At 38.7% G+C, this 144,179-nt stretch overlaps 1 protein-coding gene across 1 annotated transcript; it reads left to right on the top strand.

Annotated features, from left to right (window-relative positions):
- Nucleotides 1-40,661: 40,661 nt before the first annotated feature.
- Nucleotides 40,662-122,105, top strand: ldlrad3 (low density lipoprotein receptor class A domain containing 3). The gene is made up of 6 exons (XM_087797593.1): nt 40,662-41,051; nt 65,691-65,837; nt 80,874-80,999; nt 82,466-82,600; nt 120,886-121,261; nt 121,394-122,105. Exons 1-6 carry the CDS (start codon nt 41,009-41,011, stop codon nt 121,557-121,559), a joined length of 993 nt encoding a protein of 330 aa, XP_087653719.1. The 5' UTR covers nt 40,662-41,008; the 3' UTR covers nt 121,560-122,105.
- Nucleotides 122,106-144,179: the final 22,074 nt, after the last annotated feature.

Raw genomic sequence — 144,179 nt, 5'->3', positions numbered from 1 at the left:
TAACACAACCCCAAACACGGATATACACTCACACAACCCTAACACAAAGACACACCAACCCAACACGAAAGATTACACAACCCCAGCACAAAAGCACACTAACACAACTCAAAACATGGATATTCACTCACACAACCCCCAAAAGATACACACTCACACAACCCTAACAGAAATACACACCAATCCAACACTAGTCCCATTATGACCAGATGTTCCAACATTCCAGAGGAAAAGACCTGATGCACATATTTCGACCAATACTCAAAAGCGGGTAAAGCTTCTCTAAATAACGAAATACTGCATTTTCAGTTAGAAGTTTGTGTTCCCACAAACTGCTATGAACTGAAATAAATTTCCCATGTCGTACTTAGGGGTGTTAGGAAAATATAGATACGACGATATACCGTAATATTCTTTTCCGCGATACTGTATTGATATTGGACGGCACTGTATTTATTTTTTTATTTATTTTAAATCCAATTAACATGAACATTTTCACTTTAAGTTAAACTTCTGGCAGCTAGATGTCAACATTCATTACATCCTCTGTAGATATTTGGAACGTATATCCTGTAAGATCCTGGCGATGTCTGAGGACGAGAGGATACAGTGACTCCAGCAGCTTTTAAAGTTGATGTTTGGACATATTTTGGTTTCAAAACAAATGAAAGCAGTTACGACTTCGTCAGGAGTCACGTGATCTGTAAATTCTGCGACACCAAGTACTCGACAATACTACAAATATATACTTGTTCCTATAGTATCACAATATATCGTATTGTTGCCCCTATATGGTGATACGTATCATATCACCTGATTCTTGCGATTAAACAGCTCTAGTCAGAAGGACTTGCAAAATGTATCTCAGCAAGTATTACTACGTCGTTTGTTTGATCAGGTTGCATTATTTTTCCTGACTGTCCCGGGTTCTGAAAACCACGGGAATTGACTAAAGGAAAAGCAGGCAAAAACTAATTGATTTCACCCACAGTTCAAATTTCACTTACTTTCTACTCCCCCTATGGCCACTAAGGGTTGGGATTATTTATCAGAATAACTTGTTCCTTTTTACAGTCAAAGGTAAAACTGTTTGTCCATTGATAAGAGCTCACTTTTCGGTGTCCAAAAAAACACATTTAGGATTACTCTGAAAATAATCCCAACCCATAGTCGACATAAGGGTGAGTAGAAACTGAGTGACATTTGAATTTTGGGTGAGCGGTTTTATAATTACAAGATCTTTTTATTGAATATCTTTATCCAAAAATGTATCCACCTTCCCATATTTTAAAGAGTAAATAAGTAAAAAGTGCTGAAATATGAAAGCTTCTGCTGATTTCACTTTCAGTGGACCATCTGTTGTGCGTCACTTTCCAGCCTAATCGACGAAAAAAACAAAAAGCGAACCAATGGACGGAAGGGGGGGTTAGGAAGAGAGGGCGGGGGGGGCTTTAATGGGCTTGTTGTCTCCACAGGAAATGGATAGACGAAGATTGTCTGATCTCATTTAAGCAGCCAGACTGCAAGGTTCCTGTTTTCGTCCACACCCAATTACACCTGCTCCTCCTGGTTCACTCCAGTAAACACGGGCGAATAAACAACTGCAGGACCTTCGTGACGGGCAGAGAGAGAATATTTGTGTTTGTATTGACGGGAATTAATTGCTTCACGGTTTGCAGGATTGAATTAGCTTCGTGACAGGCTTGCAGGAGGTGATGCAGCTTTTGATTACAAGCTTTTTTTTCTTTACTTTTCAGGCTTTGTTGTCTTTATATAAAAAAAAGAAAAAGAAGTGTAAGCAGCAAGAAAGAAAACAGCATCCAATCCTCCACGACACGCTGTAACGATTCTCTTTATTGAGGCGGCGGAAGAGAAATTGAGCATTTTTCTCTAATAGCCGATTGTGTTTAGTCGTGTATGTATGTCTGCGGATGATTCCAGGACATTCTGCACCTTCATCTCGCTCAACACTGTCCTCCTGCTTTTCACAGTAACTAATCTTTTTCTCTCAGCTAAAAAAAACAAAAAAACACAGAGTCAGTCATGGAATGCTGCTTCTGATTTTTTTTTTTTGTGGGGAGAGGGGGGGCGTTTTACAATGTTGGTTTTGGGTTCAACGGCTCAGTGAAACCAAACATGACTATTACACACACACGCTGACAACACCCGTGTTACGGTGTCAGGAAACTGAAATGAATGGCAAACTGAACCTCAGGGAAACAGGAAGAAGAGAAGAAATGATTTTTTTTGCTTTTTTTAGGGTAGGATTATAGTGGAGTTCCATCTGGGTCCAATAAGGTTTTGAGGGATTGGTCATTCACATCTGCTGATACTGTTTTATTTGACCCTTTGCTTTTTTTTAATTTTTATTTATTTATTATTTTAAGCTCCTTGGTGGAGGTATACCAATCATTAATGCATTCGGGATATATTTAATTTTTTTAAATTATTATTTTAATTCAATGAACTTAATTTAAGTAGTGCCTCAAACATTAATGTATTTTATTTTATTTTATTATGTATCCACACCACAGATAACTTTTCTTTTTACAATAGTGGCAATAAATGTATTTGGATTAACATGGTGCATTGCAATATCAATTGGATTTTCAATTATTAAAGATCACTTTGGTTGAAACTTTTTTGGCTCAAATTAAGGTTTTATATGATTTTACTGGCTAGCTTTATGGTCAAAAATACTCTACCACACATGTAATGTTTTTGATGTTTAGATTTGCATTAAACACCAAGTTATTGTTTTGTTTTGTGTTTGAATATTTTGTATTGTCACAAGTTATTCTGGTATGTTTCCTCTTTGCCTCTTAGTTCTTCCCTGATTACACTTTCCCACTGAAGTCACTTTCCAAGAACCAGCATTTGGCATCTGGAGAAGCGAAAAATGACAATTTACTACAAATTATAGTCATTTTTCATCCAGTTATGTTCCTATAACCTGCTTTTCGTGAGTGTTTAATTGACTCTGGCAGGCGTAGCGACTCGGTGTTGGAAACAAGATTAAAGTTTCTTTGTTAAATGTAAAAAGTTAAATTTAACCTTCAGAGCTTCACAATCTTCTTACAGCAGATGTTCTACAACCTTCTGTCTGAGACTGTAACACGATATATATTCTGTTGTGATGGACTGAAGCTTCATGTCGGTCTCAGCACTATTTTACTTTGTTTTGAAAAACTGTTCTAATTAAACATTTATAAACTGATGGCGCCACCTACTGACCTCTAAATAACATGACACTGCCTCATGAAGCTTCGTCAACCCATCACTAATATTTTGCTGGAGTTTCTTTTCAAACTTGATCTCTTGACTATTCCTGGATGACTTAATTTATATATAGATACATATTGTTGTTTTTTCTAGTTCTGAACTAATGCACTTCTTCTCAAATATTTATTAAATGAATAAACAAAACCTCTGAAGCATTAGCTTAAAAAAATATGATTAATTTTCATTATTTTATGTTAGCAATTGTAACTGAAACATGGTTTGGTTTAAATGGTGATTGTGAAATGAAATTATCTTTTAATGGTCTAATGTAAATATTTAAATGAAAAGATAGTTTTTGTACAAACAGACACATACTGATGAGTACAATAAAGTCCAACATCTATTTAAGAGACACTTATATTAGTTCCCCTTTAATTAAGAGATGTACTTTTATTTATGAGGAAAATGTTTAACATTTAATTTTTTTAGTATTTTCCTTTAAATAACTTGTTTGTTTGAGAAATGACTCTAAGTATTAAGTTTTTTTTTTTTTTTGGACCAACCTTCTTGTATAAAGTAGTGATGGGTTCATGAAGCTTCATGAAACAGTGTCATGTTGTTCAGAGGTCAGTAGGTGGCGCCATCAGTTTAAAAATGATGTGATGTTTCATTAGAACAGTTGTTCGAAACAAATGAAAATAGTTCAGAGACTGCCATCTAGTGGACTGTGAAAATAATGGCACTGCTTCATGAAGCTTCATCAGACCATCACTAGTATAAAGTCATGAAGGAATTGTTTCATTTACAGACATGAGTTTGCAAAAAAAATGTAAGAAAAAAAAAATATGAACCACTTCAACCTGAGTTTATTTCCCTGTTCTCCTGAGGTCGTGTGTGGCCTCATGTTAGCGCGAGTCCTCCCCGCTTGAACCCGATCACCCAAGACGAGAGTTAATTTCTTCTCCAAACAGGAACAGTAACGGACATGAATCATCCTCATCTGGAAGCCACTGCACGGTCCAGATGTTTGAGCCGAGCAGTCGTCGGACCCCTGCATCATCCCGGGATGAGGTGATGGCAGACATCTGTCACAGGTGGCAGGTACAGACAATCTCCCGGCGGCTGCAGCTCATGAACAATGACTGGGTGGAGACTCGGGACGGGTCGGAAACATCCATCTCTCTCCTCCCCCCACCGACAGCCTCCATCATTCTTCCATCCCCGGGATCGGCAGACGCCTCCGGGGCTCCTCCTCTAACCTCCCTGCAATCTTTTTCCTGTCGGAGCATCCTGGGCGAGACAAGTACAGGAAAGAGCCCGAGACAAATGGGGGAGGAGAAGATCTCAAAAGTTAGCCGGTAGCGAGGAGGGGAAGGAAGGAGCTAATGGAGGCTGCAGGAAGCCGGGACGCTGAGTTTCCTCCGGCTGATAATGGGGAACGTGCTTCTGAATAGAATGAACTTCTCACCTAGATAACACCCACTGCTCCGGGGAGCACCGACACATTACACCCTGTCACGGCCGGGATGAATCACGCTCCACGCCGTCGAGAGTTGGGAGAGAAGCTATTTTTGGGGACGCCGCAATATCGCCGTCCTGCTAGTTGGAAAGTGTTGAGAGATAATTTGTTTTTAAAAAAAACATTAGTAGCTTTTTTATCACATTAGAGCCAATCGGATCCCGTTTTGTAAGGTAAGGTAAGGTAAGGTAAAACTTTATTGATCCCTCAGGAGGTCTCCTTCGGGAAATTGTTCTTTACCAATAGCCAGCAATTTTTCATAAACAATAAAAAATAATACAAAAAAAAAAAAAATAAGAAGAACATAAAGAGGAAGAACAAGATGACACAATCTAAGTCTAAAGATAAAGATAAAGAACATAGATCAAAGAAAACAACAAAGACAAAGGATACAAAGACTAACATAGATCAGAACATCCAGATACTCTCACTCCACTCCTGCCCCCGAACTCAGAATTGTACAATTTAATAGCCCGAGGAATGAATGAGTCCCTGAGTCTATTTGTTTTGCACCTGGGTAGGAGCATTCATTCTGCTTCTCTGCTCACTGATGACAGTGTTCAGAGGATGACTGTCATCATCCATTCTGAAAGTACATCCACTCGTATGGCTTTGTAAGAAAAGGAAACTGTGACTTTTTGAGTCATAGACTACAATTAAATCAGTAAAATAAATATACTAACACATCATTGTGGCCGAGAAAAGGGTTATATTTATTCATACCATTCTTCTGGTTTTTATTAAAAAGTATCATGATGTTCTGTTCTATGTTAGTCTTTGTATCCTTTGTCTTTGTTATTTTTCTTTGATCTATGTTCTTTATCTTTAGACTTTGATTGTATCATCTTGTTCTTTCTCTTTATTTCTCTTTGTTCTTGCTCTTATTTTATTTTGATTAATTTTTTATGAAAAATTGCTGTATTTGCTGTGGCTAATTGAAAAAAAACTTACCTAGAGACGAAAGAACGTTGGATTGTTTTAGTGCTAACTTGCATTAAAACATCTGAGGAGTTTGCTTTACAATTCCTGTATTGCAGTTTTCATCAAACTTTTGCATTTTGCTGCTTTAAAGCAGTGCTGGAATCACTTTGAACATACATTTTGTTTTGTCGGAGACGGCATTTGCATTCATTTCCATATTGACTTAAGTGCTGAGAGGGCTTTTTGAAGTTTCCAGGAACAGAAATCTGACTTCACCAGAGACTTTCTAAAGTGGTACACGTTGTTTAGTCAAAAACAAATTTGTTCCAACTAATTTAGTGCAACTTCTAAACACTAAGAAAAAACTACTGCTGAAAAACACGAAAAAGAACGGCACACTTCCATAAGACACCAGCTTTATAGTGTTTTGGCTTTTTTAAAAATATATATTTGTGTATTTCTGCTTAAAAAAATAGCAATCTTTATATACAAACTTCTTCCTGGCTAAATAGTACCTCAAATGTTGGGGACCGGGCTGTGAAAGAAAGATTTATCCAAAAACAATTTTGGTTCATTTTATGTTGATTTAGGGATGCAAGGGAAACTGGACTTTTGTGGCACTTACACATTGTAAGTGAAAACTTTAAAACGTAAGTCTGACTTATTTTTTCCAACATAAAGTCTTGTGAAATTAGCGTCTTGGCAGAGGTATGCAGTGCTTTCTTCTTTAACCCTTGTGTTATCTCAGGGTCAGGGTGACCCAAAGGCCTGAAAACAAAGTGTTTGTGGTATCCCTTGTGTTATCTCAGGGTCAGTGTGACCCAAAGGCCTGAAAACAAAGTGTTTGTGGTATCCCTTGTGTTGTCTCTGGGTCAAGGTGAACGACCGCCACCACTGCATATGTGTTTCTGGAAGGCAAGGAAGTTCGTTCACCCTGACCCAGAGACGACGCAAGGGATACCACAAACAGATTTTTTTTTGTTGTCTTCGGGTCAACATGACCCCTAGATAACCCAAGGGTTTAGAAGATAATATCATATCTTACAGAAAAATGACTATTTATATCAAATCTGACTTATGTTCCTTCAGAATGTCAACAAATAAAAGTAGTACTTGAAGTAAAAAGTATAAATTGTAGTAACAGTTGTTTCTCCGGTAACAACCATTAAAGAACTGAAAGACGCCGTCAATAGACAGCAGAGGTGTCGCTTCATCATCAGTTTGATCTACAAAAGCTTATTTTCTAACAGAAATCTCTATTTGTGTTCACTCCTCCTTCCTCCCCTCATCCCTCTCTTCTTCTCTTCTCAGAACCGTGGCTCCTCTTCAACCATTTAATTAGCAGCCGTTTGTGTTGAAGCACATTTGTAATTGCTCTGACCCGGCCGGTGGGAGATGAAGCGCCACATCTGGCTCGGCCCCGGGTCGCCCCCCCGCGCCCCCGGGTCGGTCGGATTAACTTTAACTCCTCCGTGTCTGATGAGAACGATAACGTTAGCAATTTAATCAGTGAAACACGTGACTATCAGACCTTTGTCAAGGGATAAAAAAATCAAATATTACTTCCGGGTTATGGCGGCCGTGATGTACTTTCCTCGGCAACAAATAACTACTCTGACTTTAACCACGACAACAGCAACCTGAGAACTCAGCGAAAAAAAACAACCTAGTATGGCGTCCAATGGAAAAGGGGAAGAAAGAAATGGAAGAAAAGTTGATGGACCAGACGGCATCGGTGGCAAAGTACTCAGGACGTGCTCTGACCAGTTAAGTGAAATTGTTGGACTTCTGTTCAACATGAGCTTGACCCTGGGAAGAGTTCCACTACTGTGGAAGACGTCCTGTGTGGTACCGGTGCCGAAGACTCAGCACCCTAAGGATCCCAGCTGCTACAGACCTGTGGCCTTGACATCCCACCTTATGAAGGCTCTGGAGCGGCTGGTCCTTAGTTACCTGAGTCCTCTGGTGCGCTCCTCCATGGATCCGTTGCAGTTTGCCTACCAACCTGACATCGGCGTGGAGGACGCCATCATCTTCCTTCTCCACCGAGCACTTTCTCACCTGGAGTCGCCTGGAAGCACTGTGAGGATCCTTTTCCTGGATCTAAGCATTGCTTTCAATACCATCAGGTCAAACATCCTGAGGGACAAGCTGGAGCTGTCTGGAGCGGACACTCACCTCACGGACTGGATTGTGGACTACCTCACCAACCGTCCACAGTTCGTGAGTAACTGTGCAGTGTAGGGGTCCCCCAGGGAACAGTGTTAGCACCGTTCCTCTTTTCACTGTACACTGCAGACTTCCAACACCTGTCTCCCACCAGTCACCTGCAGAAGTTCTCGGACGACTCCGCCATCGTCGGCCTCATTAGGGACGGGGATGACGGGCCGTACCGGGGACTTGTCCAGGACTTTGTTGACTGGTGCCTGGAAAACCACCTTCAGATCAACTCCAGCAAAACTAAGGAGTTGATTGTGGATTTCCGGCGGTGTCCCTCCATCTCCCCCTCACCACTGAACATCCAGGGACAGGACATTGAGATTGTCACGACTTACAAGTTCCTGGGTGTTCACCTCAACAACCGCCTGGACTGGGTGGATAACACTGCTGCTCTTTATAAAAAAAGGGCGGAGTAGAATCTACCTGCTCCGGAGGTTGAGGTCGTTTGGTGTCCGGGGGCCACTCCTGAAGTCATTCTATGACTCAGTAGTGGCCTCTGCCATCTTCAACGGTGTGGTCTGCTAGGGGAGCAGCATGACAGCAAAGGATAGGGCTAAACTGGACAGCCTTATTAAGAAGGCCGGTTACGTCCTAGGGCGCCCCCTGGATCCTGTGGAGGAAGTGACTGGAGGGAGGATGCGGAGCAAGCTGGGCTCCATGACGAGGAACTTGTCTCACCCTCTCCAGCAAACACTGAGGGCATTGAGGAGCTCCATCAGTGATAGGATGCTCCATCCCGGTGTGTGAGGGAGAGGTACCGCAGGTCTTTCCTCCCTGCTGCCATCAGACTCCACAACAAGAACACACCAAGATAACTATTTAACTGCACCTCTTGTTATTTATGTAAATATGATATGAACAGCTGATCTACAGGGATCTACAGGGATCTACAGGGATCTACAGGGATCCACAGGTGCGGCTTCACCAGGACCTCGCCTCAGGAACAGTGGAGAAAAAGAAGGACTTCAACGCTGTTCGGCAAAAGCTACGTGAACTGGGGATTAAACATGAGACTCTGATTCCTGCAAAACTGATCCTGACATACAAAGACAAAACGTATACTTTCAACATCTGAAGCTGATACTTTCCTTCAGAAGATCCAAGGAGAGAACATCGAGTAAGACAGTCATGGAGGTCATGAGAGAGTCTTTCTCATCCGTCACTTAAAATGCTGAGCTGGCTAAGTACTCTTATTTTTTACCTTTAAGTGTTCATAATTATATGTTTATGAATATTATTTCTGTTTACATTATATATACAGTAGGTGTGAATGTTTTTAAGGGGTTTTGTCGTTGACTTGAGATTCACAAGGTCGATCTGTTCTTTGTATAATTGAGTTTGTAATTTTATAGTATTGAGTTATTCTTGTGTTATTTACAATATTAAAATATTGACTTACTATTGAGTTATTTACAATATTATAATATTGACTTACTATTGAGCAATTTACAATATTGTAATATTGAGTTACTATTGAGTTATTTACAATATTGTAATATTGAGTTATTCTTGAGTTATTTACAATATTATAATATTGACTTACTATTGAGCAATTTACAATAATGTAATATTGAGTTACTATTGAGTTATTTACAATATTGTAATATTGAGTTATTCTTGAGTTATTTACAATATTATAATTAGTTGTTCTTAAGTTATTTACAATATTATAATATTGAGTTATTATTTAGTTATTTACAATATTGTAATAATGAGTTATTCTTGAGTTATTTCCAATATTATAATATTGAGTTGTTCTTGAGTTATATAAAATATTATAATATTCAGTTATTTACACTGTTCAAATATGGGGTTATTATTGAGTTATTTACAATATTGTTATATTGACTTAATATTGACTTATTTATCATTTTCTTAATCTGTCATGCTTTGGGAAGGGGGTTTTGGTTTGTGTACAGTGGGTTACAGTTATTTGGTTTTATGTTTGTTTAGGTTTTTGTTTGCATTGCTTTGCACTCTTTTGTTTTGCAACTAAAGTCAGTTACTTGAGAATAAGTGTATCACCTACTCTCAATCGAAACAAAACTTTAAATGGGTGAATTCAAATAAACTAAATTAAAATAATGGGTGAAATAAACAATTTCCCGAAGGAGACCTCCTGAGGGATCAACCTATCCTAACCTATTACAAGTACCGTTAACCTCATGGAATTCTAAAGGTCTGCAGAAAATTAAGAAAATCAAATGTGATGACCCGCTTAAAAGATCTAAACCCTCAAATAATACTTTTTTTACAAGAAACCCATCTCACAAAAGATGACGATATAAAGATAAGGAGGAGGCAAAGTTGTGTCAGCAGCATTTAATCCACAGGCAAGAGGTGTTATGACTCTAATCCATAAATCCATCCCCTTTCACTTCACTGACACAACTCAAGATAAAGCTGGAAGATATGAAACAGTTCAAGGAACTCTATTAGACGAAGAACTGAATCTGATTAATATTTATGCACCAAATATTGATGAGCGTAAATTTTTTAGTGACCTGTTTTCGAATCTAGCTTCTCTACAGGGTCAATACATAAATAGCAGGAGATGTCAATCGCACCCTGGATCCTACTAGAGACACAACAAACGTTGAGACACCTTTTGATTAAGACACTAAATCTAAAAGACATTTGGAGGGATAGGAATCCAGGGACGCTATTTTAATCTTGTTTTTCTGTCACCAATAAATCTTAGTCCAGAATAGACTATTGCCTGGTTACAACAAATCTCACTTACAAAATTAAAAATGTAATTATGAGAGTTTTTAAAGCATTTATAAGGAGGCAAAAAAACAGTTTTACAAGCTCACAAAGGAAAAAATCCAGAGAAAAAGTATTATTATTGGAAAAAAAAGATAAAAAAGTAGAATCAAAATATTATCAGTTACCATGTGCCGAAGCACATCAGGAGATACTATCTTTAAGAGCTCAATATAATATAATTTCTACATTCAATGCCATAAAACTTTGACAGACCTTCTTTGATCAAGGGGAAAAAGCAGGTAAAACTTTGGCTTGGCGCATAAAAGAACTTTCATAACATCACTAAAACTACACAATGGAGACACAACTCAAGATCTCTCTGTAATAAATCTTGTATTTAAAAGATATTATGAAAAACTTTATAGCTCAGACTCTTATTCAGACAATGTAAAATTATACTTGATATTCTAAAAAATTCACATGAGGATAAGAAACTGATTTTACCATGGAGGAAACATCTTTTGCAATAAAAAGAAATATGGGTAAATCACCAGATCCTGACATCTTATCTAAAGACTTTTATAAGAAATCTAACTTCCAATTAGTCTCCTGAACATCGACTGAAAAATATTGTGCAAAATCCTTGCAAAAAGATTGGAACATCTTCTACCTAAAATAATAAAGGACGACCAAAATGGATTCATAAAAGGACCACAAGGATTCCACAATGTACGTAGAGTTTTAAATATCAATATACATTCCTATGAAAACTCACCAGACACAGCATTACTTGCCTCAGATGCCGAAAAGGCGTTCGACAGAGTGGAGTGGGGGCTATTTGTTTGACCTACTGACACAGTTTGGATTCGGGGAACATTTTTGCAAATGGGTTTGAATCCTATACAGTAAGCCATTTGCAGAAATACTTACAAACAACAATGTTTCACCACCAATTAATATTTGTAGAGGCTGTAGGCAGGGCTGCCCTCTTTCACCTCTTCTATTTGTGATAGCAATTGAGCCTTTAGCAATGGCGACCACCTATTTTTACTTATTTATGAATAGAAATCACTCACACATTGAAACAAATGCTCTTAAGTTACACCCCTGTATTAAATTCGATTGACAAGTCAGTGGAGAATTGGTCTGGACTCAGATTGGTCGAATTAACATCTTAAAAATGAATATTCTTCCTAAACTTCCATATCTCTTTCAGAATTCGCCGCTGCAAAACATTCAATCGCTTCATATGTAATAATAGACGGCGATTATCTCTTCTATACATGCCATATGACAGAGGTGGGCTGAAATGTCCAAATCTGTTACTGTATTACTGAGCCACACACCTGAGAATAATGAGGTTCTACTTCTCTACCAGCAATAATCCAACTTGGAGAGATATTGAATCAAATTCTGTTGAATGTCAGCTCCCAGAATATATTAACTCTGACTTCCCCAAAAGCTTGAAAAAGAAAACAACTAATCCAATAGTTAAAAATAAGATTGACGTATGGTATAAAGTCCAGAAATATCTGGAAAAAAATGGGGGAAGAATTAAGTCATGGAATGAGAGGGGAATAAGTCAAATTAAAGATTTGTATGCATCAGGGAACAATCATATTAAAACATTTGAGGAACTAAAAATGAGACACGAAATCCCACGACAATGCTTTTTTTTTTTACAGTTGGTGCATTTTATTTGAGCTAACCAGGAACCAGGAAACCTAAGCTTTCCTTTTTGGAAGAAAAAACAATCAAAGAACCTTCAAAAAGGGTAATTATTTAAGAGAATCTATAATATTTTAAACGTTATTCTTCAGAATCTGCAGAGACTAAATTTAGGCCGTGAAATGAGGAACTACCAGTGGAAGCGTCTGTTGAAAACTGGACAAAATACATGTAAAAGGGCCCATAAACTCTCAGCTAACACACTTTTGAAATTACTTCAATACAAATGATTAATGAGAGTGTATAGAACTCCGGAAAAATTAAATAAATTCAACCCAAATATCCCAGACCTATGCAACAGATGCCAAGTAGAAAAAGGAAAACATTTTCATTGTGTATAGGAGTGTCCAAAGATTCTTACATTTTGGAGTTATGTGGTCTCTGAATTGGGGAAAATGTTAAATATTAACATTAAATGTGACCCTTCATTATGTATACTTGGTATGTATCCAGAAAACTACAACTACAGAAAGAGTGAAAATGTATCGCTCTGACGTGGAAGAGGAACACTGGACTCAGTATTGGTTGCTGGTTGCAAGGACTGTCTCATATGTTTCCGTTGGAAAAGATCATCTATTCATTGAAGGACAAAGAAAAACATTTTTGAAAACATTTGGTAACCTTTTCTTGAATATCCCACTTAATAATAATGCGTATACTTATTATACTGAATGCAAAATGCAGTACTTTGTGTTTTATTTTACTTTGTTTGTTTGATGTTTGAATGTTTTGCAATAACTCAATAATCTCAATAAAAAGATAACATATTTATAATATTAAATATATATATATATGTATATATATAATTCAGTAAATATTTTTATTATTAATGTATACACTCTCATTATGGCCTCGGAAAGTATCTCTTAAGTCTTTGAATGTCCTCATGTCTTACTTTTCTTTCTTGTTTTTATGAAATGTTGTGACATTTTCTGACGTTAAGATCAAAACAATCTTCTGTGGTTTATCGATCTTGGCTCTCAGCTGCACTTAAAGTGGATGAAATGATTTAAAGTATTTGGAACTCTAAATTCCCTAAAATACATTTTGTTAAGTGACCGAAAATAAACTAAAGTAGAAAAAATACGTTTGCTCTTGACAAGAGGGTAGATAAGGGTTCATCAATGAATTCAAAACTAGTGAGTAGAATCTTTAAAACGACATAAAGAGTATTCATGGTGTGACGACTTTCTCTGTCTCTTTCAAAGACAATAAACACTGTCTTTGCTCTGAAGTGACACGATCGGCTGCTACACTCATGACCTGAAGTCCAGCTCAGCCGAGCAGCATCTCAGCCCTAAATCATTTTCCTTTTGACCAGTGTTTGTTTACAGGCTGCTATTTTTAGTTCAGCGACACCCTGGCCTTGAAACACAATGTTTTTTCTTTCCTCTGTCCACGGAGAATAATCTCTTGAGGACACTCGAACTGAATCGGAATATTTTGGGCAAAACATTTAAAACCTTTGTCGACTTCAGTGTCACAGAAGTGTTTATAAACCCAAACTATAAATCTGATTATGTTGGATCATATTCTTAATTTTTTAATTTCTGGAGGGTATTTATTTTCTTTGGAGCCCCTAATTGAAAAAACAGATCTCTAGAAGTTAATGAAGTTCTTGAGATGTTAAAAAAAACAACCTTATTGAGATTTTTCTAAAAACATTTGGAGAAGTTTTCAATTATTCTTTTCATCACAAGAGGTGATAGATATGTACAGTGGGTGGGTGGATGGATGGATGGATGGATGGATGGATGGATGGATGGATGGATGGATGGATGGATGGATGGATGGATGGATGGATGGATGGATGGATGGATGGATGGATGGATGGATGGATGGATGGATGGATGGATGGATGGATGGATGGATGGATGGATGGATGGATGGATGGATGGATGGATGGATGGATGGATGGATTGGATGGATGGATGGATGGATGGATGGATGGATGGATGGATGGATGGATGGATGGATGGATGGATGGATGGATGGATGGATGGATGGATGGATGGATGGATGGATGGATGGATGGATGGATGGATGGATGGATGGATGGATGGAGCTCGTCTAACAATCTAAACCTCAGCATCAAAGCTTAAAGCCACTTCTGCTGCAGCAACAGGCGCCAGATAATTATCGTCACTCTCTGGTATGTACTTTCTATATTTGCTCTTTATGGATGACATTTTCTTGTTTGTTGTGTTTTTGTTCTCCTAGTGCCAGACCCTTCTTTTTGTCCTTTTTTTCGGCGTGTGTGTTTATTCTATCACAGTCTTTGTTTTTTCAGTGTCCTTTGGTTTTTGTACTTTGGAACTATTGTGATTAACTATTGTTAATTCAGTCTTTTTTTGTCTGTTTGGTTGTATACAATCAAATAACAAGGTTATTATTAACATTATTATTATGTTAATTGTTATTAACAATTTCGTTTTAATTTATTTATTAAAAAACTTGCCCTCTATAGTTAGGGATTTTCAACTCAACGTTTACTAAAAAAAAAGTTCTTCACTAAGCTGTTGAAAACTGATATGATCAGACATGTGTGTGTACGGGATTTTCTCCCGGACAATCAGAATAAGAACAGAGACAAGTGTTAGAATAAAAAACAGAGTCAGAATCCAGCAATGAGAGAAGGTGCTTCTTACGGCTCGTCCCAAACCACTGAAGATCTTCGGACTGTTCTTGCCGTTTTATTCGAAAGCTCAGAGCATGACACACTTAAATACAAACAGTTTGTTCATTTGTTGCTGGACGCAGCCGTTTCTGTATGAGTCAGTGAGCGCGGCATAACAGCCTGCACGGTGACACCAACTCGCATATCAGGGTGAGGTCACTGTATCTTGATGCACTTAACTGTAATTTCTTGAGAAACGAAAGTCTAACTGGGCACATTCCTTCCAGCTCATTGTGAACCGCAGCAAGCGTGACTACATGTTTATTGTGATAATACTATAAAAGCAACATCAATTCTTGAACAGTCTTCAAGGACACAAAATATGTCGACATTTACCTACTTCTTATATCAGTATAACACAATATTCTTAAAGTATTTTCTCCAAATGCTGAAGCCTATCCCAGCTACACAGGGTAGAAGACAGAGTCCATTGCAGGAATTCTCGTCACTAGATTGAAGCCTCGATTTTATCAAACAAGCGAATCTATAGAAAAAAAAATTTTCTCAGTGTAACGCTTGTGTATTTATGTCAGCTCTAGGGTCGTCTCCGCCAACATACACGAGGACAAATCCCTCTGAACTTTGAGTCATTTGTTCGACTTCACAAAAGTGACTCAACATCTTTTGTTGGAAACACCTAAAGTCACCGGCGCGACACTAACCAGCGGAGGAAAATCAGCTCCTGCAGGAGTGACCTTTCCATCCCAGCCGGGGCGCACACTTATTCTCTTTGACTTCATCTTCGCATGCCTGGCCATCAAATGCCATCGCTTTGCATAATTTGTAAATCCACATGCAGGAGAGCGGAAGTCTTAAACGCCTGCTGTCGAACAAATAGCTCCCCTTCCATCCGCAGTTTAGTGTCAGCGGCTTCCATTCATCAAAGTGTCCTGTACCAGGACTTAATGCGGGAATTATCCGCAAGAAATAAATCAACAAAAGCGGCTGCTGATTACACACGATGATGACTGAAAGTTTGACGAACGGAGAAAGTTTATAATGCATTCATTATCGATCTGTTTGTTTCATCACTCGCACAATTTTTAGTCTCGATAATTTAGCTGCATGTGAAGTTTCAAAAGAAAACCTTAAAGCTCACAAACTGTTTTCATTACTATCATGTTGTTGTTTTTTTTACATTAAGTAAGTTATAGGTAATAGAGCATAAAGATTTGTAGTCATTTTATTACAATATTAAAAAACTTTTAATGACATTTAAAATCATTAATTTCTCCGATTAGAGGTTGAAGTATAACGAGATTAGAAGTTGTAATAATAAGAGATACAATTTGTTGATGAATTCCAAATAAAAATCTTAATATTAAAACAAAGTTACAAAAAAATGAAATAAAAAGACGTAATATTTTGAAATTAGAAGGCGTGATATTACAAGATTAAAAGTCTTAATGTAAATAAAAATTGTAATATTCTGAGATTGTGAATCGTAATATAACGAGATTAGAAATGATATATAACAAGATTCGGAATCCTAATATATTCTGAGATTAGAAGTCGTACTATAACGAGATAAGAAATTGTAATAAAACGAGATTAAAAGTTTTAATATAATGCTAATAAAAATCATAATATTAGAATAAAGTTGAAAAAAATTTGATTAAAAGACGTAATATTTCAAGATAAGAAGGTGTAAAATTAAGAGTTTAAAAGTCAGAATGTAAAAAAAGTTGTAAAATTCCTGAGATTGGAAGTTGTAATATAACGAGATTAGAAATTGTAATTATACAAGATTAGAAGGTCAGAATGGTACGAGATTATAGGTTGTAATAAAACGATGTTCAAAGTCATAATACGACATTATACATAGATATAAATTCAAAATTTAACGAGATTAAAAAAATGTAATACGAGTTTAAAAGTCTTAATATAACAAGATTAGAAATTGGAATTTATCCTTCACATCATTCTAGAAATATTAAAAGATCAAATGTCTTAATATTTTTAACTTTATTAAATTACGGCTTTTTAAAGTCATCCTCGGAGAGTCAGTTCGTAAATGCAGAAAACAACTAATTACTGCCACACACACACACACACACACACACACACACACACACACACACACACACACACACACACACACACACACACACACACACACACAAAAATGGGGGCAGTCCAGGTCAAGGATTGGCACAAATGAAGGATAAATATTTAACAACCGGGATGGCAGGGGATGAGGGGAGGTCGGGTAAATATGCTCAGTGTGATTGGGGGAAATCCTGAGAGACTCAGATTGGAATCAGATTTTATTTGTTTTCTTCGTTTGTATTATTTCCTTCACATATAGAGGCACCACTTCAAGGTTGCTGGTTCCAATCCTGTTTCAGGAAAGTGGGGTCGTTTCTGTCTCCTTTCCAGAGTGTCCCTTGGTTGAAACAAGTCGACAATCAAAGTTGAAATCTGACTTGTCAGAAAGACGGACGACCTACAGGCTTTATATGTCTACAAATAAACTTAACCTACTTCGGGAAAAAAAAACTTTCTGGCAGCCTGAGATGTAGACTCAGTGAGTGTCATTGAATTTAGATTTGGGATCAGTCAGAAAAGATTTATGCGATGCAAATGATGTTCCCTTTCACCATGAAGATAAATCATGGATGTCATTCAGTGCGACTCATGGTGACGTCCTTGTGTTCCTCATCAGTTTAAACTTCCCGTCTGGAACCTTGATTTTATTTACCGCGTCTGAAGGTTGTGTTGTTTGAGTCGAATCACTCGCATCTCAGCTGGTCCGAGGCCAAGCTCTTCATTTCACACAGGCTGTCGCTTCAGGAGACAAATCTTTGTAGAGAGAAAAGAGTAGCAAGATTTAAAGAAATGTACTTGTTACATTGTTATAATTTAAAATACAAAGAGAACATCAGACCAGTTCATATTCCTGCTGCAGTGAATTGTTTTCTTGTGTTGGCTCTCCTTTTAGTTTGTCTTCTCTACATGTTTTTCTAAATATAAAATACACATTTGAAAAAAGGAGAAAAAGCTGCTTGACCTAAAACTGACCAATGTGTCGCTACTTTTTCAAACAAGCCATTAACAAAAATAATATTTCAATTTTTTTTTTTAAAGAAATGTATGAATTCACCAGTTTCTACTTCCATATTCCTATATTTAATATTTTTTCTATAATTCCAAATGTTCTCTATTTATTTCCCTATATATTCAAAAATGTTTCTATTTTTTTCCATTTATTTATTCTCTTCCACGTATAAAGAAAAATATATGTTTATTTGTTTCTTCATCTTTCCTATATATATATTTGTTTTTACTATTCATATTATTCATATTATTAATCATTCCCTTTTCCTAGAACATTTAATAAATATGTATTAATGACATATTTACGATTTTTTTATTTTATAAATGATTTAATTTATGTTTAAATTGATTATTATATAGAAACGTGTCTTAAGTTTTTCTAACAATTTCTGCATATTTACTCATAACTATTTCCTTTTTCCTCTCTTAATAATGGTCGCTCTGTGATCCCGTAGTTAGTTTCTTGGCTGTGACATCAATGTTTCACTTCAGTTTCTAAATCCTAGACGACAAAAATGTTTTAAAACATTAAACATCCTTTATTTCCGCTCAGTCTTCACATCTACAGTAAGTGCTTCAACTCAAGACAAGAAGAATTTTATAAATCCTAATCGAGGCCCGGAGCTGCGGCGGCAGAATTCCTAAAAGAATGGCTTCACGACAACTACGAAATTCGAAATTTAGAAGATAAAATGTGGGCAGAATCTTTCCTCCTCTAACCCTGTAGGGGTCTAAGCCTCCATTCATCTCCTCCCACTCTGTTGTCCGACACTCCCGGAGGCTGATCCGCAATCTCACCAAGCCAGGAGACCACCGGCGTTTCGGAGAGCGGCAGGAAATGACGGAGGCGTGGCTCTTTAATCCTCCGGTGAAATCTGCTTTTCCGTCTTGTGAGGAGTTTGTTTATGTTAGTAAGTGTTTGATTTGTGTGTCTGCTCTGTTGAATAAGGTATAAGTAGCATATTTACATGGGACTGTTGCCTGTTTGCTTCCATTTTTAGGCAACTCAGGTTCCTAAAGTCCTTATATAATAATACAGGGCAACAATACGTTATATCGTGGTACTGTAGGTACACGGATATATTTCTAGTATTGAGTACTTGACTCTGGTGTTGTAGAACTTAAAAACCACATGACTCTTGACTCGTAACTACTTTCATTTGTTTTGAACCAAAATATGTCCAAACATCAGCGTTAAGAGCCTCTGAAGTCGACTGTATCCTCTCGTCCTCAGTCATCACTGTGATCTCGGGGGATTTTAATGTTCTTTTAGCTGTGGAGTACATAATAACTGCTGCCATCGAGTGGCCAGAAGTTTAATTGCAACACAAAAATGAAAAAAAAAATGCCTGCATATTCGCATGTCAATTGTAAAAAATTGAATTGTTTTATTTTACACACATTTTTTAAATGTCGCACAGGCTCTAAGACCCCCGTAAGTCAAACAAAGTTTTTCTTTTCACATTTTTGTATATTTAACTTCCTAATGAGATGCCGCCAACATTTAGGCCGTTATTGTTTTAACCATTTGTCATCAAAGGTCTAGATTTTCTTTCACTTTACAACATTTTAAAATTAATTTTCTTATCCTTGGTGTGTTTTGGGGCTGGTCAAGCATCATGAGCCTATCTACTAACCAAAGTGTTAGTAAGGAGCCAGGAGACCACCGGCGTCTCGGAGAGCGGCAGGAAATGACGGAGGCGTGGCTCTTTAATCCTCCAGTGAAATCTGCTTGTGAAGTGTTTGTTTATGTTAGTAAAGTGTTTGATTTGTGTGTCTGCTCTGTTGAATAAGGTATAAGTAGCATATTTACATGGGACTGTTGCCTGTTTGCTTCCATTTTTAGGCAACTAAGGTTCCTAAAGTCCTTATATAATAATACAGGGCAACAATACGATATATCGTGGTGCTGTAGGCACAAGGAAATATTTCTATTATTGAGTACTTGACTCTGATGTTGCAGAATTTACAAACCACATGACAATGGACTCGTAACTACTTTCATTTGTTTTGAACCAAAATATTTCCAAACATCAGCGTTAAGAGCCTCTGAAGTCGACTGTATCCTCTCGTCCTCAGTCATCACTGTGATCTCGGGGGATTTTAATGTTCTTTTAGCTGTGGAGTACGTAATAACTGCTGCCATCGAGTGGCCAGAAGTCTAATTGCAACACAAAAATAAAAAAAAAATGCCTGCATATTCGCATGTCAATTGTAAAAAATTGAATTGTTTTATTTTACACACATTTTTTAAATGTAACACAGGCTCTAAGACCCCCGTAAGTCAAACAAAGTTTTTCTTTTGACATTTTTGTATATTTAACTTCCTAATGAGATGCCGCCAACATTTAGGCCGTGATTGTTTTAACCATTTGTCATCAAAGGTCTAGATTTTCTTTCACTTTACAACATTTTAAAATTAATTTTCTTATCCTTGGTGTGTTTTGGGGCTGGTCAAGCATCATTAGCCTATCTACTATCCAAAGTGTCTTTGATCTCGCTAAAAGAAACAGTGTCTATATACAAAGTTGGAAGATGTAAGTACTACAGGATTGCATGTGCAAACCAGGATTTCCAGATTTTTATTTTTATTGTAAAAAACACATAGTATCACATAGTTTTACATCGATATATTTGTGGTCATAAATCAGATTTCTGATGATGAATGCATTTCCTTCAACTATAGAAATAGAAAAAACAAATCTCTGGACTCTTTTGTTCAAACAGAGATAAAATCTATATTTTCTACATGATTAATTACCTTCTGTCGATCCTGTTAAAGCTGCGTCTGCAGACGACTCCCTACAGTGAAGCCTTAATCAACATGACAAGCAGCTTAACCGCCGGATGCTAATTGGACGCCATGATAACACATTAACTAAACATTCGCTTTTATCTTTTTTTTTTCTTCTAATGTTTATGAAAAAAAGCTGAATCTAAAAATTGTGTGGTTGTTTGGAAACAGTCGTGCTTCCTCCAGCTTTCACTCTCGTTTCTGCATCTGTCGGCTCTTTGTTGTAGCCGCGCTTCTGCGGCGAGGATTTTCTCTCACGACACTTCGAGTGTTCGCTAATGACCTCCGTTCGTGGAGAGCGTTTTCTCCGCGACACGAAAAAACAATCCGAGTATCAGTCGACGAGAGAGTGACACGAACACACACAGTCTTTGTTGGTTCTAATCCCACCGACGGTTGATGTTGGGCTAATTAGCTTTGCTGGAGTTAATGATAGCGTCGCCGTTTGTGATGCTAGCAATTAGCTAGCATTAGCGAGAAATAAATGGATCACATTTCCAATCATGTTTTAAAGTTGAGATTATTAAAGAGAGAACCTCTCGTAAGGTGTTCATTTTAGGACAGGTCTCAAGAGTATAATATCAGAGTTCAGGAAAACCTTAAAAACACCATATTTGTCAGAACAAATGCACTCGGAAAAAACCTGCTTCAAATAATATGAAACGGGAAAAACCCAGTAAAATAAAACCTCTTTCGAAATAAACTACAAAAGAAAAATCATCAGAGAAAACGGCGTCGGATTTTACTGCCTCGAACAAGACAGCCCCGGGAAAAACGGTCATTCAAGGCCAATTTTTTTTGCCATTTAATTACTGTTTTAATGTTTTTATCACAATCGGTAATCACTAAAAAAAAAAGTACAACGTTGAGTGCTAAGTGTGAACCAGCAACCTTTTAGAGTTGTACTTTACGTATCGAGCCACCTGGACTTGTGACCTAACGGAAGTAGATTGCAACAAATACATTAGATTCTTTTTTCTAATTTTTATTGATTTTCACTTATAAAATGTATAAATGGTGACAAAATACAAAAACAAATAATACACCAAAAATCAGTTTACATTTTTCCAGTTGATTGCGATAACATGTTTAGTCTGTAACATACAGAATAATGATTATTATTATAAGATTTATAGGAAACATGTGTAAAATACACAGTTTAGGATCCATTGGAATCTTAGTTAAATGAACTTAAATATTTCTTTCCAAAACATTTGTAATTACATTACATTGGATAATTAAAAGTGATTTGTGGAATTAGTATTTCGTGGCATTTTGCATTTTTTTTGTACCATGTCATGTCGGGGGCCATCTTGTTTTAGGCACATTCATTTGACACCATGTTGTATTATGACTTTACTTTTGAAGCCTCTTGGATGAATGTTTTCTGTCAATCTGATGAAGCTTTTCTGAGTCGGTTTCATTTGTTTCAACCTGATACTTTACCCTGAGACCTGAGGATCTCCTAAAATATACTTAGTACTCTCAACACTAGAGAAGTCTCTCGGGTTTCCCTGCTCACTTTAACATGAGACAGAATGGATGATTTGAAGATTCCTCTTCAACAAACGCTGCTCAGAGACTCTCGATTCTCTCTTCGGTTCCACAGATGATTGATTGATGTGCTTTCGAGTTAACGGCTAAGTGTTTACTTATTATTATTTACTTGCTTTAAGTCTGGCAATCCGTCATTTAGTGTTGGAAGTGAAGTGAGAGATTCATCATTTATAGATACAAACAAGGACAGAGATCCGCTGAAGCTACTTTATTTTAAAAGGCTGATGTGAGGAATAAATAACTCATGAAAATGACACTACAAAAAGTTTGTTAACTAAAGATGATTAATTAACAAGCTGCTAATCTCGAGTACGATTTTTCTTATTAAAAAAAAAGTTTTTGATACTAGCCTTTTTTTGGTGTTGTTGTAATAAATCAGTTCTCACAGACTTTTAACGACTCAGACGAGGAGGAGTAAAGTTCGTTCCGAAGAGCTCAAGGCCGTCGAGATATCAGGCAAAAAAGGAGTTTCCGTGATTTAAGTGGAATTCCCCCGCGTCGGTATGTTGGAGACGTCTCAGAGAAAAGACATTGCAGCAACACGACCGTGAGATAAGACTCGAATTATAATTAAATTGGCTTGAAAGTCGTCGTTCTGTCTTTACTTTGTTATGGCTCTGAAAAGGTCTGAAAACTGACCATGTACAACAGGTTTTCTGACTGCTAAGACTTGCTTTAAAAGTAAAAAATGATCAAATTTTAAGTATTTTCTCTAGAAATAAATGTAAAAAAAAAGAAGAAAGAAGTTAATGAACTAGATATAACACTTTATACTGAGTCCTATCAGGTAATATTGCATTTGTATAATTATTTTTATGCTGTTAAGCCTATTTTTAATCCCTTTGTTCTTTTATGTTGACAGTACGTCACCAGAGAATACATTGTGGCCCTTAAGCCCTTCACAACCTGAACTAAGAGAGTCTAATTTATGACCCGACGGGGTCAAGAGTTGTACCTCGACTTGTATTTTCTTCTTTTCGCGTGTGTGCGAGTCACTGATTCTTAATCTTTTACAACTTGACTCATGAACTCTGGGGAGGTTTATCAACTTTGTTTTTTCATCTCTTGGGCAGAGATTTCATTGTCAAGCTGCTCCTCCATCGACTCCTGGTTTTAAGGTAGCAAAGCATCTGTTGGAAAAGTGTGTTAGAAAGTAGTTTGTGGTTCTACAGGAATGACTCCTCAGCAAGGTCTTTTGATTTAATGGTGTCAAATGTTGTTTTAAGGGAGGAGAGTGAGGAGCAGATGTTACTAAAGGAACTGTATCTCATGACGCATGTTTATTCAAAGTTTCATTTCACCTTCTTCTTGTCTTTCCACCTCCTCTTCTCATCCTCCCGTCAGCCTTGAGTGAGATCTGGATTTCTATGAAAAGAGAGAACTTGTTTGATCTTGTGTTATTTTTGTGGGTAGAATATCAGATAATAAGCAGCTCCTGCAGCTCCAGAAGCACAGACTGTCTGACCAACATGAGCACAGTTGAAATAATATCAAGACAAATGTTTGCACAACCTTGATTCTGGTAGGACTGAAATGTTTTTTGTTTTCTATTTTACCTAAATTAACTTTCATTTACAAAAAATTGTCTAAACTTTCTAACAACTTTGCAGATCTTTTTATTTATTTTAAGGCCCTCGCCTTATGATACTGGGATAGGCTCCAGTCTCCCCACCACCCAGGTAAGGGATAAAGAGCTAGAAAATGAATGAATGAATGAATGGATATTTTTTAAATACTACTAAGAAAATATATAGAACCTTTAATAAAAATACATTTATTTATTTTTTTCCCCCCATGATTAAAACGTGACAACAGGTATGTTTTTACTCAGCTTTTGTAATGAATTTGTAAATATATTTGCTGTGTTGTTTGTCACTCATGATTGTATTATTGTGTTATATTTGTAAAAAGAACATCTCTGACTGAAGTTACATAACAGATTCAAGAAATGTATTTGTATGTGTATGATACTGTAAAATGTAAAAAAAAAAAAAAAAACCAAAAACAAAGTGCTCCTCAGATGCAACACTAAGAGACTAATTCTACACTTTGTCATCCCTTGCACTTTTTCTTTTGTTTCCACCTTGTTCTTGTTCTTGTATTTATTAAAAAAGTCTGTCGGTCAAATAAAATATAAATATTATTTAGAAATGTTACAAATGTAATGTTACATTTTAGGGGGGAAGAGTCAAGTGTGTAAATATTTTCTTGAAATAATAAATATATCTCAAATAATTTGATCATTCTTCATTGATTTTCTACCACTTTATCACTTGAGGGGGTCACCGGAGACTGGAGCCTATCCCATTTTCATAGGGCAAGAGGCAGGGGACATCCTGGACAGTCTGATCTGTCGCAGGGCACACAAAGACAGACAACCATTCACACACACACTCATACCTATGGACAATTTCCCCAAGTTCTCAATCAACCTCTGTTTGTTTTTGGACTGTGGGATGAAATCAGAGTACCCGGAGTAAACCCACGCAACACGGGGAGAACATACAAACTCCACACAGAAAGGTCACAAGTTGGCTTGGCCTGGAAGCGAACCAGTAACCTTCTTGCTAAGCACGCTAACCACTGTATTATATTTCAATCAATGTATTATATTTCTTTCTTTTTTAGATGAGCTGACAACAAAAGTTTTGAAACAAAATAAAAATATTAACACTGAGACTCTCCTACATAATTTATCCATTAGGACGTGATGTTTCCCGACATTAGTCTTTGACAGTTTCATGATTACTCACCAAAACGGGGAAACATATTAGCGTTCCCACGCTCGGCGCTGAGACAAATGTGTTCCAATTTAAACCACACTGAGAGTCCTGGAGGGCTCTGACATTATTAAGGAGGGCCGTGAAGAAAGAGCCTCGACCCGATGTAACCCTGGGTGTTTACGACTCCAACTTCACTGGACTATCAAACTATTGTCATGTGACTTTCAAAAAGTGTTTTCAGAGTCATGGAGTACGGAGGAGAAGGTCGAATAAAGAGTTTACCTTCGGATGAATCTCCATTAAATGAATGATTTTTTTTCGATGGGCGTCTGATGAAATAAGCTCCTGGAGAGATAATCGTTTCCTCTCGTGGAAAAGGTCAGTCGCGTTATTTGAAGACACCTCTGTTGAACCGCCACTGAGTCGCAGAGACATTTGCGTGGAGAGTTTGTCCACAGCGCACGACTGGGCGTCATTTGTTGCTCCATCAAGTTTTATCTCGGATGTGTGTCCCGGTTACGATTTGTACATCATGCTCGTTTTTTGAGTCCATGAAGCGTCGCTAATGTAGAATCTGAGCCCTTTTTACTTCAAAATGAAGGGTTTGATATCTTTAAATGTTGCAAAATATGTTTCATTTGCCTTCATGTCCCACTATTTTTATTTTAGTCTTTAAATGGGTGCACAGAATAGTTCATATTTTCACATCTACCATGTGTTTTAATCCATTCCTAGTTAATGGAATGACAATAAAAAATGTTCAATCGTTAAATGGTTCATGGGAAAAAGTGAATGTCTACAACTAGATGTTCCTTGGATACAGTTAAATGTTAAACCCCACAATATTGAAGGGCACAGAGGTCTGGATTAAAGTTGTGTTTGTGTTTTTAGCAACTTTAAAAGTTAATATTAAACCAATAACCCCAGAGACGCTTTATTTTTGTTATAGAGTTTTAGAAGAAAACACAATTCAGACACACAATATCAACTTACAGAAGTGTATGTAACCAATGTATGTGACTTACTGTTCATGATAAGTTACCAGGTAAAAATGTTAACATCAGAACGACTAAGAATGAGCTAAACTAGCATATGAACGTTTGGAAAAAATGTCAATTATGAATGGATATATTCAATACTTCACATGGGACATTTAAGACATGGATAAATATCCAGGTTATTGGTAAAAAAAAAAAAAGACAATCATATCATCTACGTACATTGTTATTATATACACAGTTTAATTTATGCAAAAAAATCCTTAATTGAATCACAAATCTGTCATTCACAACTCTTTAGTTAACTTTTTAGATGCCATTCGATACATTTTGTGTAATACAATAAAATTGTGACTATGCAAACCAATATAATGCCAAAAATGTGTAAATCATTTGGAGTTTAAAGTTAAATTGTGAAACATTTTTTTGAAGTTTCTCATAAAAAAAAGGGCTGTTTTAAATACGAATCCCGCCCAACATCCTTAGTATAAAACAAGCTCTCATTAAAATGTATGACATGTTTACCACATATAATTGTGCTCTACGTGGATCATGTATATTAACTAGTGATGTTCTGATGAAGCTTCATGAAGCAGTGTCATTATTTTTAGAGTCCACTAGATGGCAGTCTCTGCACTATTTTCCTTTGCTTTGAACAACCGTTTTTAATGAAACATCACATCATTTTTAAACTGATGGCGCAACCATCAGTTGTTTTTTTTTACCTTAACCTACTGACCTCTAAACAACATGAAACTGCTTCATGAAGCTTCATCAGACCAACACTTATGTAAACTACATATAATTATGTTCCAGAACATTTCATGAACTAACTTGAATCAGATGAGAGAAGTCCAGTAAATGAAAGGGATTTTTCTCGATCAAAAATTGGAGGTTGTGTTTAACTTCTTGACCTTAGTGCGGCCCAAATATACAAAAGTTGGATCCAAACAACATTACGAGAATAAACTGTAGGATTAATAATAATAATTCGATGTTTTTCGAGGGATCCCTGAAGTTGTTCTAATTCTGCAACACTGAGTCTTACATGGTTTAAAGACGACTACATCTGTTGGTTTACACAGAATCATCTATGAGTCGAGGTTGTGTGTTTGTGCGTTCAATTGCAAAAGTTTAGAAACATTAGAAACTTCGAGTTATCCTGCTCGCTCATGTTTGTCGGCTGGATGCTGGCGCACACATCTGTCGCCTGATGTCCAACAGCTTCTCGACTGTGTCTCTAATGAGAGCGAGCCCGAGGCAGCCGAACGGAACAAAGTGATTTATTTGTTTGTGTCAATAATTTTGTGTGCACATATGTGTGTGTGTGTGGTTTTTTTAGGCACATGCTGGGAAATGAATGACAGATGTGAAGCCAGTAGAGATTTAACTGCGGTTGTATCATGTGGCGCTGGTGGGGTTTGAGGCCCGACAGCAGTGACCAGTGAGCTGGTAATTCTCCAGCCGGAGATCAAAAGAGCAGTTTTAGCCAGTGTCGCTTTCTCTCTCTCCTTCTTTTACTCCGAATTTTCACTTTGCATCTTCCATCAAAGTCCGGAGCAGCCAGGCGTGAGTTCTAAACTTGTGGCAGTGATTATCCCCGACTCCTGCTGGTCCCGGCTGAGTGGTAACCCCTAACTGTGCTGACGCAGAGCACCCCGAAAACAGTCTGACTTTATTGGCTTCATGTCGAAATATCCATCCATTTGTGTGGTTAAACAAGAACGACTTTCAAACTTTCCTTCCTTACTTTAATCTTCTCACTCTTTTCCTTTTTTCCCTCTGATGTTACATCCAGGAGCGAAGAACTTGATTTAATTTTTAAGTGACTGCAAAGATTATCTATATTTTTGCTTCAAAGATTCAAATTTATATTAATTGAAAAAAAAAAGTATCTTACATTATGTTACATTACATCTTACATCATTACACGCTCATATAGTCCAGGGATTAAGAAAGTAGTAGCTCCTTGTGTGGCTCCTTCTGCAACACAGAGAGTAACACATCCTCAAATTATTTGTGGATCCAGATGGTAATTCAAACCGCAACCAAAAGTTAATATTTTCCTCGTTCTGTGATCAAAATGTTCAGGGAAGGTTTTTGTGTTCTTTTTTGGGGAAAATGATTATATGAGAAGATTAGTGTAGGTAAATATTAACAAATCCATTTAATTGTATTGTATTGTTTGTGTGAAAAAACAAACTATAAGTTAAGAATATCATGAAGTTACATAGAAACTATTGTGAAAGTATACACTCAATTAAAATGGTAAATTGCATTTTTTTTATTTTCATTTGATTTGTATTTATTTGAGTTGCCCCTACATGGTTTATGATCTATTATAAACAATGAAACAGATGGTTCTATTTTAAAATGAGCTTTTATATTTTAACAAGTGCTGGGGAAGAAACAGATGCAACAACTAACTAATTCATAGAGTTATACTAGTAGAATGCTCTTAAGAAATAAGGAAATCTGCTTGAATTGTAAATAATCCATCAAATTTCTTCCACATCAGAGGAAGCAGCGAAAAATGAAGATTGACCCCCCAAACCTCCTCATATTCCTCTGAGGGGAATTCTGGACGTCCCAAGTCTACCAGCGTATTCTCTCCAGTCTGTGCCCCGGGGCTTCCTCCTAGATAGACATGCCTGCATGACCTTACTTGGGAGGCACTTTAGGACAAGATGCCAACATCACCTCAACTGATTTTCTTAATGTCAAGAAGCAGCAGTTCCTGTTGTAAGTGTCTCCTGTGTGACAGAACTAGTGTATCGTCCTTTGACTGTGAAGCATTTGAATTATTATATATTATTATTATTATTATTATTCATTCATTACATTGTTGTTGTTGGTGGAGGTGGAATATCCTATAGAAAGGGTATTGAATATATATTTTATGACTAAAAAATTCGCAATTATTATGTTTTTTTTCCATAAAGAAACATGACTAGCATGGAATAAATACTTATTACACCAAGTTATTGCTCTACGATCACAAACAGTGAATATTTATACATGTAAAACTAGCTATTTCTCAAGGTTGGGCCTTGTCAAAAAAGTGTAACTGCCATTTCATGCTCCTCCATTGCACCGTTGCAATATACTGCATGTGCATTTGTTTTGCAAAACAAGTGAAATTCAAGTACATTTTTGTCAAACCATACCAATATTATCTGAAGACATTTACAGTTTAAATAAGACTATAAGAGAATAACAGGTTCCATTAAATCAAAGAGAGCGACAGTAGAGGGAAAAAAACTTCCTTTGTAACAGGCAGAAACCTTGAGCAGAACCAGGCTCAGTGTAAACGGCCTCCTGCTGTGAACGGCTGTGAGGTAGAGAAGAGAAAGACGGATGGAGAAAGAAAAATGGAATGTCCAGAGAGGTTTTTTGGATAATGTTCTGATTTAAATAAATTTAATTTGGGAACCAATTAGATGGCAAGAATTAATTCCTGCTTTAATTGTCCACTACTGGAACATCTATCATTGTTTGTCTTATGAAATGAATGTTCTCTGATGAATAAACAATGATGATATAATGATATATGTGTTATAAACAATCTTGTTTATTATTCCTGTCAATAAAGTATTTCCTATTTTTGTTCTACTGCAAGAAAAACGTTGTTTTACACACAAGATGTATTTTTTCTCTGCTCTGGGACAATACAAATGATGGCTGATCTATATTTCACTGCACAGTGGATGTCACTGCTATAAAAACTGATGCATGGAGTTTTCAGTAATGATGCCATTGCTAAAGCGACAGGCTGGAGAGCTTCAGTGGTTTCCCAGACTGACAAATACTGTGGTTTTGAAAACACTTTTTAAGTCCCTACCTTTCTATTTTCTACTTCGATTCTTGCTCTGCTTTAAGGCAGCACTTTCCTGGTAATACTTTTTTTTTTTTAAACGCTTAACAGAAAAATATTTTGGATCTCCAGGTTTTTGGGGACTTTAATGTAGCCAAACATCTAGTTATCCAGAGTATTCTAATTTGTCCCCGATCTCATTTGCTGTTTCAGCCACTTCAATGAACACGGCCCACCATGCTTTCTCATTAGGTTCCTCCAGTGAGCTCGACGGTGCAGACGGGCGACAGAGCAGGAGACCAAAGAACCGTGTGAGGCCGAGGCTAATGGTCGCTATTTCTGGACAGAAAACAAGCTGCCAGCCAACATCCAGAATCTATTGCTCTAATGAAAAAGGTAAGAAATGGGTCCAGGGACGGCTGTCTTACTTTTGGGCCATTAAATATCGCCTGCTATGGTTGGTGGTCCTCCCCAAATGTAGCCCGACTGTCAGGAGTGAGTGCTGAGCCCGGGCTTAATGACTGCTATAAAACAGAGCTACCCTTCTGGGAGAACTGTTTCCCCTTCTTTGTCACCTGACCCTTCGACTGACTCTCACGTACTGTACGTTCTCCACCCTAAACCCTTATTAGGATCGTTACGTTTGTGTTTTTAAAATATGTCGCTGTTTAAAACTATAAAGATTTAAAGACACAGGAACTGGATGTTACGAGTCGTTTCAGGATTTGGCGGGTTTGGTTGTCAGTGGAACCTTTGTAATGCAAAAGATGATTGATAATCCCTTCCTCCATCCATCCATCACTCACTGCTTATCCCACTTTGAGTGGGGGTAGGATCAGTCGGGGGAAATAAGGGCCTGACTTTCCTCTCCCTACATACTTTCTCCAGCACTTCTGGGAGAATTTCCGAGGCATTCCCAGTCCAAGCAGGAGCCTTGGGCCCCTCATTATGGCCCAGTTCTGCCCCTAAATATCTTTCTAGTTGGACATGAAGCGCTCTGAAGGGAGTTGTCAAAGGTTCAGGAGGTATCATAAAGAAGTAAACTCGCTAACCGCAATGTAAATGATCAAATTCTACTTTGAGACTCCTCTTATATCAAAAGGAGATTCCAGAAAACTTGAAGTCAACCATTTGTTTCCTCCACACAACTAGCGTTAAGCATTTGGGGAATTTCCGTGCAATTGTTTAGATCATTGGGTAAATCACCTCCATGATAATAGTGTAAAGTATCGGTTTTGCTAAGACATGATATATGTTCTTCCTTGACACTTTCATTCAATCCCACATCAACAATACCACCTGGTCTGCATAGTCCCACCTTGGCAACATCAACAAACTGGCCACAATTCAGCCGTCCAAATGAGGGCGAAGAACCCGAGTCCCATCACAACACCCCCATCCTCTGGCCCCTCCACTCTGCTCCCAAACCACTTTACCCACGGACCTCTGTTGTTTTGACTTTCCCCCTCTTCAAATCGAAACTCAAAACCCACCGTATTGAAGACCCCGTATCACCTTCCTTTCATCTACCGTCACCATATACTTTTGTGTTGTTTTTTTTATGCAGCTGCCTTTTATTATGTGGTTATATTATATTTAGTAATTTTATTATACTGTCGTACTATAAGTGATTGTAATTATTTCTCCCTTCAAAGCTTTGACAGCTAACTTTTAAATCAAATCTATTATCACTCGTGGCCACTCTCAGTGTCAATTATATCTGTGAATAACTTATTACTTTTTACTACGATTGATGTCACCTTGAGAAAAAAGGAATCGATACGTCCTTAAACAGGAAACCCAGTAATTCTCACATAACAATGTCTTACCTAAAATTGATGAGCACCATAGTCATCCACCCAAGACGTTATCAGAACAAGCCAGTTATAGATACCAGTCTATATTGATGTTTTCTGGAGCCATATAAACTAATAAACCTTCACATTAATTGAAGCAGCTGGCGGGTTTTAAGACAGTAAGTAAGTGAGTAAGTAATTTTTATTTGTATAGCGCTTTTCCAGACCAGGGTCACAAAGCGCTTAAACAATCAAAACAATATTCAATAAAGTATATATTTTAAAGATCAAGATAAAACTGATAACACAACAGGAGTTCCAGAAAATCAAGGAAAAGCCTGAACAAATAGAAACGTCTTAAGATGTTTCTTAAAGGAGTCAGTAGATCCATCAAGCGCAAAGAGAGAGGAAGATCGTTCCAAAGCTTAGGAGCAACAGCCTGAAAAGATTTCTCTCCTCTGGTCCTGAACCGTGTTCAGAAACCATAAGTAGATTCTGATCCACAGACCTCAGAGCCCAAGCTGGGGTGTAAGGCTGGATCAGATCACTGATGGAAGGAGGAGCCTGACCATGAATAGATCTGAAAGTAAGAACCAGAATTTTAAAGTTGATCCTGAAAGAAACTGGAAGCCAGTAATGAGTTTTAAGGATCGGAGAAATGTGAGTTCTTCTACTAGAGCTTGGTCAGAATTCTCGCTGCAGAGTTCTGAATCAACTGCAGGCGAGACAGCTCCTTCTTGTTAAGAGATGAAAACAAACTGTTACAATAGTCCAGACGAGAAGACAGAAACGCATGGATTACAAGCTCCAGATCATGTTCCGACTATATTTTCCTAAATTTAGAGATTTTTCTCAGTTGAAGGAAACAGTTTCTGGTCAGTTGTCTGCAGTGTTGAACAAGAGACATGTCTTTATCAAATATAACACCCAGGTTTCTCAGGCTCAGTTTGACAGACTGACCTAAGTCACCCAAGTACTGACTCAACCCTGGAACCTTATCATCAGGAGCAATCACCAGAGTTTCAGTTTTGTCCACATTTAGCTGCAAAGTTTTTTCACTCAGCCGTTGTTTGATTTCTAGCAAACAATTGACTAAGCTGTTAAGCCTCTGGGGCTCAGTTGGATCAAAAGAGCAGTAGAGCTGGATGTAATCAGCAAAAATGTGGTAAGAAACATAAGGAAATCTCTGAATGATTTTACCGAGGGGAATCAAGTACAGAAAAAACAATATAGGACCCATAACAGAACCTTGAGGGACTCCACACAACAGATCTGCCGATTCAGACCTCATTTGATTGGCAGATACACTAAAACTGCGCCCAGTCTGACACTAATACAGTGATGCTATCAATGGAAGTATTATATGAAACATATTATATTTTCTTAACACAATAACAGAAATTTAGTTGAGTCTTTTGAAGAGAGAGTTAAAATCCAAAAAAGGGTTACTTTGAAATGTCCCTGAAAGGTTTCTCTTCATCACAAACATATTCTGTAGTTTCCTTTTCTATACCCCCTTTTGTCAGTATATACAACATATATTATATATATATACATACATACATTTAGTTTTTCTCCTTATTTTCCTACATGAAGGGTTGAATACGGTCGGAAGTTGTTTTCTCCCATGAATACATATACAGTACACTGATTTAATTTACTACCTATTTCCCAACTATTACTCTTCAGTGAAGATTGAATTTGTTGTCCAGGGAGAGATGAGATCAGCTATTATTTGGTCACAAAGTAACCTCTATTGCAGCGGAGTCCTTGGATCTTAGCCGCGAACAGCATGCGCGTGTCCGATGCTTCCGCAAACAATAAATCAAAATTGAAATTGAATAAACACTCATGCTATCATTTCGGGGTGACACTGAAGATCATACAGTTTACATTTTTTGCCTAAAGACAACAGCTACGCCTGATTGATGAATCCATGATGAGGACTCACGTTGAAGAAATGCCCACTAATTATGGATAAGTGAAAGGAGATTGCCCATTACTCAGGCGGACATGACCTTGTGGAGGCTGCCTGTTTAGAACTGCCACTACTGTTGATGTGCTAATGGACCACTGGGACCTTGGGCACTCGCTCAGCTCCGCAGTGTAAATAAAACCCTTTTCCATTTGCAATTTTAAGCAAATTTGTTGCGTTAATATCGGCTCGAAAGTGATCCCTCTTCTCCAACAGTTATGGCTTGTTAATGACCCGTGACTGCTGGAGATGAAAAAACTAAATAGAATGTAATACCTTTGCGCATCATCATCTTTAACCATAATGTATTTTTTTGGGGATCTGTTGAATCAGCATTTATATTTAAAATGTGGATGTTCTCCCTTTGTTGCGTGGCTTTACCTCCTCCCACAGTCCAAAAACAAACAGAGGTTGATTGAGAACTTTGGAAATTATCCACAGGTATGAGAGTGTCCCCTGCCTCTCGCCCTATGATACTGGGATAGGCTCCAGTCTCCCTGCGACCCCGGTAAGGAATAAAGCGGTAGAAAATGAATGAATGAATGAATTTTTTTTTTGTCATCATCATAATGTTGGCAACAAATATAAACTATAAATACATGTTTTTTAATGTTTTACAATAAAGCCTTACATAAAATCAAAGGCGTCTGGTACATAATAAAGTTTTTATTTTATTTTTTAAAACCAGGCTACCGAGATTAGATTAATTTATTAAATATCTGTTGATGCTGAAGGCATTTGTCGCTACACATTCCTGCTGGCCTCTCTATAATCCCAAATCGATATCTGTTCCTCATCCGGTTCCCTGCCAGACACTTTTGGATTGATGCGCACGTACGCAATCCTCTCCTCTCCGCTGCCATGATCCAATTGTTGATGTTTATCAGCAACCGATCGAGACTGATGGCACTTGAGGGACATTTGTGCGATACTTTATTAAGGCATAAACCGAGGCATTTAGGAGACAAAGGTTAATACAACTGCAGGAAGTGCATAAGCTGTGATTAAAGTATTACAGATTCCACAGAGGTGACGTTATCTCTATTTGTGGGTGAACCAGGATTCATGGAAACGATTCCTTCCACACGCTCTTATATGATTGGTGTGACGCACGCTGTTTAATGGAATTATGTCGTATTGCCCACGCTTAAGACCATATTGAATGTCTACAGATCTAATAAAGTCTAATTTGGTCTAATTCAAGGGCAGGTTATATTAAATTTGAGGTTCCCTTCAGGAGCAGAGGAAGGAGACCCTCTTAAAGTTCACTTTTTAATGTTTATTTGTCAAATTAAAAGTCACTTTAATTACATTTTTTTGAAGTGAAAAGTTGAAAGTAAAAACCCAACTCTCCTGGTTTACTCACATGTTTCAAATGTTCCTCTCCAAGGATCAGTCCCTCATCATGATGATGATTTGAAGTGATTGCTCCTTATAAAGTTCTCACCCATCTGCTCTCGTAACCTCTCGTTCGCTGAGATTTCAGAGTCCATTATGACGTAAAAATTACTTCGCTCCTCCTGCAGCCAGCTGCAATCACGCACATTTTGTTTATACAACGAGTCCCTTGGAGGTGGAGACTTCCTGGATTGATGACGTGCGTTGACACACCACGATGCTTGACCAATCACAGCAGAAGGGGTGTGGTTATGGTAAACACAATTTAATCTCCAGAGAAATGGTCTTTTCAGTGGCTGAGGCTTTAACACATGTTTTAATGTAAATATTTTAATTAAAAGAGTTTTGTACAAACAGACACTAACTGAATTCCAAACAGCATAGCCATTCATGTGGTTCTCTTTATCCTGGGCGGCAGTCTTGGCAAAGTGATCTTGGCATTGAACATGTCAGTATGATGTAATTCCACTTAACTCTTCCTGATGATCTAACCTACATATAATGGTACCGTATGCAAAATCATACAGATACTTAAAGGGCACCTAATGTGCTGATTTTAGTGTCTCTTAAATTGATCTAGGATCTCTATTATACTCATCAGTATGTTTCTTTTTGCACAACACTCTCATTTAATGAAGATAATTACATTAGAAAATATGGCCGTCCACTTAAAAATGGGCTGTTTTGTCTGAGAAGAAATCTCGTCCAAGCAACCACGCCCACTCTGCTCTGATTGGTCACAAAAACACAAAATGCATTCAAGGACTCACGTAAATTTCAAACTCACCCCTAAAACTCCCATTTTGTACATTAAAAACGAATAATAAAAATAAGGTTTGCTGCTTAATGAACACATTACAAAAACACCTAAAGGCAGAAGTAACTCTCACCATGTTTACATAAATATTTATTTTGTTTCACAATTAACATGTAGGTACTTAACTGATTTAGGGCTTCTAGGGGAGGACGCTTCCACCAGAGTGATGTCAGAATGTATAATTTAAACTGAGATCTCCTTTGGCAAGATTTCAGACGGGGGAGAACTTTATTAAGTAATAACTTCAAAACGGAACAACGTCATGATGAATGAACTACTGCATTCTGAAGAGGATGACTTCAACATTTACAACATGTGAATAAGTCAGGAGAGTTGGGTTTTCACATTAGGTGCCCTTTAAACAAAAGAGATTTTTCTAAATTTAAACAAAAAACATTTTCCAGTTCTCTACAGTAATACATTTTTGCCTGAGCAATGTTCTGTCAGGGCCAAATTGTGTTAGTGAGGAGCTTTGTCATACAAGTTCCTAAGCTGATTAAAGCCAGTGCTTAGGATTACTGTTGTGACTACATCTTACAATATATGTTGAAGGTTTGTATTTTAGACAAAACATTTTATCAAGAAGATGACACTTGTGTGCATTGGTTGACTGGTAGTGGCTGTTTTACTAATGGTTTTGACGCTGATAACTAGTGAAGCTTCATGAAACAGTCTCATGTTGTTTAGAGGTCAGTAGGTGGCGCCACCAGTTTAAAAATGATGTGATGTTTCATTAAAACAAAGGAAAATAGTGAAGAGACCGCCATCTAGTGGACTCTGAAAATAATGACACTGCTTCATGTAGCTTTATCAGACTATCACTACTGATACTGATAACCTAATAGAGAAATAAGAAACCAAAATTTGGAATCAGATCTCAATTGTCAAAACCAGACCAGACTTAGCGAAATAGATTTTGTCTCTGAATATTTTGTAAAAAGGAACTGAGCTCAGGAAGTGACAATACCAGTGAGTGAAACTATCAATGGCCAGGAAATAAGATATCAGTGTATTGTATTGTGAAAAGTAAAGTCAATAAACAGACGAAACAGGCGAATAAAGGGGGAATCTCATCATACAGTAGTTAATGTGAGGTTTGAATTGAGAGTGTCTGGGGATGTTGAGATTAGAAATGAATAAATCAAAGACACATGTGGGGAAGTTGGGGAGACCTGACGGCTCAGACACGTCAAAAGATAGGACAGTGGATGACGAATGTTGGAGAAGACAGTTGTTACAGCTGTACAAGGTCACAATTAAGGTTATGAACTCAGTTGAAGATTCAAAGACTCTCCATTAGAACAACATGAGTACATAAACATCTTAAGAAATTTTTATTTGTGAGGGCTTTTCCTTGATTTTCTGGAACTCAGCGTTATTTTGACCTTTTTAGTATATATTTTATTGAGTATTGTTTTAATTGTTTAAGCACTTTGTGACCCTGGTCTAGAAAAGTGCTCTATAAATATAAATTACTTACTTACTTACTTACTTACAATGGCCTACGTGGACGTAGAACTCGACTGGAAGGTATATTAGAAAATATATCCTGGAATAAAAGTGCTTTTTTTTATCTCAGGATATTTTCCCGGTGTCTGACATGACAAGGACGTGTCACCCTACAGCTCATATGAACTCCATCGTCTTAGCTCGCTCTTCTTCCTTCCCCTTCCTCCTTTCTTCATGTCCTCATTTCATGAAGTGATCTATGAGGCCGTCCCTCGGCGGACTCAGCTCTTTTTGGCTTGCTTAGCTTGCTTTAAGTAATTGCTGGAAGCATGACGCATGACGAGAGCGATAACTTGCCCCGATAAATTTAGCTCTGACAGGATTTTACGAATGGATCTTTTACTTGATAGACTAAATCATTTGGTCTCAGGAGGATGTTGTAGTTTATGAATAGTTTGATGATTGGTTCTAGGAAAAAAAGTGGCCAGTGTTTAAACTCAGGCTAATCCATTTTTGCTTTGTTACTCTTGAAATATCCTTTTGATGTGAAGTGAGTGATGGTCACTTTTGAAGGTTTTTGCACGAACAAAACACGCAATTTAACTTTTACATTTAGCTTGAAATACAGTGAAGTTTTCTCAGATTCTTCAGTAAAAATACTCATAGAATTACTATTAAATATTTAATACTGATCAACCATTATTATCTGATGATTTTTTATTTAATTTACAAGTAAGGAACTACATTTAAGTGTAATTATGTTTTTTCTTTTACCAAATTCTGGTCAATTCCTTGTTGAATTTCATGTTGAAACATTATACAATGATTATGACAAACACTTTAAAATGACATCAAATTAAAATTCATTCATTCATTCATTTTCTACCGCTTTATCCCTTATGGGGATCGCTGGGAGACTGGAGCCTATCCCAGTTTTATTGGGCGAGAGGCAGGGGTCACCCTGGACAGGACGCCAGTGTGTGATACTCCTGTGTATTTTTAAATTAAAATATATTAAAAAAAAGATTAAAAAATAATTGAAGCAAAAGTAAAAAACACACAAGCATATGCAGGCAAACAGATACATAAACCAGAAAAATAATAAAGACAAACAAAGATAAATAATTTGAAATAAAAAGGTAGTATTGCCAAATTGCATGAAAACGATCCCCTTTTAAAAGTAAACAATTAGGAAAAACTAGACATTATGAGCCGACAATGGTCTCTAATGGTCAAATCTAATGTCTTTTTCAACTTTGCTCCATAGAACAAAGATCCCTGAGCTCCCCACGACTTATAATCATTATAAATATAATTTATGTGCCTCATAGACATTTTCCAAATCCTGGCAATAATTGGGTTCCTCCACCGAACAGCTGCCTATATTGGGGTTTAATGTCCCATAATGAGTCCATTTCTTGGCTGGCGGCTAATTAGCTCTGGACTGTTTGTAAATGACTGGCTGTAATTGATGGGAGATAATGATGTTATGTGTGTCACCTTTTTACAATATAGCTGTGACAAGCTCACAACAACCACTCGCTAGTGATGGTATATGTGCTGAAAAATCTGTTTTGAATTAATATATCTGCTATTCACTTCTGTGAGGTCTTGAAATGGCTCCACTCTACCTCAAGACTATCTTCACGAAGGCCTCCAGCAACAATGGCTGAGTGAATATGAGGACAACGGGCCCCTGTAGGGACGCCTCACGTAACCCAAACCGTAGTCATATCCGAAGCACATCTGAGTGACATCCCCGCGAGCCTAAGAAAAGCTCTGAATAAATAAAGAGTTAGCTTGAAAAAGACATCCCGTCTCAGATCCTTCAAAGCAGACTATCAACAAATGTGTTAGAAGCAACATTACCATCTTCTTCTCTGGTCCTTCCTCATTCCTTTTCATGGTTGTTATTGAAACATGTTTCCAGTCATTTTTACGTCAGCAGAAGTTGTACCACGAGACTCCCAAAGCACCCAGTAATTCTTGGAACTAAAATTTAATCTTTGACGATTCATCTTTTATTATTAAGAAGCTGATCCGATTTATTTATATATATTTTTTGCTTAATTCATGGATTATGAAGTATTTTTGATAGAAATTAAAATCACACAGGGGGTAAAAGAAAATGTACATTCATTTAACGGTCTATAATAATCAATATCTTGACCCGGCCTCTGGGTCAAGGTGACCCGAAAACAAATGTATTTGAGGTATACCAACAGGTCACACAAAGGGTTTTTGGGACCCAGAGGTCGCACAAGGGTTAAGTGAATGTTACTCCATTTTTATTGTTGAATGCTAATGCTAACACTGGCTTTAAAAATAAATAAATAAATAAAAGCGTCTTTGTTTAAATAATAAAAAATTTAAAAATCTAAAATTCTATACAGTATTAGGTTCGGTAGAACTTTATTGATCTCAGGATATACAGTATTATAGTCTTACTTCAACTGTAAAGTGTCTTGAGATAACTTTGTTATACTTAAAAAACAGAGAGCGGTCTTGATTTTTTATTAAATGTAAAAATGAGTTGAAGTTCTATTTTCAATAAACACTTAGTTGGGCAGTGTTGTTTTTGGGTATCACATGAAACTATAGTTTTACTAAGACATACAACTTAAATAAATAAAGTTCTTGGAGTGCATTAGAATCCAAATCGAAATTTTTTATTGCTAGTGAAGTGTAAACGCAACTTTTTTTGTGTGTTGGCACTTCAGAATATAGTAATGAAACAACACACAAAATAAGCAACAGAAAAAAGGAACCAAGCTTTGCTTTAGCTTTAGCTTTTTAAATGGATCTACTGACTCCTTTAAGAAACATCTTAAGACGTTTTTATTTGTTCAGGCTTTTCCTTGATTTTCTTGAACTCCTGTTGTGTTATCAGTTTTATCTTTTGATCTTTAAAGTGTATATTTTATTGAATATTGTTTTGATTGTTTAAGCGCTTTGTGACCCTGGTCTGGAAAAACGCTATATAAATAAAAATTACTTACTTACTTACTTACTTATTGTTTGTTATTATAAATATGTAAAATGGTTCAAAGTAAAAATTCACCATTTCTGTTTTTACCTTTTCTTACCATGTTATAAAGTTGAAAAACTAACATGAATATGAGAAAAACATGAATGAACAGATACATAAAATAAAAGTATAGTGTAAAAATTAACAATTAACTAAGCATCAAGTATTTAATCAAATAGTTTGTATTTAATTCAGTCTGTCTCGTTAAATCACTGCTTTTAACATCCGCAGCTCGAGAACCTTTTTATCCCCCTGAGCCTGACCTCTGCTCTCCGGCTCTTCTGCCTCCGACTCCGCCTCTCTCAGCAGCCACACACCGACCTCCTCCAGCCCTTTGCTCGCCGCCACCTCGCACCAGGTCCAACACCCGTTTTCTTCCCCCCCTCTCTCAACTTTTACCCGGACTTTACTGACCCGGGTAAAAAAAAGAAAGAAAAACCCGTTTCTTCCGCCAAATGCATAGAAAGAAAAAGTAGTTCGTCGTCGTCCGGCCGTTGAAGTTTCTCCTTCTTCTTTCTTCTTCTTCGTCCCCCCCTCACTCCCGGTCACAGTTTGAAGCCCCGGCGGTGGAGCAGGACGAGCCCCGGAGGGGGGACGGGAGACCGCATGATGTGGATCTGGTACCTCCTGCTTGGCTCAAAAACAGTCGGTAAGTTCTCGAAAAAAAAGATGCCGGGGGAGAGAAAAAAGTAGCGCCGCAGTGACGGGGCAGCTTCAGTGGGCTACAGGGGGCTAACGCTAGTTAGCAACTTCTCTCCTGTTTATATTGTGAGGAGGGGAAGAAAAAAAAATGTCTGGGGGAACATGTGGAGGGACTTTAAATCTTTTTTGATTTTGACGGTGTTTGTCAGCCGAGCCTCCTTCATCCCCCGGTGCGTGAGCCGGGTTGGGTGTCCTGCTGGTTTAAGTTATGAGCGGGATGTTGTTGACAGGCCAGTGTGTTGACAAGTCAATCTGCTGCTCCACCATGACAGCTGCTGCTGCTGCTGGACCAGGATTCTTGGATCTCCTGTTCACAGAGTTTGCTCTCTTTTTTAAATGTCCCACGGTCGGAGGGATCACACGTGACAGTCACGGAGGAAAAAAACATGTTATCTCATGATGTGGTTTGAATTTACTGCGTGTTAAGCCTGTTTTAGGTATTTATTTTGATATTGTTTGGTCAAATTTCCATTTGAAACTTCTGTAAGAAACAGCTAATACCAGTGTAGTAACATCTCATTGTGGTTCTGTGATTATTATTATTATTATTAGTTTAACATTACCATTGCCAAGTGGTGTGTATTGCACATGAATCTCGGGATACAATACGTATCACGATATTACAATGTATTGCAATACTGTAGGGACAATGACACATTTGTAATATTGTCAGAGTACTCTGGCGTTGCAGAATTTACAGAAGACAGGACTTTTGACTTGAAGTCGTAATCGTTCATTTTGAAACCAAAATATGTCCAAACATCGGCTTTAAAGGCTTCTGCAGTGGACTGTATCCTCTGGTACTCAGTCACAGAACGTGATTGTATCAATGCAAATATAGTTTTTAGTGCTCTTTATTTTATATTGTTTTTCCTTTGTGTCTTTTAACTGTGCTGTCACTGTACAGCACTTTGTAACGACTGTTGTTGTTTTTAAAGTGCTTTATAAATAAATGTTTAGTTGAGTTGAGGTGAAACAGATTCACTTTTTATTGAAAATTATCAAAAATACCAACCAGGTCATCGGGAGGGCGGCGCCCCAGCCACCACTGCTTAAACGTTATCTGATTAGTATAAAACAGATAGTGGCAGTTTAGATATATCTCATCGTGGTTAGGTGGTAACCATTATTTGTTTAGATTGGCCTCGCCAAGCTGTGTTTATTGGCAAGACTATGTGTCACAATACTGAATATTGCGATACTGTTTGTAGTATTGATTACTTGACTCTGGCGATGCAGAATTTACAGACCACATGACCTCTTGACTAAGTTGTAACTACTTTCATTTGTTTTGACCCAAATATGTTCAAACATGTACTTTAAAAGCTGGTGGAGTCTGTATCCTCTCATACTCAGTTATTGCGGGACTTTATTGTTCGTATAGCTGCGGGGTACACAATGTCTTGTGGCTGGTTAAAGCAACTTGAACTGCAACACAAAAATTAACTCTGAGAATATCTGCAGGTTAGTTGTGAATAAATACAATTATATACAATTCTATCAGAATTGTACACAGACTGTATTGAAATTATAAAATCTATTTTTGAGGGAAAGTATCGTCAAAAATATATAAATATTTTGTCACAACCATAGTGGACAGGTTTCATTTCCATCTCAGTTAAACATAAACAGTAGAAACAATGATATATATTAGATTTGTTGTAATTACTCTGGAGCTTATTTATGAAGATCCACATTTCTGTATAACAAGTAAAAACTAAAACTGATTGTGGGTCATATACTAAGTCTGTGTGTTCAAATGCAAACTGCGGAAAAATATTAGAGACACAACAACGATTGTCAATCAGAAGCTTTTGTGTTGCGTTATAGCATCAAAGCTCTATGTGCAGGTTTTAATTCACAGTGTCATGCAATATTCCACCTCCGCTGTGTTAGGAGAGATTCAAACTTAAAATGTTACCCAAAATTTAACACAGTTGCACTTCCTGACTTGAAGGTCGATTGCTCCACCAGTGCAGGTGCCCACATTCAGAGCACGCTAAATAATTACAAATACAATGTGTGTGAATTAATAAGTTTACCTTCCAGAGCACAAATAGTTTTAAGTTAAAACAGATACAATAGCGAGGTCATTCATTATAAGGTTGGACTTTTGTTGGACAGTACCCCTTTTATTTGATGTATATCCTAATGAATCTAGGTAATATAACATTAGAAATGTTGCATAAATTGGTTAAATCAAGTTTAGAACTACATCATAAGTGGGAATTTTGTACTTCAGTCGAGTAAATATAATAAATATGACTCCTTACAAGAAAGATAAATTACTTGTGTGTATATCAAAGAAAATACTTTCATACTCAGCATTTTTGCTTATCTCTTGATAACCTGAAGTGGACAATTGAAGTCAAACTATTTAAGCAGAACTTAAAGTCAAGTTAACTTAATAAAAAACTGAAGAAATTGTGTACAAAAGCAACCCCAATTAAAAATCTATCCCCATGCTATCTTGTAAAAATCTATGCATTTCTACAGTTAAATGGACCCAGACAACAAAGATGCTGTATTTTAGTATTCCTTTTGCTTATTTCTCCACCTTTTTGTCATTAAGAACCCACCACAGCATCTCCAACAATTCATCACAGCAACCTTGGAGCCACAACTGTTTTCGCAAATGGCAAAAAAGCGATTCATCATTTCCTACCTATTATTCCACTTTTTCACCATGTAGTCTGGCATTTGTTCTGAACATCGTTTATAATCTATTTATACTTATTTTCTCTCATTTTCTTGACATTTGTTTCTGGGAGCTAACTATTGATAATCACTAGTTGACATTTGGGAAAATGGCAACTGAATGAATCCATGTATTATTAATGAATGCTCAAAGTAATCATATTATATTATACATGATGATAATCAGTAGAATCTGAGGTATAATATTGTTCATTAAATACTTAATTGTTGTGCTACTGTTCTTTTATAAGTTATTCAAATAATGAATGCAATCATTATCAACATACAGTCCTTTAGTTAGCATGGGTAATTCAGTTAATATGTTACTTTTAACTTCTTTTTTTTTTAACTCAGTTGTTAAAATCAATTACCAATGAGATTGATATTATTATTATCTTTTCATGCCATCTGTGCATGAAAAGATTGTAGAAACCTTGTCTATAAACTTTTTTTAGCGGTCTTTTGGAGTAAACATCTCCCTTCGTGAACAGATGCTTGCAAGAAAGATTTGAAAGGTCATGTCTAGCTGCTGTGAGGAATTTTGGATGAAGCCGCGATGACTAATACGCTGCTGTGATGTTCAGAGTGGAAAGGTTCAAAGGTTACCGTGGCTCCGAAACACCAACCAAAGCTGCCGTCTGTCCGAGTTAAGTCTGCGCCTGGATGGAAAAGGATTTAGTTCAGAACAGAAATCTGTTTTGTCAGGATTTTTCATTTCCTTCAATCGAACATTTTATTCTTTCTGAACCACTATAGCCATTGAAAAGACCAAACATTTCTTAAACAACATGGTGAAACGTTTCCTCATACGACCATCAAATGGAAAGCTCACATCACGCACTCGTACAAATAAGAATTTATCAGTCAAGCCTCTATTGATTCCATCTGCTTCTATTACCCCTTGTCCCATTATCGTGTCATCTACCCTTAATGACTCTCACTTATCGATCTTTGTGGGTGTTGGCATTTATTTGGCACATCAAAGTGACACATAAAAGACAGAATACGCCTCTATCTGCCCATTTGTGGAAGAATTTCCTGCAAGATGTCAGCGCAAAGAAATGGAAAAGTTAGTCTCGTCACTTGATTCTCGGTAATTCTTCGCAACAGACCATATTGTGTTTTGTTTTTGGTTGTCACGGCTGCTTAAACCTCCATGAGTTTTGATTTGATTTAGAAGAAGGAAGATAAATGACACAATTTGTTGCATCCTACCTTCCATCTGATCTTGTTTCTTTGAAAAGAAAGACACTAAATGGGATGCTCAAGCAAAATAGAATTTGAGAAACTCAAGTAAAACTTTTTTAAGCCCTTCAAATCTTTACATTCAACACATAATTTCCCTTAAACAATGTCAGTTTCATTCATGACAAACGACTTGAAAAGCACTGACACTTTGTGTACCTCTGCCAAGGTGCTTATTTTATTTGACATTATACAAACAAAGCATGTTCATGTTATTAATAAATCAATGATGAAGTAAGTGTATCAGATCATCCCAAAGAGAAACTTCCTAGGATCGAGGGGTTGAGTGGATTTGCAGTGCCCTAATCCCTGAGCCACTAGTTCCCAGTGGTGCCTTCTGGAGCCTTCAAATGTTTACCAAGTCGCACCTATTGACCTTAAAACAGTGTGGAATGAACAACAACAGCACATTTTGTCAGTCACATAAAAGTAGATTTATTTCAGTGATTCTTTCGTATGCTGCGTTTTTTTAAGTAGGGATAAACTTATGGTGCTGATACTGATACCGATTCCTGGACTTTGAGTATCGATCCGATACTTTGAGATGGTCATGAATTTAATAAAAAGCAACTACAAATTTAGTATTTATTTCCCAGATCCAAAACCTCGCATTTTGAACTACTTGAAGGACCGTTCACCTCAATAATTTTGACCACTTTTTATGTTATATTTTACACTTTTATAAGGACAACATGAAGCTTCTCTCGCTTCTGCAGAACAGACAGCAAAGTCAACTGCTTTGTTTCATCTGTCTTCCTGTTTTTTTTAACCACATATTCTTTGACGTGATTCTTCTTTAGATGCTGAATCAAGTAAGTGGCGTTGAATCTTTTGGCGTGACTCCTCTGTTGCTTGACAGACACTGGCGCGTGGCGTCATCTCCGTCTACATTCCATAGATTGGCTTTGTAGATTTAACCTTTCTTTGAGATACCTGATCCAACTTTGAGACGCTGGAGCCAATACCAGGATATCAGGATGCACTCGGTGCATTCCTACTTCTAGGTAAGCTCGATTCTAACCTGTCCTGAAATGTGCAAAACAAAAACAATAATAATCACTCTAGTTACGCTATGAAACCAGCGGCTCTTGTAATGTCAAAGTATGATTATGTATAAATGGTTCTTATGCATTAAAAAGTGTATTTTGTAGTTATTATTCATTTACATTTTTACATACCACTTATTTACTTTTTTCCTCCTTTTTTATGTAGTTTTTTGAGTATATATTAATCCCTTAAAATATTGTTTTTAAGTTAGTTGAATAATTGTTTCTGAAAAAAAAACATATATTCAAGAATAAAATTGCATCTTATTTAGCTTAATAAATGTCATGGCCTAATGACAAATGTCCTTTTTTATTTAGGGATTTTCTCGTCTTTCTTTATGCTTGACGGCCCCTAACAACATTCCCAGAATTTAATGTGGCCCTTGAAGAATCATAATTGCCCACCCCTGTTGTAGATGATCTGGGATATTTTAGGCAACAGTGCAGCAGTGGGCAAACACAACCGATGTTTACTCCATCTGTGTCTCTAGCTAGGTAATGCTTGCTTCCCGCTTCAGAATTTACACTCACATTTCGATGTATTCTGTCGCTTTATGAATTTGTATCAGGGGTAAATGAAGAAAATGTAACCAAATGATAATACAGCAACACAAATATTTTTGTGATATTGCTGTTTGTTGTTTTTTCCTAGACCATTATTAAAGATGACACCCTGTTGACTTGGTAAACCATGCCGACATTAACACACAATTGACTTATTTAAACATCTGCTCGCAGCACAGATTGTGTTCATAATATGCACCATTTAACCATCAAAAGTGCATTAACCTTCCCGTTAAGGAGCGTGGATTCCACCTCGTGTGCACCATTTGATCCGCCGGGTCACCTTGCCCATGCAACACACCTCCATATATATGCATATGAGTATGGTGACTTCCTTCCTCTGAGAAATGAATGACCCCCACACTGTGTCCCCTGTGTTGGTTTGCTTGCAGTCAGAAGAGGAATGGACGCTGGCAGGCTGACAGCTGGCTTCCCTGCTGTTCCCCGTGATCAGCAGTCATTTGCTGCTCTGTGTCTCGCAGCCACCGTGGCAGCCAGTCTGGGTACTTGCGGGGCTATTTTGGACCCAGATTCTATCGTCCCTCTGTCAAAACAAACAAACACAACCTTAAAGGTCAACTAAAACCCAGACAAAAGGAAAGATAGTATCAAGGCTAGCTCATCCTTACTTTGTTTGTAGACCCGGGAGAAGATATGTGTAGCATCAGTGGGTTTTTTTGGGAGAGAAAGCTTTGGAATTACTCTTAGTGGTCACTTGAGGTTTCTGTAATAGAAGTGGAAGTAGATTTTTATCTTTTTGAAAAAGCACTTTTTGATAACCCTATATTCGAAAGTATTACTTTTAATGAGAAACTTAATATATCTTGAAAATATTTTTCTTCAATGCAATGATTGTGTTGTTGTTGTTTCTCTGATGTACATTTTGTTTTGCCTTTTCTTAGATTGTTTTTTGATAAATGTTCAGCCTCAATGTCAAGAGTCGGATTTGAGCAGGTGAAGATCTGCAGGTACAATCCCACCTTGCACATTTTTGTATTCCTTAACTTGATGATAAACAATAAAAGAAAGGAACAAATATATATTAATACAAGCTCCATTATCCAAAGTGTTTTAATTCATTTCTTTATTTAAGCATTTCTTATTTTTTGTCTCTTTTATCATATCAGTGCCAAGTTTATTACGGTATATTTATTTTATCGAAGGTAATACAATTGCTTCAAAAAAATCAGGAACAGTACCCTGCTCTGGATCATTGAAATAACAATTCATTTTTTTCAGTTCTATTCCTTGTCTAAAACAGGAAAAAGATAACTTTGAATTCCAGTTTCTTTTGTAAGCTGTCAGAATAATTTAAAAGGCACAGCTAGTCAGATGCACAGGCTTTAATTTCTTTTCCAGAATAGTAAGTGGGCCTCAATTAATTTCTGGTGAGGCTGACTTTTGTGTGTCTAAAAGCAGGCACAGAATGTTGAATGCAAAGTATAATTGCCTGTCCAATTAAATTTACTTACTTGTTAAAAAAGTTTTTCTTCTGTTTGCTTCCTTTGTAAAAGTAAGATGTTTAAACTTTAAAAGTGGATTCATTAACAGCAGAATTGGGAGGAAACACCAGTCACTGTATGTATATTTCATTACATGGCAGTTGTTTTGTTTCTGACAAGAGAAACAAAAAGGAAAGGGAAAAGGGAAGATCTGGCACGTAGCATCCTTTTGAAAAGAGATCACACAGTCTGCAAATTCCTCTCAAAATAGCGTGTCCACTGGAATTCCAGCAATCCTTAAGAAGGCAAACAGTTTTTCGCACTGCCTGCGACTGCGATGGAAGTCATTATGGTTCGCACTGTTGCTTCGTCACAGCCTTTATTCATAGAACAGGATCGTGGCCCCAGCGAAAATAATCATCGACATAACTTCCATTATGCATTTAATGGTGTAAAAGATATGTCTGGTTGACAAACTTCTTTGGCGATGATCATGCTGCATTACGCTTCCATACCCTCTCGGCCCCCGATGTGTAATTGTTTTGTAATTATGATAAAGCTGTGGCAGTTCCATCATTCAGGTCAGTGGTCCGATTCTGTTCGCACGCTTCTGATGCTGCAATTAGACGTACTTTTTTCAAACATGTAATCAAATGTGAAATGGTTAGTGGAACCTAGAAGAGCTTTCGATTGTGATCAGATGGATGATGTTCATGCATTTCCTCGCGTGATCGCAGAACCCTGCGGAATAAATATGCAAATGTTCTTAATGGTGTTTTTATTGAAACTATTTCTGTAGCTGGAGTTACTGCGAGTGCACCTATCGGTGAAATTAAATTATATTGTCGCTATTGGGGAAGTCAATTTCCCTCGTGGCGTATATGTCGACCATTTCCTGCACAACCAATCGGAATATTAAGTTTACTTGTATTTACCATAATTCAGACATATAAGTAAGTCATTTTTATTTATATAGCGCTTTTCCAGAGTTTTTTGGGAGTCATGTTTCAATTAAAACATTAATAATTTCAAAATGTATACATGTTTATGGTTATGAGGCAATTTATGCCATTGAAGCAATTGGTTATTGTATTGTTTTTATCCAAAACTGGTGCCAAACTAGTACTTTTTTTTTAAACGGTGCCAGTGCTTGAACCGGAGCTTAATGGATTAACACAAAATGTTTCCTTTTTTTAAATGTGGAAACATAAAAGAACCAAGACTGTTTTATAGTAATACACTTTTGTTTTAGTTATTTTAGGACATTTTCATTCTTTAAATGTATTTATCAATCCAGACCAGCATATTAGAATCCATATTTCGATGTTTTTAACTCCTATCTCCTATGAGCTATACTCAATTTAATTACAATTTCAACAATTTTACAACATCTCCCTATTGAGCTCTGCAAGTCGACAGAATTACTTTGCTCACATAAATCTTGACAAAAAAGCTAAATCTCTCTGTATCCCATTTGCCCTTATCTCGACTTTCCTCTTGCTTTGTAGGGATGCAAGTAGCAGTAAGAAAAAATGAGGCAGTCCTATAGAAAGCTTCTCCGACCTGTCCATAATTATAAAGTAAAAGCGGAAAAACTGATATGACTGTACGTGATTTATCACGTTGGCAGTGTTGCTTCACATACATTTGAGGTATAGTCTAGTTTTCACTGTGGGTACTACTACATATTATTTATTTATTAATGAATTGTATTTAACTGGCTTTATTTACACAGTTATTGGTGCCATTTCCTCTGTACATGGTATAATACTGAGGACACACAGATCAGTTTCCTGCATCGTTCTCCATGATTCTCCTCCAGGCATACAGTTGAACGACAAGGAAAAGATCAATCTCAATTTTCTTGAGAGGAACTAATTGGGACAATTAATTCCCTACACTTTGGCTCAAACCCATTGATTATTGCTGTGGAATGTCTCATCATACTGGCGTAGAAATCTCATTTAAAAGATATAAATGAGTCTGCGTTATAGATGAGTGATCACCGGGTTAAAGTCAATAACTCGGCGTCTCAGCAGACGAGAATCAGTCATGTAGCAAACATGCATGAACCCATTTGTCTGGATTTCACCGAAGATTACGTGCGTTACACAGTGTACGTATGTTTAAATGTAAATGCATATTATGGTTATGAGAGGTTCTTGGCATCATAGGAACTGATCTCTAGATCCAGCGCCCTCTATAGTCGGTCGCTTCAGCCAAAATCAAATGCAAAGCCCATGTTAATTGCCTTAATGCTGCTTGCCTGTCAACCAAAGCTTGGCATCAACCCCCACTGCTGGGCCACAAAATTAATTCTCCCTTGCTTGTTCAGAGAATAGCGGGAAAAAAACCGAAGGGGGTTTTTCTGCTCCTCTGGAATGCTAGTCAGGAATTCATTTGCACCAACTGATATTGTAAATTGGAGTGAGGAGCTTAGAGGGCACATGGACGTGGCAAGCCGGTGCTTTGTGGAAAATGGGAAGGGACAGAAAGTTCAAGCCAGTCCGAGGTCATTCCAGGGCCACAACCATTATTCTATTGTGTCTGAGATGTTAATTAAGTTGGTCTCCAGGGCGGCTTGGTCTAATAAAGAGCATGCAGACCAAGATTTAACTAATTTCTTGCACACCCTAGGCAATAACTCAGATTAAGGATGCTGCTTGAAATTACTGAAGTCATCCCAATGAAAGAGTGTGTGAGTTTGAAGAGACTCGATGTTCTGCTGACGCAACTGTGAGATCAACGCATTACGCATTTTGCCCTATTATGTAACCAGTTAAAATCTCACTTTTAGAATGACGGTCATGGGAAGACTAATTTGAAATTCTTTATCTAGTAAGCCAGAGCATTAAAGTGTTATTGATATAATATCAGATATATTGTAGACCCATGATGTTTGGCAGCTGCAATGCAGTTTTATTTACTACAAAATAAACGTTTTATGCATCTTGTTATTGTTGGCTTATAGACGCAAGAATATGGTGTTTTCATTTGAGCCAACAGACACTGTGCACACTGTTTTATTTTATTTGCAGTTTTGTTTTCCACAAATGTTATTTGTCCTATATAATTCACTAATGCTCTTCTATTATTTTCAGTCATGGTGATATTTGTTTGTATCTTTAAAAAAAAAAATAGTATACCACATTTAGTCTTGTTTTTATTGGTGTTTTCCTCACGTGATAAAGGTTCTTTCAGGAAAATATTATTGTCATAATTTTCTTGGGGTCATTGGTGGCCATGTTTTATTGGAATGGTAAACACTGTAACTGAAAACAATATTTCTGACCTTTACATCTATTGCTGGCTTTTAACAGTGGAGTGAGTCAAGTTTTTCTTAATACCTTCTATCAACACTTTGTATTAAACAAACCGCCGATCCAAATGTTTCTCTAAATCATATAAAAATTAATAGATGATGAAATTCTGATTTCCTGTCACAGATACAGTTTCTTAACAAGTATTGTTTACTAAATAATGTTAGGAATCCTAATCCTTAACCACATTTTTCTACTAACTATATTAGAAGAATCTTTTACACCAGTGCACTCATAACACTACATATTTGAAGTGGTATTTTTAGACTGAAATAAGCAAACTGCTGCCGCAGGGCAGAAGAAAATGTTAATTGGCTTTGCCGCCTTATTGACCTGAGAGCTTTTTTTCGACCACTGATGAAGTTGAAATATCCCACGTGGAAAGCAGTGAAGCTAGTAAACATAACATTTCACCCTTGCATGATTCACGTCTCCAATGCGTCCGCTACGGTTCAGGAGCTCATCTTTCCGGCAAGAACAGCGTAGCAGCCGATTATGATGGATTATGATGGATTCCTCCTTGACTGACCTCGAAATCCAGTCACACGTTGCCCACTCAGCACACACTCCTGGTCAGGAGGCGAACACCTGCATTGGTGGTGCTTTCACACACCGACCTCATCAAGTATATGAACGGAATGTGAACATGTATGGGTATATTCTTCCTATTCCTGTTGTACACAGACGTCTTTTTCTGCTTTTCATGTCTGAGATTTCTTTGTAAAGTGCTGCTTAACAGTCTGATGAACCTAGAGTTGCAACAGGGCTGTCGTCGGAATCTGTTTGTAACCTTTAGAACTCCCACATGGCGCAATGTTGCATCAATATTTTAAGTAAGATGTTGTTGACACATACTTCTGTTTTTGAAGGCTGACAGGTTATGTTGGTATCATACCTCCGTTGAGAAATGACTATTCAAGATGGTAATATCGGGATATCAAATACAAAACACCTTCTTTGCTGTTGATTAAAAGGACATTTAGTGGTAAATGTTCATAATATGGAGATATTTTGATACATTATCACATACTACATTGCTAAAGGAGTGTAGAACAGTCTAAACAGCTTTAGAAGGTTGGGTTACATTGTGAGTCATCAGTGGTCCTACCGGAAGCTAGAGATGGTTAACTAGTTAATGTTCTTCGAAAAAAAATTGTAGTGCACTTTGAGTAAAGTTCTTAAGTTTCCACTAGTAGTATTATGTTTTCTTCAATGATCGATTAATTGATTAGCAGAAATTATTCTTAGAACTTAAATTTCCCTCTGAATAGATTCGATCTATTGTATATGAAACATAAAATGCTATCTTATGATATGAATCGTTATGGTATAAAGAAAAAATGCTCAACATATTCTATAATCAAAGATGTATTGTGGGCTGACTTTCATTATGAAGCATTATAAAATAAATTCAGGTGTCACATGTGGACTATTAGCAGCATTTATAATCCCCCCTTAAACTTGAAAATAAACTGGGACAATATCATTATAACATTAGTAGCCCAGGACTGGATTGTTGTAAATCTATTTATCTAACAACATGATGACAGATGTGTCATAACCAGGTCACATATCCACTGGGTAACTCTGCTTTCATGAATGATTAACAAATCGAAAATATCTTATGCTAACTAACACATTGATGCTGCATTATAGTTTTTGCTAACAATGAACTCAATTGGTTTTCTATCATTTTCCTTAGTGTCACAGTATATTGCTAAATATCGAACAGCCACACTGGATGTGTATTATATCACCAGATTCTACTTGCTATTAGAAGTCCCACAACTTTCTGACACTCACACTTGCTGTTACCTACAATGAGGAAGCCAAAGACATTAGATGGCCTGTCCTTTTGAACTCTGCATGGAAATATTTACTCTGTAAATGTTGCTGTCATGCTGCCCAGAATTGGGGATGACAAGCTTCCTGGCTCACTCAGCCTTTGGTGTCTGATCTTGCCCTGCTGTCCAATAATAATGTCTAATGTGTTTCGATTGTCTTCACGCTAATGGACGTCTTTCAAAGCTTTCAGCGTATGAGCACACTGTGATCAAATTTAGGGTTGATTATATATTGTGGGTGTTTGTCCATTATAAAGTCAATAGTACTTTTTTCAAATTCTACCAGCCAACCCCAATGAAACATTTCTTAAGTAAGTAAGTAAGTAATATTTATTTATATAGCGCTTTTCGAGACCAGTCATGTCTTTTAATGCTGCGATCATTTTCCTGCAAAGACAAAAAAAAAGCAGGAAAGAAAATCATCTAGTAGAGAGCTCTCTTCTGACATTTCCAATTACCATTCGTGACTTTTTCCTATCACGTTTCTTCTCTTGTCCGAGTTGGCCTTTCCCTGATCGCACATAAATGACGGTCTTATTGGACTGACCTTTACAACATCATCTAGCGCAGGAGGGAACATTTATGCAGTGTTTACCGCTAAAAGCCAAAAACCCTCATTTGACTTATTACGATCTACCAAATACATTTTATACATCCAGGGAAGAGACAATGAGAAGAGAGAATGACTCGGTCCTTTGACAGCAATACGTATAAATTGGATGATTACAATGTTCTCGGTCTAATACGCAAACCCCACACCCTTTATATGTTTCCATTATATCTGTACTTCAATTGCTCCCTTTGCCTTGGTGTTTTTGACAGATAGTTAATTTCCTTCTTCTTTTCATCCCCTCCAGTGACTCCATGTCCTGGTTACACAATTAGGAACTCATTACTTGCTAATATACAGACAAGCATACAGACAAAGACTGTCTCTGCCTTTTAAGATGTGCTCCTCGGTTTCCATCGTTTAATCTTATTACATCCCAAGGCCCTTTCAAGAGAGTGAGTGAAGTTTAACTTTTCATTCTCCATACTTCTGTCGTCATGCCCTCTGGATTAATGGTCCGTTTGTCACGCTTTTAGACTGTACTGATTAGGGGTGAAAACATTTAATCGATTATTCGATTAATTGTTAATAAGAAATGAGTCAATTAAAATAAATTAATTGAAATTAATAGTTTTGAACCCGTAATTCCTGGCGAGTCTGAAACGCAAGCGACAGAGAATGAAGAGGGCAACACCGAGTGCAGTTTGGAGTTACTTTAGGTTGGTTAAATGATGACAAAGAAGATGACGGACGAGCCATATCGATATAAAAAATAAAAAAAAAGAATTTGCACTGACGTTACGCGGCGACGACAGTAACGGAGCTAACATTAGCGCCTCTGCTGCAGTGTTGCTGTGATCGGATGTTTGGATGACAAATCACGCTACAAGATTCAACACCACTTACTTTATTAAGTATCTAGAGAAGCATCATGTCAATGAATATGAGCAGATCGAAGAAACAAGAAGGACAAAACAATACAAAGTTAACTTTGCTGTTCTGTAGAGACGAGTGAAACTTTCAGTCGACGCATGAAAGTCAACAATAACAAATGTTCTTGTTGATGTTTATGTTGACTTCATAGTTGGAATCTGCCTCATACAATAAATAATGATCACAGATCAGATGATTTTATTTATTTAGTTTTTTACAATAAATAAAATAACTTTGGAAAAAAAAAATGAAAATGTTATTTCAAAGGTTAAATATATATTTAGCCTCAGCTTTTAGAGCTGATGTTTTGGCCCTATATGTTATTCCCAAAATGTTATTGGGTGAGCCCAGAATAAATCTTTGATTGTAGAATATGATTCGCATTTTCTCTTTATTACATAAGGATTTGTATCATAAGATAGCATTTTATGTTACGTATACAGTTGAAGGAACCTATTCAGAGGGAAATTCAGGTTCTCGTTTCAATTAATAGATCGATAAGATAATTAATGAATCGATTAATGAATTAATTGATTCATGAATTAATCGATAATTTGCATCCCTAATACTGATATTCATGTGGGGACATCATATGACATTTCATATACTTTAACCAACAAACACCTACCTTTGTCCGTCGAGGACACTTGAATATTCTGGCGCTAACAAAAATGACAAAAAAGATTTTGTCACTTTGATATAATACCAGGGTGTTGTTGCTCAAAGGGCCTGATTTCAAGCATACGCACAAAAAATGGTCGCTCTGACAGTTTCTCTTCTATGTCACGGTTCACACGAAGGCTCTGGGTGGCCTCGCTGAAGTGACATTTTCCTCAGCAAGGGGTCCTGTCGCGAGGATGGTGTGTGTGTGTGTGTTGGTGTCGTCCTGTTTACTGTTGTGTTATGTGACAGTCGACTGCTTGATAAGAGAGGCACGTGGGAATTCGGTTCTGTGTCAGAAGTGCCTTTGCGAGAATCTGAAGTAATGAGGTGGATGTATTTGTTTGAGTCTTCCTCCCCATCCATAAGACGATAAATGTCTGTGTCGCATGCACAAATCTCTGCAGTACCACTCAATTTGAATTCTATCTTATGTCGAACACAAAGTCTCGAAGTGTATCCTCGCATACTTAGTTGTTATTGGTTTCGGATCCTATTCACTACAGCTCCTGAAACCTGAAACTCCTTGGATCATAGTTTGGTCAAATTACCTCACTTCCTCTGAAAGCTTTTGTAAAGTAACATGAACTCTGTAGCCACTTTCAATAAAAAGCATTGCATGATAAAAGCAGCAGAGGAGCTTGTTACCTCTTGGCCGGATGCATAGTAGAAATAAACATTTATTGGCCCATAAGCCCTTTTTAACTACATGAAAAATGCCGGACTCGTATTCCAACTGCCTCCAGCTTTCAGTTAAACATAGTTTGCATGGTGACATCTGGGGAAATAAGGCTGAATATGTACAGTACATGTAATCAAAGTTAACAAGCTGAGTTTGGCGATTTGATTTCGTAGTTTCACTCAAAGTCATGTACACGGCTGAAGTGTATTTATGTTACTGACGTACTTGGTGAACTTTATATCATGATGTCAGCGTATGTACGGTGTATGAGATTCATTACAATCAAATGAACTGCTTTTTCTTCTCCTGAATAATTTAAAGCACTCACCATCCTGCATGTTTTTCATTAGTCGGCAACCAGAGCAATGATGTGTTCCACTGACTACGATGTACATGTAACTGTAACCATGCTTTTTTGTAGAAATCATTACATACATCAATATGTGCTGATGTTTTCTGACATGCAAGTCTTGAATCCATAGCTGTAGTGGGTCCACAGATAAAAGTGTAAACTTTGCTCTGATCATTATGACCTTTAACTTACTCTTTTTTCTCGAGCAAAACAAAGTTAGAGACGGCTTCTGAACCTTTACCACTTTACTGTGGGGATGCATTGCTGAAGCTGATTTGAGTAGCTCTTGCACTCTATTCTCTGTATTAGTCCACATTTATTTAGTGGTTTAGAAATCTGTTCATCCTGATTGATATACTTCTATACTTGAAAAAATCTCACATTTTTGTATAGAAAAGATCCCAAATTCCCTGAAACTTAAGGGGCCTGGAGAAGAGGTGGCTGTATGAATGCCTGATTTAAAATCTTGATAAAGACCCTTAATAGGTGGTGATGTTTGTTCATGATATAGTGATTGAATAGGGAGCGTAATTAATTGTATTACGCTGTTTGTAGTTTGCAGTTATATCAGGGAATTCATTAACCTTACAAACATATTATTGCCATAGTTCAATGCTAATAATGCTAGCATCATTTTCTGCTACCAATGGCCAAAACTGTTAATGTAACGGTTGGATTTTGTTATATCATTGCTTGAGTTTTATAAAAAAGGGGTATTTGTATGTCCTGTGTTTTAGAAGGAAGCGATTATACCATTTTGGATACTAAATTGGAATTTTCACCCCCTTAGTCTAGGATATCAAATATTTTAATTTGCCTCCAAACTGGGCTTTATGATCAGAGCATCTGTTTCAGTTTGTTTTATTCCATTCTGTGGAGTAACTAAAGCATTTTAATCTTCACCGCAGTTAAATATTTGCTACAAACCATTGTTTTATGCCATTTGGATATATAGTGTGTGTGTTATTCACAGTGAAACACAAGGAAAAGAGAGAGAGATTTACCACAGAATTTTAGATTATTCATGCTTCTGTGTCCTGTTTTTGAACGATATCAAGTAAATTGAAAGCTATTTTATAATATAATCTGATACCATAATATCAGATCATGTTTTTCGTTTCAATCCCAGTGCTCTGTTTTTCTTTGGCCAGGGTGGTCATGTAGAAGAATCCGCAGATCTGCAGTGATATTTAACTTCCTCCTAAAAGACATTAAGTATCCTTTATTTATCACCACATCAAGTCATCCTAATATAATTAACCTACGCGATGCCAAAAAGCACTTTCAGGCACTCTATTGCTTAAGGCAAAAGTAGAATGCCAGGAAGAAGTAAGACTCTGTCAAATTAAAAAGTCAATGTTTTACTCAAAATTAAATTTTCATGACTTCTGGCAGAAACGGGTTTTGTATTAGAGCTTTCGGTACTGTGTGGGTGTACATGCTTGGGCAGTCCAGGTATATAAACAAAAGCAATTTGGCGCCATAGGTTTTTTATTCCGTCTGAATCCCTGTGTTATTGAACCCGATCTAATTTTCGTTGCGATAGTTGCGATTGTTTGATTGGTTCTGTCTCGGTTCAAGACCCTTGTCATAAATGTCTAAATTAATCATGGAAATCGGAAAAAAGATTTTTGGTGGGGTTTTCAGGACTACATTTTCCATATTTATTTATTTGTATTATTATCGCTTTAATTGCCGATGACCAGTTTAATGTACACATTATTGTCAAGGTGTGGCAGTTAAAAAACAAAAAAACGATTATTAATTACATGGAAAATACATTTAGCTATAATATTGAATCAGCTTGGATTTAATTGTCCCTTTAGCTTTGGAGGGCGTAAAGACTGCTGCCATCTAATGGCCGGGAGTTTATTTGCGACATGCATATGAGAAAACGCTGTGAATATTGGCATTACATTTTAAATAATAAATAAAATAAATTTAAAAATCGATTTATACACACCTTATTGAAATATTAACCATAAAATAATTAGGATAAAAATAAAACTTGATTTGAAAAGCCAACAAATAACATTTATTCTATTTTCAATTAAAATATAGCTTCACATCTCTTCAAATAAATTAAAATCACTTCAGTGGTTTTCATGTTTGTTATAACGACTAAAATGTGGCACAAATACAATACCTATTTCTTGTGGATGACCGCCGTCCTAATGCGATAAAGGAGATTCCCACCCTTCAAAATGGCCAACGTCTGTCTGTCAATGGCCTGTAAATTTCCCATTGTAAAGATGGCCGAGGCATAAATCGTATATCAAGTCGTTAAATTTACATGTGTCTTCCAATGACTGCTGCTTCCTCCGTCCATTAAGTGTTCTCTCCATCGGTTTGCTCTCCTGTGATACCTCCCTTTCTCTGTGGGTCGACGATATATGTGTGTGTGTGTGTGTGTCTTTTCATTTCTGACCACGTTCTTTACACTTGTGCTCGTTCTAATGGATGCTTCGGTGAGGCTGAATGACCTGGAAAGAGAATCTCTTTCCTCCCTCAGGAATTCTTTTTTTCTGCTGTCCATTGAAAGAGATGGTGAAATCATTTCAGTCTCCTACTGTGCCGCAGAGACCACATTTTTCCCTAGCCTGTTAAATGCAAATACATTTAAAAATAAATGAACAATATACTTACTTTTTGCAAAGTTTGATTCTTCGCCTAAACTGTTTAACAAGCAGCAAGGGTCAGACTTGTTAGCACACTGACCAGAATCGGTTAAAGGCTCTAAAACTCATCTCCTACATAAATGTGTGTCAGTGACCTTTCCTTCTTTGAACTCGGGGAGTAGAACTCGCTCTCGGGAGAATGCTCTCACTGGGTGGATAATCATCTTGTTGCACTTTTTCTTGAACTTGTTTGATATTTAACTCGCCGTTTGTCTATTCTCTTTGTATTTAAAATGAATTATTTACAGAATATCTAGAACGATTCCTCTTATCTACTGACTGTTCACCAATGTAAGTTGTCTCAACCAGGTAAAGGGATTCTTATCCATATTTCGGCTCGAATAACTAACATAAGTTCTATCTTAGCGTCCCTTTTTCCTACTGTATTCTACTTATGGAATGTGTTTCAATCTAGGGTGGAAAGTCCCTTAATCTCAACCAGGATTTTCCCTGTGGCATCCTTCCCGTGTGGCCCGCTAGGAAACTTCAAATGAGCCACTAAATGCCTGAACTATCTCCACTGGCCTCGTTCCACACGAGGAAAACAGTGGCGGTACTGAGTAGTTGCCAGATGACATCACCGCTAACTTTTTTTTTTCTCCAGCAGTGATGCAAGCTAAGAAACCGAAGTCGACAAGCTTCTGTTTTTCAACAAGCAAAACATAGTTTGGAATAAAAAGTTTCCGCCTGAGAGTGTCTTCGTCCATGATAATGACTTACTAATATACACTTGTTACGACTTGATAAGAGAATGCACTTTAGCAGTTCATGGCCACAAACAGATTCCCTTCTTCTTGAATTGATTTACCACTTAGCACATATCCAATGGTTTCCCTTTATATAAAAACAATTACCTTTCCTTTTACCTTTCTACCTCTTACACTTGGTTGTACAGAGCAATCCTTCTACTGCTACAAATATATATATATGGAAGGATTGGTGAAAATGCTGATACCAGTACCTTCAGTTGTAATACCATTTCCTAAATGATACTTTTTTTTCAATACCAATTTTACAAGATCAATTCTATCACGCCGGCGCCATCCTAGTGATGTATGTGAACCCGTCGGTAAATATTAGTAAATCGATGGGCGCATTATCAAAACGTACCGAAAGACGAAGCATTTCAATACTCCTATACTACCAACACTTTTCGGTCGGTACCCAGCCCTATACACCATACATGACATCCACTGTACCTTGACAAACAAGTCTTTGGACAGCTATACTATTATATAATTATCTTTTTGCATTTTACCTCATGCATCACGATAACTTGTTAAGTTATCAATTTTCAATGGGGTTATCTTAAATATCCTATTGTCCTTTTTCCCTTTCACCTTTTATTTTTCAGTACATCGTTCACTGATAAAAAGATTGTCAGGCACAAATAACTGTTTCCCATCAGGCGTTCTCAATTCACTAAACAGGCTTTCGTCTAAATCTGTTCACATTTGTTTCACACAATTTTCTTTGTCTTCCTAAATTAGCATCCAGGCCAAGCCTCCATTAGCCACTGTGCAGTTGGAACTGGAAATGTCCCAAATGTGTTTTTAATGTTGTTAGAAAATGCAGAGGGAACTTCTCTAAATGTTGTTTTAGTTAGGTAGAATTAGTCAAACTGGTGTTGGAAGTGAGTTATCATCTTTAATTACCCTCAAAGGTCAGAGAGTTTCTTTTAATAAATGGTATCTGCTGAGGAGCTGGAAGTACATCATCCTGGGAACCTGGAGAGCTCGGAGGAAGAAATGCAAACTGAAAATGATAATTAAAGCAAGCTTGTGTTGCAGTTTAATTTCACAGCTTCAGGTTGACTTAAGTAATGGGGTAAGAAGGGTTGGCATTAAATCGTATAGTCAATATTAACACTAAATAATTACACTACACATTTACCCATGGCTTACAACTTAGCAGTATTGAAGATTCAAAGGCTTTCCTTTATAGTTAGTCTATAGCATTAAAGCAATATCAGACGTTAAAGATGGCAATATAATCCCTTTTTTTCTCTTTTATTTGAATGTTGACATAATACATGTTTAAACGTGTATATATTAATGAGTTTTCTTGTTTTCTTTTTTTATTTCAATACTGACCGTGAACGGGGAACACTGCCTTAATTCCAGAACTTTCAGAAGGCAGATATATTTCCAATAAGAGAGAAATACATTTTTAATTTTTATTTAATCCTTATACTTCCAGTTTTTGCACTTAGACATTTTGAAGGAAATGGGACGCCTAAATGGGCAGAGAAGGAAAAAGGATGAGCGACTGTGATTGTTTTTCGCTTACTTCTGTGCTATTATTAGTCACTTTTGAAGCAAATGATCTGCTGCCAGGTCTTAGGGGAAAGCGTTTTATAAGGTACATGCAAGCTTCTCTTCTCTCTCTGCAGCCTTCCTAGCTGCCAAATCACTCTAGATAAGTAAGATGGAGATGTGACCCCCCCCCCACAACCTGGAGGTACCTTGAAAAACATTTTAAACAACCAAATTAACTTAATCAATGCTGCATTATTGATGTTGTTCTTGGAGAACCTGGATTCATGGTAGAAGAAAAATAGCTTTGCCTTCTGGCCCTAACCTCGGGTGGATTTCCAGTCTGATCTTTAAAGGGCACCTAATGTGCCTATTTAAGTGTCTCTTAAATTGTTCTAGGACCTCTATTATACTCATAAGTACGTTTGTTTTTGCATAAAACTCTCATTTAATAAAGATATTTACATTAGAAAATAAGCCCCGCCCACTTAAAATGCGCTGTTTCAGCTGAGTTTAAATCTCGTCCGAGCAACCACGCCCACTCTGCTCTGATTGGTCACAAAAACACGAGTTGCATTCAAGGACTCACGTAAATAACAAACTCACCCCTAAAACTCCCGTTTTGTACATTAAAAATGAATAATAAAAATAAGGTTTGCTGCTTAATGTAAACATTACAAAAACACCTAAAGGTAGAAGTAACTCTCACCATGTTTACATAATTATTTATTTTGTTTCACGATTAACATGTATGTGAATGACCTACTGCATTTTGAAGAGGACGACTTCAACATTTACAACATGTGAATAAATCAGGAGAGTTGGGTTTTTACATTAGGTGCCCTTTAATAACTAGACATTTGTGTATTTGTATATTTGAATCCCTTTTTTCTCACTTGCTTGCATGTTTTATGACAAATGTCTGACTAGATTAAATATCAATGCTTAAAAAGTGTATTAAAAACGCCTCTGTTTAAAACGCAGTCCCTCATTTCCAGGATCTTTCCATTATATTCTGTTAAGAATCCCTTAAAAGCAGATTTAATGAGCTGTTACACTTACCTCGGTAATGAGCAAGTTCAACTGTAAAGCTGCGAAGAGTCTAGACCTGCCAGGTTGGCAAACTGGATGTGAAAACGACGGTGCAGGTTAGCTGGAGACTGATGGGAAATGAAAGGGCTGTCCATCAACCTCCCCTCTCCATTTCTCTGTTTGGCAGCCTCCGAAAATACACAATCGCACGCGATGCACAGTCTTTCCTCTTCTTTCTAGCCGCTCACGCTTTCAAAGCAACCGTCCAATTAAGTTGATGCTGCCAACACAGCCAGCCCTTTGTAGTCCTTTTCTATGGCCGCGCATTGTGCTGTGAGATTGAATGGTCATTTATTTGAGATGTGTTGTGTAGACTTCCAGGAGCATTTATCTTGGTGTATGTATGATATTGCATTTTTACCACACGCTGTGCAACAACTAGGGAGCTTTTACCCAATAGTAGTTTTTTAATTAGATTTTTGCATTTGGGAAAAGTCTAGCTATTGGACTGTTTTTCTCTATACATCTCATTTCATTGAATAAACACATTATGTTTTAAGTGTTCTTTTTAATGTGTTGAATTAGTAAAGCATCTTAATGCCAACTTGCCCTCTAATAACCTTAGTTGCCGACTCCATAAACCTCATAGGTTGTCTTCCTTATCTTCCTCATCCTGGTATCTCCATCTCAAACATTTTCCGTCCAGTATGTCCTTCGTCTCCTTATATTGTCCCTGAACTTTTCATCTGCTGAATATCTCCTTCCTTAGTAAATGCAATTACTTCAATTTAGGGGACACATTCCATTTTGTCACTGTTTTTGGTGTAATGGCCCCACATAGCAGACGCCTGTTAGTAATAATGCTGGAAGGTTTATAAAATAGTCATTCAAATTATTTTTTAAGTGAGGAAAAATAGACAAAATGGACTAATGGTACATTGAAAAAACAATTAAAAACAGGGAGAAACATATTTTATTAACTTTTATTTTAGTATAACTAGTAATGAATATCAGTTTTGTATTTCCTCCTCTAATAGATAAAGTTCTGGTCTGCTCTACACGACCCACTTTTAACTATTGTACTGTAAAGTTTTACCTTTCACTCTTTCCCTTACAGTTTTGTCATTTCCCACTTATATCTCCACCCACCTCTCCCTTCCTATGGTCTCTTCTTCACCTCCTTTAATCTTTTGTCCATTACTCTGCACCAAATGTTTATAGCGTAGAGGTGAAGACGTGCTTTGCATTTTCAATTTCAGCTAAAGTCCTATTTGTCCTGGATACATTCGCAAGCTTGTTTCTCAAATGAGTCCTTGTTGAGTTTCTTATCTGAATAATAATATTATGCACAACCCATTTGCCATTCCTCTTCCTCTAATTTGTATGCACACGCTCATTCTTTTCAAAGGCTTGTTGGGCAGATCCTCCCACCAATAAACAAATGATTGAATGCTTTCCGGCCTCTCTACTGCCCTTTTTGGATATTGCAAGAAACAAAGGAGATTTACATCATCTGAAGATCAGAAGGAACAAGCTGTCATTTAGGATGGGTTCTATTAGAGGTTTCCAAAAGAGCACCGATGGGAGGATGATGCAAAGTGTGTCTGTGTCAGTTAGATAGATGGATGGATAAACTTGATGAAGTAACTCAGCATCTATAAGGAAACTTGAATTTAAGTGGACAGTAATTTAGAAATGCTGGGAAATCTGAACTTTAACTTTAATTTTATGTAAGCTTGTCACTTGTTCTGTCTATAAAATTTGTTTTTGTGTAGATGTACCTTGAGACAAAGTGTCTAGCCTGCTTTTAAACCAATGAAGATGATTGACTAGTTTTCCATTTGCTTAAGGATTATTATTTTGATCAAGTTTATTTCGATTATATGGCTGTAGAATTGTTTAAAAATGTCCCATGAGCCAGGACTATCATCTCGTAGTTAAAGGTTTGCAGCTTTTAGTGCTGTAGAGGTAAACTAATCTCACAATTTGACAATATTCATATGATATATTTCAATTCAATTGCCTAATTCTAGTAACAATTTTAGGGGACCTTGAATTTTAGTGACATCTTAAGATTGTTCCATACCTTTAGGTTGAATGAATAGAACTGGAAACAAAAATATGACCAAAAAACCGCTGGAGCTGACTGTATCCTCCCGTCCTTGGTCATTGGCGGAATCTTGCGGGATTTCATTGTTTCTTTAGCTGCGGAAGGTGTAATTAATGCTGTCATCTACTGGCTGTAAGTTTAGTTGAAAAAACAAAATAAAAACTAAAAAAAAACAAAAAAACAATTATTTTAATTTACACACACTTCAATTAATATTAATAAACCAAATAAGATCTATGATAAAAAAGAAATATGATTCGAAAGACAAAACATCTAAAAATACAGTCTTAATAATATACTGTATACATATGTGTATCGGTATTTTCAGTTTCAGTATATTTTAAAAGGACAATGTGCAGTTACATTAAAAAGATGGCTGCACCAGATTTCGCACAATGCTACTTTCATCTGTAGTCCTCAACAAAGATGCATACAGTTTACATAATACATGACGTACAAATAAAGCCAAAACACCATTATATACAAAAAAACCTGTCTGGTGTTCTCTCAGACCTGGTATATTTGTTTTCAGTTTGGGCTATTGCAGTTTTTGTGGCTACCGTAATTCCAGTTTCAAGAGTCTTTATTGCCTTTAAATTGAAAATGGATGATAACCAGATTTTGTTGAGACTCTCAGTATTGAACCAGTACACATAAAAAAGAAAGTAGGCAGAGTTCTTTACTAAGTGAGTTCCTTGTGTCCCGGCTTCTTTGTATTTTAGACGCTATTTGAAACGATATGATACATGTTCAAGGACTAGACAATTTAACAACAGAAAATATTAACTATAAAACAACAACAAGCAGCCTCAGTTAAAAAAAGCATGTTTAACATTCCAGTGCATTAGGCTTGCGCAGCATCATTTTAAGTTTTAGATGAACCAGACTGAGAACACTCATTCTTCTGAAGATTTGTTTGAGAATTACTGAGAGATATTGTTCACTCTGAATAAGCCCCATGCCTTTTGTATTCATGAGAAAGTGCTCCTTGTTTATTCCCCCCGCAAATTGATATGGATTTTTTAATAGAGTCACTGCCTTGAATATTTCGCTCTTTAGGAAATGATAACAGTCTTATATTTAGTCTCTGGTAAAAGCTTTCTTTGAGGATACAATATTCTGCTACCTGTTTATGTCTTCGGGGAAATTGAATTGTAATCCTTTGCTCTTTCGCAGAGAGCCAGCTGCTCCCAGGGAACAACTCCACCACCGAGTGCAACATCCCCGGGAATTTCATGTGCGGAGATGGAAAGTGTGTCCCGGGTGGATGGCAGTGCGACGGGCTGCCCGACTGCTTTGACAAGAGTGACGAAAAAGGATGTCGTAAGTTTTAACCGTCAAATATTTTCCCCTTACCTCTCAAAGAAGAGCAGCTGCCGACAGGGCGTCGCGACCTCATCCAATCGGCTCATCGCACATTAATGATTTAGTCGTGCGATGATGCGAGATCATTTGAAGCTGTCGTTTCTTGCGTTACACGGCAGGAGCTTCACATAGGCATCACGTCGCAGTTTGTGTTAACAGCTGTTTCTGGCAGGGGCACGGAAATGTGTTCATGCCAACACGACTTCATAAGAGGCACACGAGCCGGTTCTCCTTCCCTTTCATGCTGAGGCTCCCGCTAACCTGACACGCCGCTGAAGGATCGTCCTTGCAACTTGTTTTTGGCACCTACACATTTCACAAGGTTTATTTCACTTGTCTTTCCGGTACAAACGGAGGTGCCGGCAGCTCTTTTTAGTCATTTTAATGAAAACTGCCCTATTTTTATCTTAACAACAAAAGTTAAGATAACAACAATTTGTGTTGTCTCTCGGTCAAAAACAAACAACCTCAACCACTACTAATTTATTTCTGGAAGCCAGCAATGTCAAACATCTTTTACCCAGAGACAACACAAGGGATACCACAAACACATTTGTTTTCCGGCCAGGGTTAAATAAATGTTGTAATAAACACTTACTTTTATAAGGTCATTGCATAATTACACTCTGTAATAGGGGTATCGTATCGATGTTTAAAAAATGAATACATCCAGTAACCCTCGTGTCAGGGTCAAAGTGACCCGAAAGCCCCAAAACAAATGGCTTCCATAAACACATATGCAGTGGTGGATGTCGTTTACCTTGACCCAGAGACAACACGGTTTAAAAAGCTGTTAATATATATTTTTGGCTTCAAACTATTAATTTATGTTTTCTTCAGAATGAGATTCAGAAATGACTTTATTGCCATTAATGTAGGAACAAAACAGGAGTGGATAGGCCATTTGTGGTGCCAAACGGTTCTTTCAGGATTTATATTTAAAAAAAGGTTTATATTAAAATGAAATATTAACAATTGCATGGCAGCACTTATTACCTACGGACATATTTTCGTTTTAAAACGAATGAAAGCAGGAACAACTTTGTTGACATTGGCTGCTCTTGAAATTCTGCAACCACAGCGACAAGTATTGGACAATACTCCAAATATATATCGTTGTTACTACAGTACCGCAATATATTGCGTTGTTGCCCCTGTATAGCGATATGTATCGTACCACCAGAATCTTGCAACCCACTTGGTAAGAGTTCATATTTTTTCTTTTTTTTCTCTTTATTTATCTTTGGACCTTTAAGGTAAGGTAAAACTTTATTGATCCCTCAGGAGGTCTCCTTTGGGAAATTGTTTTTTACCAATAGCCAGCAATTTTTCATAAACAATAAAAAATAATACATAAAAAAAAAAAAAATAAGAATTTATGGAATTTAATCACCAACCTCTGGTCTAAGACTGTTTACTAACTTTGTTTAACATACGTGACTTCTTTAAGTGGAGGTTTTCGATCATTAAACATAAGACACTCTGATCTGCAGTCAAACCGTTGAGCCCCAATATATCCCTAGTTTATATTCCAATGCAGGAGAACAAATTTGAGAAAATTAACTTGATGAACCCCGCGTTCAACACCCCGCCAGCCCCTGTTAGGCGAAACGTAATATCATCAAAGCAAAGAGCGATTAGTCCAGTGTGCAGGAATAGTAGCACATGCATAATTCTACTACAGTGCTTCAGTTTCCCCTCACTCGGGGCTAGCTTTGATCTTTATAGTCTGCTGCTCCGCCTCCCCCCTGGTCTCAGTCAGAGTTCCACACATAGATAGGATTGCTGATGAAGATTGACTTTGAGGTCTGGCCACACTGACTGGAAACACCCCTCCACTCCACGAGCTCCCCCTTCCTGATTTATTCATCTCGGCGGCTCTCTCTAGCCGGTGTCATATTTTCACTCCTCTCTGCACTTTATTGCGTCTGATGATTGCTTGGCTTTTAGCTTGTAATTTGCTTCACAGAGGTTTGTTTTCAATTAAACCAAAAAAAATCCTCCCCCTGCAGAGATTTGTAGGCTGAAAAGCAGACGTTTTTGCCCTCCGTTTTGTCACATCTTTCACTTCTCATACTTCCCCGCCCTTCGTTCTCCTTTACTCCTCCTGCTGTCACTTCTTTTACTGTTCTCTCGTTGGCAGCCAAGCCAACCAGCCGACTGTAGCCAAACTCTAAAGGCCATCAATCATCCGGGTTGCTGGATATGTGGTCATTTATTACCTGTCAACAGAGACTGTCAGCAAGCACCTGAAAGCAAATATTTAGAGGCATCAAGAGGGATTCAATCTGAGCGAGACTCTGATTCTCCTGTGCCATCCAACAATACTCTTAGTGGATTTCTGCATGAAGCGCTGAGCTGCTTATTAGTTGGCATCATACCACGCGTACAGAAAACAATGTTACATTAATAGACAAGATGCACTTAATTCGTAAAGATGCATAGGTTGATAGGAGAGTCTCATAGGCACAATTCTAACAAAGCTAATGTAAAATTGGTTTAAATTATGATATTTTAATGGTGTACAAGGAGGTGCAAATGTTAGCATGCACCTGGAAATGTTTGTTGAGAGCTCGGAAGGAGACAGAAGGAACGTTTTCGTCATTTTGCATAATTAAGGGTGTGGCCGACTTGACTGACAAGTGAGCACGTATTAGCTGCATTATGTCCGATTTGCACGGGATAAGTATTACCTGTGGACCTCTGGTAATTTGGAATAATTGTGAAGAATGTCTGAGTTTTAATCCCATGCGAATGCGCCATGTCTGTGATTTGTAATGTAATAATTCCAACGCAAATGACCTTCTGTATTTCACCAAACACAGAAGTCGGGTGATAATAATAATCCTGTGTGAATCTGTGTTCTGTAACGGACTTCTAGCCACTTGCCATCGTGTTAATATTTACTTCCGCTGTTTTATTTTGAAGGGGTTGAAAAGGAAGTCCACATGACGTAAAGTAAAGAAGATGTGCGCACTGCACAGCTACAAACTAAGCCTCATTGTTTCCCACACGAATACACTCGGTTACACTACTGTAACACACTGTGTCTCTTCTGTAAGAATGATGTTGGGTCAAATGAATGTGCAGGGCAGCGCTCTCGCTGTTGAGCGTCTGCACAAGTTGAGAAACGAAAGAAAATAAACAGTTGTCCACTTTATCTTCTCTAAACGAAGAACGCTTACTTGTTACACTAACTTTCTCTTTCAGTAATTGCGCTCATTTTTAGATCTGTATCTCTAGGTAATGTCAGTTAAAATTACTATTTTAAAGCAGCACTTATTCCGTGTGAATGTTCTTAAAATTACACAGAGGAGGGGGGGTCATTTACAAAACACCGAGGTCCCCAGGTAATACTTATCCCGTGCGAATAGGGCTTTAGCCTCAAACTACATGTTAATGTATTCGTCACCCAATCGAAAACTGTGTTTTAGTTACAGACAGGTGAGGTCACAGACCTCCATATTTTATACATGACTGAATTGTAATCAAAATATAATCTTTTGGCCAATTTAAAAAATGAACATATTGCTGGGAACACACTTTTGTCAGAAGAGAATTATGCTTGTTTTGATGTCGACATTGTCTTAGCTGTGTAAGAGGGCTTTCAATACATGGCAGACAGTATTTCTGGCAACAGTAGCTCATAATCCCCTGGCTCCATCAAGGTCCCCGCTGTGATGGACAGAAAGAAGTTGGGATTGTAACAAGGTCTGCGGGAGGAGAAAGAAAATAAAGAAGGAATTAAAGTGTTAAGCTCAAATGACGCGGTGCAGAGAAATGTCTTTCAAGGATACGTGTCCGACACATGCTTTTTAGCTATACTCTCACACTGCAGTCATACTCTGAAACCACACTTTCAATTTTACCAGTTAGAACCGTTTGTCGTGTCGCTGTCACCTTGGCTGTCATGTTTTCGTTACTAGCTTTCTGTCTGTCTGATAAAAAAAGTGACAAAACTTAAACGATTCAAAATGGTGTCATTCTTGTTTAGCCACCTGAGTGCCTGTCCATTATAATGGAACACATGCCGCTGAATTAGTTACCATCTGTAACTAACAGGTGGCGTCTGTCGGATTGTTTGGACCGAACCTTCGTTAAATCGTCTTTCAAGATGTGATGCGTTTGTCAACGTCCTGGAAAAAAACAGATTCATACACATTTTTTTTAACCCATGTTAAACTTTTTTTTTTAAATATCCAGTCTTTTACATCAGGGCTGCTCTTGTGTAAACCTCGCATCAGCTCATCTCATTAGTAAGAATCTGATTACTTTTGAAGGGATGCTGGGATGGCAATAAACCAGTGAGTTTGATTTCTATCTTTTTTGGATCCACGTGGTTTAATCTTTCTCATCCTTCTTGTTTGACGTGTCATTAAATGTCCTCGGTTCCTTTCGTGAAGCGGCATTAAGACCGGCCGTGATTAAAAGAAAGCAATGAAGGACACTCATCTGTTCTTTTAATTGAATTTCCACTCTTTTCACGGGCACTTTCGTCGGCTTTTATGAAGAACCTCGGAGCTTTAAGGATTAATGTTAGTAGAATCTGACAAATCGAACACACTGTACACGCTTTTGATCGACATTTTAATAAATATAAACTAATATTTCAGCAAGTTAACTTTTCAGTGTATTGTTTGTGTACACATTGCTTTGCTTCAGCAGGCTGGTTTGCTTCGTGCTCTGATAAAAGTCAAATCACGAGAGACTACAGGCTCCAAGTGATAACTGCAGTTATTTCAGATTATCCAGATATTTTCTCGCATCCAGGTATTTTATCTTGATCGAGTTAATCTGTTTTTCTCTTTTCCCCCCCAACCTTTCCCAAAAACGTTTCTTCTCATGGAGTCATGTGTTGCGTATAGAATCTTACATTTCCGTTTATTTACTTGTTCATTTTCTTGTCAGAATAATATAAGTAAGTAAGTAAGTAATATTTATAGAGCGCTTTTCTAGACCAGGATCACAAAGCGCTTAAACAATCAATAAAATATATACTAAAAAGATCAAGACAACACCGAGAAAAACACAGGTGTCCGAGGAAATCAGGGAAAAGCCTCCATGAATAAGAAAGTCAAATGTAAAATCTTTCCACAGTCAAAATGGCAGATTACCAACTAACCTGTGCCTTTTTGTAATCAGACTATTTCTAGTTTTTATCTGCAATGCTTTTTAATGTGAAAGGGAAGTCAAAGCAGACTAACATTTATAGAAAACTTCTGAATAAAAACTCAATCATTGAAATTAATGGAACATAATGGCTTTTATCCTTGGCTTTCAAATAATCTTTTCACGTGTAATCCAACAAAACAAATCATAAAAATGCTCTTTTTAGTTTTAGGAAACACAAGTTGTTTACTCACTGAAATTCCAGGACGTGGTTGTTTACTCATGAAATGGATGACATTGATCCATGCTGCTTTGATTAGTGGTGAAAATCTTTCAGAGGATTGCGTTCAAAGATAATATACTTACATTAACAAATGTTGTTTTATGGTCTTGTTGAGGACAATTTCACCTGCTTTTTGTACCTGAATTCTTCATTTCATCCCCTTTTTATAGGTCTATTAGTGGCAGCTAACCTTCTTTTTATTTCTTAAGCTATGAACAAAAACAGACACAGACACGGATGAAGAGGCGGAGACATGGCTGAGCTCACTGGGCCCTGCAGCCAGGATTAGCCTCTTTACCCTTGTTGGGGGTAACACATGGGCGACAAGAAAGATGTGAAGTGAAACAGGGCCGTGAGGGCGGATAAACACGATCTGTGATTAAAAGAAGTTTGGGTAAAAATAATGCGGTGAACTCTCAGCCTTTGGGGGCGGATGGTAGACTTTGACTAGTGCGTTGTGGCTTAAACCTTTTAAAAAAAAGAGCCAGTGGCAAGACGAAGACAAAGGGATATCCAACAATCAAATCCTTCTTCCCTGGAGGCGAGCTTTGAATGTCGTGTCTTCAATCTCTCACTTGGCATTTAATCAATCGCCTAATGACGTGAATGATAACTTGCCTTCTGACTTGTATTTGTAAGCCAACAAAACACTTCATGTCACTAATGGAGTTTTGACAGTGAGTAATACTCTTTTACTATTTTATTATGTGTTCAAAACGTGACATAATTGTTTGTAGCTAGATTTATTTGCCTAGTGAGGCTTCTTTCGATGTTTTAATCCATTCTGTCACGATACCAAAATTACAGTAGTCCATTCCAATATAAGTGCATTTTTTTTTCTATACCATGATTCAAACGAAAAAGGACCCCATACTTAAGTTAACAACTTTATTGGGTAACAAAATCAACAATCAATAATTTATTTAATTATTTTTCTTTTAAATGTAAAAGTGGTGTTTTTCTGATGAATGTATAAATATTTAAAGTGGTTTTGAACAGCCGTATAATGACAGGCCAAAACATTTAAATTATAAACGTGGACCTACAACTATTATAGTTGTAACTATCATGAAACTTATGGTACTCATAATTTTACAATTTATTCATTCAGAACAGCATCATGTCGTTGTGTTAACCATCAATGTAATATAAAGCATTGAAAACATTGACTTCTGTAGTAGTGTGGTCTCTTGCCAAAATAACAACGATTCTGGATTAAAGTTTAGGATTACAAAAGTTATCGCAAAATGTAATCTTCTAATCTTGAACTGAAATCAGGATGTTTATCAAGTATTTGGAGTTGAATTTGTAAGTGTTGCCTCTTTTAGTTTTACGAACTATAAAGTCATAATTTACAGATCAGGTTTTGGTGATAAATATTTGCTCTTCATTAATCTCCCTGGAGCCTGAGTATTTCTAAATGTGACTCCAACAGAAAGACTTACCAATAGGCAGAGGTGTTGTGTTTACCTTTGAAATAGCAGCATTTTTACCACGTCTGTTCTGATAAGAATCGTCTGCTGTATTTGGGACTGACCGTAGAGAAACAAGCTGGTATCATTGTATTTTCTGGCTTTTGCTACCAAATTTGTTCCAAAGTATCAGCTCATTTGACAACAACAGAATGGTCCTCTTGCTGTTTAGTATGTTGTCATGCCAGGTGATAGTGGTCTGTTGACGGCTATGCATTTTGACCAACTTGGACAAGCTTTAACTTGCTTTGGATATTACTAAATTACATGTGATGTTAAAATGACCCAAAAGCAAGTATCTATTGAAAGATTTTACTCATAATTGGATTGTTTTTTTGTTGTATCTGTTGAGGTTATTCTGAGGTGACACGAGGCACAACAGCTTGCTTGAAATATAAACACTTTATTTGCATGTTCGCCTCTCTGGCTTCTTGTTATTTCTGAAGGATGAATGCATCTGTCATGCATGCTCTGGTCCGCGCAGGGACATGTTTTTAAAGCTAGTCAAGCCTGATAAGTGGAAAATGTGGAGCGTGAGGAGTGTGACATGGACCAAAAGAAGATCAGGATGCTATTTGTTTTCTTTCTTCTAGGTAATGTGGGTGCTCTCTGAGAGTGCGTCTATCGGTGGAAAATGTGTGATAAGAGCGTAACTGACAGAGTAAAGAAGGAATAAACAGTCATGGAAAGCCAAGCCTGTAACAACATTATTTACAATGAACTATCACTGTTATTCACATTACTGGGAGGGAGGAGGTGAAGAAGAGAGTGCATGCAGGGTTGAATGGAAGGACAGTAGTGAGAGTTGTTAGTAGTGCAAACCTGGTAAAAGTGCGGCCCTTTGACTGTATTTATGCGGCCCACCTAATGTCAAAGTGTGATCATGTATAAATGGTTCTAATGCATTAACAAATGTATTTTGTATTTATTATTCATTGACATTTCAACATAACACCTTTTTAACTTTTTGTGTGTAATTTTTTCGAGTATATATTGATCCCTCAAAACATTTTTTTTAAGTTCATTGAAGAATTTCTTTTAAAAACTTGTCTGTACAAGAATTAATTGCAGTTTATTAAGCTTAATAAATGTCATGGCCTAATGACGAATGTCCTTTTTTTTAGGGATCTTTTCATCTCCCTTTTTGCTTGACGGCCCCTAACAACATTCACAGAATTTAATGTGGCCCTTGAAGATTTCTAATTGCCCACCCCTGTAGTAGTGTATATCAGAGGGACGGTTCATTTGGAGAAGTTTCGATACAAAGTCAGATGCATTTTTAGGGGAAAGAATCACATCAGAGATGGAGATTTGGTAAAAAGACATTAGGAAGACGACAAATTAGGGGTAATGGATGTGGTAAACGAGGACGAGAGTAGAGGTGTGACAAAATAGGTTAAGATGGAAGAGGATGACTTGCTTGTTCAAACCCTGATGGGAAACGCTTACCAAAAAAAAAAGCACTTAAAGCTGAGAGCAACCAATTGGCATCACATTGTTCACTCTAATGGCCAAGATGGCCAAGATTTTCCCACAGTGAGTTCATGAGCAAATTTAGTAAACGCCAGAAAGCGTTTAAAAGATAATCTTGTCTCAGATATAAACTTCACTGATCTGGTCTTACTTACTTCTGAAGGCAAGGACATTTATGCTTTTTTCCCCCAACAAAATCCATCAATGCCAAAATGACATTGAAGAGATAGACAGCCATCCCACTGAAAGATCTTTGCTAAAAATAAGGCTTTACATGTTGTTATTCGGGATACAAGAAGTGACCTTCACACAATCACAAAGAGTCACATTCTGTTGCTTTCTGTCCTGCTGAGTTGTGCTGCTTCGTTGTGCGTAGGTGTTTTTTTGTTTTTTTGTTGTTGTTGTTGTTGCAACAAATGTATTTATGCTTCTGTGTGGGTGCATTCTCATGCTCTGCTCAAAAGCAAAATATAATTTGAGGACCAGACTTTTGTTGGGAGTCCAGTTGACCCCTCATTTACAAAGAGAGAAATAATAAAGGTGGTGATGCAACTGATCAATAGCGTGATTATGAATTCGAAAGAAGAGATGAAATATTGATTATGAGGCTTTTATGAATTGTCTTTTTCTGTCGTTCAGTTGGCTCTGCTTATTGACTGGTTTAGGGATTTGGGAACCAGAAAGGTGACATTTTTTGGGGGGGGGAAATAAATGCATCAACTAGCTCTGACAGATCTTCTTCCTCTTTATGAGTTGTATACTGGAGCAGGGTCATTACTTTGCACATCATCCAGACGATCGATCGCCTCGCCTCTACCTCCCGCCTGTTTTATTGGCACCGGCTGAAATACGACTGATATTTTGCACATGCTGTATGGATTATTAAGTGTACCCACACCCTGGCGGTTTGACAGAATGACACCGGCTTGTAAATGCTTTGGATCTCAGGACGGGGGCAGATCTTATGTGCTCTGTTGGCTCCACTGGAACCCTAAAAGGCTGTTGTGTAAAATATATACCAGGACATAAGATAATTCAACACTTAGTATTTAAAATTCACTTAGTTATCATTCCAGCTTTCTACAGTAATCATTTTGAATAAATATTATAATAGATAAGGGGGTAATACTAGTGTATTTTTATTGTTCTGCTGGCCTTATGAAAGTTTATAGATAAAATGTGTTAACAGTGTGTTTTAAGTGTGGGTGAATACATTTTATTTACAGAATATGAATCACATAACGATTAAGACAAGGATCTGAAGCAGAAATATGTCTATGAAAAACTGATTTTGTAATCGCCATAAATGGCGCTTGTGGAATACTAACCACACAGGCAGGAGTTGAGGACTCATTTTGATCCATTTTCATACAACCCATTGAAGTTAATTGTCGTTTCCTCAGCACTCCGAGATTGTTATTTTCATCAGCTGTCTCTAAATTGCACATCCTCACACATTCCCAACCAACAACAATGGCAGCGAAATACATTTCTATCAATTTAAATTTGATTGTACTTGTTTCATTTCAGTTAAAAAAGGGAGTGAGAATATGCTGCAGAAATTAGACTTGTTGTAAACATACTAGAAGGAGTGAATAAAAAACGTTTGCCGAAAGTCTAGATGGAGATTTTGAGTTCATATTTTTCGCTCGAAAGTTAGTTTTGTCTGTTGTTGAACTCTGGGGTAAAAACGTAGCATCGGGACCTGAACGGACAGATGACGCTTTACATAAACATATGAATCCACCAATTATTGTCAGGTCATCCATAACATCCACAGAGTTATATACAGATTACTTTGATACCCTTTGACACATTCTAGGCAGAATCTCTCTCTGCCCTTCTTGCTTACCCTCCTGGCTCCATTACCTATTGATTTTCTCCACTTTCAAACGCTCAACAAGGTCGGCGAGACCTTTGAAACCCTTCAGCTGTCTCCGCTCTTTCCTGCCGCCCACTCTTTGCTCTTGTCTTTCTTGTTAGGCTCTTCGTTTCTCTGTCTTCCCCGCAGTATGTTTGTCTCTTCGCCACTCTGTCAATCATGCCTACCCATCACGGCCAGGCCTGCCTGGGCTGAGCAACAGATTCTGTTCTCTGGGGAGTCTCGGAAGAGGGAAAGACAAAGTGTGAAGTGAGAAAGGACGGCGTTATGGAGTGTGTATCCGGGGAGAGCGAAGCAGAGCAACAAGAGTGATGCTGTTGGAATCCACCCGACAGGAATGCTGCTGCCACGAGGGTAAAAGTAGAAGATGGGTACAGGTGTATTCTGTTCATCCTTTATGATGGATATTAGTGAAGGTGAAGACGTCCTCTGGCAGGAGACGAGCATTTTATTTGCTTTCTGGCTGAAAAAAATGGCTGTTTTCACCTCATTTTATTTCATCTCAACATTTGTAACTTGATTCTATAAACGTTAAGATCTAAATGAATGCTGATTCAATGAGAAAAGATATTGAGAAGCAAAGCTGGAATAATTCAAACCCCAACGAGTCCAGGTTCAGTTCATCTTAGTAAACAGAGCAGAAGACGTTATGCACTGAATATGGAAATGGATGATAATGCAACCAGTACCTGCATGTTGTACCCTTTATGAAACATCAGCATCTGCGGCGAGTGTATCGATATTTTTATCCCGAGAGACAGCATGACGATATATCGATTTTTTTTTCCACCCACGCTTCTATTCTAAAATCGTTTAATGGATGAGAGACGGGACCATTTTTTCTCCCTTCTTGCAAACCCACTGAAGATGATAAGCCAGCATGGTCAGAAAAAACGTTGTCCTCCCTGACCTCAATCTGAAGAGGCTGAAAAATGTATGCAGATAAAGAAGTGACCAACTAAATCAAGGAGAAATCGTAGATTTTATTAAATTAATGTAACGTGAAAGTGGGACGTACATTCATTCCAGCAGTGGTTTAGATAATTTAGAATAAGAAAGTATTCTTCCTATTAGAAAATACAAATATTGAAAAGGTATAATAATAAATAAATAAAGTAAAAAATACATCTACTACCGAACTTACCCTGTAAAAATTCTGCACATAGATTATTCAAAGTGAACTATAATCTTACCTTTGAGGAATGGACTAGAGATGATAATGACATAAGTATTATTATTATTATTAATTCTGTTCTGCTTCAGTTATTGAGACAAATAATAGGTTGGTGGAGATTTACATCAAGTAAAATGTGCCTTGAGAAACCTCATTTAAGTAAAATTATAAAAACTTAAGTTATTATCAGCTGCTTACTGTACGTCCCTAATAGGAATAAGGGATAATTGGATGGACACCCTGGAAAGTCCATTGCAGAGTTCATAGTGACAGACAGACAGCCAGACAGTGCCTGGAGGAAAGCCAGGAAGTATGAATATCAAGTGTATCTGGGAGTTTGTGCCTTTCTGGCTACTCTGCACTTACTTACGACTGTGTTCGCTTTTCTGATTGAAGATAAGAATCAGCGACGCACCGAAAAGCTGCGACCAGCAATTGACAATAAATAAATTGATACTTTGATAGTAAGAGTGTCATCCATCCACCCATTCATGTCCTCTGCTTGTCCGTGGTACTTCAGGGTCCAATTCCAGATGCAGAGCTGCTTCCTGGTCAAGCCTATACAGATACAACCCTCTAGTGTAGCTACATAATCATGTTTTCTTTTCAATCTTTGAGGCTTGATTTGAATTAATTATATCTGTCTGTTAGACACCGGCATCTATATAGGTCAGCGTGTCCACATCAACATTAATCTACTTGTATTTTGAGCCAACCATTCAGCAGGCCATATTAAATGACTTGGCCTGGGTCATTAACCCTTGTGTTATCTCAGGGTCAAGGTCACCCGAAGGACAGAAAACAAATATGTTTGTGGTATCCCTTGTGTTTTCTCACAAGTCAGGGTCAAGATGAACTACTCACGCATGCATGTTCGGGCCTCCGGGTCACCTTGACCCTGAGATAGCACAAAGGTTGAAAAAAAAAAAATGTACTCAATATTAAACTCAGTTTGTTCAAGTGTTTTATTTTTAGGCCTTTCATGCGACGGTGTCGCTCCCCAAACTCGCTCTGTGTCCTTCACGTGACTCCTGAGCTAATTTTAAACACAAACACTAGGTCACACGAAACCTGCCAGTCGACAGCACAAGTTGTAATGACGGATAGGATAAAAGAGGAAGAGAATGATGAATCTCAAGGCAGCACTTCCTCTGCCACAGTTGGCAATAACGAGAGCAGCGTTTTTTTTTCTGGAACGGGGAAGGATATAAACAGAAGAAGTTATTTCCCATGGACTTTCATTAGGCTCCCGTATGGGCATAATATTAAACCTAAAAAAAGCTTAAGAAAATATGGGTAATAAGGAATGTGCAGTCACGGTTGTTTGTCTTTTATGTGTCCCCTCAGCTTTACTTCTGAAATAATTTTATACACTTCGGCAGTCTTTGCAGTTCTCGTTCTATATCGAGTAAATATATAGCAGGAGAAGTGAATTTAATGTTTGAGACTAAGAAACTTGAAAGCTTTCTCTCGGAGTCAGTGTGTGTTTTGTTTAATTCAAAGCTCAAGATTAAAGTATTGGGAAAAACTTACAACAATATATTGTGATTTTAAGTCATATATTCAGTTTATAAACTACATCGGGGGTAAATAAGATATCAACATAATATAGGAATCATTGCTACACTTGCTGAGCACATTTTTTTTTTAAACTTATTAATACGATATTGGAAATATGTGCAGTATTTGATATTGGTGTCTTGAATTGCGATATCGATATAATTGCGATATCTTTTCCTTTCCCCTAAAAATGTAGCCACGTGCACACGCAGCCACAAGTACTGTAGGGGAGCTCCGGGGGTTTTGAGTAGCGCTCATAAGTTTATCTAACTTCCGCACAGCTCACTGACAGACCAAGTCGTAAACGACAACAAGACATAGAAGTACAAATTGAAAACTTTACAGAACGTGACACTGATTGGTCGAAGTGCTGATTTAAGAAATGCTTTTGACTGATTTATACAATGAAAAATGATAAATTATCACACATGTTTTCGATATGCATATCGCACGTGCCAATATCGCGATATTGATATTTTTTCTACATGTCGTGCAGCCCCAGTATTTGACTCCTGTGCATTTTTATACTAAACTATATTCGTATAGACTGTATATTTTTTGGGTCAATGTTGGCTTATAAGTATGACTAATGACTAACATTGTCTTAAATTCCTAAGAGACTTCATTATAAATGAAACGTACACTCCTTTATTTTCTGAAAACTCAGCTTTTCCATTTGATAGCGACGACAGAAGTATCTTGTGGCCATTTTTTGGCAGCAAAAATTGTAGGATTTCATTATGACCTTGGTCTGGAAAAGCCCTCTATGAATATAAATTACTTACTTACTTACTTTATGGTACAGAAGTATCCCTAGATATGACTTATAGTTAATGAAAACAAGTGTATTTCCTTGTCGTGGTAGGTACAGTCTTCTACTCTATAAATATAACTTTAAAATTGACCAAGTGTAAAAAAAAATCTCCTAATTTGAAGCAACAACATATCAATATATTTGTTTGTAGACCTATCAGTCGATTAACTTTTGCCAATAAAGTTGCCAAATCGAGTCGTCAAGTCAATTCTAATGTTCCCCTTAACTTATTTAGTATAAGCTAAGAAACGTATTAAATTATCTATGGTTTTTAACATGGATAATTCCTATAACAGTAAAAATGATGTTGTATAAAATTGATGTATTTGCTGAGTGTTAAATTGAAGAGGAAAAACAGAGACGATTTATATTAAGTCTCCAAGAATTAAAAGCAATATAGTGATGAAACTCATTGTAACTGTTACAGTGACAGCTCGGTAAATAAACATTTTGTTCGGGCTGCCACTTGGACGGCTAAAGGATTTCGGCCCCTTCAACGTGATTGAGTTAGACAGCCGTGCTTTAGGGGGATTGCGTGTTAAACCCCTCACTTAAAGTTAACCTACCCTTGACCTTAACTAGGAATGTCTCTGACAAGCACTGTAATCGGGTTTTAAAATTCCGACCTCAGGATGAACCCGAAAGGCGAGGACAATTTTCTGATGTCTTACCTTATCTCTGTCCCCTGAAAATAAAGCGTCAGCGTCTCGCTGTAAACGCGTGGAGTTAAATTTTAACGAGGCATCGATGCTCCGCCGACAGGGGTCCCGGCCTCATCCCGGCAGATAAGGTTCTTGGCCCACTTTAGCTGATCAATAGAAAAATCCATAGCGAGTCTCCCTGCCTTGATTCTCTTTGTCATGTCAGTTCACTTTTTGTGTTTTAAACTTGGTCTTTGACCCGATCGCTTGTCACGCGTGAGCCAACAGGAAGCTTGATGAATTATGAATCGCTCTCTCGATCGCAGCAGCGATGCCTCGTCTCTTGATAATCGAACCCTGTTGTTTTGAACCCTCAACGAAAACAAACACTTGTTAAAGAGTCATGGGATGATCCTGGATGTGTTGCGCCGGAACCCTCCGTCTTTCCCCGCCGAAGTCAAGGTTATATCGGCTCTCAAACATGATATACTGTGTAGAACGCTGCTGAATCAGCACAATCCATGTTGTTACTTCGCCTCCACTCACCGCAGCCAACCTGTCTCTCTCTCTCTCTCTCTCTGCCCAGCTAAGGTCAAGTCGAAGTGCGCCTCGACGTTCTTCGCCTGCGCTAATGGTGTCCACTGCATAATCGGACGCTTCCGATGTAATGGCTTCAGTGACTGTCCCGACGGCAGCGATGAGGAAAACTGCAGTAAGTCTTTTTTAATACCATTTAATCAATTAAGTAAACAAACTATTTCCACTGTTAACTTTTCTCTTGAGTTTTCTCACCGCTCAACAACCTGTCAAAGCCATTTTACACTTTTTATTTCACTAACAAATGGTACCTTGTGTTGTATTTAACAATATTTCTTTCCAGTCCCACTTAAAAACGTTCTAAAAATGACTTGAAAAGAATTGTTGGAGGTGAAATCTTAGAATGGCTTCTCGATTTACTGTATTTAATTTTGTTTAAAATGAACGTAGATTTAGTATATATAGTAATAAGTATGTAAGTAAGTAATATTTATAGCGCGCTTTTCTTTCGCTTTTGACCTAAGAGGTCAAGATAACACCGAGACCAACAGAAGTCTCAGAAAATCAAGGAAAAGCCTGCACAAATTCGCAAAATGACTATGTTGTCAGTTCATAGTTGTAAAAACCTTCATTTTGTCACCTCTTTGTATTGATGGTTCATCTCTCATTTTTTCTATTGTTCATCTTATAATCTTGTTTTTTCTTCAATTTTCGTCCTCATTTTTTAATAGTCTTCGATAGCTCAGACTGTACAGTTATCAACTACAAAACAACTCAATTATTGTTAATAATTGAAACTAATATAATGTCAACAAGATATTAGTAGGGGAGGAATATGTGTTTCAGTATTAGTTTAAATCCTTTTTACACCATTAATTCAAAGCTCTGACATGTAAATACATTTTATTAGTGCTTTAGAAAATAAAAATAAAACAACCAAAGCACATACACAGAAGCTTGTTCAGCATATACAGATAACATAAAATGAACCATTTGTTTTCTCTGCGTTCAACAATGTGAGCGATGTGTACCTAAAAAAACAAACAAATTCTACAGAAGTTTGAGGAATGTATAGTTTGAGAGAATATAAAATATAAATTTGTTCAGCATTTTTCCTTCAGGTCAGGGTTTGGTCTCCGTCGAGTCTCATTAACCAGCACCAATAGATTCACTTCATCTTCCACACAGATTCCCACTGTATTCCTCACTGTCACTGTTCCATCCTCACATGACCTCTTCATTGGTTTCCCTCTTTTTTTTTTCCCCTTAGTAATGGCTTTCAAACCAATCACTCCTTTGTCGTTGGCTGCATTTCTGGCCCGGAGCGCTTCATGCTTACAAATCTAATCTTCCCATTTAAATGGGGCTTTGCTCCTCGCTCCCAGCACACAGTGCATCATGACTGTGTAATTGTCTGGATCTTCTCACAAGATAATTTGACATCGTTTTACACAAGCTGAGAAGAAAAGGGCCAACTGAAGGTCCCGATCAGTCCTTTCTTTGTTCTCAAGCTCAGACAAAAAAACACCTGATATGACGTTGTAATATTCATTTCGATAACTAAACAAGCTACGTTTCTTCACTCGAATGTTAAAACCTGACACCTGAGTTTCCCACCTCTCTCCACCGACCCACTTGCAGCCGACAACCCACTGGTATGCTCCGAGGCTCGCTTCAAGTGTCGGAACGGCCGCTGTGTGGACCGCAGCTTCCTGTGCAACGGCCAGGATAACTGTCAGGACAACAGCGACGAGGAGCTCTGCCTGACGACAGCAGGTGAGTGGATAACGTACGAGAAGGTCAGGGGAGAATTCTGGAGGAAAAACCAAGATCAGAAAACTGCCGATGACTTGGTGTGTGAGTGACATTTTTCGATCCTTATGATCGACTGCTAAGGGAACCTCCTGACTTCGATGAAAAGGCTGATCATTTCCAGAAAATTGTTACAAGAGAAATCACTTTTGAAAGGAGAGTTCGATGAATTACCCATTTATTTTTCTTCATATATTAACAAAATTAAAATCCCTTCTTGTTTTTTTTCTTTAACTTTATTAAAAATGAATCATCCCGAAATTAATTTCAATCCAAACTCTAAAGTCAAATCAAACATCAAATTAATACAAATCCGTCTTCTGTGCCAAGTTGCTGTTAGAGGCACAGATTTATTTTGCCAAATTAAAACCACCAAACACTTTTATTTTCACTTCAGAAATACTGTATATATATATTTGAACATTACATTCATGGAATCTCCTGATGGATTTTTGATTTTATTTTAAATCCATGTGCTGAATAAGACTCTCCGATGAGAGACCTTTATGATGACGTGTTAACTTTATTTTTTAGAATAATTAAGTGTAAAATTTAAAGGTTAATATCACAATCTATCTGGTTGATATCCAGCACAAAAATGTGAACAGGTGTCAAGCCTGTGGCAGACGATCTAGACAAACTATTACATCAGTGAATACATGACAAATTCAATTCAATTCAATAAAGGACGTGGAATAAAACTCAAAGTATCAAACGATTTCACGCTCTGAGCCAGAATAAAAGTACGTACTGATCAATTACGTATTAATGCTAATGGCTTCATAATATCAGTCCAACATCATTTATTTATGTGTCACCTGATTTCTTAGGAATAAATGACTCCAGGAGTTTTTAATTCAATATTCTGTTATTTTCAAAGGACTGTTCTTCATCATTGTCGGCACCAGGGAGGTCTTAGTAAGTCGTGAAGATCAGTGTATTTGTCAAACGCTGTATAATTAGTCCTGAGACGTTTGGACATCAAAAGTGGTGAATTAAACTTTAAAAATTCTTTTTAACCTAAGGGTGTCTGTACGCTTGGCAAGATAAAAATTGAGTGTAAAGCAAATGTTTTATTTGACTTCAACCATTTAATCCAATGGAGTTTTACTTGCTCGTGGGAAGAGTCAAATAATAGAAGAGGTGCCAAATAAATATCCCAGACTGTGGTTGGATATGCAAATTTGAATTTCTCCTTTTATTTGTTGCTACTTGAAAGAGAGAAATTGTCAACAGAAGCATTTCAGATTAATTGTGTTCACAGTGGAATGGAGTTTTTCCTAAAAGTGCGTTTGTGAAAAGCAATTACCTGCAAATGGTTGCCACAATGTTGGTGTCAAATTGAATCTTTTTAATGCTTCAGGTTTTATGAATCGCTTTTATTTATCCCTGAGTTTTAATAGAAAGAAATCATAGTCAGTAGTCATGGAAACATGGAGGGTTTTTTTTCACACAAATCATGCCCCAATGACAGCTGACGTTACTTCTAATAGATTCAGGTATAAAGTTTCTTCTCCTCAATCCCTGGCAGCTTGATCTAGCGACTGCAGCACTCATTTCACAAGCGCCCACAAATTCTCACAGGCCTTTTCACATACTGAGATATTCTAAAAAAAAGGCTATGTCAACAAATCAATGGCATGTCTCCTGGCCAAATGACATGTTTTCATGCTGCCAGCAGCCCAGCCATCACCTGAATGCAAAAAGAAGCTCAGCAGTGGATGAGGGCTTTTCCCCTATTTCAATCAGGTTTTCGTCAGAATCCGGATTTATTATAGACTGCTAAGAAAAATCGCCGCAACCCTCTCTAAGAACGGGTCGATTTAATGAGAGGATTTCAGTTATAGATAACATCTCATGTTTTTGTTATAGCCAGAGAGAGGCCATCCATCATCATGTAGTCCTCAAGCTTCGTAGGTCAGGCTGTAACCATTGAATACTAAGAACCTGAACGTGAGCCACAAATATAATGTATTTTTCTGCACGATGCGCTGAAATTCCGTGTATTGGAGCTGCAGTAGTTGCAGATCAGCCATTTCTCAGCTCTGTTATTGCCTTAAATATTAAAGAGAACACCGTGTATAAAATTGCACTTTGTAGTATTAACTTGCTTTGCTATGAGCTGAACTTAAATAACATCTGTCCTTGAAACAAGTTAGTATTTCAGTCAAGGAACTAGATTCTCAAAATATTTCCAGGGTCTGTTGATTCAATTAAATTCAATGTTATTTAAAGTGTTTTATCATAACAGAGTTATCTATTCTGTTCGTAGGTCTTGTCACAAAAGTCAGTTAATAAAACTTAGACTGAATAAAACACATTATTTGATTCAGGAAAGGGTAGAATACAGATATTAAATACAAAATAGTACAAACCTCTGCCCAGGAGTTTTTTTTATCACAGGACTTTATACGAAAGTACACAAAAAAATCTATAATAACTCGACTGCGACTCAAGAAATCTCTTGAATCATAGCAATAAAATGGAACGGTTTCCCTCTTGAGGAATCTCACTTACACCTCAGGGTTAAAAGCAAAGGGAATTACCACTAGAGCGGTATTGTTGGCCTATGCAGGACTCTCGAGTCGTTATTCCCTCTGAAAGCAGTGTTCAATACACAGTAACAATACCATGTTAAAAGCAGGGATTAGTACCAATGCTTTGCACCATTATTGCACCGGAAATGACATGAAGTAACCCTTATAAAACGTTTGTTTAACCCTTGAGTTATCTCTGGGTCAAGGTGACCCGGTGGCCTGATAACAAATGGGTCACTGTGACCCAGAGATAATACAAGAGTTTAAATACTAATATTCAGTCATTCATTTATTTTCTATGCCGCTTATGTGGGGCTAGAGCCTATCCCAGTTTCCTTTGGTGAAAGACGGGTGCCATCCTTGACAGTACGCCGGTCTGTTGCATGGCACACAGAGACGCACAACAATTCACACACACAAAACACTCATTCCTAAGGTATCTTAAAAAACTTTGATGACAATGAATATTGCATCGGATCTTGTCTAGCAAACCCCCTCATGACCAAATGTCGCCCAAAAATATTACAGACGGAACAAAACTCAATAATATGGAAACACGATAAAAGTAATTTCTGCTTTGTTTGCTTTGTGGAAGTTAATAAAAATGGCGATATTGTCATTGTTGTTGGTGGTTCATGTTGGTTTCAAACATGTATGAAATATGTTTGAATAAGACCTAGCATAGTTTGGAAAACACATCTTCTCAGTCTGAAACCTTTTTCATAATATCTTTAGGTTTCTACTAAAAAAACAAATCAGATTTTTATCTTTTGAGAAAGCGAGTGTGTGCAGAAACACATAGCCATTTCTTTTTATAGTTGGATTCTCAAGTGTTTTTTTGATTTGCAGTATCTGAATCTATTAAGAAGTTCAGACCTGAATGCCTGAAGGCTGTTTCCAAGTTTTGAGCGCCGTGTTGTGATGGCCTTTTTAAACAGATCAAGATTTAATAAAAAAAAAAAATTGCATTAGATTTATTTATTTATCCATTTTCCTTTTTTTTTTTTTTCATTTTTGCCCTTTATGCTTCTGAGCAAGTTTCTTTCCAAACACTCTTGCACTGGCTGTCTCTATAATGAGCACAGACCTGCAGGTGACAGATAAGGCATAACAATATCCGCTCCAGGCCTCCCTCACTTGCTGTACTGTACATAATTCTTCCTCTAACTTTTCTTCCATTTTTACCTTTTATTACTTCAGTTTCAACGTTAGATTTCACTCGTGAGATTTTTCCTCACTTCCCTAACGCTGACAGATCATCGCATTTCTCCAGCGTTTAGTCATCCTGCATTGGAAGGCGGTGCAGTGTTATTTTTTACGCCACTAGCGTTTTTTTATTCCCCGTCTCTGCGGATTGACACGGATAGACACGGAGCAGCAGTACTGATCTTCCTGTTTATTGTTTCGCTCGATGGATGTTTGAATTCCATCACAGTGCAAAGTACAGCGTAAGAGGATAAAGTGGCAAGAAATGCCACGTACAATATGCAATCTTCTATGAATGCAGCGGTGCAGTCAGATAGGAGAGGTGGAATCGACTGCCTGCAATGGATGAAATGAAAAAAGAAATGGGGGGAAAAGCATCAGATGAAAATGAAGTGTATCAGGAAAAGACTCTTTCATGGAAATGGACGGAGACGAGGCAACCCTGATTTACAGATGATTTCATTTGGAAGGAATGGTATGAAAAAACGTAGGGAAAGATGAGTATAAGAGAATTTAAATCACTCCTGCGGCGGCGTAGCCTGGACCCGGACCAGGAGGAGAATTGAAAGCTCAGCTGGCGTCGCCTCTGTTTCTCTGTGGTCCAAAGAGCATCCTACGAATAGCTTGTTTTCTTTTGCGGCGTGCACTTGTTGAAACACAGCCGCGGGGCGAAGAGATGTGGCGATGCTAATCCAGTACAAGTGTGACTCACGCTTTGGCTCTAAAGAAGGACGGTCGAGATGAACTGGATTGTCTTTTTTAGACCAAAGACATAATACTGTTATTTTTCTTCCGGCTTTTACCGGCATTGGTTTTTTAAATTTACCAATTTAAAAGGTTGGTGTGGCGCACTCTTCATGCTCAACTTGGTCAAAAATGACACACTTAAAAACATCTTATTAGACAGGTCTATACTTTATTTTTAGCTTGTTTTTAGCAGAAAGTGCTAGGCTATCAGCTTAAATGTGTTTCAGCACTCTGACACTTACAATGTGTTTCATTTAATTCACTTGGAGCTCGGGCCTCACTAAAAATAATCTTTATTCACGTTTTTTCAGAATTGGATTTCGGATGTTTTTATGTGTCTTTTTGGACAAAGATGAAGAGTCGAGTGAACCCAAGTTGCAACATTAGCATGGACTGACATTTTTACCTATAAATCTAAAAAAGATAGGCTTACGGCTTTCTCTGAAAATAATCCCAACCCTTGGTCAATATGAGGGTGAGTAGAAAATGAGTGAAATTGGCGTTCTATCACTATATATATATATATATTATATATATATATCACAATAATACTGAATCCGACTTATTCTTTTGTAAACCTGACTAATGCGAGGATATTGACATGCCATAAGATACAGGCTAATGTTTGTTTATTAAACAAAAAAATACCTTTAATTTAATATTTATTTGATCAATATTTTTTCCTCACAGACCAATTGATCATTACAGAAATATAAAATAATGTCAAAATGTTACGTTGTGCTGGTTCAAAAACGAACTGAGCAACCAAACAAAGTGAATCATATAATTAAAATAAATCAACTTTAAAAGTAACTTTGATTACAAAATGTGTTGTTTTGAGTGTCTTTAAGCTTTGAAAACTGCTACAGTATCAGGCACATGGGCGAGATTTCTTGCTCAGAAATGAAAGTTTTAGTTGTTGTACAAGTGTTGAATCATGGGAGGTTAAGTCATGTGAAAAGAGCTCCTTGGCAGAGGTATATTTGGTCCCAATCTCTTCAACTTTGTAACTGTTGACTTGAGTGTCTTCTTCAGTATAATGATCATATTGTCCTCAAAAAATACTTAAGTGTCACCTTATGACTTAAGGTCTAAAGGTTGATAAATTATAACTTTTATTTATAAGGGCCATTATCCAGCAAGAAAGCTTTTGAACTGCAGCAAGAGCAACTTTATCTTTGTCTTGATTAACAATGTTTGGTTGCTTTTATCTTCACTATTTTACTATCACATCAGTATATGCTTGCAGTTGTAAATAAGCGCTGTTGCAGCACACAGTGGTGACAGTAGAGCTGTAAAACCACCTATAAAAACCCCTGCACTAAATTCAACGTGTACGCTGTTGGTTTAAATAATGCGAGGAAGATTAACATGCTCCGTTCTGTCTTCAGAGGATTCAATCTTGTTTTAGAAAAAAAAAGTGTTTTCAGTGAATGTGTTTTTATTTTTCATCGCCAACCAGTTGTAACGGTTATTTTTCCTTAATAATGTTTATAGTGGTTTTCAGACCAAAATTCAATATCACACCTGCAGAAGAAACTTTAATATTAATATCATGCATAAGTTTTGCTTTTTTAAGTGTACAGCCTCACAATAAAGGGATGTTTTTCCTGGATTAAACCGAAAATGACCTCATGTGTCACACCCCCGTGGTCGCATTTGTAACATTCTGACATATTTCTGCAGCTTTTCCATTCTCAGAAGCCCAATCTTCTCTGTTAAACTCCCGGGATTCTAACCTCCCACACAGCGTAATCTGCAGCTTTTCTATTGCTTACATCACCCTAAAGCTGTGTTAAAACTGGTAAAAGATCCACAAGCACCGTATCATCCCGTCGTCGTAAACACTCCAAGTCGTCGCAGTATCTTCTTCTTCTATTAGCGTGTCCGGTAAATGAGACATTAAAATAGTGCCAGAGAGTTGTAGACAAACAACAAAGAGTGTCAAAGTGATGAAAAGTCTCTCGGCCTTCATTCACTTTGGCACCCTGTTAGCCTGCTAATGTCCTCGCTCCCAGCAACGTCCTTTACCATCGATCGCTGCCAGGTTTTTTGGCTTGAATAATATTGGTGCTGTAGATTACGATGACAAGTTAATCCAGGTGCTGTTTTTTTTTCTCTCCGGAGGAGCGCGAGACAGAAATAACGACCGTCAGTCCGTGCCCTTCATCTGCATTAGAGAGCGCTAACGGGGAGAGAAAGATTTGGGCGGTAGCATGAAATGGTGGACTTGGGTGTATAATGGCAGCAGAGTGGGATGTAAAAGTGCCAGTACATCACAGCCTTCCCACTCTTCACACACACATTAACACACTAGCACACACTCTCAACAGCTTTCTATTAAACTGCTTGTGCATTTAAACTTCCCAAGAGTTTTGACTCACAAATAGGCAGTTATAGAATAACAAAGAAATGGATGTCCAATGCTGCAAAGTGGAAGAAAACTTGTAATGGTTTTGATTTTTTTTACATCTAAATATTTGTGGTGTTAAGAAAACGTAACAAACTCAAGGCCCAGGTGAAAAAAACCGGCCCACCAAATCATTTAATATGGACCACGAGAGCTTCCAATGCATGTGATGGAATTCAGAGTTTAATTAATTATTTAATTTGCACCAAAAAACGTTTTAACTACTGGAACCCAAGATCCTTGATGTTTGAAATTGTAAAGAAACTTCCAACATCTGACGCGGACATATAGTTATTTGATGAGCCAAGAGAGGGTAGGTAAATATAGCATGATTGTCTTTTACGCTGTATTTGGACACTAAATAATGAGATATGTGAATGCTACTACTACTACTACTACTACTACTAGTACTGCTGATGCTGCATTCTATGAAGCCTTGTGTTACCTGCTCGTACCGAACTTTGGTTCTTTTATGGCACCAGCCGAGATGGTTTGGTAGTATCGGATATAAAAACATGCTACTTCTTTAAGTGCCAAGACTTTTCAGATTAAAACGCTGCCAGAGATTAGCTGTACATGTATGTGATTACCTCATGCAGGAAACATACGTGGTAACAAAGATGTTTTGTGGTTACTCCCAGTGACAGGGTTTGTGTTCTTTCATCTACCCACCAGCAGGAATCTAATGATAATAATAATTCATTTTATTCGATGGTGCCTTTCAAGACACCCAGGGACGCCTTATAGGATAAAAGCAGTACAATAAAAACATCGAAAATACAGAGTAAAATACATTTAAAATATTAGCCAGGTATGAATATAGTGATATATACTCTATATCTATGTTCACACCTGTGATATGAAGATTCACATCGGTGCATTGATACAAATATGTGCGATGCGACTGCATCGGTAGATCAAAGTAAATTGGATTGAATTTGCGAGTTAATTTATGAACCTTGTTGCTTTAGCCAATACATTTTGCTTTTATCCTTGGCAACCTTAATTGGGATCTGAAGTTACTGCGCAAAGGTTGTACCATAAAAAGATGGAGACGGTACTTGTAATGCGCCAATGAGACAAACGAGTCATTTTTTAAATATTTCCTTTTTATGGTCATAACTGTAGTTCTACTAAACATTTTAATTAAAGCCCTTTGCCGCTCAGCTTTAGCATGTAGATTAAAAAAAATAAATTTAAATGACTATTTTATTAACTTATACCTTAAAAGTGTAACTATTGTTTATGCGAATTGATTTTCTTTATCTTATCCTATTTTTATTTTATTTATTGGTATATAAAAAAATATTTTTGGAACCGTTATCAAAGTAAATGTTTTGGTATTGGTACCAGTTTTGAAAATGTTTTAAATGTTTGTTTTTTATTATTACCCATCCCTACAGTTCCAGCCCCATGTTATTGAACATTAGACTGTTTACGTTTTGGCCCCTTATTGAGATCAACAGAATCGACCAACATTCACCTGAGTACTGACCTCAGACCTTGAAAACAAGCAACGTGTTGCAAATTAGATTTACGCTTAGTAGCCGTCCACTCACTGACCCGGGCGAAATAACAATCCTTTCCTTTGTCCTTCTGCCGTTTGGTTGCCTTGGGTTATGGGAACATAAAGGCTGGTCAGGGGAACTGGAGGGACCTCTATAAATCAGGGCTTGACAACCATCACTTACAATTCCTTAAATTATATTACCTTCCCTTACCAACCATCCCAAGGTAGTTGCTATGGTGACCGTGGGCCTGTGACCACCCGCACCCTCGGTCCAGTTGAGGAATTTTCCTCGGAACAAAAGCTCAACTGTCTCCTTTTGTGTGAGTTGCAAGAGAGAAAACTGGGAATGCACAGGAACGCAGTGGTTGGTGCTGCATAAAGGCTTTTGAATTCCTTCGCCGGTATAATCTTTAGCTTGATGCTGCCCTCGGTTTAGGTCGAACCTGGTTTTCTTCTGAGAAGTCCTGTTGCCTCAGTCTAAAAACATACCATGAGTCAGTGTATGAGTGTTTTTTTTGTTTTTTTTTATCTCGATAAACGCTCTGCTACTGACTGGTCGCTAGCTTAGTTCCAACCCTGTGTGATATGCATGTGTCAAACTAAAGGGCCAAATGCAACCCACCAAACAATTGTATATGACCTGCAAGTGCTTCCTACTGGCATAGATGGCTCAGAATAATAGTAAAATAAGGTTTATTTTCATTAAAGGAAAGTTGAATCCAATTGTAAAGAACTATTTTTTAAAGCAGAACTGTTGCTCTAGCGCCACATGGGGCCATCGGTCTGGCCCCCTTTTACAAAATGTCATAGCAGTTATAATATTTAATGGTTTTAGACTTTTCTTTGGTTTCATTTGTGGATGTGAACATGTTAAATACTTGCTTTGTTTCAAAAAACTAATTTAAAATGACTCAGTATTAGATTTAATTGAAATGACAATGGGGTCGACTTCATTGAATTTCAATGTCGTGACTCGTGAAGAATAAAGTATGTTTTTGGAAGGAAATATTGTATGTAATGGGCAAGTTTGTGTTTTGGAAAATCTTAATGCAACGCAAGTTAACTTTTTTGTTCAATGCGGGTCTGTGTCTAATATGCTTATTTACCATAACGTTGAGTAACTACGCATAAATGCTTTAAAACCTTTAAAGATTTTATTTAAATTATTCCCAGAAAAGAGCTTCTTTTTATCAAAACTTCACCAAAAGCGCTCCATTCCGTGGCGTCTTTGAATTTTTAACACCGGTCCCTCCCAAGTTTGTCCTCGGCAGAAGAATATTAAACAGAATTTTTAATCACCTTCCATCTTCTAAACTCCTTTTCCCGTCAGTTTTTAATACATTTCTCGTGGTGGAACGGAAAAAAGTAAAACGCTGTAATGCATGATTCTAATTATGTTGGGTTAAGAAAAGGAAATGTGAGAGGAAGACTTGCTTTGAATATAATTATAAGTCTTTTGGATCACTTTGAAGAATGTTTGAGAACAGAATGACTTCCCAAAGCGCAGTTTCAATACCTACAACTCCTTTGTGCTCCATCTCATTGTTACACAGATGTAGTTAAAAGTCTTTAAACTTGGAGAAAAATGAAAAGGTGCATAAAATGTTGGAATCCCAGTTCCTGGCATCAAATCCAACTGCTTGAATACATCAAAGGAAGCAGCTCTCCTGCTTTGAGCCAAGAAGGAATCATTAAGTCTCTGTAAGTAGCTGTCAGTTTGCAAGGAATCATTTAGGTTTAGAATTAATTAGATATTAAGTGGCAGAATCGTCCCTTCGATCGTCGACTGAAGGGGACGTGAACATAAATGGTGTCCAGCTATTAGGGATAAACTTACTAATGGGATGGATTTATTGGTGGCTGTAAAAGCTGCTTTAGTCATTTTCGTTTATGACGGTTTCAAAATCTGGGTGAAGTGCATAACATTAGGCGATACTTGTGAGAATCCTTCGAAGGGGCCACATTATGCATAACTGCCCTATTCTGGTTTGTAGGTTGTTATTCTGGGTCTTTGGTGAATGCATTAAACTAAACTACAAACTATTTCTGATGTAGACACAGATTTTTCAAAAATCATCTTTTTCACCCACTGGAATATGATTTAACACTTTTAAACATAGAATACAAACCAGATCTGTGCTGTGTCCCAAATCGCGCACTTCAGCACTTATTTTGAGTCCCGATGAGTAGTGTGCGAAAATGAGCACTACATTGGCGTACTCAATTGGCCAAAGATTTGAGTGTGGATCGATGGACACTTTCCACCCTTAACCGCCGCCATCTTAGTGATGTAAATGACGCTAAACAGAAGCTACGTCACTGACATAGCAGCGTAAATGTCTCGAGAAAACGCTAAGTATACCAAAAAACAACGCAACAACGGTGATAACAAAATGAAACGCAACTTAATAACTTGTTTCAATTGGCGAAAAGTGCTGTCATGTGTCGACGATGGGGTTCCAACTGCCGGTTGCGGTCAGTGTTAAAAAGTAATAGAAGAAGCTGCCGAGTCATTTCTGGTAAGTGTGAAGCGGCAGATTTGAGACAGTACTACCCTGTCGAAATTTGAGCACTGCGCAAGTAAGTGCACTGTCTTACAGTGTACTGTAAAGCAGTGCACTTAGAGAAGTGAGAATGCGGCATAGGTTTATAGTTGCACTTTACTTGCAGAAGTGACAAAAGAACACAGAGTTTACATGTCTGTCCGAATCCTTTTCGGAAGCACAGAGCTGTTAGTTTGCTGTTATATCTTGGTCACAGTTTCACAAGCTGTTAATTCTCGAACCCCAAAGGTTTCCACCAAACATAAACTTGAATGAGTTATTATCCTCGAGGTCAAGGTTAGCCGTCCACCCCTTTAGAAACCTGGCACAAAGACATCTTTACTCCCACATTCCTCTCCCACAAAAGGAGCGACGAAAACAATCAGTGAGATAATAATATTACATGCGGTAAAGTATTTTTTTTTTAGGTCAGGAAGATGAAACCTACTCGTATAAGTTGTTGATACATACAACAAGCCAAACACTCCTTGTCCAGGACGCTTCATATAAAGCCAAGTATATTTTATTTTTAATAAGTAATATCATTCAATTCAAACATATTAAAGTCTAGATAGGTCTGAGATGGACTAGAACTATCTTTCACTTTTCATATTAGTGTGTATAAACATTTCAAACATAAATAGTAACACTTTTAAATTCCCATTTAACTTGTAATGGCTGCTGATACTGCATCAGTGGAAATGTTTTTTGTTTTTTGTATTCCTGAATCAGTCGCCAACTGACCCACAATTGTGACTCATACTGTATTAAAACCATAAATTGTGGCTTAAAGGTACTTTTTTCCTCTTTGTGGTATATTAGTCATTTTGTGGTCGGGTACAGTTGGCAGGAAATATTTCCAGTTTTGAGCCAACATTACGCCGACTCTGTTGGGAAGTAAACTCTGCATGTTAACTAGACTGACCTCCAGGTTGATTTCAGTAGGTGTTCGAAGACACCTGGAAAACCATGCGTACACTCTGTTTATACATCTTCTTGAGAACAGAAGCCAGTATTCCTTCAGCTACAAAAAATAAATGTGCATTAAAAATGAAAACTCTACATGTAGATGGTTCTTATTGGCTCTGCATTTGCTGGCTCCGCCATCTTAAATCCGAGAAAATAGGTCTTGATATTTCTTCTCAAATGGAATCACTTGGGCATTAATGCCTTTTTCTTCCCCGAGCTGAATTGAAGACACACGACTTAAGATAAAAAAATTATCTTTAAAAAAAATCTCAGTGGTACGTACAGCGTTTCTGTACATCTGAATTGCATTTGAAGAAATGCAGAAGTGGGAGAGCTTGAAGAAAGAAAGTGAGAAAGAGGGGTTTGACGTTAGATGTCAGAAAATATGAGGTTAGAAATAATGGGGGAGGGGACGCATTTAAAAAAAGGAGTATATGTGAGTGTGAAATTGGATGGAGCAAAAACTGGAAATAAAGCGTGAGCCATGGAGAGCGAAAGGGAAGCTGATGGAGATGAGGGATTAAGGAGAGTGACAAAGCCATTGAGGGAAGAAAAAAAAGATAAAACCTCTGCAGTCATTGTGTGAAGAGACGGACTGGAGAGGAAAGGACAAAGAAGCGAAAGGGAAACAAGATGATAGAAGCAGTGGCTGGAGATCAGGTCATCAGCATGAGAGGAAAATCCAGCAGGAGTCTAAAGGTCAGCTCTGCGGTGTACAAAAGATTGTGGCGTGTGCAGCGAAATGAGGAATTTTCAAGAGCAAGAAAAGTAGAAGTTGTCAAGGCAGGTGAAGGGGAAAAAAAAAAAAGGCTCTCGCTCCGAGGAATTGGACTCAACATAGTGAGCATTCCAGATGAGGGCCTTTTTTATCTGCCGGTGCAAGTGAAACTAAGCAGTCCGAAAATGACGAGAGGATTGAAGAAAAAAACTGCAGCGTGAGTCACGGCAGGATGGGTGGGCAGGTGCGACGACACTCTTTTAGTCTCTTCAGGCATAGCTGGTGTCATTGATGGTAATTACTGTCTCGTGAACCATTATCGCCTCTAATTGCTACTTGTAGTCCTCCTTCTTCTCACCCACTACCAGGTTTTATTTTTGAGTCCTCAACGTTTTAGTCCATATCTCTTCATACTTAATTGTCAATGATTTCTATGTTAAACAAAAATACATTCACATTCAATGCTTGCCACTAACCCATCTTGAAACTGATTATTTTATGACTTAGCTGTGTATTTTCATTTGATATATAAACATTTCTTTTTTGTTTTCATATTCTCTCAGTGGATAGAAAAGGCTGAAAGGACATCAGAGGAGGAGAGCAGTCTTGCACAGTAGGGACAGATGGTATCTGTTGGCTGCAGAACTCTTGGCAGATAAATGTGTATATTACAAAAAAAAAAAAAACATTTTAACCATTGGAAAAGTAACACTGTGTAATTCGCCTTCGGGGCCGCAGATAATGCATCAGTATTTACTGCTTTGATTCTTGCTCACAGTCTTTTAAATGCAAGTTGACAGGTCAATAACACGAGTGAAGAATGATCTGTTTTTTTAAATTCATGAAAATATGAAACTATCTATAACTATGATAGTGTGTTATCGCTGGAGAATCTAAATGAAAGTTGGGTCTGCATGCACGGCCGGTCCACGCATTTTTCGAGTTTCTTATCTTAAAAGACGTGACGAGTTATTCCAGGACTTATCAGCTTAAGTTAATTTGAACTCCACCACTGAGAAGACTTGACTCAAAAGTGATAAGTATTTTATCTGTAGTAGATAGAAAGTTATTTACACATAACGCTACATGTACTTCTGTTTTTGAAAACTTGTCAGTCAACACTTCCATTTTGATGACCATTTAACTACTTGTTTAAACTTAAAAATACATTTATTTTTCATCTTATTCCTAATTGTTTTGCCTCTTAATGATGATAAAAAAAACAAGTTGGCAAAACATCCATCAATACACATTATCTGTCCGGTTAGAATTTTTTTCCTACCATGTCTGGTCCATTAGAGGGCAAACGTGTTTCTAAATCCAAGAGGAAATGGAAAAACCTTAAATATTAATGTAGTTTTTTGGGGGGAAAATAGGGATATTATTAAATATACATTAAATGTATCTCACCTGAGAATCATGCAATGTTTGGGTTAATAAAAACAAGGTATAAATGTACAGAGAAGATCTGAGAATATTTAATGTGCTTTTGTAGGTTAAAACACCTGCGTCTTGTTATACAGTATGTGCTCTTATTATTAAACACTTATTTATATTTATTTCTATCTGTGTGTACGGAGCTCCAGGCAGCTCTACGCAGTAAATGCTGTTGTTTAGAGCAACTGGGTTGAATCCTTAGGGAACGTCGTCTCTGTAGCTGCCAGTGCCGTTCACTCACGGCAGCATCCACTCAGGCGACCTACAGGGAAATCTGAGAGGTGTGGATATTTGTGGAGATATCACAACTCACCGCTGTTTTTCTTTCACGTGTTCTGTAGTTTTCTGTTTGTGTGTCTTATATTCAGAAGCTGATTTGTACACCATTAAACAATTCAAACAATTTCCCGAAGGAGACCTCCTGAGGGATCAAAAAAGTTTTACCTTACCTTCCCTTACGTTAAATATCTTAGATCATACAGTATATTTTCTTCCAAAGTAGATTTTTCCGAAAATTATTGAATCAAATTCCTTTATATGTACATACATTGGCGTGACATTCATTTCGACTAATTTTGTTTCCATTACACTACCTGGAATTGCATTGTGATGTAGATGACGTCACTGTTCAATTGTCGTAATGGGTCAAATGCCAGTCGCATAATGAGCGGAACCACGGATGTAAACAAGCTGGGCTGAGTGCAGTGAAGCGAGGAAGTTGTGAGCGGTACCAGCTACATTTGAATACTGTGGATGGTTTTTGAGGAGGAAGCAAAGCAGTCGTTTCATCTATCTGATGTACACTCACACATCACACAATGAAAAACATCAACAAAAGAGTATTTGAAACTGGCAATGCTCGGCAGTGTTTTGTTGCAGTCATGTTTGAAAGCAAGTATTAAATATATACCACTAGCTAAAATACCAAACAATAAGACAAGGAAAGAGAGAGGGGGAGGATCGAAAGAGTAATTTAGCGCGTTATGGACCTTAAAATTGCACGAAAGAGCTCAATTCATATACTTATATACCATATACCATATATTATATACTATACATCATTTAATACTGTATGTCCTATTTGAACATTCATAGGGCATTACCACCACCATTTGTGACCCTTTTAAATTGGTGAATGAAAAAGAAATCATGGAAATCTCCCATACATTGTATTACATTTCATTAAGAAATTGACGTATTTGAATTTCCATGTGCGTCTTTTGCCCCCCCTTGTGCCAATTTGTCCCAGGTTAAGTTCCAACAGTTCCCAGAGATGCTTAGCATTTTTTGGCATTTTCACACTAAGACAGTGTTTGGAATCAAAGACCTTCAATTTGGACTAATCAGAAAAAAGCAGGTCTTTCCATTGGTCTAATGTCCATTGAAGTGTTTCTTGGGCCAAATCTCTTCTGCTGGTTGCCTCTTCTCAGGCTTTATTTTCTTAGCAGCTATTTGACCATGATAATTGTTCTAGTGAGGAGTCTGCTGCTGGAGATCTGTCTGGCATTCATCTGGTCTCTAATCTGAGCCGCTGATAACTTGTAATTTCCGAGGCTGGTGACTCCAAAACCAAAGATCATCTTGTCCTCAACTCTGCCAGTTTCCTTGCAGTCCTTGATGGTTTTGTTCGACTGCACTTGGGAAAACATTAAAAGTTTTCCGTACTGACTGACTTTCATTTCTCAAAGTTGGGATGGCCATTTGTTTTTCTTAACTTAGTTGATTGGTTCTTGCCATAATAAGAATATGAACAGTTGTGCAGTAGGGCTGTGTCATCCTGACTTCTGTACAACACAACTGATGGCCTCAACCCCATTAACAAGACAAGAAATTTCACAAAGTTACTGACAAGACACACCTGTATTGTGAAAACCATTTCAACTTTTTCTGGAATTCATCAAGAAAAAGACAATATTCTCCAAAGCAGTATTAACAGCAAAGGGCCGCTACTTTAAATAAACTAGAATAGAAATTATATATTAGTTTAACGTAAATAATATTGAATAAGAAGGTGTGTTAAAACTTCTGGCCTGCACTTTATACTCTATAGATAGACTGTCATTATATTGTGAGTTTTGACGATTGGAACAAAACAATCAAATCAAAGGCATTTTAAATTTGAATTCCTGTACAGTATTTTACGCACTATTAGGCGCACCGGATTATGAGGCGCTCCTTCAATGAATGACCTATTTCAGAACTGTTTTCATAAATAAGGCGCACAGGATAATAAGGCGCATAGAGTAAAAGATACAGTAAAACGTTCGACTGGGGTTGCGTTATGCATTCACTAGATAAAGCTGTGCTAAAGGGACTGTCAACAAAACAGACAAACTTCATTAAGCATTCTGACAACTGCGTTCACTCCCATGGTAACAATGTTCAAATAATGGTCAAAAGGCTTCAAGCAGCAGCGCGTGAGACTGGTGTTGTGAGCAGACAAATGTGTAGTGTGCGCAGCAGAGAAATAGAGCACATGTATGACAGCTAGAGATGACATGTTGAACGCACGTGTACGAGTGGTTGAACCCACAGCATAGTGATTTTGAGTGTACAACAACCAAGACACACTTGCTCAAACCGGTGGCAGTAATATCACTCCATAGTCGTCCGCCATGATGACGCAATGACGTAATACCGCCCACGGCGTGTCTGCTCAGTCGGCGCAGAGTCATGAAATTGTTTGTACACTTAACAAGTCACTCACCAGGTAATGTTCATACATAAGGCGCTCCGGATTATAAGGCGCACTGTCGTTTTTGAGAAATGTAAGGCTTTTAAGTGAGCCATATAGTGCAGAAAATATGGTACTTTACAGGTCTGAAAAGTCTAACCAGTAGTAAGAAACTCCAGCCTGGTCTTATTTAAATGAAATTACTTTGAGTTCTGGTACTTTTTTTTCTGTAAATGTGAACTTAGATGTTGAAATGTACAATTTGTGTTAATTAAGTGTGTTTTTTTGATCGTTTGGAAAAAACCCTCAAACTAATGAATGATTGAAGTGCGTTAATATATTCTACAATTAAATTAAAGGCACAATGGAGGGAATGAAGGATAATTTCCCTGTGAAGTGCCGATAAAACAAAAGGCTGTTCCCGACCTCAGCCCAGCTTTTGAACATGTAATTGCAGCCACGAAAGCCCGCCGAGCGCCGGCAGTTTGTCACATGATCTAACGTGTAATCATCATATTCCCCTCAGGCTGGAGATGATGCATAGCTCTGGGCTGCGTTATTAATTCAAGGGACTCCAAAGTTTCAACTCACTTTCAGCTTGTGTTGTTTGTCTGATGTGTGTGGTCCCTCCCCATGTGTCGTGGTGGAGGAGAAAGATTAAGTCGCTTTGTTGTGCGTTTGAAGTTGACGGATGAGCTCATCAATACGTTCCTTCCACCGCACTGATTATGACAGCAAAATAATTCTGTGCATGCGCGCCAGGTCACGGACGGGATCGATTACATGGGAAATGATGCAGCCGTGTTTGTTAACATATAGTGCGACTGGCGCCTATCGATCCCGGGGATACCATTAATTGCCTGTCTGACCCATTTAAAGCACTTCCTGGTGAGGATTCAACACGTAGGATATCAGCCGGCGGAATTGTTCGATGCCAGCGAGCAACACAGACATCAAAGGATCATAAAAAAATCAATTGTTTCCTGAGGTTTTTAGTCGTCAACCGAGGAACGGACTTGGAGGTAGAAGGGAAAGAGAAATCCTCGGAAGCTCCCGAACAGTCTCGTTCACACCCACAGCTAATAAATTCTGCCTTCGTTTATAAAGGTTAAGCACAGGCTTGCCTCCATCTTTTTCAGTTTAGCCAATAAACCAGAGGGTACCGCTGGGTGCAATAACTGAGGAGAAAAAAAAGAAACATGTTAAATTGATTTTTTTTGTTTTGGCTCCTAATTGGCTTTTTTGTCTTCAAACCTTTTTTTTCTTCTCCGGGAAACAAGCGCAGCTTCGACTTTCCTCGGCGAAACAGTGATCTCATCGCCGGGAGGTGAAGTCACGAGTGCTTTGGAATGATGTTCCAGATCTACGCAATTGATCTGACAACGCTGCTCAGGATATCTCTCAGCTATTTCCAGATATGACTTTCACTTCATGTACGAGGAGACAAGCAGGCTGAACAGAACCATCGCTGCCATCACGAAACTCATATCTTCCTGTCAAACTATTTTAGGTCACGGAAGCGTTCGGTCAATGCTCGACGACACCTTCGAGCACCTCAGAGTTTTCTTTATAGGAAAACCAATTTAAGGATTTTAACTCTAGATAAGCTAAATCTCATTATGAGTCAAATACTTCATACCTTCAACAAGAGAAACTGTAGCCAAATTCCTCAGCTCCAACGGTCTCTTAGGTCAGGTTATCTTTTAACAAGTTGCTTTAATCATTCGTCCACTTGAAGCGTCTGGGTTGCGTTAAAGTTTCACGGCAGTTCTTTGGCTCCGTGATTGATTGTTAAGACTTGAGTGAAACTCCCATCTGGCTCTGCTTCTCCTCACCTAAAAATAGGTTCCACAAGGAAACATCGTCAATATGAGTTAAAGTAAAAGATTAGTGGATCTGGTCAAGATAAAACACTGATCAGGCTTTAGACCCTTTATTAATATAACCCACATCAGTAGACTTGATACTCAAACTACAGGATTCACAGATGTGTTTTACCTTAAAGGTGGAAAGTCGCACTATTTTGTATGTGACACACATCCTGACTTCAAAGGAAACACCCGTAAATTGCTCAAAAACAGGACTCTCGCCGCAACCTGACTATGCGTTCTTTGGTAAAACTGAGTGGGTTATACAACAAAATGTGTTTTTGCTCACAGAAAAAGAAAAGAAAGAATTCAGTATCAGTCATTATCTCAGTAAAGGTGATCTTACAGTTGAGCTAAAAGGCAAAGCTATACTACCAAAACATATGTTTGGGTTGTAACCAACGCAGTGCTCAAATTAGTTTCCTGGCAACTTTTTTTTTTAGCACTTCCTGAAAGTTCAGGGGTAAGTCTTGATCATCAGGTCGAGGCTTGTTCTGAACTAGCTGATCGATGAGGTGTACTAGGCTAAATTGCAGGAAATATTGTACAATTTGGAAAGGTTTAAGAATTCCACTAGAAGTGAAAACAGGAGGTCTTGGTCTTCGTTAAGGCTGCGTCCTGACCGTCCAACTCAAATAAGATCAACAATTTAGTAATAAAGACAGCATGTCTCATCTGGAGACCAGAGAGAGAGGCAAGCGAGCTGGTTTGCTAATGCTAGTAGACCACAAATACAACGGGTTCTGATCAATGGTCTACAGTTCCTCATGTTTTTCTCAACTACCAGCATCATTTTCCACGATTACTTGAATGTTTTGTTTTCTCATGTTGCCAAATTCAATGACTATTAAAAGTTGAAGCTGAAAATTGAGATTATCCTGTAACTCGCTTCTAAATGACTTTGATGGAGAAGAGCATTGCTTCCAAGAATCACTATTACCTGGTTACCATTTTCCCAGGTTTTTGTTGTCAGTTGTAGCATCAGAAAACAGAACCTTGACTTGGTGGAGACATTAATGAATGTGAGCTTGAGGCTTGAGTTGTATCTGAGTGACACTGCCGTGAAATATTTAAGGGTAAGAGTGAGAGTGGAAAAGTAAAGTGAAAGAGTGATGTAAGTATGTCTCTTAGCGAAGAGCAGCTGGATTTAATAATGGGTGTCTCTTGATACGTTGCAGAAAATAAAGACGGACTGTAAGTCACAGATGAGCGTTGAGAGTTAAAGGTTCATAAAAAAAGGATCTGATCACGTTTCCACCTGCTTGGTTAGTCCAATTGTTGTTGATAGAAGAGGGTAGAATCACCGTCACGGGTCCTGCTATGTCCCCACCAGCGCCGAGAACAAGAGCTATTGTGTGCGGCCACCGATACGTCAGGCTTGTGTGTGTAATCGTCCTTGTCTTTAAATGCCACAAAGGCTCCGGTAAAAATGTACATGTGCGCCGTTGAGCCGATGCCAGCTTCCCGTCTGCTTCCCCCCAAAACATTTCCTCTTTGAGCTCACACGGTCAATGTGGTGTGCCAGGATAAAGCAGGACCTTGGGATGGAAGGCAGGCTGCAGCTGCTCGCTGTACCTGAAACCAAACGGCCTCGAGCAGGATGGTCTTTTTCTCGGAACCGAATGTCCTTTCAAAGCACTAAACCTGACCAAAGCCTACATCCTCTCTTTGATAGAGCCGGTGAATTCACAAAAACATAACGCTGGTCTTTTCTTTTCACTCCCTTCTCAGACAACAACGTGAAGGTGAAAATAAAAAAGTGTAGCACAGAAGAAGAGTGTGTGGAGAAAAAAAAAGAAACATTGAATAACTAATGCTTTTGGATGAAACATACCGGAAGAAAGAACAACACTAAGCGGAGGATGATTAAATTTCCTGATGACTAGATATTTTCCTGGAACTTTCATCAAGCAGCTGAAAGATTATGAAGATGAATACGATTTTTTTTTTTTACTGCATTTTGAATCTTGTGAATCGTTTCCATTTTTCCTCTTATATAGAAATCCTCGACGTGAGGAATCTTTCGGAAACATGTTGTCTATAATTTAAGATAGTTTCTAGCAGAATTGGAAGTGGAAACACGCAGAGTAAAAATCATGCAAGCTCCGAGAGTAAACATGAAGTTACAATTTTACCATAACTCCAAAAAGAGACACATTAACCTGAAAATTCTCTTAACACTTTGTTGCCCTGAGGGTGAGTAGAAAATGAGTACTCAAAAGTGAGCAACTTCATCAGGTCGGATAGGTGTGTTGTGTGTTTATAAGGTCTGATAGCTTAGTGGGTAGAAAAGTCCATGTTTGTGCCAGTGCTTGCAATTGAGAACCACCATCTTGAAGTCGCCGGTTTAGCAACTTGTAAATCAAGTGAAAGTGAAAGTGACGGCAAAACTGTCTTTTCATAAACTTACGCCCTTTCAAGCTGTTGTCATTAATTTGTTTTGTTGCATAATATTTGTTGAACTGTATTTTTTTTTATTAAGTATTAAAAATGTAGCCTTTAACTGAAGGATGGATGAAAACGAAGACTTCAAATTGGCGTCAGCATCAGATAAAACGTGGTACTGGAAATACCTGTAAGATTTATTTTGCAATGCCACGAAGGAACCTTTCAATTACAAGAGGAGATCAGTCGATGGAGAGAGAGAGACTCGGAATACAACGGCTGCTCAATTATTCTTCTTGCTCCGTTCTATGAGGTGTCACCTAGTTTTTCCTCCCGCTCGCTTTAATAATCCCGGCCACAGTTGGAAGTTTTTCAGCAACGTGACGTCGGGAAACTTTGACGAGGAACAAAGGCTTCGCTAGTTAAACTTCAAACCTAACTGAGGTGAAAAAAGGACACGAGATAATGATCGGTCTCCCGCTGATCAGGGAAACATCTGGCGACACCCAGCTGCTTCTTGTAGCGTCATTGACCGTCGTTGGTGACACATTTAAAAAAATTTAAAGAAGTAATCCTGCCTGGAGTTTGGAGTCGCGGTTCCTCCTGCGAGATGGTGGCTCAAATTTTAATGAGGCAACATCGTTTATTTAGGTATTCAGAGTTCCTGTGACACGGTTTAGATCAAAGCTTCCGACAGGAAGTGCCAGATGAATATCTTTAGCTGTGGCGGCAACACATTTGGAACTCGCCCGCAGGGAGACAGGTAGAAAAAGAGAGGGAAGAGAATCTCTTAGCCTTTAAACCAAAAAAAATTAAGTCGTATCTGGAAGGTAAATTGTCAGTTTCAAGCTTGTTTGTCGCAGGTGAAAATCTTTAGTTGGTTACTAACTGACGCCTTATTTTTTTGACGTGTATATAAATTCATAAAAAGTGCACAAGGACAAAAGCGAACGCTTCCCTAAAAGTCTGCTCACATCAACGTTCTATCAGGCATCCTGTCAAACCGAGTCCCCAGTGACTCCTACATGTCATTGAGTATGTGCCGCCGTGTGTGCGTTGCCAAGGGCTACAGTTTGTAATCGTACTCCGTCCCCCTCTCTGAGTCAACTTTAATCCAGAACATCTCGTCTCGGCACATTCAACGAGACCTTTTATCAGTCATCATGTTGGCCTGCAGCCACGTCCATTCGAGATGGCGATCGCCCCCTTTTTACGACTCATCTTTTGCCCATGGAGGACGGTTGTTATGGTGACGACGTCTTTTTAAGGTTTCGCCCGGAAGGATGAGTTGTCAACATCTTCAAGTGGCCTTCGATGACCCTCCTATGTTTTTTCGTTTCCCCCTAAAGCAGGGGTCGGGAACCTTTTTGACTCAGAGAGCCATGAAAGCAAAAATATTTGGAAATTTATTTCAGTGAGAGCCATATAAATAATATTCAGATGTAAGAATCTGTGCTTGACACGAATTCAAGCCGTTTTCCTTTGTTCATCAAAATCAACAAAGAATTCAGACGGGTTCATCCCTTTCCATGCCTCCATTTCAATATGTCCATCATATTTAAATGAAGCACAAGACTAAAATTTCTCCATTTCTGTGATCATGAAAAAACAAAAACAAATGAAAACATGAATTCAAACTAACAGTTTATATTTGTTAATTTTAAACTTGTCTGATATGAATCACACAAGTGGATTAATTAAATTTCAGATGAAGTTTAACGAGAATAAAACTGTTCATCAGTAACTTCACATCATCATCGCTTTGTCTGATCGTCTCTGACGTCATTAGAATGTGTGTCTCACCTGCACCTGTTTAACGTGTTTGTGTTTCTGCGTATTCTTATTATATTCGTGAGATAAAGGTAATTTACAAATAGTCATCATGTGATGGTGTATTAATACAAGTGTGTTTTAAGGACCGCGATCACAAAAGGAAAACCAGCATTTGTTGCGCTTTCATTGAAACCTGCAGCTTAACTTTGATGGACCTGACATCATGTTTCTGTGACTCTCTAGAGAAGAACCTGAAGCGATCAAACGCGCATTATTTTGTTCGATATATTATTTAAAAAAAACAAGCTTATAATTCTATATCGTTTTTCTGAATTGCGTAAAATGACTGTCGCACGTTTTGCTCTTTTTATTCTCGATTCATATGATCTTTTCCGTGCGTTCAGTGGAAGAGGCAGGAGCTCTGATTGGCTGCTGTGCATGTCAATCAAATTTTCAACCAATCGGCACAATAACCATTTGATTGACATGCACAGCAGCCAATCAGAGCTCTCTTTACTATTTTCTTATATCATATTTTATTAAATCACGCAATCTACTCGCAACAGCTTCGCGATCGACCGGTCGATCTGCGAGCCAGATGCAATCATCAAAAGAGCCACACCTGGCTCGCGAGCCATAGGTTCCCGACCCCTGCCCTAAAGGAAGCTCGGAGAAATATTTAACGTTCTCTTCTTCTGTGGCTTTTTTGATTTCCCTTGAAATTACACAAACTCTTTTTAAAAGATCTAGTGAGTCCTTGAGCTACGTCAGGGTTTCATTCCTTTACAAGCTGGGATTCATTGAGTCACAAACTACATATTCATGTAATCAATGATCTTAACCTTTTCCAGACTCACTGTGATGCTCCAGGAATCCTTGTTTGGATTTTATTATCCAGTCAGTGACTTGGATTAGCATAAGGACTGGGAGTTCAACCATTGACCTCCTGCACCATTGGTTGAATCATTTTTGAATCTCAATCTGGAATCTTATTCCACGCTCATCTCTGGGACACTTTTTCCCCTTGATCAGGCACCGCTAATGTATTCTTACACGTGTTTGTGCTGGAGCTTGAATGACTTACTGTCTTATTATAGAGTAACTACTTTTTTTAAGGGGGGAAAAATAAAGGATTTTAAGAAAGAAAAAAGGGTTTGGTTCTGGCCCGGGGCGGAGACTTTTCATACCACATTATATACAGTGACTGTTGCGAGGGGCTGTCCAGCCAAAAGAAAAGGAAAGAAAACAACAAGAAAAATGGAGATATTGGCAAGAAACAAAGAGAAAGAATAATGGCCAAACTTTGACCTGGTGTAAGTCATGCTTTATTAATAAAAACACATGTCGTCGTTTACTGAAAAAGGGTTGAAAGCTCGAAACCGTCTGTATGAGCCAGACTTTTTAAAGTTCTGTGGCACAATATCCTTTAGCAACATGACCGAACCTCTTATGGGGTAACATTTGCTTAGGTTGTAATGGTAAAACCCAATGTATGTATGGACGGAACCATAAAAAAGGGGGGAATAAACGATCTTATCTTCTATTCAAATGACACCAATCTTTTATTTTAGTCACAACAAAATGTTCCCATCATTTGAATTTGTTCAAAGCGGCTTCCAGTAGAATTCCGAGCGTCCTTATTTCCCGCAGGAAAGTAGAGAAAAAAAAAACACTTTGTCCTAAACCAACCACGTGACGAACGCTACTTTACAAACTCGAAAGAGACTTGCTCAAAGGTTATCGCACCCTCTAAGAAGCAATTAAAGGAATCCCCCCGGCTCGGCGCATACATTAACATATACATGAAGCAATTAGGGTATTGATTGACAGGTGCTGCTCAATGTGGAGACTTGGAAATGACCTTAAGTCGGCGAAGAAGGTGATTTAATTAATAGATTCTGGGGGAATATATTATCATTTGGTGGAGGGTTTTTTCGTGGAGAGACCCCCCGTCTGTCCGTCAAGGTTCTGCACAAGCGACCCGGGGGGGGCCTCCGACTGTGAGTCCTGACCGAGTGTTATGGGGGGTCTGATGGCGGCGGCCAATGAAGCAGACAAGTTATTACAGGATGGGCAAATAGAGGGACGATGAAGCATGAACATGTCTCTCTCTCTTGGCAGACATGAATCTGTACACACAAGATATACTACACACACACGGATATTGAGAAACAGTATCATGTACACACACACACACACACACACACACACTCGGCCATTAATTCCTTCTGTCTGCGCACACGCTAACAAGATGCGATATATGGAACATGACAGGATGCGGGCAGAGGAACGGGGTGACAGCCCGGGACATGAATATTAATACCGCGACGCTAAAGGGAACCGGAGCCGTCCTGACGCTCGGCAGTTAACATGCATCGGAGAGCGGGTTTGGCAGCGCCGTTTTCAATCAATCTTTCATGTCCGTGTCGAGATTGTTTCTGGCGTAAGAACTGTGAAAGCCCGGGTCGGAAAAAGAGGAGGATGCGATCCCTTCAAGACACGGATGTGCCACTTTACCGCGGTGACCGGAGGGTTTGCTAGCAGGACAAGGAGTCTCGGATAAAGATGGCGGCCAGTTGGGATTTTATTTTTTTTTAAGTTGAATATTTTAGACATGGACATCAAAGCGCTTCACGTCGCCGCGGCTTGAAATGTACAAAAGCACTTCCTCAGCAGGACTTCTTGTGTCACGCACCGTTTGTCGCTTCATATTCCAGAGAAGCAGCCGAGAGGCGGAGGAACCGACGCTTCATAGCTAACCTAGTTACGGGAGGTGACGGGGTACAGGGATGTAGTCCATCACTTTGTCTTTAATGGAGTTACTGACTTGGTCCATGAGCAGGGTTTTTATAGTGTCTTTACTACGTTCACTTGACTCAGATTTCAACTCCAAATGCTTTAAAGATTGTTTGCACGAAACACGTTTTCCTTTGCTTCCCCTTCAACTCTTCTCTGTGGGTCACTGAGGTTTGTAAATGCCGGTTTGTACTCAAAACAAATGACTTATTACAGGAAGAAAAAATGTTTTATTAATATCAAATGTAATAATACCCTAGTCTAGTTCAACCCACGTCTGTCCAGGATGTCTTCGGTTAAACAATTTTCAAAAAAAAATTGCTTTGAAAATAGGTTTAAAAATATCAAGAGATGGAGCAAGATTTTAATTTGTATGTCGTTCTCTTAGATGCCTTAAAGATTTAAAAATAGTGTTTCCAACAGCCCCTAGTGTTGCCATAGTGTAACTACAATTCGTTAAACGTCTTCGCTAAAGGGTTCTGGTTGTGTAGGTTTCTAAAGTTCAATAAGTAAAGTTGACCCGGTGCTGTAAAGCAGTTTGTCGGTCATGTGGAACTACTTGTGTACTTTGAAGAGCAATTTCAAAATAAAAGTGCCAGACATGACTTTTCAAAATAAAACCTGTCACAACAGAAAACGTGAAGAAATTGTTTTTTTTCATATTGTGACTTGCATGTTTCAACCAAGACAAGTTTACTTTTAACGTGTTATTTTACTTTATCTGTTGGCGTGTTAAAAGAAACGACTAGAATTATGACATCCGAAGTACAATATTCTTTGTGACCCTGGTCTAGAAAGGCGCTAGAGATTATTATTATTATTATTATTATTATTATTATTAATAAATAACAACAAGATGGTTCTAGTAGTGAAAGAGAGGAGGCAGCATGTTAGATGGTAACACAAACATTGTGTCTGCAGGCATGTGAATGTAAATGTGGTGTAAAAAAAGAACCATCACCTTGACCCGCGGTACACTATAGATTCAGGCTGTTTGATTGCGTTCAACTCTGGTTAAATAAGCCTGGATCACCGTCAAGGCCGGCGTCAGCCTCTGGCAAGAAAACACTTTTTCGTTTCCAGGACAACACACTCTGTATAGTTCTGGTTCTCCTGACTCCGGAGACTTCAGTAGCTTTGGTTCTTAATGAAATCCGAATGTTTGCGTCAAACAAGCGCTTTATTCAGAACAAGCTCTACGTGGACACAGGAAGATTCAACAAACGTATAAAGTTATTTGGAGGATTTACAAAAACTACATTCCATTTTCAATCAAGTTTTTTTCAACAGAAATATGTGAGCAGAATTTAATCCATTCGACACGAGTCAGGAGTAAATGTCCTGTTTTAATATTTGATTAATAGCTTGTGAAGGCGGATCCTCTTGAGGCGTTGAGGATTCAACAGTAATTTATATCAGATGTAACATAACTCAAAATATGAGTCACAGCATTAACCATAAAGGTTGAAACCTAAAACTCTGTGTGTCGCGATATGATGTGCATCACTTTGTTCACATGAAGATATTTATCTTAGGATATTTTCAACATCTTGCTGTAGTCGACATAAAAAAAAGTCAAACTTGAAAAGACAATTTAAGCCAAGACTATATTTTTTTACCGACATTACTGTAGTGGAATTTATTTCCAACTCAGTTCCCCGAAAAAGGTGATATAAAGAGATGAAATATAGATATTATATACAGTAGTAAGTCAAAGTACTGCTCTATATTGCTAAATTAACAACTAGTTGATACTAAATAAAAGAAAAGTAACTTTTCTGTTGCTTTTACAAGTAATTTCGAAATCAACTTGATTAAATCTATTTTTATTCCTATTTATTTTTCTTAAATACCCAATCCTTAAGATTTTAAACGGTGTTTCTGGCGACCTCTACTGTTGCAATAGTATAAAATAATTAATATTAATGTTTTGGATCTTTTTGTGTTGATTTCTTGCATTTGCTTTTCATAACCCTCTTGTTGTCGCTGGGTCAAGGTGACCCGAAGACCCAAAAATAAATGTGTTTGAGGTATCCCTTGTATTGTCTCTGGGTCAAGATAAAACATAAATACATATGCAGTGGTGGAGGTTGTTCATCATGACCGAGAGACAACACAAGGGATAAACAATTACATTATTTTATGGGCATTCGGGTCACCATGACCCAGAGATAACACAAGAGTTATTCGATAATGGAATGTTAAAACTTTGCATATATTGGTCTCTTCCCCGTCAGTCAAAACAGACATAACTAGTCCCTGTGTGAATGTAGTACTTCTCAACATATAAGTGCTTCTCATCACTGATAAATGGCTTTGATTCAAGCCAAAGAGTTTCCATCAGGAACGAGTCCTGCGTCATTACTGTCAGATTAACTGCTGTAATTGGACGTCAGTGCGAGTCGGGAGTGTAGCAGTTGTTGTTAACTACAGGCCGAAGACGTCGCTGTCATTGACGGAGAGTTTCCATCCACCCTCGCCATTAAGCGCTCGCTGAAGAGATTACAGAGTATTGATGTATGTATTGAAGGTCCCCGGGCCGGCCATGGAGACGTCAAGCGGGTTTTTTTAAAGCACATTCTTGCAGCCGACGCATGGAAGACCAGCCACTCTTAGAAGACAAAGTAGTCTCCTCTGACTCTGGCTTCATTGCCATTCTGCCCGAGTCCCTCGCGTGGATCTCAAACACATTCTCGCGTCAACAATAGCGTCGAGAGCCACCGAGGGCTTGTTTATGTTCCCCATGTAGACTCGAGGTTTAAGTCCGGGGCCGTAAATTGGGTCGGAGCCGCGACCGTTTGAGTTTAATATGCCCCCGAAGTTCCCGCTGTCACGTTTTAAAAGTTTGTTTTCCTGCCGGGAGTTAATGCCTGACGAGAGCAGAGGCCAAAACAACCCACAAAGTGGTTCGTCCACACAAATCTATTCAGCATGTGGGGCTCAGTTCGCTGACGCTGGAGCAGGATAAAAGGATTTTGGGGGGGTGTGGTGGTGGTGTTGGTGGGATTTTGTTGTCCAAAGACACGGTTGTGTTTGAACTTCTGAGGAGTCACTCGTGGCTTTTGTGTTCCAGGACTGTATGTTAATTGTGTGAGGCTGTTGATTGGCACGTTTGATGCCAGATGGTTCGCCCGCTCGGCATCCACTCGTCCTCCTCCACTCGTCCTCCTCCACTCGTCCTCCTCCACCTCAATATGCTCCACCAGTGCTAATGGAAAGTGTCTCCCTCTCTACTCCTGTGTGTGTCTGGGTGAAGTCAATGTGGAAAACGTCTGCCCCCTAGTGGTCGTATGAGCGACTTAACTCGGACACTCATGTTTAATATTAAATGAATGAGTGGCAGAATGTAAATGTAAATATGAGACGAGCTTGAATTTACATTCATGGTTGCATTTGTGTCAATAATTAGTTCTTAAACTTGAATTTTAACTTAGAACACATTCAGAAAAACATTTAAAATGTGTATTTTGTCCACCCTAAACTAATTACCTGTACGTGTCTGTGATAAAAAAATATATATGTATATGTATATAAATGCATTTTAATTCTTACAGTAAATTTTGATTGTGAAAAAAAACATGGATTTTCAGATTGAATTGAATCCCAAGAGAATCTCATTAAATATATAATAAACATTGTGATGATCAACCGCCGTTGAATGACGTTCACTCCTTGATAAGGAAATTGATGAAAATTACTTTTGATTACAAAACCATTTTTTAAATGTTGAAAATTCTTAAAAATTCTATCAAATGTTTTTTAGAAAATGACCAACAAACAACCAACTTGACCCGAGAAAATAAATAAGCACTTTTTTTTATACATGGAAATGAAAATGGTTTTTTTTCAGTATTTCCACATACTATAACAGTTTTTTGTCAGTTCAGTGAATGAAAAGAATCAACAATAATATAATAATCATGCATAAGGACATTTATAAAAGTAAAATCTGATACTGTGTGATGATTATATATATATATGAACAAGCGTTGACAAAATGACAAAACAGTCTGTTTCACCAAAAGCAACATTTTGTTGTAGAAAGAACAAACTAAACGTAACAGTTTGCTACCACGTCGTGTTCATGAGTCGCTGGTGAGTCTAAGTGCAGCTGCAGCTAAAGCTAACAAACTTACAGCAATAATTATCGTCAAGACAAAGTAGTTTGAGAGCGAGACCCCCTGCTGTGCTCAAGCCCTGAACCCCTGCACCATCAAGAGTCAACACTCCAGCTGCAGACGCAAGGAATGTTGGGGCCGGAGGACCAACTTTTTTTTTTCTTCTTCCCTCCACTGCCGGTGTGAATGTGAACGAGGCTGGTGTGGAGAGTGAAGCCAACATCTGCGCAGCACCCTGCTCGCCCCTCGTGGGCGAAACACTCGCTTTTTGTTCTGAAGTGCGACAATTAAGATATAAAATTCTTTTGATGCGACCATTTTTTTCTCCACACGTTCACCCCCGGGTCGAGCGTAATGAGACGGTCGCTGTATTCTCTCGCCCTCGGCCAATCAGGAGAGAGGACGGCGGAGAGAAGGGGGAGATAAAAAGCAACTTAGCATGTCTGTTGGTAATTTGCGGTTCTGTTTGGTTAAAGACGGACAATGGCGTCGGTGGAGGACCCGGCTGTGTGTTCAACAGCCCGGTGTGAACCGACACCTCGCTCCGCCTCACTGGCCGCCGCGCTGGTGGTCGTTCACACAAACTTTGTCTTTGTTCTCCGCCGGGTCACGGTTCATCATTCCTGCTGGATTGAAGAGAATCCACGCTTTTATCATCTCGACCACAGAGATCACGTCTGAGAGTGTTGACCTTGTAAAGAGTTTCCATTTTCTAACGTACAATCGCAGACACATGATTAGATCGACATGTTTGTATCAACATGACTGAAAGCTACGTTTTCTTGTCAGTATAACGTCATAAAACTTAAGTGGTTCTTATTTGGAAAAAATTAAACTGGAAAATGTCTAGATATCAGCCCTAAAATTCTACTTTTATGAGCTTATTTACTTTGTATGTAAATGTGTGTTTAGTTTTACCAGAAGAATCCACCTAGAAAATGAAGTTACATTTACAAATTACAGTTTTATCTTTCATGGGAAAAACTAGTGCCAACAGTATATTGAATGGTTGAATTTAACATCTTAAATATTGAAACTTTACATTTAGTTTAAAAAAAAAAAAGAATCATTTAAATTTTGAAGCATTAAAAAAAAAATGTTTTAATAAAATCATTTCAAGTCTTTTTTTTAAATACATTTTCTAAATTAATATTTTTTATTTCACACATTAAATTTGCAATTCAAATCTTAATTATTGAAAACAAAGTTTCTTAATTCAATATTTGTTAATTAAAACCTTTTAAATTCAATATAAAAATGTTCAAACTTTTTTTTTTTAATTCAACCCTTCAATATTCTCGTAGCACTGATATACTGCCATAGAAAAGAAAATGCTGATGCAACTCAAAATAGACCTGCTGCGACCTTGACTAGAAGCCTCTCTGGATTTAACAGAAAACATTGTAGACAGAACACCTTTCCATGGATACAAATGATTCTGAAATGAAGGGAAAGAATCGTCAACCTCACAGCCTTGTTGAGTCATGTGCAGCCGTTAAAGGGCTCTCTAGCGCCACCTTCTGTTAGTCATAACAAAAAATTGAATTGAGCAAAAGTTGCTGGTTCTTCTGGAGAGAACTTAAGATATTTGACTTGGAAAACTGTTCAGAAACATGATGAAAGTATATTTTATGCTTGAATTAAAGCAACACTACGTAACATTTTCAAATCTTTATTATTTTTTCATCTTTTCTGCGATGGTTGGTTTCATTTGAAGATGATCCTCACTGTGTAACGTCGCCTGGACGACCCGTCCAGAGACACAAGAGTGTCATGTGACCATCAAACTGATTTACAGAAGAGACAGTATTTTCATATGAACTACTGAGAGACATTTTTTTACCAGGAAGATAAAACCTGAAACTATCCAAAGATCTTATTTTGTAAACAAATGTACATGCAGTAAAATGGCAACCGTGCAACAAATAATTCACGACATTATCACTAATGTCTGGAGAACCAGAAACTAAACAAAATATATGTACTTTAAGGCAGCCTTTTAATCCTTCAAATGTCAGGACTATATTCACGGACCGACGTTCAGATAGAAAAAAGCATCACCTGCAAAAGAACTACAAAGTGCATTAAAAAATGATTTTAGCATAACGCTGAATCAGCAAGAGCACTAGACTGGTTTGAACTACATGTTTATATTGTCTAATATTTGATTGTATGCTGATGATGGTGTTCTGTATGTTTGTGTCTCCTAGCTTTTACTTTTTTCCAATGTATGAGTTTGTGTTTATGCATTATTTAAATGTAATGACGAAACAGAAGTTCTTTTTCTGAACAGTTTGTGTTTTACTCATTTTCACTGAGTTATTTAAGATAAAATCCGGTGTTTTTTACCCAAAATAAAACACCTTCCAGGCAGTAATAATCAGTGATGATCTGAAGAAGCTTCATGAAACAGTGACATTATGTTCAGAGTCCACTAGATGGCGGTCTCTGCACTATTTTCTATTTACTATATTCCTTTCTTTTGAACAACTATTCTAATGAAACATCACATCATTTTTAAACTGATGGCGCCACCTTCTGACCTCTAAACAACATGGCACTGCTTCATGATCTTCATCAGACCATCGCTAGTAATAACCAACAGAACGGATCATTTATTGTTTTGTTTTTTTGTTGTTGTTTTCCCAGGCCGCTAAAAAATGTCTGTCAGACCCGTACAGGTTTTAAGGGGTTAGAACTATCTATATTTACATGCAGGCGATGAAACAAGTTCATAGAATCCTCTTGTTCTCAACAAGCTCCTTGTGTTTGATCTGCTAAGTGTTAGCTTTAGCTTTAGCTCAAGAGCCTCTCAGTGGTTTTAAAGAAGCGTAACATTAGTTAAACTGGTGAGAAATAAGAGCGTTAATCAAAATTATCAATCACACCGACGGCATTGCTGAAGCTCCTACATTTATCAGTTTTAAGTCCAACTTATTGGAAGAAGTGTTTGCGTGGAAAAAAAGCGTCTGATGAGGCTAAAAATAGAGCCGGCGCTGGAACAAAAGATACAATCAAAAGAGCGTGTTCCAGCTGCTGATAATCATCCTGCAGAGGTTTGACTCGTGGATGTAAATGTGTGAACGTAAGAAAGTTCTCCCCAACGTGGAAGGAAATGAGATCTGGTGATGCGTCGAGGGGGTGTGAGGGGTGTGAGGGGGGCTTATCTCTTCGCCGCCTGGACATTTGTTAGCGTTCTCCATTCTCCTCGCTGCCCACTCCTGGTGTTATCGCTGACCTCTCCATGTCCCGGCGCTGCTCCCACGCCACGGCGGAAGATTGATGCAGACTCGGGATAATGCAATGCAGAGAGGGGAGAAGGAGCGACGAGAGGCGAAGGGAACATCCACGTTAGTTGTTCTTGGACAGATAAGCGGCGCGTGAGTGTAAATAATGAAGCGACTCCATCATATACTGCACATGTCAGTGGAGCTCCGGCAGGAAGTAGCTCAGAGGGAGAGAGGCAGGAACAAAGGGATGAGGGGTGAGGAGAGGAGAGTGGAAGGGAGTGAGAGATGTGGGAAAATAGCACTCTGATGTAATTAAAGTGGCGCAGTTGAAAGGCTGTACTTTAGCATCGTTCTCTGGGTCCACATGGAGGGGCTTTCAAGTCCATGGAAACACCAGCGAGAGCTGAACACAGGCTTGTGAGCCCAGAGTTCCACGTCCCATACTTATGAGGAGGGACTTTTGTTACAACAGGACGAGAGCAGGGAACGAGAGAAGTCATTCATCAGAGGAGCATTGTGGGTAACCGTAGGTAGTTAGTGTAACCTCTTTGATCATGTGTCCAAACGAGGCTTCAAGTTGTGGGTTTTATCACTAACTGAAAAATGATGAAGGTTGTTCCGGTGTCATTGTTAACTAGTGTTGAATCAGAAGTTCAAGTATTTCAAATTACTGTTGAAAATAGTTTTAATATTGTGTAAAAAATTGTTTGATTATAGTTGAAAATTGTTTGATTATAGTTTTAAAAAAATTGATTATGGTTAAAAATTGTTTGATTATAGTTGAAAATTGTTTGATTATAGTTGAAAATTGTTTGATTATAATTGATAATTGTTTGATTATAGTTGAAAATTGTTTGATTATAGTTGAAAATTGTTTGATGTTGAAAATTGTTTGATTATAGTTAAAAAAAAATTGATTATAGTTGAAAATTGTTTGATTATAGTTTAAAAAAAAATTGATTATAGTTGAAAAGTGTTTGATTATAGTTAAAAAAAATTGATTATAGTTGAAAATTGTTTGATTATAGTTGAAAATTGTTTGATTATAGTTTAAAAAAAATTGATTATAGTTGAAAATTGTTTGATTATAATTGATAATTGTTTGATTATAGTTGAAAATTGTTTGATTATAGTTGAAAATTGTTTGATTATAGTTAAAAAAAAATGTATTATAGTTGAAAAGTGTTTGATTATAATTGAAAATTGTTTGATTATAGTTGAAAATTGTTTGATTATAGTTTAAATAAAAATGTATTATAGTTGAAAAGTGTTTGATTATAATTGAAAATTGTTTGATTATAGTTGAAAATTGTTTGATTATAGTTGTAAATAGAGATTTACAGCTGGAAATTACAGTTTAAAATATTGATTAAAATATACAGTTCAAAAGGTTTGACTGTATTTTAAACATTCTATGATTTGAATTAATGATGTAATAAAAAGTGTAATGATTCAAAGTGTAACAAGAATCAAACTTTTAAACATGCAACAGATGGTGTCAGGTCAGTACAAACCAGTGCTTCAACAAATGTGACATTTGGAGTATTTTGTGAATCTTCAAAGTGTTGTTGACGTCTCGCCTGCTGTTTGTGTCGCTCTCCCGTCGCTCTCCTGTCGTTTCCTCGAAGGGCGACATTTTTTTGGGTCTTTTATTTTGAGGGAGACGCTCTGCTGCCCCCTACTGACAGCATTCATTTATTCATCCGACGTTCCTTCTCTTCTCTTGCTCTTCAAACCTTTTCCCAAACACATGAAACCTAATATCAGCTCCATCTGTTTCCAGTGAGCAAGACATGTTGATGTAATGCGAACACTTCCGTCGCGTTGGGGAAAAAAACTCAAGAGGTCAAGGTCACGTTGTTGAGCGAGGCGAGCATTTCTTTGGCTTTGAGCATGACAGCGCTGATGAAGCGGCGAGCCGGGGTCCGAGGGTAGCAGCTGACCTGCAGCAGGTGGCAGTGATCAATGAAAGCAGCTCCATCCAGTTCCGTGGACTGATCTCAGGCTCCGACACAGAGAGCCTGCGGGAGGTTCCGACGCAACCGGGCTCCACTTTTTTTTTCATCTCTTGTTCCGTCTTTTCATCTCTGATTTGAATCGAGCTCTCAGGACTCCGTCGCTAATGTAGCGAACCAGCTTCCTTTGTGGGGGATACGGCGGGATGAGCGTCTTTTGTGGGGGGGGTCGACGAGAAGAAGGACCAGCAGAGTCACCTCTTCTTTTTTTTACAATCTTTCTTCTATAAACGACGTAATTATGGAAATAATTCCTCTTTGTTTCGTGTCTCAGCGCCGGGACCGTAATGAATGGGTTCGTGAACGAGCGAACCAATTTTCAACGACAAGTGCGGGTCAGAGGGGCTTGTTTCAGGGGCTGAGAACGTCTGCAGCAGCTGAATTTCATTAGCTTTCATTAAAACTGAGGCCCCCGGTCTGAATGTGGGTACAAGTGCAGACCTGGAGTGGTCACTTCAGGTACTCACTACTGCCACTGTTGCGCGTACTTTTGATGAAACCTCCGCTTCTGTTACCATAGCTACCGTATCTGCTGTCGAGATGGTGTATTTCACCGTCAACCATTAGTGTCACGTTAAAATCAGGGCTGGATTTTCAAAGTATTATTTTTGGAGAATTTAGCCAAGCCCATAAACCACTACTTTTCCTACACGCTATTCGCCCGTACGATTCTAATATATTGATTTTCACAAGTTAACAGGCAGGTGGCGCTGTGGCAGGGAAAGCTCAAGTGCGAGACGGTAAATGTCTGAAGAAGGTTGTTTGTTTTCCGGAACAAGAGGTGGCGCTGTTGCACCAAATGGTGGATGCTAACCTTGCGTCAAACTAGAAGAAGTAAACAATGGTTTTATTTTGTTCTGTTTTAACATCAATAAATGGATGTAGAAACATGGAGACAGTTGGAGACTGACTGGCTTTTACTGCTGTGTTAAACATTTAAAATACGTTTGTGTAAATATCTTATTACTACAACGAGGACACCTGCTGCTTATTGACAGGAGCGACCGATGTACCAAATTATAATTCTTTCAGTTAGATTCAGCTTATACTCAGTCCAGAAATAACAGTAAATTACATTTAAAAAATAAACATTATAGTTGCCTGACAAATAAACAGTTTAACAAAAAATAACCATGGAATAATTCTAATATAGCTTGCTCACAACATGTTGAAGATCACCCACCCCACCTTTGATGTAGAAGTATTTGCAGCTTACAGTACGACACGATATATTTACACACTCTGGTATTTTCCGTAATGATTTTGGAAGATTTAGTGACATCTTGGGATCCTTTCACTATTTTGGTAACGTCTGTAGAACTGGAAGCCAAAATATGTCCAAATATCAGTTTTAAAAACAACTAGAGTTGGCTGTATCCTCTCGTCCTCAGTCATTGCCAGGTTCTAGCTGTTTTCGTTCCTTTAGCTGATGAATATTGATATATGTAGTGAAAAAAAAGTCTATATATACATATATTGATGTTAGTTTTCCCGCACCTCTAGAAGTCTTGGTAGTAAAACTAGGACCTACTAGGATGTATGTTAATGAGTACTTAACGCAGTATTAGCAAAAACAAACTGTAATTATAACATAGTTCCCCCCACACTAGTGATCTAAGGGGCTCTGAGGGTCTATCAAACACCACCAGAGCTTGTAAAAAAAATGCAGTTTTAAATAAATAACGAATACGAGCAACGTGTGGATCCAGGTTTAATTTCCAGGTTTTGCACACGTCCCTCAGTCTCCTGCGAGAGCCGGCAGGTACGCGTGAGTCGATTTAAAAACTCAAAAGCACAGAAGTCTATAAAGTTCCGACTCCTCTGCTCTTCCGGGGGATTGTGTTCCCTCATATGGAAGCAATTTTCGGCGTCTCATTTCCACCTCCGGGTATCTGTCGCTCTGACAATAGTCGACGCTCGCGTTTGAAACACGTTCGCAGCGAACGATAACACGTGGAGAAGTTAAGCCTCGTACACGCGCCTGTTCTGAACTCTTTACGACTCGGTTTGATGTTTACAGCGCCGCAGGACCCGCAGAGGTTTGAATCAGCAAACTGCAAATACCTTATTCTAAGTCCTCGGCTCGCAGCGCCCTGGAGGAGACGAAGCGACGTCCACCTCGGCTTCTCCTCGAACGCCCGCTCGAATATCCTCTGAAAGAAGTCGAGTCGGCGGAATTGAAGGAATTCTATTTCGCTTTTAGTGAATTCGACTGTGGCGACTGTGACTCGCCGTGTCAGTCGGTGTTAGATCCAGACGTCTGTCGCTGAGAAAAGGGCACGTCAGCCATTTTTATTTATTAACTGCTAATGACTGAGAACAAGCTACACATGGTTCTTTAAGTAAGTAAGTAAGTAAGTAATATTTATTTATATAGCGCTTTTCGAGACCAGGGTCACAAAGCGCTTAGACAATCAAAACAATACTCAAAAAAGTACATACTTTAAAGATCAAGATAATACTGAGAACAACACAGGAGTTCGAGAAATTCAAGGAAAAGCCTGAACAAATAGAAACGTCTTAAGGTGTTTCTTAAAGTAGAAAGTTGTCAGTAGATCCATCAAGCGCAAGGAGAGATGTTTATCATGTATCGCTCTCATCTTTTTAAGTCATCTGTCACACCTTCTTTTTTTTTTTAATCTATTCATGTTCTCCTAGTCATCAAAGGTCAGCAAATTAAAATTATTAAAAACTATGTCATTTTCTGTTCATTTATCGACCAACATAAGTCGTTTTTTAAAACTCTATATTAAATGCAACAAGGTTCTGTTTAAATTTAGCCTTTTTGCAAATTTGCGTGATTATTATTTAATTTTTTTTCACTCGCAAAGTAACTCTAGCTCAGTGATGTCAAACTTGGTTCTACGAGGGCCCAAAATCTTTAATCTGTGTCTCTTGGGGGCCAAACAATTATATATTTACTAGTGATGAAGCTTCATGAAACAGTGCCATGTTGTTTAGAGGTCATTAGGTGGCGCCATCACTTCAAAAAGGATGTAAAGTTTCATTAGAACAGAACAAAGGAAAATAGTTCAGTATGAACTGCTTTACGGCGAAAGGTCAGAGACGATGGTTGTATTCATTTCCATACGTTTCCCCAAAATTGCACATGCAGACTGTGGTTTATCTTTTTAGTCAATATTTTTTGATTGTTCAAGAGCTTTGTGACCCTGGTCTAGAAAAGCTCTCTATAAATATAAATGACTTACTGGACAATGCAACTACACTGCTCTACCAGTAGAGGGCACCATATATCCATTTTCATGAAGACATCTGACTCATCTTCTCTTTTTTTTTTTTTCTCTCCACGCAGAAGCTCCGGGTCAGGACTTCGTCACCCTGGACTACCGCCTGCGCTACTACCCGAGCATCACCTACGCCGTCATCGGCAGCGCCATCATCTTCGTCCTGGTGGTGGCGCTGCTGGCCCTGGTGCTCCACCACCAGAGGAAGAGAAGCGTCCTGCTGCCCCGCGGCGTCCTGGGAGGCTCGTCGCACCACCACCACCACCAGCCGCTGCTCCTGTCCCGGCTGGTCATCCTGGACCGGGGCCACGGTCCCGGCTCCTCCACCTCGGCCCAGTACTCGGCGTCTTCCCAAGAACTGCAGCTGCTGTCGGGGTCGCTGTTCCCCTCCGGACTGTCGCTGGACTCGCCGCCGTCGTACTCGCAGGCGGTCCTGGACGTCAGGTGAGAGAAGGTTTAGGGAAGTTGTTAAGGTGCATTCAGGTGCTTCGCTAATCGTAGGAAATCTCAGTGATGATTTGATAATCATGGTTTACGTGCCAGAAGGTCCGACAATGTGACTTTTTCTGTCTCCAGCCGGCCCCCCTGGTTCGACCTGCCCCCGCCTCCGTACCTGCAGAACGCTGCGTCCGATTCCGAGCTTCCACGATACGAAGCGACGCAGGAACCTCGGAGGTCGGAGAACCTCGCGGAACCCACAGAACAGAGCTCGGACTCAACAGTGGCGTCGAGTCACTTGTAGCTCTTAAGACTGAGGAGTGTGGCGTGACACGGGCGGACGATGCTGTGGCTCCCTCTGCTGGACACTTTCCACAGCAGCTTCTCATGACCGTCGCTCTAGATTATGGGTTATTTTGGATTTAACTAATCATAGTTAATGCTTTTTTTCTTCCACTGTGTAGAACATTTTATACAATAGAATTTCATCAGTTTTGGAAGAAAAACGATCACATGTTTGTATTCGCAACAAAAAACCTTGTTAACGAAAGAATGTTTAAGAGTCAAGCAGTCATTCCAGGAAGAATCATTATTTAAAGACCAATTCTTTTGAAATCCAGAAGATTCTGGTCCCGAGCGTGAAGCAGACCGGGTCACCGAATGTTAGCGATTGTTGGCAGCAGCGTGTAAATAGAAGTATTTAAAGTGTACGAGGAGAATGTTGGCGAAGATAATCATCAATGAAAGCATCAAAACCAAAGAGCCTGACGTTCAGTTTCCTCGACTGAAGATGTGAAGCGATGATGGTACTGTCGGGTACTTTGTCCCGGCTTTTTTATTCTGTGTACAATTAAAATAATAATCACACTGTGATGGCAAACCTTTTTTTTTTCTCTACCAATAGCGCCCCCTACTGAGCTCTGGAAAATGAAGGTGCTGCTTCTTAGAGCACTGTGGCTGCACCCACTTCTTCGCCTCTTATACTGATCCCAAATATGTTATTATACTCTAGTCACACTAGTATGCGATACATAAAACTATTTTTTTTATTCTTAACTTATCTCAACAATCAATATCTGTGTATTGTTGAATATTAATATTGTTTTCATTCATCTGGTATTCATAAAAAAAACATGTATTTCTTTGTTTTTAAATGACACTACTATAATTGACACATCATGTAGTACTCAATTTCAGCCACTAGATGGTGGTATATGACTTCCTATAAGGCGATGTACTTAACGTGTCAAACATGATCAACAGTTTTCTTTTTTTCTTTTTACTGAAAACACGTCAAAGAGTTTGATAAAGGTTGTGATGTTTGTCGTCATGGCAACTATGGGAAAAAAGCAGCATTAGAAAAAAAGTGATGAACATTTATCAGATTCATAGATGAACGTCGACAGTTGAGATGATATCAAAGACTTACGTTATGAGTTATGAAATTTAAGATGCTGACTGGCCCTCACTTTTCTCCTCCTCCTCCTCCTCTTCCTCTTCCTCCTCTTCTTCCCCTTCTTCCCCCTCCTCCTCTTCTTCCTCCTCTTCTTCTTCCTCTTCATCTTCACGGTGATGCTGAGGCCCATGTTTGTTCAGCTCTCAACAGCAGACTTTAATTAAAAGCCTCCGTCTCACGGCAGCTGCTCTCATAGTTTCACGAGGTCAGACCCTCTTGTGTCAACGACAGGTTACTAGCATCACTTGCTGTGTTACTAGCATCACTTGCTGTGTTACTAGCATCACTAGCCGTGTTACTAGCATTCTGAAGTTTACCCGAACAACAGCCAAGGATTCAAAAATTCATCTAAAATAATTAAAAATGTTGTTTAACCAACAAACCAAAGTAACGGAAAACTTAAATAAAGTTTTTTTATTGGTACTTTTAGTGGTTAAATGCTTCAAAAGTTAAGCTAACGAACTACGCAAACATGAAAGACGCTCAATTACTAATGCTAATACACTTTGCTAGTCACTCACGAAAACACATAATAAACATCAAGTTTGTTCAGGTATCCAAGATTGTTCTTTTCAGATCGGTCGGACTTTATTGATTAAAAGTTGTAGCGTTATTAACAGTTATAGCTAAGCGCTAACAGCAATTAGCAAGTGCTAAAACCAACGCTCTTCCTGGTTAAGGTTTGACGGATGTTCCAGCAATTAAAACGCTCTTCTCGCTTTGGGCGCTAATTGCGTAGACTTTAGCTACTAGAAACGGCAATTATCAAATTCAGCTGCGCAACACCACTGTGCTAATGGCTACGTAGAGAAAACTAGTATTGAAATGACGGGATTGTTTATATTTACGAAACTAATTAACATAATTATATGAAAATAAGTTTTTACAGTTTATACCAGCTAGCGTTAAATTAGCTCTCGGTATGCTACATGATAGCTTGAGAGAAAAGCAAAAGTGAAACATTTGGACTTCAAATTAAAGTTGAAATGAAAATAATTTCCCAAAGAGACTCATGTCAACAATGTTGCTATTGTTTTGCGAACTCTTTACGACGTTAATCTTCGTTCGGGGTCTCGAAGTTGTGAGAGCAGATCCTGAGCGAACACTTGGCTGCAGAGCGAGCGCCGCCGCAGATAAGATGTTTTCACATGTAAATGCTGCGAGTGCGCAGTATTGTTGGTGGGCTGCAGCTCTGAGGGTCCGCCAGCGCCGCTCTTATCAGATGAAGAGCAGGCCTCGGCGGGGAGTGGGTGGGGGGGTCGACGAGGGGGACCCGGGGTCTCGGGTAGGGTTGAGGGGGACGACGGGAGAATGGAACAGCTGGCGGAGTCACGCGTGCAACCCCGAAAACATACAGAGCCCAGACACGCTGAGCACGGTGGGAAATCTCCCAGTGAAGAGATCCACACACACACACACACACACACACACACACACACACACACACACACACACACACACACACACACACACACACACACACACACACACACACACACACACACACACACACACACACACACACACACACACACACACACACACACACACACACATACTGGACAATCAAACACACATTTGTGTTTGACTGGACAATCAAACACACATTTCCATACAGGCGTCTCTAGGTGCTCACACACTCCGGTGACCCCTAAACTATCATCACTACGAGGAGCTCAAACTTCCCTAGAGACGGTTTCCTCAGAGTACTCCGAGGTCCTGCAACATCATGAACGAGCTTGTAGGTGTTCGCTGGAGATGGTTTACTCTGTAACCTCTGTCTTGTCTGTGGATGTCTCTGTGTGTTTTTTGTGTTTGTTTTCTTATGTGTGTTTCATTTAATTTTTGTCAGTCTTTGCATATTAATGTGTGTGTATGATTTTATAGCTGGCAGTGTGTGTGTTATCCAATGTGAGTTTATGTGTAAATCCTTGGTTTGGTGTCTATACAAGACTTTGTGTATGTCTCTGTGTGTGTGTGTGTGCAAGTATGTCTGTCTTCAAATTATATTTTAACATTGTTTTGGAGTGTGTGTACATTTGTCTGTGTGTGTACATGTGTGAGTGTTCTTGCTTGTCTTCAGATTGTTTGGAAACTGTGTTTGTGTGTGTCTGTCAGTGTGATTGTGTGTCTATGTGTTTATTTGTCTTCAGACAGTCTTTTCACATTGTGTTGGTCTATATTTACATTTACATGTACATTTGTGTGTCTGTCGGCGTGTTTGCATGCAAGTGTGAGTGTTTGTGTTTAGATTGTAATTGGACATTGTGTTGGTGTGTGTGTACATTTGTGTCTCTGTCAGTGGGTTTGTGTGTGTGTCGGTCCATAGACAGTCTTTTGACATTGTGTTGGTCTATATTTACATTTGTGTGTCTGTCGGCGTGTTTGCATGCAAGTGTGAGTGTTTGTCTTTAGATTGTAATTGGACATTGTGTTGGTGTGTGTGTACATTTGTGTCTCCGTCAGTTAGTTTGTTTGTGTGTGTCTGTCCTTAGACAGGCTTTTGACATTGTGTTGATCTATATGTACATTTGTGTGTCTGTCCATGTGTTTGCATGAATGTGTGATTGTTTGTCTATAGATTGTAATTGGACGTTGTGTTGGTGTGTGTGTACATTTGTGTCTCTGTCAGTGTGTTTATCCTTAGACAGTCCTTTGACATTGTGTTGGTCTATATGTACATTTTTGTGTCTGTCAGTGTGTTTGTTTGTGTGCGTTTGACTTTGTTTTCAGATTTTACTTGGACAATGTGTTGGTCTATGTGTACATTTGTGTGAGTGCACGTTTTTTGTCTGTACAATTGTATTTGTAATGATGTATAATGGTGTGTGTTTGCATCATGTTTGTGCATGTGTTTTCAATCTAATCTTCATCAAGATATAGTTGTGAACATTTTTATGTATGTGTGCAACCATGTGTGTGTGTGTTCGTCGTGTTTAAATTCATTTATAAATTCATAAATTCAGTTTTGGGCAATGTTTTAGTGTATGTGGACATTTTTGTTTTTTTGTGTGCGTGTGTTTGCGTGTTTCTGTGCCTGTTTCTGTGTCTTCAAATTGTATTCTAGGCCTGGTTTTGGTGTGTGTATTTTTGTTGGTTTGTTTATAAAAAAAAAGTTGTATGACATCTTCATGAACGTGTACATCCATGTGTGCGTTTGTGCTCATCGACAGTGTGCGTCTGCGGTTGTCAAACTCTGAACAGAACATCTCAGAATGTCACTCAGTGCCTCCACATGCCGATGGACGCTACGATCCCTCACACACACACACATGCGAGTGTGTATACATGCATAAGTCAGTGGCGCATTAGCAGCTGAAACAGAAACACTTCCCTGCCTCACACAAGAGTGGGGGTCCTGCCTCTTGTCCTCTCCTTTCAGCCCCGGATCTTAAGCACCACAACTAGCATGCTAATAGTAATCCCAGAGGGCCCGACCACTTTTTGTCACGGACCCTCAGAAGACGCCTCACTCCGGGCACCGGGTGACGGCCTGGGCAGCCAGCAATGCCGCCCGGACTTCGGTCCAAAGTCCGGTGGGGGGGACGCCAGCGGGTTGCCGGGTCCCCCCTGATTGGAATCCGACGGGCGGAAGATTGGCGTCTGCCTCGCTTTTCTTTCGGTGGTTCTGCCTGAGTGTGACGCGGGAGGCTCGGTCCGTCCTTGTTGTGTTGCTGAAAAGTGAAAGTGTGCTGCGTTGTGTGCAGCAGGTGGTCTTGATGTGTCAACAAAGGGGCTCCGGGTTAATCTGATGGACTACAGTGAGGCCTGGCCACTTTCACCAGCGTGTCCCTGAGGTCCCATTGAGTGACCGCCACAACAATCTGAAGCATTCCAAACAAAACAAACTCCGGCAGATAAAGGAGCAGCTACCATTGATCCTTATCACGACCCGACCGGATCAAAGTCGGCAGCGACAGTCCCGACATGTTCCTGGAGGTCAAAAATAGTGTCATTTTTTTTTTTTTTTTTTAAAAGGCGTTGCTGCAGTGACGACTTGTCTCTTCGGATTAGGACATTCCAGTTTGCAGAGTGGACAGCGGGAGACGGAAGTGCTATTGGAGGAAAACATTCCTGAGTGCAGGTGCAAGTGGAGAGACCAGCTGAGCCGCCGAGTCCCTCAGGAATTACAGAACTCACTGGAGAACCACATGGAATCATCCCTAATCTGAGTCATCAATAATTCTAATTTATTCAACAACGTTGACCGTATATAATCCGGGTTAACATGCTGATAACTCGTGTGAGTGTATCGTGAGCCTGTTGCAGTGCATTATGAGCATCACAGCAAATCGATTTTAAGTAAAAAATGACTTGATGATGATAAACTGCATTAATAAAGAATAAAATAGAAAAAGCAATTGTTTATAAAAGTTTAAGTTTAAAAAGGATGCCAGAAGGATGAAAAAGTTTCTAAAAACAAGAATAATTTCCTGATACAAAAAAAACTACAATGTTTTTCTCACCCTATTGATGGATTATTTTAACAATTTAGCAATTGGGGTGTTATATTTGCCCATTATTATCTTCAAATAAGATGTTTTTCGAGACTGAAATTAAACTGATAGTTCACCTGAAATTCAAATTTCACTCATTTTCTACTCACACTCATGTCGACTAAGGGTTGGGATTATTTTCAGAGTAATCCGTTCCATTTTGGAGTTATAGACAAAACATGTTGTTCATTTTAATGTAGCAGCTGATGCTCAGTGGTTGCGTCTTTATCTTCGACCAAAATTACCCATTTAAAAACATCCAAATACCTCCATTCTTCTCGTCTAGTAATTACTGTGTACTGTAATGTAATTATTAATATATATATATATATATATATATTAAGTTTGTTTTAAGCAGAAGCTGCTAGTCAGTCCATTAGCATTACTTGCAATGTGTTTGAATCAGGAAAAAACTTCAAGCAAGAGCTGAGAGACTTGAAACAGACTGTTTCCTCTTGTCCTCAGTCATTAACAGGATATTGACATTTTTCAATTCAATTGTCAAATCATAAGAAAGTTATCTTGAGACAAGTTTTAAGTTTAAGTAAGACTAGATTGGAGAAAAGAAAAACAGATCCCAGAGAATCAACAATGAGTGAATCACAATGGTGCGAGGAAAAACTTTCTTATAGAAGGCAGAAAACTCGAGCAGAACCAGACTCAGTGTTGACAGCCACCTGCTGTGACCGGCTTAAAGGGTTGAGAAAAGTTAAAGGGGGATGAAGTTACAGAAGAAAGGAGAGTAAAGAGTACGGCAGCAGAGTCCTGGGAGGGTCGTGGAGAGAAAATAGTCATGACACATCGTATCGGTCGTAAACACTTAAGACCAGGATTTCTTCAATGGCATAGAATATTGAAGATTCTAATTCCTGTCCTGCCACAGAAGCAAACCCACTCAACAATTGCTCAAGAGAATAAAACCAGGCGCTTCAAGTACAAAGTGCACTGAATCCTTCGAGTGGAAGAAGGTTGTGCTTTTACGATGAAGAGGCGGAAAAAAATGCATAATTTCAGAGCATAATGTTGAAGTTTTACGTAACGTATTTGAATATAAAAGAATGTACGAGCCTCAAAAGCAACCAGAGCCACAACGATGTAATTGGTAATATAAAAGAGCTACTATCAGAACCAAGAGAGCTTCTTCTATCCAGAGCTCTCTGGTCCACTCGAGACATCAGAAGCGTGACGAATGATGTGGTCTTGGAAATGGATGATGGCTTAAATGGACCACGTGTGTGGCACGGTACGAGGATCACATGATTATTTTAGACAACCCGTCTAGTCCTGGTTCTATACTGTCGCGTATGAAATATTGCGGCCTCCTCCCAGCTCCGTACGCTCATCCGTCTTCCGCCTACCCCCCCACCCCTCAGAGACCACGATCCATGTATAGCAGCACCTACACACATGAACGCACCACCAACACTTTGCTATGAAAACCTTGGACTTTTACTTCCCTATTGTCCTTCAAAGACTCCAATACATCACGGCCACGCTGACATTTCCGTGCATATTTATAGTGGGAGTTTGCTGCGGTCGGCAGTATTCATTAGAAAAGATCAGCTGGAGGTTTTTGGATCCCCCACGATCCCGAGAAGTCATTCTTCTTCCTCCTCTACGTGTACGGTGATGTCGAACAATTCCCCACCCGCCGCACCGTCCTCCGACAGTTCCTCTCCTCCCTCGCACGCTTCTCTCAGAACTCCCCTCTGAGCTATTCCACGCTGAAGGGGAACCGAACCCCCCGACTCCAAATCCACCCACCACCCATGGCCACACCACGCTTCGCACGTTCCACGCAGACAGGGAGCACGACACTGGGGCCCCCCTCCCACTGCATCTCGCTCTATGCCCCAGCCCACCCCCCCTCCAAGTTCATCCAATGCCCCCCAGTTCCATCCATCATATCTGCCCCCCTACTGGCCTCTATCACAAACCCACAAAGGAGGCAAAGAAAAGAAAAAGCCCCAAAAAGGCGAGAAGAATACGGCCGCTACCATGCAGAACAGCGCCGACCCGAGGACCGTCTTTTGTCCCCCCCGGCCTCTCCTCGCCTGGTCTCTCCTGCAAACACACCCTCTCCTCGGCGAGAACAACAGCCCCCGGTTTCTGGGGGTGGACCTGAGCGGCGCTTCTATCTAAAGCGGTATAGTTTGTCGCCTTCAATGGCCCCATGGTCACCAGCAGACCCTTGTGTGAGGAGCTGTCACACGGGGCCGCCCTCGCCCTCCCCTTGCGGCTACGGACGCTCCCTCTGGGGGGCAGCATGAACCCCAAAAACTTTGGAAACCAGGGGCCCCTGACTGATTTGCTCCATGGAGTGTAAAAACCTCAGGTGAGGGGTGGGGGGGGGGGGACACATCTGCAGGCAGGATTTACAGAAAAGTAGATTTACCTACAAAGACGACTTTTGTTTGACAGCTGCAGGAATTTATTTGTGACGGCAAAAGAAAGGAGCTTTTATACTTCGAGAAATAAAAAAAAGAAAGAAGGAATAAAGTGGAGAAACCCCAAAAAGGTGAATAGGCAGCAGTCGTTTTAGCCACAAACAAAAGCTGGTGCTTTTTCTGTGGAAGCTGATGTTCGGAGCTGCTTTTGTGGACGAAAGCAAGAGAGGGAAGTCCACGCTTTGGTCACGTCCACTCCCACCGCTGATAGAGCAGCGCTCACTGCTGGACACGGCTGTTAGAGACGTCCAGCAGCTGGATTGGAGGAAGATTAACGACGGAGGAGGCAGCTACGAAGAAGTGCAACAAGTTTAATGAAAAATCACTCAAATAAACTCTGGACTGACCAGCCTTGCAAACTATTTTGAGTCACTCAATTACTCACAACTGACATCATTTCCAGAGGAAATATGAGTCTAATCCACCTTTAAGTTATAGTTACTTTAAAAAATTGACATGGCTGCCAAATATTCTGTCATTACTCACTCTGGCCAGCTGGAGGCACTATTCTCAGTTGTCTTATTTTACAATAAAGAACAGCCACAATCTCTACTTCAACATTCGTCAGTCATAACCATTTTCCTTTATTGCTCTCAGTGTCATGTTTAGTCAAGTTTGTTGTTGTTTCAAATACAGATAAGAAAACGTAACTGACTCCAGTGGATTAATTCTGCTGATCATGCAATTTACTAGAGAAGTTTGAGTTGCCTCTGGCCAAATATCACACTCCTATAGTTTGTGTCTGCAAGAAAAGATCAGGACGGTATCTTTTTTTTTTTTTCATATTTCTGTTCACTTGTCTCGAAATCTTTAAGTAAAACGGACTAGGTCAGGGTCTGTCGTGCGAAACCCCCTTCGTCCAACACTTTAAGATTTTTTTTTCTCCCATTAGAAACTTCTGTTCTACTACATTTTGGATCAACTACCGACATTTTCTATTTTATTCTATTTTAATTCAGGCCCATCAAATGGATGGATGGTTAGATTTTGATTCTGATTGTTGGTGGAAGGAGCTAAGAGTCGCGACTATAAAGAGGGGCAACAGTTGTGTGTTTTTCTTATGGAAAATATTTCTTGGTAAATAAAAGTGTAGATGAAGTGATCAGTTGAAAAAAAGCAGTGAAAGGAATGTGATCCTTTAATAAAAAGAGTGGTAAAAGGGGAGAAGTAAACACACACTAATGGAAGCGTGACTGACCACAGTCCAGTGCCATTCACCCGAAAGACAATAGTCTGCTGCTGAGACTTCAAAAAAAAAAGAAGAAGCTGTTTTCTGTTGTGTGGCGAGTATCCCGGGTCGCACAGATTGCAGTTTTCCCAGGTGAACGTCGCCATACGGCGCGCCGCGTCTTCAAGCTCATTAAAGAGCTCCATTAGAAAGCGTTCAGCAGGGAGTGCATTCCCCCAGACTCTGGTGCGAGGGCACGGAGCCATCATGCCTGAAGGGCCCCGGGGTGGGGACCTATGCTAAACGGGCCGAGGGAATCGCACCAGAAGGAGATGACGCCTTTTCTTCGTGGACGACCAGTTGCTGTGCGCGAGGGCAGGGGGAGCGGGTGTGAGAGTGTGCAACAGCTTGTTGTGTTCCCCGGCGCAGGAATTCAACTGTTGACTCGAAGAAGCAAATATAAAAAGTTGAAAGGTTCAAAGTGTTGGTGAGTGAAGTCAGTGACTCCCCCTGGTGGACAGAATCTTCAAATATCACTTTCCATTGATTCAACTGACCACAGACCACTATGGTGTGTGTGTGTGTGTGTGTGTGTGTGCGACTGTGTGTGCGCTGGGGGTGGCATTCTTGTGTACTATTGTGTGCTAGAGTGTAGAGTAGATGTATGTGCATTTAAATGTGTGTGTAGCAATGGTTCTGCTTCCACCCCTGATGGTTATAAATGAGAGTCGTGTCACCGCCTGAGACCCTGAGCCATCTGTGTACACCCCAAATTATCTCACTTTGTACAAACACACGCACACACACACGCACGCACACACACACGCACGCACACAAATGTGAAAACGGTAATGAGAACCATAATTGATCAAACAAAAAAGTATATACAAATTATTAATAAACACACAGATATGCTCACACTCAAAGATATAAGCACAACAATACACACGCACACAAACAGCATACACATAAATGCAAACAGGTTATGCACATATAAGACACACATGAAAATTCTCACATGCCACACAAATTACAAGATAAAACCAAAGAAATGCAAACAGATATACACACAGTCAAAACCAAATACTCACTAAAAAAAAAAAATCTATCAGCCAACTAGCTAAACATTAATGATTGGTTGATGAGGCCTCATGAAACGGCTGATGATGTATCATGATACAGTGTCTTCATTTTGAAAGGACTACAAGGAATGTCAGGTTTCATTCAGAATTATTCGATCAGAGCCAAAGATATCGAAGCAGAGACTGGTGGCCTATTAAAATAAGCACACTGTATCGTGATACATCAATAGCCGTTTCATGAGGCCTCATCCGACCATCACTAATACACACACAGATAACTAATGAAACATTAACGGAATATGAGCCTAAAGCACGATGATACCCAAAGTTGCCAAATAAGTAGTGAGTCAATGAAGAATCATGATCCCTTTTTTCAGTCCACTAGATGGCACTCTCCATGGTATAATATATTGCTTTCAACAGAAACTGTGTGTGGAAGAAATATCCCGTCTGAAATCAAGAGAGGAGACGCAATGTTTCACGGGGACGAGGCAACCACTTCCTGCTGAATAAGACCTTCTGTAAGGGTGCAGACGAAGGGTCCAAACTTTTTCTAGGTCTCCCCAAAAAACATGATTGATGCCCCCTTTAAGACGATTCATCAGGCGGCTCTCTTGCCTGGTCCCTCCAGTGGGCAGAGCGGCGATACGTGCACGCTAGAAGGAAAAAGCAACGGAGGAAGGAGAGTCACATATTTATAGAGGATTCATTTCTCTCTGCTGACATTCACCAACTCCTGCTTCAGCGAATAGTCTTTTGGCAGCCGGGCGAGATAAATGGCCGTCCAATCAGACTTATTTTAGCTCCGCGGGTATAAACATCAACTGGCCCACATAGGTGAGCAGCCTCATGAATCACGGGGCCATTAAGAAGAAAGTGACCCTTGGATGGAAGCGTGAGCCGAGGACGGATCCCCGACTACAGTAGGAGTTGAATAATAAAGGCTGTTGCTGGGGCGACTTGTGACGGTATGTTGTCATGTTGTAGACAAAAGCAGCGAGTGAGAGGATTGCTGTCCGTGCAGCTGTGATTTCACAACCCTGTTGGAGGACAGTAGAGGGGAGAAGATGGGAGGAAAGGATTGAGCTAAGATTTAAAGATGAAGATGATCGGTAAGAGGATATTGACCAAGTACCTGGGTGACCAAGTGATGTATTTGTCGCGACTGAAATGTAAGTTAGAAAGTAAGTGATTTGTATTTATAGAGCGCTTTTCCAGACCAGGGTCACAAAGCGCTTAAACAATCCAAACAATATTCAATAAAATATATACTTTAAAGGTCAAGATAAAACTGATAACAACACAGGAGTTCAAGAAAATCAAGGAAAATCCTGAACAATAAAAATGTTTTAAGATGTTTCTTGAAGGAGTCAGTAGATCCATCAAGCGCAAAGAGAGAAGAAGATCGTTCCAAAGCTTAGCCTAGCTCTCCTCTGGTCCTGAACCGTGTTCAGGAACCATCAGTAGATTCTGATCCACAGACCTCAGAGCTGGAGTGTAAGGCTGGATCAGATCACTGATGGAAGGAGGAGCCTGACCATGAATAGATCTGAAAGTAAGAACCAGAGTTTTTAAATTGATTTTAAAGTTGATCCTGAAAGAAACTGGAAGCCAGTGAAGAGTTTTAAGGATCGTAGAAATGTGAGTTCTTCTACTAGAGCGGGTCAGAATTCTCGCTGCATCTTCATGTATCCACCAGTTCGTCCCCACACCCAACGATCAGGAAACAAAGCGGCTGTAAACTAGCGCAGTTGTAAAAGACAAAGAATAAAAGAGTCAAAGCACGCCAGGAACCTCTAAAAAGGGGGTCAAAACGGCAGAAGACCGAACTCTTGACCTCTGTGGTGACCGAGCGCGGCAGCCTTTTAAAAAAAAAAACAATACAGTCATAATCAGTGTGTAGGAGTGTGTGTGTGTGTGGTGGCTGCCTTTCGCAAACATCTACCCCATCGATAATCACGCCAGCCCAGACTCTCTTCAGGCCCGGACCCTCGAGTGCTCCGGCCAACAAAAGACACCTTCCACCCCGGCGTCCTCCCTCAGAGGAGACGGAGGAGCATCAGCTCATCCCTTTTTAATCCAGGCTGCACAGAGAGACACTTCACTGAAGAGGTGCGAAAAATCCACTGATCAGGGGCTTAAGATACAAACTACAAAAGACCTGTTGGTTCTCCTGTCGGGGTCACCGCGGGCAGGAACAGGGCGACAATCTGTGCCTGTGCATTGTGAGGCGCAAACACTCCTTCAACGGATGTGTAACCAATACTTTCAACTAAACCATCTCGAAAATACACCAGCAGTGAAACTCGTCGTTCGCAGATATATCTGAAGGTTGTGCGTCTGCGGCGGCGATAAGTTTGTGCAGCAGCATTTCGGCGTCTCCTCCCGCGGCTAATGAGTGGCGTTCCTCCTCTCCAGCGGGCCCTGGCAGTCCTTTTGCTTCGGGGCTGGAGCCGCTCGCTTTTCTCATGCTAATCACACACTTTGTCCCGGGGAGGATAATCCTGCACGGGGCTTTGTGCGGGCCCCAGAGGAGAGCCCCACAAGGTCGACCCCGCTTCACAAAGAGCCCAAAGCAAGGCAAGCAGCGCCCCACTCCAGGGCCTGCGCTCGCAGACACGTACGCCCCAAAATTGCATGCTTACACACACTCATTAGTTAGTCTCCATTTCAACAGCCAGGAGTCATTAAAACCGTCCGCTTGGGCGTCAACACTCCTGCACACTCTGGACATGTGACCAGCAACCTGTGACGACATCTGACCCCAGCAACCTGTGACGACATCTGACCCCAACAAATGCTGATATATATATATATATATATATATATATATATGCTTGTATAGAACATACCAAAATTTTGATGGAGCCGACTTTTATATTGGAGTTTAGCTTTTGTCACTTAATGTTAGGAAGCAAAGGGTTAAAGATACTTGGTACCATAGTGTCATGGGTTCTGACATTCATGGTAGTTACCAAATGAAAATATTAGGGATTCGCTGCACTCTCACTCAGAATCGGAATTTACCACGCAAGCTGTCTCAATCACGCAAAAATTTGCCCCAAAATAATACGACTGTATTTTCCGCACTATAAGACGCACTTAAAGCCTTTAAATTTCTCAAAAAACGACAGTGCGCCTTATAATCCGGAGCGCCTTATATATGAACATTACCAGCGGGGTGACTTGTTTACAAACACTTTCATGACTCTGCGCCGACTGAGCCGACACAGCGTGGGCGGAATTACGTCATTGCGTCATCACAGGGTGGGATTTAAGACGCACGTCAAATCATGGTGGACGTTCTATGGAGTAAGATTACTGCCACCTTTTTGAGCGAGTGTGTCTTGGTTGCTCAAATACGTTGTTTTTTTTTCGCAAAATCACTCTGATACTACTGGCTGGAAGAGGAGTTAAGATGTCATAATGGACTCTCATAACCTCTTGTTCGCCCAGATTTATGACGGGGGAGAACTTTATAAAGTAATATATTCAAAACATCTTCATGATGAGAGACTTACTGCATCTTGGAGAAGAAAACTTCATCATTTAAAACGTGAGTGAGGAGAAGTGGGGTTTGATATTATATTCCTTTAACCACCGTTTTGGGCACCGTTTAAGTCACAGGACTGTTTCAAAGGTACCGGTTTGGCACCGTATGTAATAAAACCTAAATAATACTCATCACTGGAGTTCAGCATCTTTACTCTTTTTTTGTTCAACCTTTGATCTCACAAAGGCAAAGTTTCGTTTTACTTACTTCAGGCTTTACATTAGTGACATAATAAAGCTACATGCTCAGTCTAGTTTGTTCCAAATGTTAGCGCCTGAAGCAGAGACATCAATCACACTCACGTTAAAAATAATATACACAATATTAGGTATAACATGTATATTTTAATGTATCAGCGCATTATGGGAAGTAGGAACACAGTTTTACCAGCATGGAATTGCATGCATTTGACATTCAAGCTTGTATAGAAATCTGCTCTTATCAAGAGCCAAGTGTCACATATTTCAAAACCTCAGCAACACTTAACAAATGAAAATGTGTCTCTGCATGTTTTAAACTATTATTATTTATAAACATATATATTCAGATTTCCCATCAGACTTCTGCTTCTGACATTTTGATGCAGGGGAGATAACTATGTAATAATAATGATACATTTTATTTAAATAAACCTTTCTAGACACTCAAGATCATCCAGATACATTTAAAACAGCAGCATGTATAATAAGTCTCTAAATAAATATGTGCATATATATATATATACTGTATATATATCTACAATTAATCATCCATATACTATCAAAGTTTATTAATGATATAAATATCTGAGTATTTATATTATTGATAAACTTTCCCTCTCTGAATACTTGATCCTAAATTCTGAGCTCTTATTAGTAAACAAATGACAATTAGAGGAAAAACTACCCATAATGCCGTACATCAGTTTGTCAATTTACTTACATAGCGCTTTGTGTGGACCTGAAAATTGAAATGATGTTGAATAAAACCAGTGATCCAATGACCCAACACCGTTATTGGCAGGGATTTTAACAGTAACTACAGGTTTGAACTTCATAAATCATTTGTTGGTTTGTTAAGTTTGTTCGAGATATCGTTTGACATCATGTGACCTACAAAAAAAAGTGCAGTACCAGAATCTAAAATAGCGAGTTGTTGGCACTAAATCCAGACTTTCACATGGACACTTCTCAGCATATGATGATCTTGGCAGCTCTCCGCTCACGTCGATGTGAAACGTGTAATAAATCGGTAATAAGCCTGAAGCAGTAAAAAAGGGTTCAGGGTTTGGCACGATAAGGAGGTATGGAGATCAGAGAAACCTTTTTGGAGGGAAATAAAGATGGAAGACAGGCTTGAACAAGTTCAGGTCTAAATCAAGAATGATCCAAATGTGGAGGAATGGTTAGAGGGTTTTCGTCGCTTTTAATAATATTCAAGCGTGAGGAGAAAAAAGAATGTAAATTGATGTGAACCAATAACCTCGACTGACTTTCTTTCGTTGTACTTGCATGTTGACTTAAGCTTCAAAAGCGAGAAGGTGGAGGCAGCAACTGAATCTTTTGCAAATACTAATTAACAAAAATACATTTTAAGCATTAAATTAGGAAAAAAAATTAAAAGACAAATCCTTAATTTAAATCTTAGCAGCATACATGCAGCCCTTTGACTGTATTTATGTGGCCCTGATTAGGTTAAACATCATGAACAAACAAAATAAATACCGAAATTAAAAAGCCTTTAAATTTCTCAAAAAATGACAGTGCGCCGTATTATCCGGAGCGCTTTATATATGAAGATTACCTGGTGGGTGACTTGTTTACAAACCCTTTCATGACTCTGCGCCGACTGAGACGACACGCCGTGGGCAGGATTACATCATTGCGTCATCACAGGGTGGGATTAACGACGCACGACACATCATGGCTGACATCTAAGGAGTAAGATTACTGCCACCGGTTTGAGCGAGTGTGTAATCACTCTGCTGCGCTCTCAACCAGTCACACACGTGCGTTCAACATGTCGTACACGCGCGCTCTAGCCGTCATACATGTGCTCAACTTCTCTGCTGCGAACTTAACATTTGTCTGCTCATAATACCAGTCTCAAGCGCTGCTGCTTGAAGCCTTTTAATCATCATTTGAACATCGTTACCATGGGAGTGAACAGAGTTGTCAGAACGCTTAATAAAGTTTGACTTTATCTGACTGTTTTGTTGACATTCCCTTTAGCACAGCTTTGACTGTATCTTTTATTCTATGCGCCTTCTAATCCGGTGCGCCCCATTTATGAAATCAGTTCTAAAATAGACCATTCATTGAAGGTGAGCCTTATAATCCGGTGCGCCTAATAGTGCGGTATATACGGTACTTTGTATTTATCTCTAATATTCATTACTAGTCTCTAAATATAGGCATTTTGTTTTAGGACTTTTGTCCTTCGCTTTTGTCATTTTTGCGACAGAGCTGTATAAAACTTGAACTGCCTACTACTGCTTTAGACCATGTAGATTCAATGCTTCAATCATCCGGTCAAAACATTTAATTATTCGTTCATTTAAATGACATATTTGATCAAATAATTAGTTTTCAAGCTTCTTAATGTTGAATAATGCTAGCTAATGTAGCTTTACCTTCAACCTGATGAAATAAAAAGTGCAACAGGGGAGAAAGTCACCGGAAGGATGCTGGACTTTAAGGTGGTTCTCATTGAAAAACATGTTGTGATGTCTTTTTTTTTTTTTAAGGAATGTTTTCAGGACAGTTTCTCCGCCTGATCAGGCCTTCAGGAGAGGAGCACTGTGGGCCAGTGTGAGAAGGCAAAGAGAGGGTTTGTAATCCTGCAAGGGCAACGGGACACAGCCAAATGTGTGTCTGGAGACACACTAGGACATTTTTGTTCCCCCCCACCCAACAACAAACAGCACACACACACTGAGTCACATATACATATATAAACGCACACAGACAACACTAGAAATCCCACTGCTCGCGGTCTAATAATCCTCATTGGGTATTCCGACCGAGTTCTGCGGCGGACACCAAGTTGACAGACAGAGTTAGAGAGTAAAAGAGGCAGAGGGAGGAGGGGTGGAAGAGAGGAGGACGGACAAAAAAAAGAAAAAAAAAAGTCCCCTTTCAATTCTTCCCGACTATCATTGGTTGATGGCACAGGGTCCTTTCTGTCTTTCCTTGCTAATTGGCCACCCAGGCATTGACTCTGGTGTGAGTTTGGTGCCAGAACACGTGCATGTGTGGCGCTCTCAGGATTCACCCCCCGCCGCCCTCCAGGCCTTTCTGCCGTCACTTCAACATTTCAGTGCATAGATGCTGGTTTTAGTCATCGCTTTCCTATAAGTTTGTCCGGCGTGGTCATGCATCCGTCCCGATTCTTCTGGTGCTGATTGACAGCTGGGTCATCAGGGCAGCAATGTGAATGAAGGAGCCCAGACTTTCAGGAGTATACACCGAAGGTATTTAGGTCTTGTATTCAGATATAATCCCTCCGGGTCAAAGTAGGACTCCTGACCACATGCAGCCCTTTGATTGTATAAATGTGGCCCTCATAAAGGTTGCAGTAAAATTATTGGATCTGTGGCTAAGACGCCATTTTATACTTTTTTTCTATTCTTTATTATTTCTAGGTCAACTTTGAATACAACTTGTCAAATTTGTTTAAGGAGTCATTTATACGAAATAAAATATAATAAACAAAAGTGCATTTATATAATATTTTTGTATGTATTAGTTAAATAATGAATGACAAAACTTTTTTTGATTTGATCCTATTTTTCTTCACGATTGTTTTTCCTCATCATGTCTAGGCTCTTTTTGCTCTAACAGTTCCAGACTATAGTGTGGCTCCAGAGGAGCTTCTAAACCCCTGCTTCTAAAGTGTCCTCTGCTAAACTCAGGACCGTCTACAAGTGGTATCCGCCCCCATTAATAGTTGCCAGGAGACGCCACAATCTACTTTTGCCATCTGTATCTGTAATCTATAACCAATGCAGAAAAAAATTATATTATCTTATACCGTCCATAAAGTTGTTTTGTTGATTTGCAACGCTAAATAAGTAAAATACTTTTAAAGTGTCAATTTAAATGTGTACATATTGCATTATTTGATGTGCTTAGATTTTAGAATCAGATGTAAACAAAAGAATGAAGGTTAAAAAGTATGTTATGGAACTTTTAGGACATAACCTATAAGGGATAAACAAAGTATTGTATAACCTTGTGACACTTCCGCATGTGTTTTTATTGGGAGAATATCTCTGGTCCAGTTTTGATGCATTTTTTGGTTTATTTAGGCATTTTCTGTAGTTCTTTTATTCTGTGTACGGCTTCAAAACGCTGCTGCTCGAGCACTCATTACAGCTTTGCAAAAAACTTCAAAGAGTTGTTTGTTAGACTCGCTATGAGTCAATTAACACACTGATTTAATTGAATAATGTTTTTAAAAAGTTATGTTAAATGATCTTCAAATGAACCCCTTGGCAAAGATATGCCCTTCTTAAGTTCATATAAAGTACTTCTTAAATTCCACTTTTAATTATCATACCTATTGAAAGATTCTCCGGTCTGTGTTGTGTGTTGAAAGAATTAAAGAAGTGAAGAAATGTCTTCCAAACTCTTTCGTTCAGGGACGGACAACTGATGATCTCATTATTTCATTTACCCATTAAAGGTAAAAGAAACTCGCTGACACCGCCCGGAGGTGTCAGAAGTGAAGGTTGGCATCATTTATTTACAGATAATGAGAGGAAAGAAAGACGGACGGGAGAAGAAAGAAAAGTAATTTGATTGTCCGAAGGCTCCATATGGTTCCGTGGCTTTTGGGGTTCACCCTGGCAGACTGAGGCCTTTCACTGTTCCTAACCGATGACAAACTTCCTTATCCTCCCTTCATCCACCTCTCAATGCCCCCCCCTCCCCTCCCATCCAAAACACCCTGAATCTGGTTAGAGGAATAATAGAAGTGGCAAACAATGATGGTGTGTGTGGGGGGGGGGGGGTGGGGTGGGGGGGTGCAGGCATAAAGAAGAGGGGGGGTGTCAAGTGACCCGCAGAAAACACTATCAAACAAGACTGGAACTCTAAGGGCTTGACAATGGAGCGGCCTGCTCTTTTCTGCGTGGCACCACTGGTGGGGCAAGATAAGGGAATTCCTCAATACAGCAAAAAAAAAAAAAAAGGGGAGAAAAAAGGGGAGCCGTGCTTTTGAGAGGTTCAAACCTCAAATCCAAACAGTCCCCCCATAGATTACGGCTTGTGTGTTTAAAAGGGCCCGCTTGAAATAAAGCAGCACTTTGTTGGACAAGTTAGCCTTGTTGGTGTTGATCTGAGCCGCCATTGTAAGCCGACGTTTTATTCAGTTCTATGCAGATGACGCCAGATTAGCGGGGAAGAGCCTTGAAAGTTGAGATACGGAGATCAACCTTCAAAAAAGAAAAAAAATGCCAGCGACCCCGACGCAGCTGTCAGAGATGCTCTCGCCGAACCACTCGGCGTTGTTAGTTGTTGACGCGGACCGGTTGATTTTGAGAGAAAAAAAACAAACAAGTGTTAAAAAAGCTGCCCCCGGGGGTCGTGCAAAGGTAAAGCTGTCTCAGAAGTGTTTGGCAACCGAGGTCCTAGAAAAGCAATTGAAGCCTCCGGGGCTTGACTTTAGGAGAAGCTAAGGTGCCAACTAGCTGTCGCCCGGAGACCCCGGGCGCCACCTGTGTGTCACTTTTCTTATATTTTTGGACAAAGCTACTCATCTCCTGGCACATCATCGTCACCATTAAGAAGACTTGTGTTTGCGAGATCCGGGGTCACGCCGACGTGATGTGGAGCCTGGCCAGACTAAACAGATTGAGCCATCAGCGGCGTGTTGTAATAAACCCATGCATCATCCTAATGAATAGATGGGTGACAGGCCTTCATGTCGTCATCACTGCAGTTAAACTTCTTCAAGGAAAAAGTGCTGAACGAGCATAAAACTACACAAGAAACACCCTTTTAGTGAAGTAATTAAAATGTAGACACTTTTTTTTTTACATTGTAGTCTGGGTTTTGGAGTCTATCCCAGCTAGCCGGGGCGAGAAGGGAGGCACACCCTGACACAGGCTCAAATCGCACACTTCTCTGAGTGTCCCGCTTTACAGTACATGATAAGTCAGTGTACTTACTTGACCAGTGCACAAATTTCGACAGTGAAGTACTGTCCTAAATCAAACACTACCGCTACGCTATGCATACTGGAAATGACTTTATTATTAAGTTATTTAGTTGTGTTTCATTGTGTTATTATTGTTGTTGGGTTGTTTTATGGTAAAATCTGTGTTTTCTCGAGACATTTACATCGTTTAGCGTCATCTACGTCGCTAAGATGGCGGCCGTTTAGGGTGGAAAGTGTCCATCGATGTCCACACTCAATTTTCTGGCCATTTAAGTGCGCCAATTGCACACTACATTTACACACACTGTTTATTGGGAGGCACTTGTGCACTCAAAATACTAAGTGCAAGTGCAGAAAAGCGCGATTTGGGACACACCTACGGTTGCTAAATAACATCCATGTTTAATGTGGGAGGAAATCAGAGTTCCACACAGATACACTCTGTAGTCAAGCTAGTGTTCATAAGTTTAACAAGTCAATTAATGGGTCGCAGGGGCAGCAACCGCAATGAAGAAGCCCAGTATATCATTTTTGAGTATTGTTTTGATCGATCGCTTTGTGACCCTGGTCTAGAAAAGCGCTCTATAAATATAAATTACTTACTTACTTCCCTCGGACTCATCTAAGCTCCTTTGATTGTCATTTATTTATTTTTCTAGCACTCACCCCGATTGTCACCTGTCACAAGGTGAATAGAAACAAGTAGCAGTTCATAGATTTACTTCTGATTCAAAAATGCTGACAACGGTGAGTTTTTCCTTCGCTTCTACCGCATCATTTTTCACAAGTGCGAATGACCGTTGAGATGTCCCGCTCTGATTAAAAGCCAAGCCCGGCGCTTATCTCAACGTTTGGGGGGCAGCAGGAGCTTTACATCGGGGCAGAGCTGCTGCTCAAATATGCGTTATTTGCACAGCATACAACTTCCCAGTCACTGCGGATTAAGGCAAACAATACAGCTCCCCCATACCGCCCCGCTGCCAGGGGAAGAAAAAAAAAAAATCCACCCAAATTAGTCTTTCTTTTGGCCTGTTATAAAGACCTGCGTATGAATGAGGGTCTCTGTTAGCGCGGAGAAGATAACACACACACGCTCGCAGCGAGGGGCAACTTGCACCGTGTCCTCGGATTCACTTGTGATTGGTGGGAAATAATGTGCCTCTCTCCGTCCTGATTGGACGAGGAGAGACGCGAACAAGCACAAGTATGTCTGATTTTGTAGTAAGTGCGTCAATGAAAGGTGTTTTCTTTGAAACGCTTCTTTTTAAGTAAAGGAGACGTTGACCACAGTGCACGGGCTCGGAACTTGAACTTTTTTCAATGAACATTAATAAATAAAACATTATTTATAAAGAAGAAAAAAAAGAATGTACAAAAAATGAATTCAAACAGAGATAATGAATATACATTTTGGAGAAATTGTTTTAGTTTATACTAGAAATGGCGAAACATGGTAGGGAATCTGGGAAAAAATGAATATGAACTTTTAAAAAAGGAGAGGAATGTGACAAATGTGTCAGGAGAATGTAATATTTAAGCAAAAGAAAAGTGATCTCTTTACTCTAAAATAAAGCTACAAAAAAACATGAAAAATATATTCAGATTTTTTTATACACTTATATATATATTTATATTTATATATTTTTGGGAACATTTTAACTAAATATGAGAAAAGTAAAAGACACATTTACAAATAAAAGAATATTTAAGCATAGAATAAAATATAAATATGAATAAGAATTGTTTAAATACTGTGTATTTTGAAATAACATTGAAATATTTTAAGAAATGATGGCCATGAGGGCCAAAGGGTCACTCTGCTCTTTAACCTTTTTAACCTCTCTGACTTCAGTGGTAGAAAAAAAAAGTTTTGCTCATTGATACCCCGAAAAATTTCGTATAGCATAGTAAGATTTTTGCATTCCTCCGGGGAGAAAATATCTCGTAAGGTATGAATTGTCTTGAGATGTGGCAACAACACTGATTGATGTCATTCTCCCCACAGAGAGTTTGCAGAAGCTCCTCGGGCAAATTCCAGACACTGAAAATAAATTGTATCATCTCCTCCTCTTATCGCTAAGTAGAAGAATAACAACTCCTCTTCAGCGCTTGATCTTGTCCGCGATGAGTCGAAACAGGTTATCTAGTCCTGAATCCACCTGTGTGTCGTCGCTCAGTCAGCGGCGGAGTCAACGTTGATTGACACCTGGTGACGGCATCCATGGCATCCGTCAGCATCACTGATGAACGAGCTACAGTCAGACGGGTCAGAGGTGAGGACGCTGCCAAGTTACAATGTTTACATGATGACAATTAAGAGAGGAGAAAGATGAGCAATCGTGCGGCGCACAAGAATGTTTCATTAAATCGTGGTGTAAACCTCGGGTGCTTATATGGTCCTCAGGCTGAAAGGACGGATTAAGCCTCGAGTATAGAACGACCCACGGCTACGCATTACAGCAGAAGAGAGAGATAAGTACAAAGAAACACCAGTAGAGAAAAGATAAGATGAAGATACCTTGGATGGAATAAATTGTGGCTCATATTGTAAATAAGGAATCAGCTATATTTAATAATAATA

Source organism: Callionymus lyra, chromosome 8 (assembly GCF_982586985.1).
Source record: "Callionymus lyra chromosome 8, fCalLyr1.hap1.1, whole genome shotgun sequence".
NCBI classification, from domain to species: Eukaryota; Metazoa; Chordata; class Actinopteri; order Syngnathiformes; family Callionymidae; genus Callionymus; species Callionymus lyra.
Note: the sequence above shows the minus strand (reverse complement) of the source record. Positions and strands in the feature narration are given on the sequence as shown.

Excerpts from the sequence above, each read along its gene's own strand:
- ldlrad3 (XM_087797593.1), top strand. The coding sequence starts at position 41,009 with ATGATGTGGATCTGGTACCTCCTGCTTGGCTCAAAAACAGTCG. Across the intron at positions 41,052-65,690 it reads GCTTGGCTCAAAAACAGTCG|AGAGCCAGCTGCTCCCAGGG; the intron begins GTAAGTTCTCGA and ends GCTCTTTCGCAG. Across the intron at positions 65,838-80,873 it reads GAGTGACGAAAAAGGATGTC|CTAAGGTCAAGTCGAAGTGC; the intron begins GTAAGTTTTAAC and ends CTCTCTGCCCAG.